The sequence below is a fragment of the Bufo bufo genome, chromosome 2 (genome assembly GCF_905171765.1).
Source record: "Bufo bufo chromosome 2, aBufBuf1.1, whole genome shotgun sequence".
Taxonomy (NCBI): Eukaryota; Metazoa; Chordata; class Amphibia; order Anura; family Bufonidae; genus Bufo; species Bufo bufo.
The window spans coordinates 668,846,486-668,990,664 of record NC_053390.1 but is presented as its reverse complement, the minus strand read 5'-3'; positions in this window follow the sequence as shown (position 1 = coordinate 668,990,664).

The following is a 144,179-nucleotide window of genomic DNA, read 5'->3' as shown; positions in this document are numbered from 1 at the left end:
ACTAACCACCACATGAGAAGCCACCATTGAGTTACTTTGACCCCTGCACCCAGGAAGAGGAGAGAGGCCCCACAGCACATATTCTGGCATCATATCAGCCACCACAGGAGAAGCCACCATTTAGTTACTTTGACCCCTGCACCCAGGAAGAGGAGAGAGGCACCACAGCACATATTCTGGCATCATATCAGCCACCACAGGAGAAGCCACGATTGAGTTACTTTGACCCCTGCACCCAGGAAGAGGAGAGAGGCCCCACAGCACATCATATTCTGGCATCATATCAGCCACCACAGGAGAAGCTACGATTGAGTTACTTTGACCCCTGCACACAGGAAGAGGAGAAAGGCCCCACAGCACATATTCTGGCATCATATCAGCCACCACAGGAGAAGCCACCATTTAGTTACTTTGACCCCTTCACCCAAACAGAGGAGAGAGGTTCCACATCAGAGAATCAGGCATCATATCAACCACCACAGGAGTAGGCCACAATTTAGTTTATTTGACCCCTGCACCCAGGAAGAGGAGAGAGGCCCCACAGCACATATTCTGGCATCATATCACACACCACAGGAGAAGGCCTCTTTCAGTGATTTAGGCCTTTGGACCCAGACAGAGGAGAGAGGTCAGAGATTAGCTTCATATCCCCCAGCACAGCAGAAGACCGCTTTATTTGACTTAGGCCTCAGCACCCAGACAGAAGACAGAGGTAGCATGGCAGAGGTTATGGCTTCATGTCACCCGTTAGTTTAACCGGCCACTTTCATCTGGTTAGGCCCCGGCGCCCAGACAGAGAAGAGTTTCATTCAACTGTGGGTTTCATAAAATTTGTATCAAATAAAGAAGTGGCCCGTAGCACAACAAGACATGTTTTAGGCAGTTAATAAGGACTACTCTGCACAAGGGAGGGACAGGTCCTATGGGATCCATGCCTGGTTCATCTTTATGAAGGTCAGCTTGTCCACGTTGGCTGTGGACAGGCGGCTGCGCTTGTCAGTAATGACGCCCCCTGCCATGCTGAATACGCGTTCAGATAAAACGCTGGCCGCCGGGCAGGAAAGCACCTCCAAGGCATAACATGCTAACTCTGGCCACGTGGACAATTTCGAAACCCAGTAGTTGAATGGGGCCGAACCATCCGTCAGGATGTGGAGGGGTGTGCAGACATACTGTTCAACCATGTTAGTGAAATGCTGCCTCCTGCTAACACGTTCCGTATCAGGTGTCGGTGCAGATAGCTGTGGCGTGGAGACAAAACTTTTCCACATTTCTGCCATGCTAACCCTGCCCTCAGATGAGCTGGCCGTGACACAGCTGCGTTGGCGACCTCTTGCCACTCCTCTGCCTTCACCTTCCACCTGTTCCCCTGTGACATGTGGGAATGCTCTCAAGAGCGCCTCTATCAGCGTGCGCTTGTACTCGCGCATCTTACGGTCGCGCTCCAGTTCAGGAATTAAAGTGGGCACATTGTCTTTATACCGGGGATCCAGCAGGGTGGCCACCCAGTAGTCTGCACACGTTAAAACGTGGGCAACTCTGCTGTCGTTGCGCAGGCATTGGAGCATATATTCGCTCATGTGGGCCAGGCTACCCATGGGTAAGGACAAGCTGTCCTCTGTGGGAGGCGTATCGTCATCGTCCACCGTATCCCCCCAGCCACGCACCAGTGATGGGCCTGGGCTGACACCCCGCTGTGAACTTGCGTCATCCTCGTCCCCCTCCACCTCCTCCTCCTCCTCATCCTCCTCGTCCTCCAGTACAGTGCCTTGGCTGGCGACTTGTGAACCTGTCCTCTGCTGCTTAAACAAACCTCCCTCTGAGCCACTTCGAACAGACTGGCCCGAAAGTGTTAGAAACGAGCCCTCATCCTCCTCCACCTGGGCCACCTCCTCTAACATCATTGCCCTAAGTGTTTTCTCAAGGAGACATAGAAGTGGTATTGTAACGCTGATAACAGTGTCATCGCCACTGGCCATGTTGGTGGAGTACTCGAAACAGCGCAGCAGGGCACACAGGTCTCGCATGGAGGCCCAATCATTGGTGGTGAAGTGGTGCTGTTCGGCAGTACGACTGACGCGAGCGTGCTGCAGCTGAAACTCCACTATGGCCTGCTGCTGCTCGCACAGTCTCTCCAGCATGTGCAAGGTGGAGTTCCACCGGGTGGGCACGTCGCATATGAGGCGGTGAGCGGGAAGGCCGAAGTTCCGCTGTAGCGCAGACAGGCGAGCAGCGGCAGGATGTGAACGGCGGAAGCGCGCACAGACGGCCCGCACTTTATGCAGCAGCTCTGACATGTTGGGGTAGTGGTGAATGAACCTCTGCACCACCAAGTTCAGCACATGCGCCAGGCAAGGGATGTGCGTCAAACCGGCTAGTCCCAGAGCTGCCACGAGATTTCGCCCATTATCGCATACCACCAGGCCTGGCTTGAGGCCCACCGGCAGAAACCACTCGTCGGTCTGTTGTTCAATACCCCGCCACAACTCCTTTGCGCTGTGGGGCCTGTCCCCCAAACATATGAGTTTAAGAATGGCCTGCTGACGTTTACCCCGGGCTGTGCTGAAGTTGGTGGTGAAGGTGTGTGGCTGACCGGATGAGCTGGTGGAAGCAGTGGAGGAGGAAGCCGAGTAGGAGGAGGAGGCTACAGGAGGCAGAGAATGATGCCCTGCGATCCTAGGGGGCGGAAGGACGTGCGCCAAGGAACTGTCCGCCGGGGGCCCAGCCGCCACTACATTCATCCAGTGTGCAGTTAGTGAGATATAGCGTCCCTGGCCGTGCTTACTGGTCCACGTATCTGTGGTTAGGTGGACCTTGCCACAAATGGCGTTGCGCAGTGCACACTTGATTTTATCGGACACTTGCATGTGCAGGGAAGGCACGGCTGTCTTGGAGAAGTAGTGGCGGCTGGGAACCACAAACTGCGGGACAGCCATGGCCATCAGCTGTTTGAAGCTGTCTGTGTCCACCAGCCGGAATGACAGCATTTCAAAGGCCAGCAGTTTAGAAATGCTGGCGTTCAGGCCAAGGGCTCGAGGGTGACTCGGGGGGGGAATTTGCGCTTCCTCTCTAAGGTTTGAGATATTGAGAGCTGAACGCTGCTGTGTGATATAGTGGAGACGCTAGTTGACGGTGGCGGTGGTGGTGGTGTCGGTGGCACATCCTCTGTTTGCTGCTCGGCAGGTGGCAACATTCCTCTCGAGGCGGAAGCCGAGGCAGCAGCGGTAGAGGGAGCAGGGGGAGCCTCAGCGAGTGCCTGGTTTTCAAGGTGTATACCCCACTGCAGTTCATGCTTTGCATGTAGATGCCTGGTCATGCAGGTTGTGCTGAGGTTCAGAACGTTAATGCCTCGCCTCAGGCTCTGATGGCAGAGCGTGCAAGTCACTCGGGTCTTGTCGGTAGGACATTGTTTAAAGAAGTGCCATGCCAGGGAACTCTTTGAAGCTGCCTTTGTGGGGCTGGGTCCCTGTTGGCGATGTCCAGTAGCAGGCGAACTCTGGGGGCGGCGGCTCGTCTGCTTTGGCCCCCTGCTCCCTCTTTGGCTTCGCTGTTGTCTCGGTCTCACCACTACCTCTTCCTCTGAACTGTGAAAGTCATCGCCACGACCTTCAGTCCATGTGGGGTCTAAGACCTCATCGTCCTCTGCATCGTCTTCCACCCAGTCTCCCTCCCTGACCTCCTCCTGTTCAGTCTGCACACTGCAAAAAGACGCGGCAGTGGGCACCTGTGTTTCGTCATCATCAGAGTCGGTGACTCTGCTGTGGTGGTATTCCCATGTCCTCTTCATCTGGAGACATAAGTGGTTGTGCGTCAGTGCATGGTATGTCTTCCTCCACTGGGGAAGGGCTAGGTGGACGCCCCTGGGAAACCCTGGAAGCAGAGTCTTCAAACAGAAGAGACTGCTGCATAACTTGTGGCTCAGACCGTTTCCCTGATATGCTTGGGGGTGATGTGACAGACTGATGGGCTTGGTTTTCAGGTGCCACCTGTGCGCTTTCCGCAGAAGACTGGGTGGAAGACCATGTGGTGAACGTGCTGGAAGCACTGTCGGCCACCCAATCGATTAATGCCTGTACCTGCTCAGGCCTTACCATCCTAAGAGCGGCATTGTGCCCCACGAGATATTGCGGTACATTCTGCCGGCTAGTTGAGGGAGTTCGTTCCCTACTGTGTGCGCCTGGGGCCGAACGGCCACGTCCTCTACCAGCAACAGAGGCTCCACGGACACCACCACGACTGCGTCCTCGTCCCTTAATAGTATTTTTCTTCATTGTTGCGATTCAACTCGCACCACAATGAAATATATTATTTTTTATAAGCAAAATCCCCTCACTGGAATACTTTCAGTCTTTTGACTGTATGGATTACAGATGGAATGACTGTTATATGTGAGTACCGCTTTCTTTGACAGATTCTAGTATGGGTACATATATGTTTTCCCAACCCCAGCACATTAGTTTGCTAATTCCAGATGTATGAAACGCAGGCCTAACTGTATCTAGTATATTGAACGCCAGATAAACTAACTTGGCCTTTTTTAAATAAAAAAAATTCCCTCACTGGAATACTTTCAGTCTTTTGACTGTATGGATTACAGATGGAATGACTGTTATATGTGAGTACCGCTTTCTTTGACAGATTCTAGTATGGGTACATATATGTTTTCCCAACCCCAGCACATTAGTTTGCTAATTCCAGATGTATGAAACGCAGGCCTAACTGTATCTAGTATATTGAACGCCAGATAAACTAACTTGGCCTTTTTTAAATAAAAAAAAAATTCCCTCACTGGAATACTTTCAGTCTTTTGACTGTATGGATTACAGATGGAATGACTGTTATATGTGAGTACCGCTTTCTTTGACAGATTCTAGTATGGGTACATATATGTTTTCCCAACCCCAGCACATTAGTTTGCTAATTCCAGATGTATGAAACGCAGGCCTAACTGTATCTAGTATATTGAACGCCAGATAAACTAACTTGGCCTTTTTTAAATAAAAAAAATTCCCTCACTGGAATACTTTCAGTCTTTTGACTGTATGGATTACAGATGGAATGACTGTTATATGTGAGTACCGCTTTCTTTGACAGATTCTAGTATGGGTACATATATGTTTTCCCAACCCCAGCACATTAGTTTGCTAATTCCAGATGTATGAAACGCAGGCCTAACTGTATCTAGTATATTGAACGCCAGATAAAATAACTTGGCCTTTTTTAAATAAAAAAAAAATTCCCTCACTGGAATACTTTATGGCTTTTTACTGTATGGATTACAGGTGGACTGGTATTAGTAGGGGTGACACAAGCACACCCAAGTCCCTGATGTAGGATTTCTATGGCACAGACCACTATTACAAGTGATTAATGGACGTTGGGAGAGATTGTGCTGCAGCACTAGTCCCAAGATAGCCGCCGCCTATCAGCCCAGTAACATGTGCCACAAAATGGTCTGCACAACCTTTAAAAAAAATAGCCTTGGACTGTGCTGCTAAATCGCTATTGGTCTGAATCCCAGGTGTAGATGTCTGACTTGTTTGGAGCTTTGGAATGCACACTGTGGCAGCTTCTGCTGCAGCACTACAAGTCGCAAAATGGCGGCCGGCGGTCAGCCCGGGTACATGTGGATGGAAAAATCACTCTGGCCACTCTAAAAATAGCCAATCCCTATCAAAAAAGCAGCTCAGTTGCAGTTGTTCAGATGAATCACAGGTGGAGGAGAGAAATTTGCTTCCAGTTATTCAATTATCCCTGCCTATTCTCGCCCTAGCATCAGCTGCGTCTAACCCTGTTCTATTCACATCGGGAGTGAGCACGTCCCGACGTGCGCACAAGCTTATAAGAGGCTGAGTCACATGCTGCACTTGGCCAATCACAGCCTTGCCAATAGTAGGCATGGCTGCGATGGCATCTTAGGGCAAGTAGTATGATGCATGTTGATTGGCTGCTTTGCAGCCTTTCAAAATGCGCCAAAATACATGCCGAACGACGAACCCGAACTTTTACGAAAAAGTTCGGGTCCGTGTCACGAACACCCCAAAATTCGGTACGGACCCGAACTATGCTCGAACTGTTCGCTCAACACTAATTCAGACGTCCGTCAGTTTTTTACGGATCCACGGATACATGGATCGGATCCGCAAAACACATACGGACATCTGAATGGAGCCTTACAGGGGGTTGATCAATGACAGGGGAGTGATCACCCCATATAGACTCCCTGATCACCCCCCTGTCATTGATCACCCCCATGTCATTGATCACCCCCCTGTAAGGCTCCATTCAGACGTCCGTCTGTTTTTTATGGATCCACGGATACATGGATCGGATCCGCAAAACACATACGGACATCTGAATGGAGCCTTACAGGGGGGTGATCAATGACAGGGGGGTGATAACCCCATATACACTCCCTGATCACCCCCCTCCATTCAGACATTTTTTTGGCCCAAGTTAGCGGATATTTATTTATTAATTTTTTTCTTACAAAGTCTCATATTCCACTAACTTGTGTCAAAAAATAAAATCTCACATGAACTCACCATACCCCTCACGGAATCCAAATGCGTAAAATTTTTTAGACATTTATATTCCAGACTTCTTCTCACGCTTTAGGGCCCCTAAAATGCCAGGGCAGTATAAATACCCCACATGTGACCCCATTTCGGAAAGTAGACACCCCAAGGTATTTGCTGAGGGGCATATTGAGTCCATGAAAGATTGAAATTTTTGTCCCAAGTTAGCGGAAAGGGAGACTTTGTGAGAAAAAATATATATCAATTTCCGCTAACTTGTGGCAAAAAAAAAAATGAACTCGCCATGCCCCTCATTGAATACCTTGGGGTGTCTTCTTTCCAAAATGGGGTCACATGTGGGGTATTTATACTGCCCTGGCATTTTAGGGGCCCTAAAGCGTGAGAAGAAGTCTGGGATCCAAATGTCTAAAAATGCCCTCCTAAAAGGAATGTGGGCCCCTTTGCGCATCTAGGCTGCAAAAAAAGTGTCACACATCTGGTATCGCCGTACTCAGGAGAAGTTGGGGAATGTGTTTTGGGGTGTCATTTTACATATACCCATGCTGGGTGAGAGAAATATCTCGGTCAAATGCCAACTTTGTATAAAAAAATTGGAAAAGGTGTATTTTGCCGAGATATTTATCCCACCCAGCATGGGTATATGTAAAATGACACCCCAAAACACATTGCCCAACTTCTCCTGAGTACGGCAATACCAGATGTGTGACACTTTTTTGAAGCCTAGGTGGGCAAAGGGGCCCACATTCCAAAGAGCACCTTTAGGATTTCACAGGTCATTTTTTACACATTTTGATTTCAAACTACTTAGCACACATTAGGGCCTCTAGAATGCCAGAGCAGTATAACTACCCCACAAGTGACCCCATTTTGGAAAGAAGACACCCCAAGGTATTCCGTGAGGGGCATGGCGAGTTCCTAGAATTTTTTTTTTTTGTCACAAGCTAGCGGAACATGATTTTTTTTTTTTTTCTTACAAAGTCTCATATTCCACTAACTTGTGACAAAAAATAAAAACTTCCATGAACTCACTATGCCCAACACGAAATACCTTGGGGTGTCTTCTTTCCAAAATGGGGTCACTTGTGGGGTAGTTATACTGCCCTGGCATTTTAGGGGCCCAAATGCGTGCGAAGTAGTTTGAAATCAAAATCTGTAAAAAATGGCCGGTGAAATCCGAAAGGTGCTCTTTGGAATGTGGGCCCCTTTGCCCACCTAGGCTGCAAAAAAGTGTCACACATCTGGTATTGCCGTACTCAGAAGAAGTTGGGGAATGTGCTTTGGGGTGTCATTTTACATATACCCATGCTGGGTGAGAGAAATATCTTGGCAAAAGACAACTTTTCCCATTTTTTTATACAAAGTTGGCAATTGACCAAGATATTTATCTCACCCAGCATGGGTATATGTAAAATGACACCCCAAAACACATTGCCCAACTTCTCCTGAGTACAGAAATACCACATGTGTGACACTTTTTTGCAGCCTAGGTGGGCAAAGGGGCCCACATTCCAAAGAGCACCTTTCGGATTTCACCGGCCATTTTTTACAGATTTTGATTTCAAACTACTTCGCACGCATTTGGGCCCCTAAACTGCCAGGGCAGTATAACTACCCCACAAGTGACCCCATTTTGGAAAGAAGACACCCCAAGGTATTTCGTGATGGGCATAGTGAGTTCATGGAATTTTTTATTTTTTGTCACAAGTTAGTGGAATATGAGACTTTGTAAGAAAAAAAAAAAAATCATGTTCCGCTAGCTTGTGACAAAAAAAAAAATTCTAGGAACTCGCCATGCCCCTCACGGAATACCTTGGGGTGTCTTCTTTCCAAAATGGGGTCACTTGTGGGGTAGTTATACTGCTCTGGCATTCTAGAGGCCCTAATGTGTGCTAAGTAGTTTGAAATCAAAATGTGTAAAAAATGACCTGTGAAATCCTAAAGGTGCTCTTTGGAATGTGGGCCCCTTTGCCCACCTAGGCTTCAAAAAAGTGTCACACATCTGGTATTGCCGTACTCAGGAGAAGTTGGGCAATGTGTTTTGGGGTGTCATTTTACATATACCCATGCTGGGTGGGATAAATATCTCGGCAAAATACACCTTTTCCAATTTTTTTATACAAAGTTGGCATTTGACCGAGATATTTCTCTCACCCAGCATGGGTATATGTAAAATGACACCCCAAAACACATTCCCCAACTTCTCCTGAGTACGGCGATACCAGATGTGTGACACTTTTTTTGCAGCCTAGGTGGGCAAAGGGGCCCACATTCCAAAGAGCACCTTTCGGATTTCACCGGCCATTTTTTACAGATTTTGATTTCAAACTACTTCGCACGCATTTGGGCCCCTAAACTGCCAGGGCAGTATAACTACCCCACAAGTGACCCCATTTTGGAAAGAAGACACCCCAAGGTATTTCGTGATGGGCATAGTGAGTTCATGGAATTTTTTATTTTTTGTCACAAGTTAGTGGAATATGAGACTTTGTAAGAAAAAAAAAGAATTATCATTTTCCGCTAACTTGTGACAAAAAATAAAAAGTTCTATGAACTCTCTATGCCCATCAACTAATACCTTAGGGTGTCTACTTTCCGAAATGGGGTCATTTGTGGGGTGTTCATGGTCTCTTCATGCCATAGCAAAGAATCTGGCTTCATGTCAGCAGAGAATCAGACTCTTCATGCCATAGCAGAGAATCTGGCTTCACGTCACCCACCACTGGAACAGGCCACTGTCACACATTTAGGCCCCGGCACCCAGGCAGAGGAGAGAGGTCCCGTAACAGAGAATCTGGCCTGATGTCAGCACAGAATCTGTCTTCATGTCATAGCAGAGAATCAGGCTTCACGTTAACCACCACTGGAACAGGCCACTGTCACACATTTAGGCCCCGGCACCCGGAGAGAGGTCCCGTAACAGAGAATCTGGCCTTATGTCAGCGCAGAATCTGTTTTCATGTCATAGCAGAGAATCAGGCTTCACGTCACCCACCACTGGAACAGGCCACTGTCACATATTTAGGCCCAGGCACCCAGGCAGAGGAGAGAGGTCCCGTAACAGAGAATCTGGCCTTATGTCAGCGCAGAATCTGTATTCATGTAATAGCAGAGAATCAGGCTTCACGTCACCCACCACTGGAACAGGCCACTGTCACACATTTAGGCCCAGGCACCCAGGCAGAGGAGAGAGGTCCCGTAACAGAGAATCTGGCCTTATGTCAGCGCAGAATCTGTCTTCATGTCATAGCAGAGAATCAGGCTTCACGTCACCCACCACTGGAACAGGCCACTGTCACACATTTAGACCCAGGCAGAGGAGAGGTCCCGTAACAGAGAATCTGGCCTTATGTCAGCGCAGAATCTGTCTTCATGTCATAGCAGAGAATCAGGCTTCACGTCACCCACCACTGGAACAGGCCACTGTCACACATTTAGGCCCAGGCACCCAGGCAGAGGAGAGAGGTCCCGTAACAGAGAATCTGGCCTTATGTCAGCGCAGAATCTGTATTCATGTCATAGCAGAGAATCAGGCTTCACGTCACCCACCACTGGAACAGGCCACTGTCACATATTTAGGCCCAGGCACCCAGGCAGAGGAGAGGTTCATTCAACTTTGGGTTGCCCCGCAATATAATTGTCATGGTCTTACCTGCTTGCTGCTCTCCTTCGTTTGACATGTGCTGGCGGCCATCTTGGTTTCTGGGTTTCTTGTAGCCTTCCACCCTGCGGCTCCTCCTTCCCCTGGGAGGAGCTGGATGCCTAGCTCATATATATATAGGAGGTCTGTGGCTTCAGTTCCTTGCTTGGTCCTCTTGTGTTCACATGCTTCTAAGACTGCTGCTGCTTCTGGTTCCTGATCCTGGCTTCGTCTGACTACCCTTCTGGTTCCTGATCCTGGCTTCGTCTGACTACCCTGCTGGTTCCTGATCCTGGCTTCGTCTGACTACCCTGCTGGTTCCTGATCCTGGCTTCGTCTGACTACCCTTCTGGTTCCTGACCTCTGGCTTCGCAAAGACTCTGCTCGGTTTCACCATCCGTTTGGACTTTTGCTTTACAGCTTTATTTTCAATAAAGCCTTCTTATTTTCACTTATCTCTTGTTGTACGTCTGGTTCATGGTTCCGTGACAATAATGGTAAAATGAAATTAAAAATAGTATTGAATGAGGAAGTGCCCTGGAGTAGAATAATATATTGTTAAGGGGAGGTAGTTAATATCTAATCTGCACAAGGGATGGACAGGTCCTGTGGGATCCATGCCTGGTTCATTTTTATGAACGTCAGCTTGTCCACATTGGCTGTAGACAGGCGGCTGCGTTTGTCTGTAATGACGCCCCCTGCCGTGGTGAATACACGTTTAGACAAAACGCTGGCCGCCGGGCAGGCCAGCACCTCCAAGGCATAAAAGGCTAGCTCTGGCCACGTGGACAATTTGGAGACCCAGAAGTTGAATGGGGCCGAACCATCAGTCAGTACGTGGAGGGGTGTGCACAGGTACTGTTCCACCATGTTAGTGAAATGTTGCCTCCTGCTAACACGTTCCGTATCAGGTGGTGGTGCAGTTAGCTGTGGCATGGTGACAACTTTTCCACATCTCTGCCATGCTAACCCTGCCCTCAGAGGAGCTGGCCGTGACACAGCTGCGTTGGCGACCTCTTGCTCCTCCTCTGCCTTTGCCTTGGGCTTCCACTGGTTCCCCTGTGACATTTGGGAATGCTCTCAGTAGCGCGTCTACCAACGTGCGCTTGTACTCGCGCATCTTCCTATCACGCTCCAGTGTAGGAAGTAAGGTGGGCACATTGTCTTTGTACCGGGGATCCAGCAGGGTGGCAACCCAGTATTCCGCACACGTTAAAATGTGGGCAACTCTGCTGTCGTTGCGCAGGCACTGCAGCATGTAGTCGCTCATGTGTGCCAGGCTGCCCAGAGGTAAGGACAAGCTGTCCTCTGTGGGAGGCGTATCGTCATCGTCCTGTGTTTCCCCCCAGCCACGCACCAGTGATGGGCCCGAGCTGCTTTGGGTGCCACCCCGCTGTGAACATGCTTCATCCTCATCCTCCTCCACCTCCTCCTCATCCTCGTCCTCCTCGTCCTCCAGTAGTGGGCCCTGTCTGGCCACATTTGTACCTGGCCTCTGGTGTTGCAAAAAACCTCCCTCTGAGTCACTTTGAAGAGACTGGCCTGAAAGTGTTAAAAATGACCCCTCTTCCTCCTCTTCCTCCTGGGCCACCTCCTCTTCCATCATCGCCCTAAGTGTTTTCTCAAGGAGACATAGAAGTGGTATTGTAACGCTGATAACGGCGTCATCGCCACTGGCCATGTTGTTGGAGTACTCGAAACAGCGCAACAGGGCACACAGGTCTCGCATGGAGGCCCAGTCATTGGTGGTGAAGTGTGTCTGATCCGCAGTGCGACTGACCCATGCGTGCTGCAGCTGAAACTCCACTATGGCCTGCTGCTGCTCGCACAGTCTGTCCAGCATATGCAAGGTGGAGTTCCACCTGGTGGGTACGTCGCATATGAGGCGGTGAGCGGGAAGGCCGAAGTTACGCTGTAGCGCAGACAGGCGAGCAGCGGCAGGGTGTGAACGCCGGAAGCGCGAACAGACGGCCCGCACTTTATGCAGCAGCTCTGACATGTCGGGGTAGTTGCGAATGAACTTCTGCACCACCAAATTCAGCACATGCGCCAGGCAAGGGATGTGTGTCAAACCGGCTAGTCCCAGAGCTGCAACGAGATTTCGCCCATTATCGCACACCACCAGGCCGGGCTTGAAGCTCACCGGCAGCAACCACTCGTCGGTCTGTTCTATACCCCGCCACAACTCCTGTGCGGTGTGGGGCCTGTCCCCCAAACATATGAGTTTCAGAATGGCCTGCTGACGTTTACCCCGTGCTGTGCTGAAGTTGGTGGTGAAGGTGTGTGGCTGACTGGATGAGCAGGTGGAAAAAGAGGAGGAGGAGGAGGAGACAGGAGGCAAAGAATGTTGCCCTGCGATCCTTGGCGGCGGAAGGACGTGCGCCAAACAGCTCTCCGCCTGGGGCCCAGCCGCCACTACATTTACCCAGTGTGCAGTTAGGGAGATATAGCGTCCCTGGCCGTGCTTACTGGTCCACGTATCTGTGGTTAGGTGGACCTTGCCACAGATGGCGTTGCGCAGTGCACACTTGATTTTATCGGACACTTGTTTGTGCAGGGAAGGCACGGCTCTCTTGGAGAAGTAGTGGCGGCTGGGAACAACATACTGTGGGACAGCAAGTGACATGAGCTGTTTGAAGCTGTGTGTGTCCACCAGCCTAAATGACAGCATTTCATAGGCCAGTGGTTTAGAAATGCTGGCATTCAGGGCGAGGGATCGAGGGTGGCTAGGTGGGAATTTACGCTTTCTCTCAAATGTTTGTGAGATGGAGAGCTGAACGCTGCCGTGTGACATGGTTGAGATGCTTGGTGACGCAGGTGGTGGTGTTGGTGGTACATCCCATGTTTGCTGGGCGGCAGGTGCCAACGTTCCTCCAGAGACGGAGGAAGAGGCCGAGTCGGCGGCAGCAGCAGAAGAGGCCGAGGCAGCAGCAGCAGAAGAGGTAGCAGGGGGAGCCTGAGTGACTTCTTTGTTTTTAAGGTGTTTACTCCACTGCAGTTCATGCTTTGCATGCAGGTGCCTGGTCATGCAGGTTGTGCTAAGGTTCAGAACGTTAATGCCTCGCTTCAGGCTCTGATGGCACAGCGTGCAAACCACTCGGGTCTTGTCGTCAGCACATTGTTTGAAGAAGTGCCATGCCAGGGAACTCCTTGAAGCTGCCTTTGGGGTGCTCGGTCCCAGATGGCGGCGGTCAGTAGCAGGCGGAGTCTCTTGGCGGCGGGTGTTCTGATTTTGCCCACTGCTCCCTCTTTTGCTACGCTGTTGGCTCGGTCTCACCACTGCCTCTTCCTCCGAACTGTGAAAGTCAGTGGCACGACCTTCATTCCATGTGGGGTCTAGGACCTCATCGTCCCCTGCATCGTCTTCCACCCAGTCTTGATCCCTGACCTCCTGTTCAGTCTGCACACTGCAGAAAGACGCAGCAGTTGGCACCTGTGTTTCGTCATTATCAGACGTGCTGAGGTGGTATTCCCATGTCCTCATCATCAGGAAAAATAAGTGGTTGTGCGTTAGTGCATTCTATCTCTTCCACCCCTGGGGAAGGGCTAGGTGGATGCCCTTGGGAAACCCTGGCAGCAGAGTCTTCAAACAGCATAAGAGACTGCTGCATAACTTGAGGCTCAGACAGTTTCCCTGATATGCATGGGGGTGATGTGACAGACCGATGGGCTTGGTTTTCATGCGCCATCTGTGCGCTTTCTGCAGAAGACTGGGTGGGAGATAATGTGAACGTGCTGGATCGACTGTCGGCCACCCAATTGACTAATGCCTGCACCTGCTCAGGCCTTACCATCCTTAGAACGGCATTGGGCCCCACCAAATATCGCTGTAAATTCTGCTGGCTACTGGGACCTGAGGTAGTTGGTTCACTAGGACGTGTGGCTGTGGCAGAACGGCCACGTCCTCTCCCAGCACCAGAGGGTCCACTAACACCACCACGACCATGTCCACGTCCGCGTCCCTTATTAGATGTTTTCCTCATTGTTCCCGTTCACCACAATTTTGAGAATGGCAAATTTAGGAATGTTTTTTTTTTTTCTTTTTCTTTTCTTTTTTTTTTAATGGTTTTTTTTGTTTATTATGCACACAGGGAAAAAAAAAAAAAAAGTGCGCTGGTGTCCATGGAAGAGGGGAACGCCCCCGACTGTACCCGTGTCTGCCATCCCAGGTCACACGACGCTCTATCTATATATGGAGCTTCCTAATGACAGATTTCTACAGGAATGCTTAAAATAAACTCTTGGTGGCGAAGGTCAGGTACCTGGTATGACCCACGGTTTCCCTGGGTGAAATGCCACTCTTCAACAATGCGCAGCCCTGCTGGGACCCCGAGACTGGCTTGGATGCATCTCCGCTGTCTGGGTTTTCTTTCTCTTCTACGGCTTTTCCAAAATTTGGGATTTGCAAGCTGACTGTCCGTACATCGTTTGTTTGGTATAAAAATATAGTCAATTCAACTATATGAACCATTAGGGGAGGAATAGAAGGAATAATCAATTGTTTCGGGGTTGTGGCAGCGCCAGATATCTAAAACTCCAAGATCATGCAATTTTGTCTGCAATGACCCGAGAGTTCTCGATGAAACTGGGGATTTTTTGGAAGAAGTGTCCTTTAAAGGGTTCAAAGCTATATTGAGGTCTCCTGCCATGATCAGAAAACCCTCTCTATGTTTCTCTATCAGAGATAGTACTGGGGTGATCCAGCTATTTTAGTCTACATTTGGAGCATATAAGTTTGCGAAAGTAAATATAGATTGCCCCACTTGGCCTATAAGGATCAAGTATCGCCCCTCTGGGTCTTGAATATGGGATTTATATTGGAAGGGGAACCCCCTACTGAAGCCAACGCTGACTCCCCTCGAGGCCGCACCCCCAGCACCATAATGATACCAGTTAGGAAATTTAGAGTGGGAGAGATTAGGGTAATTTCCGTGTTTAAAGTGCGTCTCTTGCAGAAAGATCACCGAACACCTCTCCTTGTGCAGAAGAGAGAAAATCTGGGATCTCTTAGACGGGGATCTCATTCCCTTGACATTGTAGGAAACCAATTTAAAATCAGTCATGTCTCTCTTAAGAAAAGGGGAAGGGGTCTAAGTGGTGAAGCTTAAGAAGCCTGATTGATCATCAACAAAGCGGCGGAGGGAGTGCGGCCACCAGGGGAGCCCAGGAGCATACAGCCATTCAGGGAAGTCTTCTCCTGCATGAACTGAATCTGTGGAGACATCTGTTCACCCATTTGAGAAGGAGTTAGAGTAATTTCAGAGCACCTGTCGAAACAAAAACAATATGAAACAATGAATAAAGCAATGGATAAAGACAAAAGATGAGTAAATATCATCCATATTAAGTAACTCATAACAACTGTGCCTTTCCGTTTAGGCAGCATGTATGGGGGGGAAAGGGAAAAATACCCAAATGCATTACCCTCTGTAATGCCACTTATACTGGAGTGTTTGAACTCAGACTATATTAGTGGTAGGTCTAGGAGATCTACAAGAATGTAAACAAAATCTTTATAATTTTAACTCATTATAAAGTAAGAAGTCAAGGGATAAATGGTGGGGGGAAGAATATCCGCCCACATCTGTTGGTGGAGACAATAATGTATATCATTACAAGATGTAGGAGTGTAAGATTATGTCTCATAAAGCTTCACAAATATGGGAAAGTGTATTTATATAGAGTAAATATGTCTTGTTAAATGGCAATGTGACTATTTTAACTTTAAAACAGATGGGTAACTCGGTAAGAGCTCCCTACTGTCTCTACGTCCAATACTGGGCAAAGAGCAGGACAGGATCTGAGTAAATGAAAAAGATAAGCCAGGCTCTCCACTCAGTATATTGTTGTCACTTGAAAGGTGATATAGTAGTGCTCTAGGGATAGTACTTTCCCATAGGCTGTTGGTCATATATCGCCCAATCTAGGAGACAAGTCAGCATAATATACCAATTATCCATTATAAGCATATGTTTGTGAGGCAAAAAGGGAACTCCTCTCTCTGTTTCTTTGGGAATTTCTAATTTATATACAATTGAGAAGAAAGGATCCCCCTTAATTCTACATCTATCACCGATTGGAGATATGGCATATAGCAAAGCATTGAAAATAAAAGTGCCAACATCCCCAATCAGTATCTGGAGCAAATCCCTGTGAAGCATTTCAATCAACTGTATATTTATTAGAGCAAAGGTCCGTGAATTAACTCTCATGGATCCCCGTTACCAAAAAAGGAGAGTCACAGGCAAATTACTTATCCGCTAGGGCTAAACGCTTCGGAGTAGTTGAAAAGTTTCCTCTTCTGGTTCTTTGAGATTTGGGAGTATGAAGTGGTTTCCAAGGAGTAACTGTAGGTAGATCTGGTAAGGTGGTCAAGTTCTGGACCATGTCCCAATTTTCTATAGGAAGCGGAGAAATCTGGAGAAGGTCGTAGGCTTTATCAAGATCTCCAAAAGAGGCGATATAGATGCGGCGTCCATCATGGAGGAAGGAAAGACCAAATGGGAATGTCCATCTGTATATGATCTTATGGTGGCGTAGTAGGTCTGTGAGTGGTTTCAACGCTTTACGCTTTCTCAGAGTTGACTGGGCTAAGTCCTGAAAAATGGTAATGGAGCTTCCTTCCCATTCCACAGAGTTGGAGTTCCTGGAGCTGGTAAGTATAGCTTCCTTCACCGGGAAATGCAAAAATCTGCAAATGACATCCCTGGGTGGTTCATTTGCTTGTGGCTTGGGGCGGAGTGCTCTATGCGCCCTTTCAATTAAAACTTCATGCGCCGAGTCTGGGCTTAGTAGCTTAAGACATATCTGAATAACTGTTTCAGGGATATCAATTGCTGTGATGGTTTCAGGGATGCCTCTGAAGCGGAGGTTGTTTCTCCTGCTTCTGTTCTCTTGATCCTCCATAGCAGTATATAAGGAGTTAATGTGATTTTGTGCAAGAGACAGGCTGGAGGACACCTCACTCTGATGTTGTAAAATCGCGGCTTGGGTGTCTTCTAATACTTCTACCCTTCTGCCTATGTGGCGTACATCTTCCTTGATAGAAGAGAGATCCAGGCTAAGGGGACCCAAGGCGTCAGCCAGCACTTCTTTAAGGTAAGCCCTGGATATGGGCAGACATTCTGTGTCACAGGGATCATCTCCTACCTTATCGGCGCTTGCAGCTGCTGTTTGCTTGTGGCTGGAGCGAGGTGTCCCGGGCGCCATCTTGGATTCCTTGCTAACTGCCGCTGCCGCCGTCTTTTTCATAAATTTCTCGATCTCCCCAGTCTGGTTTAGGGATCTGGTGGGACCTGTCTGGTCAGCAGGTTTTTGGCCTCCGATTTTGACCATTTTGCAGTCCAGTTCGCTAGTAATGAAGTGCTGTGAGGGATATGCTAGCAGGAGAGCAGCACCTCACACGACCATCCGGCTCTGATGCTGGCTCCGCCCCCCCGGGAATGGTTTTTCAACCCAGAAAAAAAGTGTGCTTTTACGGTCACTACAAATAACTTGACCAGCTAAAACAGTACAGATTTGGTTAAATAGAGATGTGAGGCCTGTTTTTTTTTTGCGCTGTGTGACAGGTATAGGTTTAATCACAGAATCAGACTTCTATCAGCACGCTAGCATGTGTCTTAGGTTTTTCTGAATGACACTATCACTAGCTTCAATGTAAGATATTCTTTTTGGGATAGATTTCAAGTAGGCCTCAAATACCAGAAACTAGTTATTTTGAGAATGGCAAATTTGGGAATGGTTTTTCAACCCAGAAAAAAAAGTGTGCTTTTACGGTCACTACAAATAACTTGACCAGCTAAAACAGTACAGATTTGGTTAAATAGAGATGTGAGGCCTGTTTTTTTTTTTTTGCGCTGTGTGACAGGTATAGGTTTAATCACAGAATCAGACTTCTATCTGCACGCTAGCGTGTGTCTTAGGTTTTTCTGAATGACACTATCACTAGCTTCAATGTAAGATATTCTTTTTGGGATAGATTTCAAGTAGGCCTCAAATACCAGAAACTAGTTATTTTGAGAATGGCAAATTTGGGAATGGTTTTTCAACCCAGAAAAAAAAATGTGCTTTTACGGTCACTACAAATAACTTGACCAGCTAAAACAGTACAGATTTGGTTGAATAGAAATGTCAGGTCTATTTTTTAGGCGCTGGGTGACAGGCTCAACTTGCCCCTGATGTAATATATGGCCAAAAAATAACCACACTGTTGATGGTTAAATGCACTTGGGTGACACAGGCTCAGCCTGCACCAGATGTAGTATATGGCCAAAAAATAATCAGACTGTCGATGGTTAAATGCACTTCGGTGACACAGGCTCAGCCTGCAGCTGATGTAGGATATAGCACAAAATAACCACACTATCGATGGTTAAATACACTTGGTGATAGCTTGTGCTGGCGCACCACAAGTCACAAAATGGCCGCCGATCACCCCAGAAAAAAAGTGATCTAAAAACGCTCTGGGCAGCCTCAAAAAAGTGAGCAAGTCAATAATAGCACTTCAATGATCCACAGCTGCAGATCGATCACAGAATGAAGTCTTTTGGAGGAGTTAATCTGCCTAACTCGCCCTAACGTCGCAGCTGCAACCTCTCCCTATTCTGATCATAGCAGAGTGACGTGCGGCGCTACGTGACTCCAGCTTAAATAGAGGCTGGGTCCCATGCTGCACTGGCCAATCACAGCCATGCCAATAGTAGGCATGGCTGTGATGGCCTCTTGGGGCAAGTAGTATGACGCTTGTTGATTGGCTGCTTTGCAGCCTTTCAAAAAGCGCCAAGAAAGCGCCGAACACCGAACCCGAACCCAGACTTTTACGAAAATGTTCGGGTCCGTGTCACGGACACCCCAAAATTCGGTACGAACCCGAACTATACAGTTCGGGTTCGCTCATCCCTAATTGCAAGCTGTTTAGTGCAGGTTGCTCAAAAAATATATATTGCTGCCAAACACAATAGTCCTTAAAAGGACTTTTGGGTCTCTAACACCAACCCTGCCTAACCAAAAAATAAAATACAATTCTCTACACTATCTGTCCCTTCTACAGGACAGCTCTCCCTGACTAAGATTGGCCGAACCACGTGCCTTTGTGTGCATTATAGCACCCGATAACGCGTTCAGGCCAGCCAATCAATGTAATGCCAGTAACCAACATGTCTACGGCATTAGGGCTCATGCACACAACCGTATGCCTAATATCAAATGAGTGCGGGACAATAGTCCCGCAGGCATCCCGATGCGCACAACATCATAGTAACCTATGATGCTGTGCGATATTGTGCGCACGATGTATGCCGCTCCGGGACATATGGCCCGTACACGGACCGTATGTCTCGGAGGTCATACGGTTGTGTGCATGAGCCCTTACAGTGAGTGGCAGTACTAACGTGCTAACATGCGGGGAGGAGACTCGAGCATGGCGCTCGAGCACACGCGGTATTCGGCTGAACACCGTGATGTGCCGAGCATCGCGATGCTCGAGCCGAACTGGTGTTCGACCGAGGATACTTGATCATCACTAGTTCCCAGAAATAGACTAATTTTGTCCTGGTCTTTCCACATGAAGAATCTCAATAACTTCAGATTCAGAATCTGAACCAAAATAGAGCTTAGTGTTTATAGCCAGAGTTCTAGAATGATTGAGAAGATTTGAAGAGGGAGATATGGAAAGAGTTTCTGGATAAGATCTTGTGACCATTTGCGGTTTCTGCTAGATCTTATATCAGAGATACGAATGATTTTTTGGATAAGATCAAAGATCTGAGGGTCCCAGAAGGAGCTGTTCTTGCCTCGTTTGACGTGTGCAGCCTGTACACGTCAATCAAACACGAGTTGGGTCTACATGCTGTGGAATTATGCCTCCTTCAGACAGATTTTACAGAGGAATGCAGAACATTTCTGCTTGGTTTATTGAGATTTATTTTATGTAGAAATTATTTCTTATTCAGGGATGATTATTATGTACAGTTAAGGGGGACCGCGATGGGGTCCAATGTGGCGCCCACCTATGCAAATATATATATGACATACTTGGAAGACACATTCGTCTATGGGTGTCACCACTTCAGCCATGTGCTGGGATGGTGGCGCTACATAGATGATGTGTTCTTGATATGGGTGGGCGCCACAGAGGACCTCATGGAGTTTCATTCATATTTAAACAATATTGACCCTAGTGTCAAATTCACCGTACTATATTCGAAAAAAAACAATGCAATTTCTTGATACAGAGGTGATGGTTCAGGGTGATACCCTGGTCACCGACCTTTTTGTCAAATCTACAGATAAAAATACCTTGGTTAGATTTGAGAGTCATCATCCCAGGCCTATGATTGAATCTCTTCCCCTGAGTCAGATGTTACGTGTGGTTAGGATAGTTGGGGAAGGTCCAGTGAGGGACCAACGTTTATGTGAAATGGCCAGCAAATTTAAGGTGCGGGGTTACCCCAACAAGCTTGTGACAGATAGCATCCAGAAGACAAAAGTGAGGATGAGAGATGGTGATCTGGCCAGATCCAAGAAGTCTTTATCTAGAATACCTCTGGTTACTGACTATTGCAATAGTAGTCCACAGGTGTCATCCATTGTCAGGAAACACTGGTCAGTTCTGACCAGTGGTTTTGACAAGGTTGAGGAATTTAAGGTTCCCCCACTGTGTTCATTCCGAAGAAGTCGGAATTTGGGTGATAAACTAGTCAGATCTGATGTGGGTTCTAGCAAGATTGACTGTGCCACGTACTTTGGCTCGTCTCGGAAGGGCTGTTACCCGTGTCACGGGTGTTTAAACTGCCCATATATGCTAAAGGGAGAGTCATTTGTTAATCCAACAAATGGGAAGACAGTGCATATTAAACAATACCTGACATGTGATTCAACCTACGCTGTTTATCTACTATCATGTCCTTGTGGACTATGGTATGTTGGAGAAACAACCTGGGATGTCAAGACCAGACTAAATCAGCACCGTTATACTATCAGAAAGAAGAGATTGGATTTACCTGTGCCTAAGCACTTCACAGAAGCAGGACATATGGAACGTGATCTAAAATTTAGGATTTTAGAACAAGTGCTCTTACCCAGACGGGGTGGAGACAGGACTACACGTCTGAAGAGAAGGGAGCTCTATTGGATTTTTGAGCTGCAGACTCTCAAACCAATGGGGCTCAATGTGGATTTTAGGGTGATTTGATTCTTTTAGTATTGTTTCATTTCCCTATCCTTTTATGTATCGTATGTCATGAATGTGGGTGACCCTTTCCCCCCCCCCCCCCTTTTTTCTTTTCTGTTTTGTCTTGTGGTCTATATGTATTGGGGTTCTGGGAAATTCTACTTACCTCGGGAGTAAGGCTGTATTTAAGTGCAAGCATTTAATAATAGTGAACAATAACATTGTTTCTTTATTATTTTTTAGATCAATATGAAACTAAGCTTCACAATTGGATTATCTCTGGAAATACTGGATGAAGGCAGGATCGATCGGCTACTGTATAGTGATTATGTTTATATATTTGTACAATGTTATATTTTATATGATCAGATTTCTGGGACCAGGGAGGGGGCGTGGTCTGATGACGATCTTGGGCGTGACCTTTCCCGACTGACAGGTATACGGATCAGGGACGGTGACATGAGATATGTGTAGTGAATGATTGTTTTGATGCATCTCTCTTTGAGACAACTGTGGCTTGGGGCCCCTGATAGGTGGCATCCATGCCTGCAGCTGCCGCACAAGCCCGGGGTCTCCGATCGAGGTTCGGTTGCAGACCGCGGGCATGAGAGATTGTCATCTGTTTGTATGAACCACTTGGACGTTAGTATAATGTCTTGTTGAATATTGGGATGAGGCGGTATTATATATAGGTGGTGGATGCCACTGCTTTGGAATACACCGCTGGACCCCTGTTTTGAGATGACCTAATATATTATTTGCAGCGTATGATCGCTGAATAGACCATGACGTGGTGGATTGTTTACACCTTATGACAGGACACATGACTGCAACGCCGGCTATGCTGATCCCGCCCTGGGTCGGAAATGGACATGCGCAGATCGCTTCGGCTCAGATGCGACCATCTTGGTTGTGGGCCTCTGAATTCTGTGTAACATTGATGGTCTCGTGGGACTGATGAAGTTCCGCTCATGCGCGTTTGCAATTTCCGGACGCCGTGTGATTCCTGCTCTCCTCCAGTATGTGAGTTTCCTTATATGTTTTTAAATATCACATAATCACAGGCACCTGAATGTAATTATTATGAATTATGTATTCACACCACAATTTAGTGAGTTGGGGACACTGTTCAATTTTAATAATGAATATGAATTTTGCAGTTGATGTATTATAAATATGTGACACTTATTTGACAAACCAGGATGGATTATTCATGGACTATTCCTGTATAATGTAATTTTCTGTACAATCATGTAATTTACACAATAATCATGTATGCTATTTAAACATTTGAGTTTGCACCTATTGTTATGGCTTGACAAAGGCTCCATTGAGAGAGCTGAAACGTTGCTGTCTGCACATGTGGGAATAAACACCACTTTTTTTTCACTGTTATTCGTGTGCTGCCTTGGATTCTTCTACATATATATGGAAAGAGTTAGATATCCGCAAGGCTGTAGAAATGTGAAGCTTGTAATATGTTTATTTATTTCAGAACAGTATATGGCCCCAAGCATTGTATCAGGGCCAAACTTTGTCTCCAGATGAAAACTGAGGAAGGGGTCTGCATATGTTTAGAAAGAGGGAAATGACTTTACATGAAGAAGACTTTGTATTCTTTCAGAACTTGAGACACTGAAGTTGTCACTGGACACTGGAATTGTACTCTCCTTCATAATTGTTTTCTGCCCATGGTAGTGAACATGCCCAAATGTGCTGGTGAAAAAATAAGGCATTTCTAAGGTATGTCTCCAAAACTTGACTGACATATTCAACTTGAACATTGAACTGTGAATGATAGGCCAAAGAGAAATTTAGTTTGCTGGTAACTAGATGTAAGCTGGACTCATCTGTGTAAGACGATATGCAAAGGAAGACCATGTAGGTAGAAGATATGTTCCATAAACAAAGATTACAATTTGACTGCATGGGGAGAACATGGAAGAGAAACTAAATGTGCCATTATAGAGAAGCAGTCTACTACTATCCATATGATAGCATCGTTGGAGTTATTTAACTAATTTGTAAAGTTCATAGCAATTTGAATCCAAAGGGAATCTGGAACTGGTATAGGGTGCAATATTCTGTAAATATAGCAAATTCTTATGGTCTGTATAGATGGTCCCTGGGTGATGAGTACCTTCCAGCTGGTGTCTCCAGTATTCTAAGGCCAACTTGACTGCTAGAAGTTCACTATCTCAATACTGTAAGTCTTCTTTGCTGGAGAAAATGCTTTACAGAAAAACTCATGGTTTAAGTTTCCCCTTTATTTCCCTTTTGTGACAGACATCAACCTCCAGAAAAACAAAGCTTAGTGATGTCAGGACATTTTTTTTAATCTACAAAGGCAGCTTTAGCTTGTTGTGTCTAGTTTCTGGGGTTAACCATTTTATTGGTTAGAGCAGTAATATGTGTCATTTTAGCATAAAAGTGGGGAATAAATTAGCAATAATATTTAGTAAAACTCAAAAAGTGGTGGATTGTCTGTAGATCAGCTGTTTGAATAGAACACAACACTTGTACAAGCACTGCCTTCTTTTCACTGGTTACCTGCTCACTTTTGCAATTACAGAGGCAAACAGGTGTAATTACAACTCTGCCATCCCCATTCACTTCAATGGGATGGCTCCTTCCTATTCAAGTGAATTGGTGACAGCCGAGTTGTAATTATTCCTGCTCGCTGCTGCAATTGTGAAGACGAGCAGGTAGACAGTAAGAGAAGGCAGTGCTTGTACTAGTGCTGTGCTCTCTTCGAACAGCTGATCCAATTTCTCTTCATCATCTTGCAGATGTTTTTACACCTTGATTTGAGTCCACTTGTAGTAAATTCAGTTGACTGGACATAATTTGGGAAGACACACCACTGTATATAAGGTCTCACAGCTGACAAAGCATATCAGAGCACAAACCAAGCCATGAGGAGGAAAGAACTGCTGAGTAGCTCAATATTGTGTGGAGGCACGAATCTGGAGAATGGTACAAAACTGTTTCTGCTACACTGAAAGTTCTTAAGCGCACAGTAGCCTCCATAAGTCTTAAATTGGGTTGAGCAAACACCTGGAAGTTCGGGTTCACTGGGTTCGGCCGAACTTCGCTGCAAAGTTCGAGACCAGAACTTGACCCCGAACCCCATTGAAGTCAATGGGGACCCGAACTTTAGAGCACTAAAATGGCTCTAAAAAAGTCATAGAAAAGGCTAGAGGGCTGCAAAAGGAAGAAAAATAGGGGTAAGAGCAAGACAATTGCCCTGCAAACAAATGTGGATAGGGGAATTAATTAAAATAACATAGAATTAAAAAAAAAGTTAAAAAAAATGATCTTGAACTAGGAGGCGGAGGTCAACGTGGAGTAGGAGGTTGAGGAAGCGGTGGACGTGGCATTGTAGGTGGAAGCGGTGGTGGAGGAGGAGGAGGTAGCCAATACTATTTTTGTAGTTTTCCCATTTTTTATATTTATTTTTTAATAAATTTGGGAAGACCCCAAAACATTGGGAAATATAAAAAAGAAAAGAAAGAGAAAGTGCGCTGGAGTATAACAATGGCTGGGTGCGGCTGGTATACTTGTCTATTCTAAACAAGGTACGGACAAGTCCTGTGGGATCCATGCCTGGTTCATTTTAATGAATGTGAGCTTGTCCACATTGGCTGTGGACAGACGGCTGCGCTTGTCGGTGATCATCCCCCCTGCCAAGCTGAACACACGTTCGGACAATACACTGGCTGCAGGGCAGGCCAGCCCCTCCAAGGCGTAAAGGGCAAGCTCAGGCCATGTGCCTGATTTGGAGACCCAGAAGTTGAATGGGGCAGACCCATCAGTCAGTACGTGTAGGCGTGTGCACACGTACTGTTCCATCATGTTGCTGAAATGCTGCCTCCTGCTAAGACGTTCCATATCAGCTGGTGGTGCTGGTTGTTGTGGCGTGCTGACAAAGCTTTTCCACATTTCGGCCATGCTAACCCTCCCTTCTGAGGTGCTGGGGGTGCCCCACTGCATTGGCGACTTCTTCCTCCTCCTCTGCCTTCGTCTTGGGCTTCGACTAAAACCCCCGCTGTCAGTTGGTAATGCCATCAGCAGCGTGTCTACCAGCGTGCGCTTGTACTCGCATCTTCCGATCACACTCCAGTGACGGAATTAAGGATGGCACGTTGTCCTTGTAGCGGGGATCCAGCAGGGTGGCCACCCAGTAATCCGCACTGGTTAGAATGTGGGCAACTCGGCGGTCGTTGTGCAGGCACTGCAGCATGTAGTCACTCATGTGTGCCAAGCTGCCCAGAGGCAACGACAAGCTGTCCTCTGTGGGAGGTGTATCATCTGTGCCACCCTGCTGTGAAGACGGTTCCTCCTCATCATCCTCTTCATCCTCATCCTCCAGAACTGTACCGTGGCTGGACAATTGTGTACCTGGCCTCTGTTGGTGCAGGAACCCACCCTCCGAGCCACTTGTGAATGACTGGCCTGATAATCGTGGAAATGATCACTATTCCTCCTTCTCTTCCTCCTGTGCCACATCCTCTTCTATTATCGCCCGAAGCGTTTTTTCAAGGAGGCATAGATGTGGGATAGTAATGTTGAGGACTGCGCCATCGGCACTGGCCATGTTGGTGGAGTACTCAAAACAGCGCAACACGACACACACATCACGCATGGAGGCCCACTAGTGGGTGGTGAAGTGGTGCTGTTCTGCAGAGAGACTCACCCGTGCGTGCTGCAGCTGAAACTCCACTATCACCTGCTGATGCTCGCACAGTCTCTACAGCATGTGCAAGGTGTAGTTCCACCTTGTGGGCACATCGCATATGAGGCGGTGAGCTGGAAGGCCGAAGTTAGGCTGCAGCGCATATAGGTGAGCAGCAGCAGGATGAGAAAGCCGAAAGCGCGCACAGACAGACCGCACTTTTTGCATCAGCTCTGATATAACGGGGTCATTTTTAAGGAATCTCTGCACCACCAAATTCAGCACATGCGCCAGGCAAGGGATGTGCGTCAAACCAGCTAGGCTAGGTGGGTACTCTTTCTCTCCAGTGTTTGGGAAATGGAAAGCTGAACGCTTCCATGGGACATTGTGGAGATGCTTGGTGATGGTAATGGACGTGGTGGCGTTGCTGCCACATCCTCTCTTTGCGGGGTGGCAGCCGCCACTGACACAGGGGGAGGAAGAGGCCGAGACTGCAGCAGAAGAGGGACCAGGAGGAGCCTGAGATCTTTCATGGTTTTTGAGGTGTTTACTTCACTGTAGCTCATGCTTTGCATTTAGATGCCTGGTCATGCAGGTGGTGCTCTGGTTTAGAACATTTATGCCTCGCTTCAGGCTCTGATTGCACAGCGTGCAAACCACTTGCATTTTGTCGTCAGCACATTGTCTGAAGAACTGCCACGCCAGGGAACTCCTTGGTGGGCAGTAGCAAGCGTACTGGCTAGGGTATGGCCACTCTGCTTTTGCACACTGCTCCCTCTTGATTGGCTGCCCTGCAGCCTTTCAACAAGCTTTATTAAATGCCTGAACACCGAACTTGAACCCAAACTTTTCCAGGAAAGTTTGGGTTCGCTCAACACAAGTCTTAAATTCAACACATTTGAGAATGGCCTTGGTAAGAGAAGGTGACCAAGAACCGAGTGGCTGAATACTTCCCCCTGATTGGCTGATCAGTAAAATGGCACCAGGCACCATTTTTGCACAGTTTATCTTCATATACTTTTGAGAGGACACATTTTTTCAGAAGTTCAAAACAAATTTGTGTAGAATCAATTTGCTCATGTTTAATGTCATGTTTATTTTTTGGCTCTTTGGGGGAGAGTATAGTTTTACTAATTAAATAAAACATGTATTTCTGTGAAACTACTACGATTAGTGCCCTCATCAATTTTTTCCCCTCATTGTTTTCTTGCAGTGGATTCATTAGTATTTATACACTCCTTATTACTGATATATTGAATTTTATTGTTAAGGTCAATTTCTTTTTCCACACATATCCCTTGATACGCTATTTTACAATTTGGGTTTGATGGGTAAAATTACTCAGCAGCGTTATTTTAGGCAATTAAAACTTAATGAAGCAGGATGTTTTTTTAACAAAAGTCAGTTGTGCTTATCCTCCCCATCTCGATTTCTTATCATTTCAATTAACTATTCTGCTATGCACTTGTTTACTGTTGTTATAAAATTCCCTCTGAAGATTCATATCAGTATTTTAGAACATTCTTGCATACCGAGCATTAGCTTTAAGTATGGAAATAACTTTCTTCAATGAACCAACTGTAGTGCAATAACCCTTTATATATTCTGACACGCTGCTTGACAAATGTGTCATATTTTAAATAAGTAGATTCTAAAAGAGAAAATATTAAGAAGGGAAGAAAGCGAAAAAGGAGATGACACTGCCATTTTTAAAATGAATATTACATTATCAAATCTTAGGAAACAGACATTGAGTTTAGATGTTAACAGTCGCAAACTCTTATGTATAAAACAGTTAACAGGCTGTGTATAATTGCACTCGTGACAATACAGTTTTGTTGCTTGTTAGTTTTTTTCTGGATTAAAAAAGTATCTGAGACTTTAAAATTTATGGCCTACACATAGAATAGGTCATCAATACTAGATCACTGGTGATCTGACTCACAGCACCCCATTACTACATCAAGTGAATGAGAATGAGCTGGTATGCGAAACAAGACTACTTCTACAATTCTGGAGCCTTGCCTGATAAACAATGCGCCACAGTCCCTTCAAACAGCTAACTGGCAATGTCTAAGATCAGTTAGCCATTTAATCCCTGAGCATAGTCATTAGCATAAATAAGTGCTTTACACAGGCAAAGGATCCTCTTTGTACTCCTTTGGTCCCAAAAGATGCAATGGTACCAATGGTCGCCATGGCTTCCTGATCTGACCTCTAGGGAATCTGATTAGACCTTGCCAAGAAGCACGTCCTTTATTATTGGAAAAATTGAATAAAATACTGCATACTACTTATAATTGGTATTGCTCTCTGTGATCACCTGAGCAATAAAATAATCATGTTACTTATCTCACAAGGCGAACTCTGTAAAAAATAAAATAAAATATTGAAGCAAAATGCCAAATATTTCTGTTGTCTGCATGTCACTAACCAGCGGGTGTGAACCCACTGTGCCACGTGTCCTACCTCTTCTAAGGGTGTTGTGTAAGTGAACCCCTCGGTCTTCACAGCATCCCTGATTTTGGGGATAGACTTTCCCAAGCGGAATACCAGGTCACTACCTCTAGAGGAGGATAGCGATTGTGGCGAAAAAAGATAGGAAGGCGCTGATAGGGTAATAGGTTCAATAATCAATATATGAAATCAAAATATCGAGAGTTATGCTCACCTTCTGGTGTTGTGCATACGTAGGCACAACACTCGTGAGGACAAAGGGGTCGGTGCAGCCGGTATCTTCTCAGTCCTCGTAGGTGGAGTAGCCAAGTCTCCAGAGGAATGATATGTATTGCAATAGGAAAAAGTTTAATGGTGCACTGATGTAGTACACCAATTGATACCTTCTGGCGCAAAGACACGACCTCAGTGGATAGATAAAGGGTCTTTAATTGATGATTGACAACGCGTTTCAGAGTTGGTACACTCCTTTTTCAAGTCTAAGAAATCACAGATTTAGAGGGGGAGTTTTTTTAGGTACAGAAGAAAAAAAATATATATAAATAAAATAAAATGTATACACATAATCATTATATTAAAATGAATTAGGAATAAATGTGCAAGTAAAAAATCTGTGCACGTATAAAAGTCAAAATAAAAATAAAACCAAAAAGCAAAAGCACTAAAATTCGTGGTTTGGAAGTTTAAAATTGTCCACGCATATTGAGAATATCACAAATGAGGACGGGTAAAGAATTAATGATATCAAATGCTTGGAGATATATGTGTATACAGGGGGATACATGCAAACACGCATGTATGCATGAGGTGCATATACGCATACGTGGCCGCATGTATGATCACATATATAGCTGGAGCCGCTGTTGGAAATAAATAATTAAATAAATATATAGGCTGGAGTGCCATAGATGTGTTGATATATACCACATACAGATATCGATAGTCATCACACCACAAACAGTACCACAAGTGTGCTGATATAGACCCCTATTGGTAATCATCATATAACTGATATTGGCTCCAATATTGGTGGTGGTAACGCTGTATATATACATATGCATACACCTTCACATATATACACACACATATATAACCATGAGCTGCTCTGGATTGCAAACTCTTGATACTGGTCATGTAGGAAAAATTGCATTTTAGTTTACTATGGAGCTTGAAAATCCACATGTGTATAATGAGCATATAACTACATACAAATGCGCCCACACCTGCATAAACACAATAAAAGAAATATAGGAAATATACAGGGGTCAAGTCCTGGGGAAAAAAGTGTGGGAACCCACCCAAGATCCACTGCAACCCTCCCCCCCCCCAAAAAAAAAATATATATATTTCGCTGAAAATTCAGTGCAAAATTTATTGTAAAGTGCCAGTTTACACAAACAACTGCAAAATTAACATGAAATAAACATGGAGATCCCAGTGCCAGCTGCCTTGCTGGTGGACGATTGGCATATACTTCTGCTGTGGCCCACAGCATAAGTATATGCCAATCGTCCACCAGCAAGGCAGCTGGCACTGGGATCTCCATGTTATTGGTCAGTTAATACATCAGGGACCCCCTGGCATGGGGCCTGGGCATAGCTAAGTGCAAACTGGGTGATCCATAGGCAGGACCGGGTGGCTACCCTCATCCACCAGCCCGTCCCTAATGCCAGTCAATACCCCCTTAGGAAATCTCTCATCAGATGTGAGAGCAGCAGCGATCGATCAGCCAGGATTAATGTGCACAGTGGGAGGCCTCGCTTAGGCAAGTGACAAACTGCCCCCCTCATTCTTAGGCAAGTGACAAACTCAGCATACACTCTGCTACATCTACAATGAGCAACTACAACAAATGTAATGCCAAACTGCAGTTCCTCTATGTGATGCCTTGGATAGCTTCCACTGGACCCACAGGCTGTGGGTCCAGTGGAAGCTATCTGAGGCATCACAATCGCATAGAGGAACTGCAGTTTGGCATTACATTTGTTGTAGTTGCTCATTGTAGATGTAGCAGAGCTGAGTTTGTCACTTGCCTAAGATTGAGGAGGGGGGGGCAGTTTGTCACTTGCCTAAGGCCAGGGTAAGGGGGGCCTCCCACCCAGGCTGTGCACATTAATCCTGGCTGATCGATCTCTTCTGGCCTGCTGCTGTGCTGCCTGCAGTCACATCTGATGAGAGTACTGACTGAGATAAAAGAGGGGGTATTGACTGGTCTGGTCTGGGGCTGCTGGCCACCGGCGCTCCCACCAGGCGGGATAGGGCCCCCGGACTCACTCAGGGACAGTCACAGACACTTAGACTGGTCTGGACCGGACCACCAGGACCCCGGTCCGGTCGGATGGTCCAGCCACGCTCACCTCAGCAGACAGTCAGGCAGGGGCGTACACAAAAATCATTGGGCCCCATAGCTTTTATGCCTTGCAGGATAGCAGGAAATCTGAGTGACATTACATGATGTAATAGCACCCAGCTTTTCTGCTCTCCTGCATGGCACATGTGGAGAGACATGAGAAAGCTGAGTAACACAACCCTCATATCTTCTCATGCCTCTGCACTTGTGCCATGCAGGACATCAGGAAAGCTGAGTCACATTACATAATGTAGTGACACCCAGCTTCCCTCCTGTTCTGAATGGCATATGTGCAGAGGAATAGCCTGGGAAAGCTGAGTGACCTTGCCCCCCTCCACACACATACACCTCTGCACTGTCCTCACCTACAAGTCCTCACTTACTTCATTACTGGTTGTGGCAATCCAGAGGAATCAGGCGGGGCGGAGCTAACAGACAGGAGGCGGAGCTAGGAGGCGGGGCTAGCAGACGGGAGACAGTTAGGAAGATAGACAGGGGCGGGGACTCTCCTCCACTGCAGGGCCCCCCCTTCCTCACGGGCCCCATAGCAGCTGCGTGGTCTGCCTATATGGTAGGTACGCCACTGAGTCAGGCAGTCGCAGGCTCAGGATAGGAGGAGGGGAGCTCTCAGCCAGGAGGGGGGGGGAGCCAGTCAGTGAGTCTTCCGTCCTCAACTGAAGCCGCTCCCCTTCCCTCCTCACTTAGCCTGCCCTGCACAGTGCGAGTCACGCAGGGCCTCGCCTCCGCTCTGCCCCCTGTGAATCTGATTTCACCGCTTCCCCTCCTGGTCCTTTTGCCCTGAAAGGGAACGGCGTTCCTGCCATGAAAAAAGTGCAGGATTGCCGTTCCCACGCGTTCCCCCTCGACTCGACCCCTGGAAATATATATACATGTGTATATAATACCTATGTGTGAAAAAGAGAGATGGATGCATGTTAAAACCATATGTGGGTAGCATGATCGGGACAGTTGGATAAGTCAGGGATTACTGGTCCCATACTGACTCAAGTGTTAGAAGAGTAGATCAATAAATAAATAAATAGATAGATGAATCATTATATAATTCCTTGAATTGAGAGAAGACGTATATAGATGGTATGGACCACTATGGGATGAAAATATAGCGGAGTGGAGAATTATATGATATAGGAGTGGTATAACTGGGAAGTGGGTCTAAACTGATTGTTAATATTGTGACATGGCTGAAATGATAAGCTGGACATGAAGAGATCGGAGTAATAGAGAGTGATGGCTGCCGGTCTTACCTGTGGGGTCCGTGCTGGGGCTTGGAGCGCGGCCTTGCACGCCTGCTGGAAGGCGCGCTCAGAAGAGCAGGAGGGAGGGGGCGGAGTCTGGGATTGACAGCTGCTCGGTCCGTCGGACCGGAGCTGTCATTGTGAACAGCGCATGAGCCGAGCGCTGTGTGAGATGCTGGCTCCCTGAGCAGGGATCGCTCACAGGGAGAATGCCATGTGTGGTGATAGCTAGATGGGGGAAATGAATGGGGGAGAGTGGTGTGGAGTGTATTGGAGACTAGAGGCTGGTTAGGTTGTATGGCTAGATAATTGGGCAGATGTGGACTGGATGATGGGGGAAAGTGATGATTTAATGAATTTATATGCTCAATTACTGATGGTGTGAGCACAAATGACATGGGAGAGCGTTAATATTACCCTGATGAATCGGTAACTGGTGGAGGGGGGATAGAATTGAAGGGGAAAGGGGAACGGTAGGAGATGGGCCAGTGAGATGGAGGCCAATATGGGTGATGGGGGGGGGGAACTGGTGGCGGTAGGGCTGTGTGCTGTTGGGGAAGGGGGGGGAAATGAACCTATGCAAAGGGTATGTCGACAGGGAATGTATGCATAATGGGTGGATGGCAAGTGGCATCTGGAGTATTGATAAAAGGGAAGTATAGTGTGGTGATGGCAAGGGCCATGGATGATGTGGAGTGCATAGAGAAATAGCTAATATGGGAGTGGGCTGGTGAGGAAAAGGGCATGACCCAGGGACAGTAGTTAGGAGAGAACTGGTCAGAAACAGTTGCTCTCCAATGATTCGTTTAGACCATAAGGTTCTATGGTTTGCATTTTAAAAATCCAAAACATTTCTTTCCGTCTCAATTTCTCAAATCTGTTCGAGTGGGTAACCGGAATTTGTTCGATCGGAGTTATGGAAAGGTTTGTTGGGTCTTTGTTATGGACCTGGAGGAAATGCCTGGACACACCATGTTTGGTGAAACCATTTGTTATGTTCCAGCGGTGATTATTGATCCTTTCCCTCAATGTTTGGGTGGTGCGGCCTATGTATTGTAGTCCGCATGTACATTCTAATAGATAATCGACGTAGTTTGAGGAGCAATTTAAAAAAGACTATCTCAAATTGTTCTCCTGTAGAATTGCTTGAGAATTTTGAGATCCGAGAGGAAATATTCAAGCAACATTTGCAACGGCAGTGTCCACATTTATAGCTCCCAAGTAGTTGGGGAAAGAAAGTGATAGGGTTTGTTGTATTCTTTTTGCAGTCACGTAGTCGGCTTGGAGCAATAATATTTTTAAGCGTTTGGGCCCTCCTGAATATTAATTGGGGTTTTTGTTGGATGTGTTTTTTTTTAAATGGATCCGCCTGTAGGATGTGCCAGTGTTTATCAAGCGTATTCCGCAAAGTATTGTGATTCGTATTGTATGTCGTAATGAGGGCGGATTTAAACTTTTCTGTGGCTTTTGAGTCACCTGGTTTGGTTGTACATGAAGTGAGACACTCTGTTTGGGTGTACTCCTCGGCTCGCTGATATGCTGCATCTATAATTTCCCTAGGGTACCCTTTCTTTTGAATTTTTTTTTGATGACTTGGCTTTGGTTTCTGAAATCCTCTTCCTTAGTGCAATTTCTGCGTATGCGCTTAAACTGACTGAATGGAATGTTGTTTTTCCATTTTTTGTGATGGGAACTCTTGTAATCCAAATAACTGTTACCGTCAACTTTTAAAAAAAATGTTTTGGTCTCAATAGTGTTTCCTTTTGAAGATATGACCAAATCTAGGTATTCTATGGCCACCTCTGAGTAGTTTGCGGTAAAGGTGAGGTTGAATGTGTTATAGTTTAGGTGAGACGTGAAGCTGGCAGCGTCTTCCATATTTCCATCCCAAATTAGTAACAGATCGTCAATGTACCTCCTATAGAAAATCAGTTGCTTGTGCCAAGGGTGTTTGTTATAGATATATTGGGTCTCGAATAGACCCATATACAAATTTGCATAGCTCGGCGCGAAACGCGTACCCATCGCGGTCCCTTTTGTTTACTTGAATATTTTATTTTCAAAGGTGAAAATGTTGTGGTTCAGAGTGAAATATATTGCATCCAGAATGAACTGGCTTTGTAGGTCTGGTAAAGTTTCATCCTGTTGGAGAAAAAGCTGTATTGCACTTATGCCAGCTGCATGTAAAATGTTGGAATATAATGCTGAAACATCGAGTGTTATCCACATGTAGGACTCTTTCAATTTGATATCTTTAAGGAGGGAGATAAGACTCGCTGAATCCTTCAGATGCAATGGTAATTTCATTACGTATTTTTGTAACAAAATGTCAATGTAGTGTGACAGATTGCAGGTTAAGGAAGAGATGCCGGAGATGATGGGTCTCCCCGGCGGGTTATTGATAGATTTGTGCACCTTTTGTAGGTGATAAAAGAGGGCCAGGTTTGGATGGTCCACTAGGATGTATTCTTTTTCTTTTTTTGATATGACTCAATGTTTCTCAGCAGTTTCCAATAGATGGATTAGTAGTTTAGTGTCCTCTTTTAGCGGATTTTCCGCCAGGACCTTATAGTAGAGGAGGATAGGCACACGAAGCAGATGGTCCAGTCGGACCAGGAGGTACCTGAGAAAGGTACCAGGGGTACAGGTTTTGTCAGCAGGCTGAGTCGTAACCAGGAGCAACAGTGCAGGACCGAAGGATGAGGCAGAGGCGAAGTCAGACAGGCAATAGGTCAGGACAGGCGGCACAGGTACAGGTCAATGCAAGCAGGCAGGAAAGAGGTAGCAGAGTGCAGGAATACAAGTACGAGTCAGGAACTCAAGCGGATATCAGGAACCTAGCAGGACACAATGACCTTAACACTGAGGCATCTGGGAAGGGGGCTGAGACACTTATAAAGTGCTGCCCATAATTATTTATACCCCTGTCAAATTTTGACTTAAAGAGGACCTTTCAGTTGTAAAAACTGTGTGAACTAAGTATGCAGCCATGTAGAGCGGCGCCCGGGGATCTCACTGCACTTACTATTATCCCCGGGCGCCGCTCCGTTCTCCCGTTATGCTCTCCGGTAACTTTGCTCCTTAAGTTATAGTAGGCGGGTCTTCCCTTGTCCTGTGGGCGTCTCCTTCTCTTAGGCTGCAGCGCTGGCCAATCGCAGTGCACAGCTCACAGCCTGGGAGTTTTTTTTCTCCCAGGCTGTGAGCTGTGCGCTGCGATTGGCCAGCGCTACAGCCTAGGAGAAGGAGACGCCCACAGGACAAGGGAAGACCCACCTACTATAACTTAAGGAGCAAAGGTATCGGAGCCTATAACGGGAGAACGGAGCGGCGCCCGGGGATAATAGTAAGTGCAGTGAGATCCCCGGGCGCCGCTCTACATGGCAGCATACTTAGTTCACATAGTTTTTACAACTGAAAGGTCCTCTTTAAAGTTACTTTTATTCAACCAGCAAGTGATTTTTTTTTTGACGGGAAATGACATAGGTGTCTGTCAAACGATAATAAGATGATGTACAAGAGGCATTATTGTGGAAAAAAATTATTTCTGAGCTTTTATTTACATTTGAGCAAAAATTGCCCAGTCCAAAATTATTCATACCCTTCTCAAAAATCAATAGAAAAGCCTTTATTGGCTATTACAGCAATCAAGCGCTTCCTATAATTGCAGACCAGCTTTTTGCATGTCTCCACAGGTATTTTTGCCCATTCATCTTTAGCAATGAGCTCCAAATCTTTCAGGTTGGAGGGTCTTCTTGCCATCACCCTGATCTTTTGCTCCCTCCACAGATTCTTAATTGGATTCAAGTCTGGACTCTGGCTGGGCCACTCCAAAACATTAATGTTGTTGTCTGCTAACCATTTATTTACCACTTTTTCTGTGTGTTTTGGGTCATTGTCATGCTGAAATGTCCACTGGTGCCCAAGGCCAAGTTTCTCTGCAGACTGCCTGATGTTGTCGTTGAGAATCCTCATGTATTGCTCTTTTTTCATGGTGCCGTTTACTGTGATTTGGTTCCCTGGTCCATTGGCTGAAAAACACCCCCAAAGCATTAGGTTGCCACCACCATGTTGTGGGATGGTGTTCTTTGGGTTGAAGGCTTCTCCTTTTTTACGCCAAATAAAGGAAACATCATTGTGACCAAACAATTACATTTTTGTTTCATCTGACCATAACACAGAAGACCAGAAGTCTTCTTCTTTGTCCAGATGAGCTTTTGAAAAGGCCAAGCGAGCTTTTATGTGCCTTATCTGAAGAAGTGGAACCCAGCAGTGTGCAGTGTTCGTTGGATTGTCTGCCTTGAGGCATTGCCACAAGCAGAGCCCACATTCACCAGGATGGCCTTGGTGGTGATCCTCGGATTATTTTTCACCTCTCTAACTATCCTCCTGGACAGCACACGTGTCACTTTTGGCTTCCGACCACGTCCTCTGAGATTTTCCACAGTGCGGAACATCTTGTAATTTTTGCTCAAATGTAAATAAAAGCTGAGAAATGTTTAGTTTTTTTCCACAATAATGCCTCTTGTACATCGTCTTATAATTTTTTGGGAGACACCTATGTCATTTCCCGTCAAAAAATTACTTGCTGGTTAAATAAAAGTAACTTTAAGTCAAAATTTGCCAAGGGTATGAATAATTATGGGCAGCACTGTATATGTGCAGGAGGGCTAGAATTGGTCAGCGAGGTCACATGACCTAACCCATAAAGCCCAGGAAGTGACCCCCGCAGGCCCTTAAGGAAGTTCTTCAGGAAACTAGTAGCAAGAATTCTGTGGCCAGGGCTGAGAGGAAACTGTGGAGCGGATCCCAGAACAACAGTACCTATACAGACAGAGCCCAGGACTGCTGCGGTGAATGGGAAGCACTGGTCGCAGATCACCGCTGAACATGGCGCCCAGGACCGTAAGCAGGGAAACAGCGGAGCACAGCAGCCGGTGTTACACTGCATATACAGTTAGGTCCGACAGAGACAACATTTTTAAAATTTTTGTTCTGTACATTACTACAATGGATATTGAACTAAACAATTCAGATGGAGTTGAAGTTCAGACTTTCAGCTTTAATTCAGTGAGTTGAACAAAATGATTGCATAAAAATGTGAGGAACTAAAGCATTTTTTAAACTCAATCCCTTCATTTTAGGGGCTCAAAAGTAATTGGACAAATTAAATAATTGTAAATAAAATGTTAAAAACCCTTTGTTGGCAATGACTGCCTGAAGTCTTGACCATCATCAGATGCTGTGTTTCCTCCTTTTTAATGCTCTGCCAGGCCTTTACTGCAGTGGTTTTCAGTTGCTGTTTGTTTGTGGGCCTTTCTGTTTGAAGTTTAGTCTTTAACAAGTGAAATGCTCAATTGGGTTCAGATCAGGTGACTGACTTGGCCATTCAAGAATTTTCCACTTATTTGCTTTAATAAACTCCTGGGTTGCTTTCACTTTATGTTTTTGGTCATTGTCCATCTGTATTATGAAAAACCGACCAATCAGTTTGGCTGCATTTGAGCACACAGTATGTCTCTAAAAAACCCAGAATCAATACAGCTGCTTCTGTCCTGTGTCAAATCATCAATAAACACTAGGGACCAAGTGCCACTGGCAGCCATGCATGCCCAAGCCATCACAATGCCTCCTCTGCGGTTTACAGATGATGTGGTATGCTTAGGATCATGAGCTGTACCATGCCTTTGCCATACTTTTTTCTTTGCATCATTCTGGTAGAGGTTGATATTGGTTTCATCTGTCCAAAGAATTTTCTTACAGAAGTGTGCTGTTTTTTTTGGATTTTTTTTAGTATAGTCCAATTTAGCCTTCTTATTCTTCAGGCTTATGAGTGGCTTGCATCGTGCAGTGAACCCCCTGTATTTCTTTTCATGCAGTCTTCTCTTTATGGTAGATTTGGATATTGATACGCCTATATCCTGGAGAGTGTTGTTCACTTGGTTGGCTGTTGTGAAGGGTTTCTCTTCACCATGGTAATTATTCTGCGATCACCTACCACTGTTGTCGTCCGTGGGCGTCCAGGTCTTTTTGAATTGTTGAGGTCACCAGTGCATTCTTTCTTTCTCAGGATGTAACAAACTGTAGATTTTGTCACTCCTAATAGTGTAGCAATTTTTCGGATGGTTTTTTTCTGTTTTCGCAGATGAAGGATGGCTTGTTTCATCTGCATGGAGAGCTCCTTTGACCGCATGTTTACTTCTCAGCAAAATATTCAAAATGCAAGCACCACACCTCAGATCAACTCCAGGCCATTTATGTGCTTGAAGGAATTGCCCAGACCTGCCCATAAATCAGCCTTTGAGTCAATTGTCCAATTACTTTTGGTCCCCTTAAAAAACAGGGTGCCACATGTAAAAGAGCTGAAACTCCTCAACACTTCATCCAATTTTAATGTGGATACCCTCAAATGAAAGCTTAAAGTCTGGACTTTTTGTCCATGTCCATTATATAACTATAACTTGAAAATGTTTTAGTAAAGAGGTAAAAAAACAAAATTTGTGTCAGTGTCCAAATACATATGGTAAGGGTTGAGCGAACCCGAACTTTACAGTACCGAACTTTAGGATTTTTTTAACCCCGGAGGCAAACCCGAACTTTTCAGTAAAAGTTCGGGTTCGAGTTCGGTGTTCGGCGATTTATTGGTGCTTTTTGAAAGGCTGCAGAGCAGCCAATCAACAAGCGTTTTACTCTTGTGCCCTTAGAAGCCATCACAGCCATGTCTACTAATGGCATGGCTGTGATTGGCCAGTGCAGCATTTGACCCAGCCTCTATATACAGTAAGCTGGAGTCACATAGCGCTGCACGTCACTCTGCTGTGCTTAGTGTAGGGATAGGATGCTGCTGTTGTGAGGGAGAGAATAGGAAAGAATCTTTAATCTGAAGTGCTTGTTAACTCAGCGATTTAGTTTTGTGGGTGCAGTGCGCAATCTTTTTACCCTGCCCTGAGACCAGTGACACGGAAAAATAACTTTTATCCGTATGTTAGTTAGGTGGGCAGTGGCGGCCATTTTATGTAAGCTCAGTGCACCAGCACAGCATATGTGCATTTGTGACATTCAAATCCAAGCTTGAAATACTGCAATAATAATCTGGGTTTAAAAAAAACTAAAATTTTTGGCAATATCCTACATCTGGTGACTGCAGCATTTGTCAGTGTGAAATACAAGCTTGCAATACTTCAATAATTTTCTGGGTTTATAAAATCACCCATTTTTTACAATACACTACATCTGGGGCCTTTGCAACATTTGTCAGTGTGACATACAAGCTACAAATACTACACTAATATTCTGGGTTTAAATAAAACACCCAATATTGGCAATCCCCTACATCTGGGACCTATGCTGAATTTGTTAGTGTGACATACAAGCTACAAATACTACACTAATATTCTGGGTTTAAAAAAAACACAGATTTTTGGCAATATCCTACATCTAGTGCCTTTGCAGCATTTGTCAGTGTGAAAGACAAGCTTGAAATACTTCAATAATTTTCGGGGTTTAAAAAAACACCAATTTTGGGCAAAAAACTAAATTTGCAGCCTTTGCTGCATCTGTCAGTGTGAGATACACGTATTAGATACCGGTGTTTTATTCTGTTATAAACAAAACACCCATTTTGGGCAAAAAACTAAATTTGCAGCCTTTGCTGCATCTGTCAGTGTGAGAAACACACGTTAGATACTGGTGTTCTATTTTGTTATTAAAAAAACACCAATTTTGGGCAAAAAATGAAATTTGCAGCCTTTACTACATCTGTCAGTGTGAGATACACGCAGTAGATACTGGTGTTCTATTCTGTTATTAAAAAACACCCATTTTGGGCAAAATACTTAATTTTGCAGCCTTTGCTGCATCTGTCAGTGTGAGATACACGCGTTAGATGCTGTTGTTCTATTCTGTTATAAAAAATAAAAAAACATTTTGGGCAAGATCCTAAATTTGAGAAATATGAGAGCGTCAAATAAGGAACGTGGCCCCGGTCGTGGTGCTGCTTGTGGAGCTCCTGTTGCAGGGAGAGGACGTGGTCGATCTGTGGCAGCTACACACACAAGTGAAACACTTTCCTCGGTTGCGAGTAGGCGACAGAACCTGCAGGGGTATTTGGTCGGGCCTAATGCGGCTCTATGAATGGTGAGGCCAGAACAAATACAGGCGATAGTAAATTGCGTTGCTGACAGTGCCTCCAGTTCCTTCACATTGTCTCCCACCCAGTTTCCTGCTGAAAGATCAGAGTTGGAACCTGCAGCCGATGTCCATCAGTCTTTCACCTTACCCCCTTTCAAATCAGCCAAGCAGTCTGAGCCCCAAGTCATGCAGCAGTCTCTTCTGCTTTTTGATGACTCTGCTAGCAGGGTTTCCCAGGTCCATCCACCTAGCCCTGCCCCAGAAGTGGAAAAGATTGAGTTCACCGATGCCCAACTACTTATGTTTCAAGATGAGTACATGGGAGGACGACCGCAGCACGTCTCGGATAATGACGGAACACAGGTGCCAACTGCTGGGGCTTTCTGCAGTGTGCAGACCGACAAGGAGGGCAGGGGTGAAGACTGGGTGGAAGATGATGTGGAGGACTATGAGGTCCTCGACCCCACATGGAATCAAGGTCATATGAGTGACCTGTGTAGTTCGGAGGAAGAGGCGGTGGTTGCACAGAGCCACCAGCACAGCAAAAGAGGGAGCAGGGTGCAAAAGCAGAGTGACCATCCCCTAGACCAGGCATGGCCAACCTGCGGCTCTCCAGCTGTTGTAAAACTACAACTCCCACCATGCCCTGCTGTAGGCTGCTAGCTGCAGTCGGGGCATGCTGGGAGTTGTAGTTTTGCAACAGCTGGAGAGCCTCAGGTTGGCCATGCCTGCCCTAGACAGTACACCTGCTACTGTCCACCACAGCAAGGGACCGAGCACACCAAAGCCAGCTCCAAGAAGTTCCCTGCCGTGGCAGTTCTTCAGACAATGTACTGACGACAAGACACGAGTGGTTTGCACGCTGTGCAATCAGAGCCTGAAGCGAGGCATAAACGTTCTCAACCTGAGCACAACCCGCATGACCAGGCATATAAGTGCAAAGCACGAGCTGCAGTGGAGTAGACACCTCAAAAACCAAGAAAGGTCTCTGGCCCCTCCTGCTTCCTCTTCTGCTGCAGTCTCTGCCTCTTCACCAACCTCTGGAGTGACAGTGCCACCTGCCGCGTCGCAAACGGAGGATATGCCAGCAACACCACCACCTGGGTCACCAAGCATCTCCACAATGACCCACGGAAGCGTTCAGCTCTCCACCTCCCAAACACTGGAGCGAAAGAGGAAGTACCCGCCTACACACCCGCGATCCCTAGCCCTGAATGCCAGCATTTCAAAATTACTGGCCTTTGAAATGCTGTCATTCCGTCTGGTGGAGACGGAGAGCTTAAAAAGTCTTATGGCAGTGGCGGTCCCACAGTACGTCATGCCCAGCCGCCACTACTTTTCCTGGAATGCCATACCTTCCCTGCACAACCAAGTGGAGGACAAAATCAGGTGTGCACTGCGCAACGCCATCTGTGGCAAGGTGCACCTCACTACAGATACGTGGACCGGTAAGCACGGTCAGAGACGTTATATGTCAATAACAGCACACTGGGTAAATGCAGTGGTGGCTGGTCCTGAGGCGGATAGCAGTTTGGCGCATATCCTTCCACCACTAAGTATTGCAGGGCGCTTCAGTTTGCCTTCTTGTTGCTTCCTCCTCCTACTCCGCTTCCTCATCCTCTACCGGCTCCTCATCCGGTCAGCGTAACACCTTCACCACCAACTTCAGCACAGCCATGGGTAAATGACAGTAGGCAGTTTTAAAACGTATCTGTTTGGGGAACAAACCCCACACCGTGCAGGAGCTGTGGACGGGCCTTGAACAACAGACCAATAAGTGGTTGGTGGCAGTGAGCCTCAAGCCCGGCCTGGTGGTGTGCAATAATAGCAGCTCTGGGACTAGCCAGTTTGACGCACATCCCTTGCCGGATGCATGTGCTGAATTTGGTGGTGCAGAGATACCTTAAAAATTACCCCGATATGTCAGAGCTGCTGCCTAAAGTGCGGGCCGTCTGTGCGCGCATTTTGAGTTCTCACCCTGCTGTTGCTCGCCTGTCAGCGCTGCAGCGTAACTTTGGCCTTTCCGCTTACTGCCTCATAAGCGACGTTCCCACAAGGTGGAACTCCACCTTGCACATGCTGGCCAGACTGTGCGAGCAGCAGCAGGCGATAGTGGAGTTTCAGCTGCAGCACGCACGGGTGAGTCACTGTGCAGAACAGCACCACTTCACCACCCACTAGTGGGCCTCCATGCGAGACCTGTGTTCCTTGTTGTGCTGTTTCGAGTACTCCACCAACATGGCCAGTGCCGATAACGACGCTCTCAGCATTACTATCCCACTTCTTTGCCTCCTTGAAAAAACACTGCTGGCGATGATGGAAGAGGATGTGGCACAGGAGGAGGAGGAGGAAGAGGGATCATTTCATAGGGTTTCTGGCCAGTCATTCAAAAGTGGCTCCGAGGGTGGGTTCCTGCACCCACAAACGCCAGGTACACAATTGTCCAGCCAGGGCACAGTTCTGGAGGATGACGAGGTGGAGGAGGAGGAGATGGAGGAGGAGGAACCATTTTCACAGCAGGGTGGTACCCAGACCAGCTCATGGCCATCATTGGTGCATGGCTGGGGGGATACAGAGGACACAGACGGTACACCTGCCACAGAGGACAGCTTTTCGTTGTCTCTGGGCAGCCTGGCACACATGAGCGATTACATGCTGCAGTGTCTCCGCAATGACCGCCGAGTTGCCCTTGTTCTAACTTGTGCTGATTACTGGGTGGCCACGCTGCTGGATCCCCGTTACAAGGACAATGTATTGTCCTTAATTCCCCCACTGGATTGTGATTATAAGATGTGCGAGTACAAGTGCACGCTGGTAGACGCGCTGCTGGTGGCATTCCCACCTGACAGCGGGGGCACAGTGGAAGCATAAGGCAAAGGCAGAGGAGGAGTAAGAGGTCGCCAATGCAGCTGGGGCACCGCCAGCACCTCAGAAGGTAGGGTTAGCATGGCCGAAATGTGGAAAAGCTTTGTCAGCACGCCACAACAACCAGCACCACCAGCTGATACGGAACGTCTTAGCAGGAGGCAGCATTTCACCAACATGGTGGAGCAGTATGTGTGCACACTCCTAAACGTACTGAATGACGGGTCTGCCCCCTTCAACTTCTGGGTCTCCAAATTAGGCACATGGCCTGAGCTTGCCCTTTATGCCTTGGAGGTGCTGGCCTGCCCTGCAGCCAGCGTATTATCTGAACGTGTGTTTAGCACGGCAGGGGGCGTAATCACAGACAAGCGCAGCCGCCTGTCCACAGCCAATGTGGAAAAGCTCACGTTCATTAAAATGAACCAGGCTTGGATCCCACAGGACTTGTCCGTACCTTCTGCAGAATAGACATGTATACCGGCCTTAACCAGACATTGTTATACTACACCGCAATTGCTCATTCTTGTATTTTGGATATTTCACACTCTTTTAGAGTGTACCCTATTAAATGAAAAATGAAAAAAATTAAAACCAAAAACCTGTGTTGGCTACCTCGTCCTCTTCCACCGCTGCTTCCACCTACACTGCTACGTCCACCGCCTCCTCAAACTCCTACTCTCTATGGACCTCCACCTCAAAATTTGTACATATTTTATTTTAAGTCATTTCATTATTTTGTCTGTTAAATTTTCAGGTGAAATTCACACATTTTTGGGTGTGATATACCACTGCTATACCTAGTAGACATGTAAAAAAAATTCACTAATTTGTCTGTTACATTTTCGGGTGAAATTCAGCAATTTTTGGGTGTGATATACCACTGCCATACCTAGTAAACAGTTTAAAAAAAATCACTAATTTGTCTGTTACATTTTCGTTTGACATTCACCAATTTTTGGTGTGATATACCACTGCTATACCTAGTAGAGAGGTAAAAAAAATTCACTAATTTGTCTGTTACATTTTTGTGTGACATTCAACAATTTTTGGCTGTGATATACCACTGCTATACCTAGTAGACAGGTTCAAAAAATTCTCTAATTTGTCTGTTACATTTTCTGGGGAAATTCATTAATTTTTGGGTGAGATATACCCCTGCTATACCTAGTATACAGGTAAAAAAAAAAATCACCAATTTGTCTGTTACATTTTCGGTTGAAATTCACCAATTTTTAGGTGTGATATACCACTGCTATACCTAGTAGACAGGTATTAAAAATTCACTAAATTGAATTACATTTTCGGGTAAAATTCACCAATTTTGGGTGTGATATACCACTGCTTTACCTAAGCATACACAAACAAAGGATAAACTAAGACTAGACGGGTATAGTAGCAAAATTTACATATACTTTATTAGACAATACATAAAAAAGTTAATTTATATGTGATGTATCACATCAGATAAAAAGGTGGACTACACCTGAGGGGACATAACATAATTGATTACAATTTGAAAAAGAGGGCAGTGAGGCTAACACTCAGCTAAAATTCACAGATGTCCAGAAAAAGTGCAAATGCATATCTCCAAACTTGTACACATATATACACGCACATAGACCTATTTCACATGTAAAAAGTTTTTTATATCACAAGTATCCACAATTTTACTGGTGTACACGTATGTATCTCCGGAAAAAAGGCTGCCAGTGCATCAAGTTGGGACATACACGTGTATAGCAGCTGGACTAACAAAAAGTCCCATCCACTTGTAAAAAAGACTAATGCCTCAATCACAGCAAAAAAGTGCGTATGTGCATATTATCATCCATTATAAAAATAGAGATACAAAACCAGGTCCCATAGAGATGCGTGAACATATACAGTACAGACCAAAAGTTTGGACACACCTTCTCATTCAAAGAGTTTTCTTTATTTTCATGACTATGAAAATTGTAGATTCACACTGAAGGCATCAAAACTATGAATTAACACATGTGGAATTATATACATAACAAAAAAGTGTGAAACAACTGAAAATATGTCATATTCTAGGTTCTTCAAAGTAGCCACCTTTTGCTTTGATTAATGCTTTGCGCACTCTTGGCATTCTCTTGATGAGCTTCAAGAGGTAGTCTCCTGAAATGGTCTTCCAACAGTCTTGAAGGAGTTCCCAGAGATGCTTAGCACTTGTTGGCCCTTTTGCCTTCACTCTGCGGTCCAGCTCACCCCAAACCATCTCGATTGGGTTCAGGTCCGGTGACTGTGGAGGCCAGGTCATCTGGCGCAGCACCCCATCACTCTCCTTCATTGTCTAATAGCCCTTACACAGCCTGGAGGTGTGTTTGGGGTCATTGTCCTGTTGAAAAATAAATGATGGTCCAACTAAACGCAAACCGGATGGAATAGCATGCCGCTGCAAGATGCTGTGGTAGCCATGCTGGTTCAGTATGCCTTCAATTTTGAATAAATCCCCAACAGTGTCACCAGCAAAGCACCCCCACACCATCACACCTCCTCCTCCATGCTTCACGGTGGGAACCAGGCATGTAGAGTCCATCCATTCACCTTTTCTGCGCCGCACAAAGACACGGTGGTTGGAACCAAAGATCTCAAATTTGAACTCATCAGACCAAAGCACAGATTTCCACTGGTCTAATGTCCATTCCTTGTGTTCTTTAGCTCAAACAAGTCTCTTCTGCTTGTTGCCTGTCCTTAGCAGTGGTTTCCGAGCAGATATTCTACCATGAAGGCCTGATTCACACAGTCTCCTCTTAACAGTTGTTCTAGAGATGTGTCTGCTGCTAGAACTCTGTGTGGCATTGACCTGGTCTCTAATCTGAGCTGCTGTTAACCTGCGATTTCTGAGGCTTGTGACTCGGATGAACTTATCCTCTGCAGCAGAGGTGACTCTTGGTCTTCCTTTCCTGGGGCGGTCCGCATGTGAGCCAGTTTCTTTGTAGCGCTTGATGGTTTTTGTGACTGCACTTGGGGACACTTTCAAAGTTTTCCCAATTTTTCGGACTGACTGACCTTCATTTCTTAAAGTAATGATGGCCACTCGTTTTTCTTTACTTAGCTGCTTTTTTCTTGCCATAATACAAATTCTAACAGTCTATTCAGTAGGACTATCAGCTGTGTATCCACCTGACTTCTCCACAACGCAACTGATGGTCCCAACCCCATTTATAAGGCAAGAAATCCCACTTATTAAACCTGACAGGGCACACCTGTGAAGTGAAAACCATTTCCGGTGACTACCTCTTGATACTCATCAAGAGAATGCCAAGAGTGTGCAAAGCAGTAATCAAAGCAAAAGGTGGCTACTTTGAAGAACCTAGAATATGACATATTTTCTGTTGTTTCACACTTTTTTGTTATGTATATAATTCCACGTGTTAATTCATAGTTTTGATGCCTTCAGTATGAATCTACAATTTTCATAGTCATGAAAATAAAGAAAACTCTTTGAACGAGAAGGTGTGTCCAAACTTTTGGTCTGTGCTGTATGTACATATCACCTTAAGGGCAAATGAGATTACTGCCAGTGCCCTAAGAATAGAGCCATGTATGGGTACATATGCATATACAGATACATATACACAGGAATCGATCACCTAAATAACTGTATCTAAATAGATAGAATAAAAAAATCACAGAGATCGATCCCTGCAACCAATCCAAGAGTAACTAAATTATATTACAAAGACATTGGTTTGCAGAGCAAAGAGTAGCCTCACACTTTGAAATTACATACCCATATAATGAGAAACAGTCCAAACTCAGGCGAGCCACGTACCCCGACGCGCGTTTTGGCTGGAATGCCTTCTTCTGTTTTTTTTTTCCATCACATAGGATCACTAAATGTGAACGCAAATCTGTGTGCATTCTGTGACTGTTATATTCTAATTCCACTGCTTTACCTAGTATACAGGTGAAAAAAAATCACTAATTTGTCTGTTACATTTTCGGTTGAAATTCACCAATTTTTGGGTGTGATATACCACTGCTATACCTAGTAGACAGGTAAAAAAAATTAACTAATTTGTCTGTTACATTTTCGTGTGACATTCAACAATTTTTGGCTGTGATGGACCCCTGCTCTACCTAGTAGACAGGTTAATAAATTTCACTAATTTTCCTATTACATTCTTGGGTGACATTTTAAAATTTTAGACGTGAATAAACCCCTGCTCTGCATAGGTGACAGGGACAGTAATTTTTAAAATAATCTGTTCCATTGGTGGGTGACATTAACCCATTTCTGGCAATGAAAAACCCCTGGTCTGCATAGGTGACAGGGACTTAAAGGGCTTCTGTCACCCCACTAAACTAATTTTTTTTTTGTGTACTTATAATCCCTATCCTGCCATATTGCCATACATTATGTTATTAATAATTTTCGTTCAGTAGATTTAGCAGAAAACTTACTTTTATGATATGCTAATTACCTTTCTACCAGCAAGTAGGGCGTCTACTTGCTGGTAGCAGCCGCAGAAAACCGCCCCCTCCTTCTGTTGATTGACAGGGCCAGCCGCGATCTCCTCCTCCGGCTGGCCCTGTCATCATTTAAAATCCCGTGCCTGTCTTCATTCGGCGCAGGCGCTCTGAGATAAGGAGGCTCGCCTCCTCAGAACTCCCTCAGTGCGCCTGCGCCGATGACGTCACCGAAAGAGAAGACGTCATCGGCGCAGGTGCACTGAGGGAGTGCTGAGAAGGCGAGCCTCCTTATCTCAGAGCGCCTGCGCCGAATCAAAACAGGCGCGCGATTTTTGAAATGCTGACAGGGCTGGCCGGAGGAGGAGATCGCGGCTGGCTTCATCCCATTAGAGCCATTGACCCCTCTTGGATGAGGTCTCTGCTCCCTCTCCAGCGTGGAACCCTGATTCGCCAATGACATGGTAGGCTCAGAAAAGAACATCGAAAGTTGATAGAGAAGATATCCAAATGGATAGTGGACGTCACAGGGACGTGCGATCAGGCAGAAGTTATCTAGAGTCAACAAAGCGGCAGCAGGGCCTCTCCTTTCTAACGTTTCCAATTCCAAAATAACCCAGTGACATTCCCTCTAATTTTTTATTAATCATTCCAATAACAAGGCATCTTAAGAGTCCTGTATTGGTATTTATCGTCACTACCTCCGCGAGTCGGGAGTGGGTAATTGCAGCGTGCCCCCTCCTTTCCTTCAATTCTTCCGTTTTAATAGCTTCTCTCACATTTCTGCTCGATCACAATTACATTTTATCCATTGATCTCCCTTGGATGTGGTCTCTCTTTCTCACGCTCCCTCTCCGGCGTGGAACCCTGATTCGCCGCTAACCGTGATCAACATGGTAGGTGCAGAAAAGAACTTTGAAAGTTGATAGAGCAGATATCCAAATGGATTGTGAACATCACGGGGCCGTGCAACATGGTCGGGCAGTATGTTTGCACATGCCTACACAAACTGACTGATGGTTCTGCCCCCTGCAACTTCTGGGTCTCCAAATTGGGCACATGCCCTTTACCCCTTGGATGTGCTGGCCTGCCCTGCAGCCAGTGTATTGTCTGAACGTGTGTTTAGCATGACTGGAGGGGGTTATCTTAGGTTATATTTCCCAATGTTTTGGGGTGTACCCTAATTTAAAAAAATAAAAATAAATTTAAAACCAAAAAGCAGTGTAGGCTATCTCCTCCTCCTCCACTGTCGCTTCCACCTACACCGCCACATCCACCGCCTCCTCAACCTCCTACTCCATATGGACTTCGTCCTTCTAGATCAAGATTTTATTTTTTATTTTTTACGTATTTTATGTTATTTAAAGTCATTTCCCTATCCACATTTGTTTGCAGAGCACTTCCCATGCTCTTAACCACATTTTGCTGGCATTTGCAGCCCTCTAGCCCTTTCCATGACATTTTTACATCCATTTTAGTGCTCCAAAGTTTGGGTCCCCATTGACTTTAATGGGGTGCTGGGTCAAGTTCGGGTCCCGAACTCGAACTTTTTTGTGAAGTTCGGCTGAAGCCGTCGAACCCGAACATCCGGGTGTCCGCTCCTCTCTAATTGTTGGGAAACATTCTTTCTTGTATATTTACTTGTATATAAAGTGCAAGTGCTGCCAAAAATTACAAGGAAGAGGTACTCCGATACAACCTGTATATCACATAATGGAGGGCCTCATTCACATTGTGGTACAATAGTTCAGGTAGTGGGACTTCTACACTCATAAAAAAGTGAAAAGGCTGCCAAAAATTACCAGGAACCAGCACCCCAAAACACCCATTGTTACACATAAAGGAGGACATCATACACACCCTTGAAAAATTATGATTCATGGCATGCTGGTGACCCTCAAAAACATTTGGATCAAGGGCCTGCTGATCTGACCATCTAAAACATTAGGGGCGATGGCCTGCTGCTGCATTGGTGACTCTAGTTAACCTCTGGGCGATTGCACGTCCCCGTGACGGTGACGATCCATTTGGATGTCTGCGCTATCAACTTTCGATGTTCTTTTCTGCGCCTACCATGGTGATCACGGGTAACAGGGAATCAGGGTTCGATGCCGGAGAGGGAGCCTGAGAAAGGGCTACCACATCCAAGGGAGGTCAATGGCTGAAATCTGATTGGCTGTTGTTGTCTTGCCATTTTTCTTTCCTAATTGTGAATCACCCAGAGATGGTGGGTCAAGTTATTGAAGCACAAGCATCCAAGGAAGGCAGCAGGCACGCGGCAATTATCCACTCCCGTCTCGAGGAGGTAGTGACGATAAATAACAATACAGCACTCCTAAGCGGCCCTGTTATTGGAATGAGTACACTTTGCATTAACGAGGATTTATTGGAGGGCAAGTCTGGTGCCAGCAGCCAACTTGCTCCTGGCCTCCACAACGTTCACCCAGTGTGCCAACATGGTGAGGATTGTGTTGACCAGACTCTTGGCTACTGAGACTGGATTTGTAGGTGAGGGCTTGCTGCCGCTTTGTTGACTCTAGATAACTTCTAGGCGATCGCACATCCCCGTGGCGGTGACGATACATTTGGATGTCTGCCTATCAACTTTGGAGAAATTTTTCAACAAGGACCTTCAGGTATAGCACCGTTATGCTTGTCCTTTCCACCAGAGGAATGAGAGATGTGAAGTTCTCTTTGTAGCGGGGGTCGAGAACGGTGAACAACCAGTAATCCGTGTTGTCTAAAATGCGTATAATGCGCGGGTCACGGGAAAGGCAGCCTAACATGAAGTCAGCCATGTGTGCCAGAGTACCAACAGGCAAGACTTTGCTGTAATCATCAGAAGGTGAGCTGACCCTGTAAAAGATTGTAGGTGAGGGCCTGCAGGTGAGCTAACACTTTAAAACATTATATGTGAGGGCCTGCAGGTGAGCTGACTCTGTAAACATTATATGCAAGGGCCTGCAGTTGAGCTGACCCTGTAAAACCTTATATGCGAGGGCAAGCAGGTGAGCTGACCCTGTAAAACATTATATGCGATGGCCTGCAGGAGAGCTGACCCTGTAAAACATTATATGCGAGGGCCTGCAGTTAAGCTGACCCTGTAAAACATTATATGCGAGGACCTGCAGGTTATCTGACCCTGTAAAACATTATATGTGAGGCCCTGCAGTTGAGCTGACCCTGTAAAACATTATATTTGAGGGCAAAAACACAGAAATGAAGTGGCAATTCTGGAGGAGCTGCTCAGCCCCTGACACTGTAGCGTGTCTTTTATTGGGGGAGCAGCCCCACCGCATGTGGACCGCAATAATCGACTAACTCCAGCAAAATATGCATACAATGGAGGATGTCGACGCGGTCCACATGCACCACAAGGAGCAAACTACACAGAATGTAGCAAATAAACAGATTTCCTCTCTGTGTTTCAATATATTTGAGGGCATGCAGGTGAGCTGACCCTGTAAAACATTATATGCGAGGGCCTGTGGGTGAGCTGACCCTGTAAAACATTACATGCGAGGGCCTGCAGTTGAGCTGACCCTGTAAAACATTATATGCGAGGGCATGCAGGTGAGCTGACCCTGTAAAAAACTATATGTGAGGTCATATATGCGAGTGCATTATATGCGACGAATAAGCATGTTGATATAATGGAAGAGGAGGAGGAGGGTGAGATAAGGAAGATTTAACCATATACCCTTTTTATGTTGGAAGGGGTGCATGGGAATACAGTGTATTAAGTACATTAAACAACACATTTAAAGTTCCTTTGTTTATCCACTTTCCTCTGGTTGAGTCGAGAAGTCTGGGGCAATCCAGGCCTTGTTCATTTTTATAAGAGTCAACCTGTCAGCATTTTCAGTTGACAGGCAGATATGCTTATCTGTTATAATGCCAACAGCAGCACTAAATACACGCTCAAACAAAACGCTGTCAGCAGGGCATGCCAGCATCTACAATATCCTTGATACAGTAGGCCGTGCATCAGGGTAAGGTTGCTGGTGGGGTGTCATGAAACTGTCCCAGGTCTTGGAGAGTGTTGCCCTGCCTCTGTTGGAACTACTGTATGTTCCCCTTACCTCCCCTCCTCAGTTGCCCAAGGAAGTACGGACTTTGCTGCCAGTGTTGTCAAATGGAAATTTTTGTAGCAATTTTTCAACAAGGACCTTCTGGTATTGCACCATTTTGCTCGTCCTCTCCATCTGAGGCATGAGAGATGAGAAGTTCTCTTTGTAGCGGGGGTCGAGAAGGGTGAACAACCAGTAATCCGTGTTGTCTAAAATGTGTATAACCCGCGGGTCGTGGTAAAGGCAGCCTAACATGAAGTCAGCCATGTTGTAACGGGGTTCCGAAGGTGCACTCGGTCCCCCATTAGCCGCAGACCTGCTGCTTAGCTTCGGGAGCGAGGTTCTGTGTTTGACCTCGTTCCCAGGGTGGCTTTACTAGCTGGGTGGTTCCCTGCTCCTAAGTCTGCCTTGAGCGCCGAGCTGATCACTTGGTGCTCGACTGGTTGGTCTGTCGGTCATGTGACGCTGGCCACGTCACATGACCCTCACTCCCCACTATAATACAGGCAGCCTGCTGGCCACAGGTTGCCTGTTAATTTAGGTTCCACCTGTGATTTGGTCTTTCCTGGCGTACTTACCTCCTGCTGAATTCCTGACGATCCTCTGCCTGCTCCTTGTGTACTTTGCTGCTCTCCTGGTATTCTGACCCCGGCCTCCTCCTGACGATCCTCTGCTGGCTCCTTTGGTACTTCACGTCTCTCCTGGTATTTATGACCCCGGCTTCTCCTGACAATTCTCTGCTTGCTCCATTTGTACTTTGTAGCTTTCCTGGTATTGACTTGGTCCGTTCACGTCCTGTTGTTTGTCTGTCTGTCTGTCATCCCTGCACTTATTCCAAGTTAGAGATTGCCGTCCAGTTGTCCCCTGTCATTAGGACTCGCGAGGCAAGTAGGCAGGGCCAGGGGTAAGGGTGGAGCGCAGTGGTCACTTCCCTCCCTCCTGTGTGCGTGTGTACGCGACCGTTACACATGTGTGCCAGAGTACCAACAGGCAAGACTTCGCTGTCGTCATCAGGAGGATCACTCTTAATCTCCACATCCTCTTCCTACTCTTCTGCCCACCCACGCTGAACAGATGGAGTTAACTTCCATTGGTACTACCCTCTGTAGCGGAGGCAACCATCTCCTGCTCCTCCTCCTTTTCATCTTCCAATTCGCGCTGAGAAGACAGACGGAGGGTGGTCTGGCTACCACCCTGTGTAATGTCTTTTTCCCCCATTTCCACCTCTTCCATATGCAAAGCGTCATCCTTAATTGTGAGCAGCGAGCGTTTGTGTAGACACAGAAGTGGGATGGTTACGCTGATAATAGCGTTATCGCCACTCTGAAAGTGATGGAAACACCTCTGAAATCGATCAGGAACAGCAGGGGGACCATGTCTGGATGCATCTTGGACACCAATGTTGCTGCTGGGAACCATGTTGTCCAAGTTGTATGCCACTTTTACAGACTGACAAAAAAACGCCCAAAACCCCGCCCCCACAAAAAAAAATCCTTTTTAGAGAAAAAATTGTTAGGAAACTTTCTTTCCTGTAGATTCAATTGTATATACAGTGTAAGTGCTGCCAAAAATTACAAGAAAGAAGCGCTATACGGCCTGTGTTTCACCTAAAGGAGGGCCTCATTCACATGGTGGTACAATTGTTCAGGTAGTGGGACTCCTACACTCATGCAGCCTATGCTCTAAGTGAAAGGGCTTCCAAAAATTACAAGGAACTGGCACTCCAATGCACCCTTTAAAAATTATAAATTAATGGCCTGCTGGTGACCCTCAAAAAATATTAGGAGCAAGGGCCTGCTGGTTACCCTCTAAAACATTACGGGTGAGGGCCTGCTGCTGAGCTGACGCTCTTAAACATTATGGTTGAGGGCCTGCTGGTGAGTTGACCCTGGAAAACATTGGAGGTGAGGGCCTGAAGTTGAGTGAACCCCATAAAACATTGTACTGAGTGCCTACAGGTGAACAGACCGTATGAAACATTGGAGGTGAGGGCCTGAAGGTGAGCGAACCCCATAAAACATTGTACTGAGGGCATATATACTGTATGGAACAGGAGGAGGAGTAGGAGGAGGAGAAAACAAGATTCAAACACATACCCTTTTTTTTTTGGTGAAAAGGGTGCATCTGAATCTTGTGGATTGAGTACATTGTAAAGCATACATTTAAATTGTGTTCTTGTTCCTCATTAGCACAGCATTCCGCTGGTGAAGTGGAGAAGTCAGGGGCAATCCAGGCCTTGTTCATTTTTAACTCATTGCCAGTGGACAAGCCAGTCAACATGTCAGCATTGCAAGTGGACAAGTGGATACGCTTATCTGTTATAATGCCACCAGCAGCACTAAATACACGCTCAGACAATACGCTGGCGGCAGGGCAGGCCAGAACCTCCAAGGCATAGAGTGCAAGTTCGGTCCACGTGTCCAGCTTGGACACCCAGTAGTTGTAAGGCACCGAGGGATCATTCATGATGCTGACACGGTCTGCTATGTATTCTTTCACCATCTTCCAAAACTTGTCCCTCCGTGAGCCACTAGGCCGCGCTTCAGGGTGAGGTTGATGGCCGGGTGTCATAAAAGTATCCCATGCCTTGGACAGTGTTGCCCTGCGTTTGTTGGAACTGGTGTGTGTGTTCCTCTTTTCTCCCTTCCCCGGTTGCCAAAGGAAGTACGGACTTTGCCACCAGCAGATGTAAATGTTTGGAGCAATTTCTCAAGGACCTTCTGGTATTGCACCATTTTATTTGCCCTCTCCACCGCAAGAATCAGAGATGAGAAGTTATCTTTGTAGTGGGGGTCGAGAAGGGTGAACACTCAGTAATCCGTGTTGTCTAAAATGCGTATAACACAAGGCCCGCGGGAAAGGCAGCCTAACATGAAGTCAGCCATGATTGCCAGAGTACCAACAGGCAAGAAGTCTATGTCAACGTCAGCATGACTCTCCATCTCCTCTTCCTCCTCCTCATCCCCTTGTGCCCATCCACGTCGAACCAGTGGAATTAAAGTTCTGTCGGTAGTACCCTCTGTAGCAGAGGAAACATTCTCCAGCTCCTCCTCCTTTTCCTCCTCCTCGTGGTCTAATTCGCCATTAGAAGACGAAATGTGGGTGGTCTAGCTATCACCCACACTAAAGTCCTACCCCATTTCCACGTCTGCCACATTCAGAGCGTCATCCTTAATTGTGAGCAGCGATCGTTTGAGTAGACACAGAAGTGGGATGCTTACGCTGATTATAGCGTTATTGCCACTAACCATCTGTGTGGATTCCTCAAAGTTTCTTCACACCTCAGAGAGGTCTGCAATCAATGCCCATTCCTCGCTTGTGAATAGTGGCAGTTGACTCGAAAGGCGACCACCATGTTGCAGCTGGTATTCCACAACTGACCTCTGCTGCTCACAAAGCCGGGACAACATGTAGAACGTAGAGTTCCAGCGTGTGCTCACGTCGCACAACAGTCGGTGAGCTGGAAGCCCCAAGCGCTGCTGCAGCATTGACAGAGTGGCTGAAGCTGTGGACGACTTGCGGAAATGAGCACCCACGCGGCATGCCTTTACTAGTAGCTCTGTCAAATTTGGGTATGTTTTAATAAAGCGCTGAACCACTAAGTTTAATACGTGCGCTAGGCATGGCGTCTGTATCAGGTTGCCGAGCTCCAAAGCCGACACCAAGTTACGGCCATTGTCCGACACAACCATGCCTGGTTGTAGGTTGAGTGGCGACAGCCACAGCTCGGTCTGGTCCCTTATACCCTGCCACAGCCCTGCAGCGGTGTGCTGTTTGTCCCCTAGGCAGATCAGCTTTAGCATGGCCTGTTGACGTTTCCCCACAGCAGTGCTACACTGCTTCCAGCTACCGACTGATGGCTGACTGCTGAAGGTAGAAGTGGTGGGGGTAGCGGCGGAAGTGGAGGTAGTGGAGAAGTGTGGGTTGGAGGCAGTAACAAAGCTGCTGGCGGAGACCCTGATGGACGTAGGGCCTGCAATCCTGGGCGTGGGTCAGGGAAATGTATCAATTCTGGCCACCAGCACATGTCCATGTGTCTATGATGAAGTGGACCTTCCCAGTAACTGCATTGGTCAGAGCACGGGTGATGTTCTGGGACACATGTTTGTGTAAGGCGGGCACGGCACACCGTGAAAAATGGTGGCGGCTGGGGACCACCTATATGGCAACATTTCAAGGGCCAGTAATTTTGAATGTTGCGCATTTAGAGCTATGGACAGTGGGTGGGTGGACGTTGTGCTGAGACAGGGAAGTGGATGTATTTGCTGATGGTGCATGCAAAGGCACAGGTGCAGGGCAAGGGGCATCCGGACCTGCGCCTTTGACAGGGGATTGGCCTGCAGTGCGTAACACAGGGGAAGAGGAGGCAGTGGGGTGGCCGGCAGACCCAGATTGTGGACCCAGGCGTTCGACCCACTGATTAGGGTGCTTGGATGCCATGTGGCAGATCATGCTGGTGGTGGTGAGGTTGCTGGTGTTCGCGCCCCGACTCATTTTGGTACAGCACATGTTGAAAACTACCACTCTTTTGTCATCTGCACTTTCCGCAAAAAAGCGCCATACTGCGGAACACCTACCCCTTGACAAGGGAGACTTACACATGGGGGTGCTCGGTGTAACGGTCGCAGGCCTGTTTAATGTGGGCCGACTTCTCCCTTTTGCCACCCGACTGCCTCTTACAGCTTGTTGCGGTGCTGCAGATCCCTTCCCATCTGTACTGCTTTCCTCGCTCAGCTTTTCACCTTCCCAAGTTGGGTCCGTGATCTCATCGTTTACCACCTCCTCTTCCACTTTCTCATCCCCATCCTCCTGACTTGACCTAAGCACAACCTCAGTGATTGACAACTGTGTCTCATCCTCATCCACCTCATGAACAAATAATTGACGTTCACCTCCCTTATCTTCTTGACCCTGTGATAGGTCAAGAGGTTGCGAATCAGGGCACAAGATCTGTGCCTTTTCAAGCGTGCTTGGCGAAAGGGCCAAATCTAGTGAAGGCAATGAAAATAGGTCCTGGGAATGTGTGAGTGTGTTATCAACAGTTTGTCCGACTCCTGACTCTACATGGTGGGAGGGAGGAGGATGAGGGTGAGGATTCTGTGGACCAGACTCTTTGCTAATGAGACTGGTTTTTATGGAAGAGGGGGTGAAAGAATAATATTCTGTCATCCAACCGATCACCTGGTTGCACTGGTCCGACTTGGACAGTGTTGTCCTGCGACGCCAAGTTAACTGTGAAATGAAACTGGGTACGGTGTTTTTTTTTCTTTTTTCCAGTTTCACTGGCAGCTGGCACAGTTTGCGCCCAGGACCACGGCCTCTTCCTGAACAGTCAGCAACACGCCCACTTCCCCGTCTCTTAGTGTTCGCCTTCTTCATATTAAAAGTTTAATTGTATAGATGTTGGACAACTTTGTTAAATTTGCCACCAGCAAAATTTCTTCTCTGCTGGATTACTGTATATATGGTTGTAGCCTAAATGCAGACACAGATGTGACCTAAACCAGTGAAATTTGTCACAAATATAAATAATTCTCTGATGAATTACTGTATATAACAGTTGCTGCCTAAATTCACGCACAGATGTGACCAAAACCAGTGAAACTTGTCACAAATAGAAATAATTCTCTGGTGACTAACTGTATATATGGTTGTGGCCTAAATACACGCACAGATGTGACCAAAAGTAATGAAATTTGTCCCAAATAGAAATAAATCTATGCTGAATTACTGTATATAACGGTTGCGGCCTAAATTCACGCACAGATGTGACCAAAACCAGTGAAACTTGTCACAAATAGAAATAATTCTCTGGTGACTAACTGTATATATGGTTGCGGCCTAAATTCACACACAGATGTGACCAAAACTAGTGAAACTTGTCACAAATATAAATAATTCTCTGTTGACTAACTGTATATGTGGTTGCGGCCTAAATTCATGCACAGATGTGACCAAAAGTAGTGAAATTTGTCACAAGTTGGTAAGGCTGAAGTTCAGCCTGCATTTGTGGGAGGGGCTTGAGCCTTTATAAACCCCTTTTCCCTCACCTTAGTAGGCGTTCCTGTTCATGTATTTTGCACTTGTGTTTACTACGTGTGTCTCCTTGTTCCTCCGGGCGCCTCGCGCAGAGTTCTTCTCTTCTAGTGGGTAAGTATGAGGCACTTTCGCGGAGCAGAGGACAGCGGCAGTCCGGCTCCTTACCGCCGCTTCATTCAGCGGGTGCGTTCCTGGTTCTGGTCAGCGCCCGTCTCCCTGCCTTTCTGGCGGCTCGGCGGCGGGGAGCGCACCTAGGAGCCAGCACGTCTCTCTTCATACTCGGGGGGGGGTTCGTGGGGGGGTTCGTGGGGGGGCCTGGTTGGCCGGCTCGCTCCTTCGGCCGAGGACGGCGCACGGAGGCGTGCATTCCAGGGTGGAACGCACTCGCCTTCCGGCACAGGCATTGCTGTCACTCACCCCCTGGCCGGGCTCCTTGGCTGCTATGTCGGCTTGCGTGGAGCGCAGGCTCACAGGCAGCCAGGCCTGATAGGCAAGGGGGGAGAATAAATGGTACTTGTCGGGCTTCTCCCCGCATGCTGGCCCTCATGTTATCATTCCCCATAGGTCTTCATACCACCCATGGGTCCCTGTACAGTCTCTTCTGTCAACCGCCTGGTACGCTCAGGCGGCTCTCTCCGGTCAAGTATCCGGTCCGATGCGCTCAGATGGTTACTTGACCTAGGGGTGCGCCCCATCCTGGCCAGTTCGCCTGGTTCCAACAGGTTTGAGGTCACCCGTTTCCTCTGCACTTTCAAATTTTCGCCTGTTACTTTATTTACAGGGGTTTTTCCTATTTTTCCGTTCCAATCGGTCCTATTCAGGTAAGTTCGCACTGACCCCGCCGGGGTCCCGGTCAGATCATGTTCACGCTTTTAATTGTCCCTTCACCTGTCCGGCTAGGTCAGGTTCTACTGAGCCATCCTACGGGTTCTTATTCCGGTACGTGTTTCTCCATCGTGCACCAATTCAAATACCATTCCGTCATCACCCTCTCGTTTTTTTTTTGTTTTTTTTTCTCTTTATTTGTCATGCCTTTTGTTTTCTAGCAGCACTGCCATGTCTCGTGCTTCGGATATGGAGGACGGCCTGTCCGTCTCCGGCTCGATCATATCAGGCCAGGCGGGTCCATCATCCCTTCGGCGCTGGACCATACCAAAGCTATTGGCTGAGCTGAACCGAAGAGGCATTCCGCACCCTGCCACCGCAAGGAAGGCAGAGCTGTACAAGCTGCTCATGACCAGCCCCAGCACTTCGGCAGTGCAGCAGGAGGCGTCATCCATCCAGTTGTCACTGGTGCAGCTACAGTCGACCCTAAACTCCTTGGTCGACTCGGTAGCAGACGTTCGGGCAAGGGTTTCAGAGCTGGAATCCCGGCCACCCATGGCACCCCCGGCACCCGTCCCGCTGATGGCACCATCTACATCGGGTTGGCTGGCTACAGGTACGCCAAGGCCCATTCCCCAGTTGTCCCCCTCTCACTTCATTCCCGACAACCTCAAAAGAGACATTCTGGCAGGGAAAGATGTCAACCTGGCGTCAATCCTCATTGCCGCTCAAGACGTACCCGAGAACAGGGTCATCAACTGTGGCGATGTGTCGGTGGTCCTCCGGGCCAAGGACTCGCGGCTTAACCGCAAGTTGACAATCCCTGAGTTTGTCTTGGCTTTTAGCCTCTTCAGAGACATCATCTGCACCGCACAGCCGGAGAGGAGAGAAGAGCTGGACAGCTACTTGTACCTGGTCACTGACCTGGGGCACAAGTATGGTGGGTCGGCCTTCTACGACTACCATCGTTCCTTTTCGGCTAAGGCGGCGGCAGCGTTGGCGCAATTCCAGTATGTCACCAGATGGTCTTTGATTGACACGGAGCTCTTCTGTCGTCACTTCGCTGGCCTCAGGGCACCCAACTGTGCAACGTGTCAATCAATCTTCCACTCTTCTGAATGGTGCCCAAATAACGCCCACCCGTCTCAGGACAGGGCCCTCCCGGGCACCTCCGGGTCTTTTCCGTCTAATCCCTCCACTGACAAACTGGGCAGACCCATTGTCTATTTGGGAAATGCCAGGTCTTCAACAATTTCAACTCAGGGGGGTGCTCTTATGCCAGCTGCATATCCCTCCACGTCTGCTCCCTGTGCTTCAGGGCCCATCCACGGTCCGTCTGCCCCAAAAAGTCTGCTAAAGCGTCCTGACTAGCCAACATTAACGTGGACCTCTTGGCGGCGCTCCTTCAGGATCACCATGATCAGGACTTTGTGGCGTTCCTGTTGGCGGGCTTCCGCCAGGGGTTCCACACAGGGCTCATCACGCTGCCACAGGTTCCCTGGGAAGGCAGGAATCTGCTGTCGGCCACCCTGGACCCTCCAGCAACTAGCGAGTTGCTCCAGTCGGAAGTGGCTAAAGGGTTTCTCATAGGCCCTTTCCCGCTCATCCCATTTTCTTCATGGCGAATCAACCCCATCGGCTTAGTATCGAAGAAAAATACCAATAAAAAAAGGTTGATTTATGACCTGTCCGCCCCTCATGTTTCCGGAATCCCTAGCCTTAATTCCCTGATTCCCTCGGAGGAATTTGCCATGCGTTACTCCTCAGTGGACGACGCAATTCAGGCCATCCTGTTGCATGGTAAGGGCGCTTGGTTGGCAAAGGTGGACATCGCCGATGCGTTTAAGCTCCTTCCCATCCAACCTCAGTTGTGGCAGTTCTACGGCATTGAGTGGGCCGGGCAGTATTTTTTCGCCAACAGACTCACATTTGGATCCAAGAGTAGCCCCTGGTTATTCGACCACCTGGCCAAGGCGCTACATTGGATCTTAGTCCATCACGGGGGCCTCCGGTCAGTCATCCACTACCTCGATGACCCTGCGGGTCTGGCATTCTCACCGTCCTCCTGGAGACTGAGGGTCCCGCCATGAGGGTCTCATTCCTGGGAATTGTCCTGTATTCGGTTCTATTGCAGGCCAGCCTCCCGGAAGAGAAACTCGCTCAGTGTCGGGAGGTCATTTCCCAGGCGGCTTCCACGGGGTGCCTCACTAGAGTCGAGTTGCAATCTCTTCTGGGGCGGCTCAATTTTGCCTCTAGGATCATGCCCCAGGGGAGGACTTTCGTGTAGAGGCTGCTCCAGCTTCTTCCCTCAGCATCCGAGCAGGACAGCATCATCCGGTTTGACGGCCAGGCCATGGCAGACCTGGCCATGTGGGAATTGTTCCTGTCCCGATGGAACGGCGTCTCCTTTTTTGTGTCTCCTTGGTCTCCCTCCTGTCGACTATTTTTTCGGACGCTGCTGCATCCTGCGGCTACGCGGCTATTTGGGGTCCCCGTTGGCTAGCGGACCGTTGGCCCACTTCTATCCTAGAGGAGGCCGAGTCCATCCGCACCTCCTCCCTGTTGGAGTTATACCCCATCGTTGCAGCAGCCCAGGCATGGGGTCACCTCTGGGCTAACTTGCCAGTGATGTTCGTGACAGACAACCAGGCCTTGGTCGACATCTTAGCCAAGGGCAGGGCCAAGTCCCCCAAATTCATGGCACTATTGCGCCAGCTGGTTTGGCTGGCCCTGTCACACAACTTTCATGTGCATTGTAGCCACATTCCGGGTCAGCAAAATGTGGCAACTGACGCACTATCCCGGAGGCCGAGCCGCTCAGATATCCCACCCCGGCTTTCAGTTCCCTGACAGTGGACTAGGCATGCTCGTCTCTTCGGCAAGAGACTTGGCGCAGCAGTCCCTCGCCCTCAGTACGGCCAGGAACTATCTTTCAGGCCTGAGAACCTTCCAGGAGTTTTTGCATCTGCTCCCGCAGGGTTGCCTGGCGGACATTCCTTTCATCATGGCCTTCATTGCCCATTGTCACCACCAGTTACACCTCTCCTACAATACCATTAAGTTGTACCTGGCGGGCGTCCAACACCACACCATGCTCTGCAACCCAGGGGGCGGGTCCATTTTTTCTGCGCACGCGATTAAGGCCACCTTGCGAAGGGTCCAAAAGGGTAGGCCCAATCCCCTGTCCCGCAGACAGGGCGTCACTGGGGAGATGTTCCGGAGATTGTCTTCAGCCCTGGATGGTGCTCCTTTTTGGGCCCTTCTCCAGCTTGGTCTTTAAAGCTGCCATGTATTTGGGCTTTTACGGCTTCCTTAGGCCAGGCGAGTTCACTTGCAGTACGGCAGGGCGGTGCAGTCTGCACAGAGAACAGCTGGTGCGGAATGTAGACCATTACACGCTGAAGTTAATTTCCACCAAGACTAGTCAAACAGGCCCCCCAGTGGAGGTTCAGTTTTTCCCGACTGGATAATAAATGGTGCCCGATACAGGTGTTTGGCCAGCTCATGCTCGCCCTCCAGGATGCTCCACCTCACAGCCCTCTACCACATCTCGATGGCGCTCTCACCGCAGCGCAGTTCATCAGCCACATCCGCACGGTTGCTGCTGGCTTGGGGTTTGACCCCGGCACTATATCCGGCCATTCCTTCCGCATTGGAGCGGCTTCCGCGGCTTCCCGGCATGGGGTCCCCGCCCATGTCATCCGAAAGATGGGAAGGTGGCGCTCGTCTTGCTTCACCAGATACATACCTAACCCACAGGTGGAGATTTCGCAGGCGTTTCGGTCATTGGTATTATAAGGTAATAAAGTCTTGTACCTTAACTATGTTGATTTCCTTTTTGCCCCCTTTTAGGCTGCTCTCGTACCCGGCTCCAGGCACACACCAGCCGGTTTAGGTTCTAGGCAGGCGCGCTGCCCAAGTTCGTATTTTAGCCATGACCACAAGTTGGTAAGGCTGAAGTTCAGCCTGCATTTGTGGGAGGGGCTTGAGCCTTTATAAACACCTCTTCCCTCACCTTAGTAGGCGTTCCGGTTCATGGACCCACCCACCCATTCCCTTCATTCCAAGGGTCCTCCTTAGGGCAGCCCCCTTTTAGGCTGCTCTCGTACCCGCCTCCAGGCACACACCAGCCGGTTTAGGTTCTAGGCAGGCGCGCTGCCCAAGTTCGTATTTTAGCCACGACCACAAATAGAAATAAATCTATGCTGAATTACTGTATATAACAGTTGCGGCCTAAATTCACGCACAGATGTGACCAAAAGCAGTGAAACTTGTCACAAATAGAAATAATTCTCTGGTGACTAACTGTATATATGGTTGCGGCCTAAATTCACGCACAGATGTGACCAAAAGTAGTTAAATTTGTGACAAATAGAAATAATTCTCTGGTGACTAACTGTATATATGCAGACATCCCAACCTGCAAAAACTCATTTCAGGGAGGTGCACTTCTCATTTCAGGGAGGTTTTCTTATTTTTTCTTTCACAAACTTTTCATAAAATTTTCCAAACATATGCAGTATCTGCACACTTTGCTCTATGGTGTGGAGGACTGGGTTCATTATCCTGCCCCAAATTATCATATTTATGTTTATGATTAAAGGGATTCTGTCACCACCTATAAGCCCTGTGAGCTAAACATATGCTCATGTCCAGGGTAGCATTCTGATTTCTAAGGTGGCCTTGTCACCACCTATAAGCCCTGTGAGCTAAACATATGCTCATGTCCAGGGTAGCATTCTGATTTCTAAGGTGGCCTTATAAAAGCTATTTGTGGCTTTATTCTGCGAAAAAACAGGTTTTACTAACCTGTCAATCATTTAATTAATGTGCCCAAGCAGGGGAGGTCTGTGGATGCATGGTGCCCGGCCGCACGCATCGCCGTTCGTGCCCAGCGCCGCCTTCTACTCCTCAGTGCCGCCTCTCCCTCTACCTCCCTCCCCTCCCTCCCGCTTTGAGATCCCGCGCGTGCGCACAGGCTCAGCCTGATGCGCCGTTGCGGACTGCTGGCATCGGCTTCTTCTTGCACTGTGCGCACGTGCCGAGAAGGGGACACTGCTACAGGTTGCCGGAAAGGTTTACTGCGAGTAAACTAGAGATGGGAAGTTTGGATCTTTCACATGAATCGGTTCATTTGAATCAGTTCATTCAAATGAACCGAATCATGAATCAAATCTTTGGTTCATTCGCTGAGCTGACAAGAAGCAAGTGAACCGAAGCTTAGGTTGCGCAATGCGCATGCGCGGATGCTTCCATTCACTTGCTGAGTCGGCTCTTGGTCTGAGTCAGGAAGTTTATTCTTTAAAACCCTGTGTGTAATTATCTACCCCACTGTAGGAAAAAAACAAGCATCCAGGGGGTGAATTTAACACTGGGATAAATAATATAATTAAAATGGAGGGTTAAATGTGTAAATGTATTTAAAAAAAATACATCTCTCTCAATAGTTATAGAGAAACTGAATGAGACAGAAGAAGGGATGCCTTTAACATATATATCTCCTTGAGAAGCCATATTGACCCTAAATGGTTAATTCAACCTGTAATCTAAACTCTGTCCTGTCACTTCTCTTATCTATCTGCTCTGCTATCAGTAAACCTTTCCGGGATATATTGTTTCACATGCGGGCGTCAGGGAGCTGCTATCTAATGGCTGGAGACTCCCTGAACGTCCGGGAGACTTGAGATCCCTGTATATGGTTGTGGCCAAAATACACGCACAGATGTGACCAAAAGTAGAGAAATTTGTCACAAATATAAATAATTCTCTGTTGACTAACTGTATATATGGTTGCGGCCTAAATTCACGAACAGATGTGACCAAAAGTAATGAAATTTGTCCCAAATAGAAATAAATCTATGCTGAATTCCTGTATATAACGGTTGCGGCCTAAATTCACGGACAGATGTGACCAAAACCAGTGAAACTTGTCACAAATAGAAATAATTCTCTGGTGACTAACTGTATATATGGTTGTGGCCTAAATTCACGCACAGATGTGACCAAAAGTAGTTATATTTGTCACAAATAGAAATAAATCTATGCTGAATTACTAACGGTTGCGGCCTAAATTCATGCACAGATGTGATCAAAACCAGTGAAACTTGTCGCAAATAGAAATAATTCTCTGGTGACTAACTGTATATATGGTTGCAGCCTAAATTCACACACAGATGTGACCAAAAGTAGTTAAATTTGTCACAAATAGAAATAATTCTCTGGTGACTAACTGTATATATGGTTGTGGCCTAAATTCACGCACAGATGTGACCAAAAGTAGTGAAACTTGTCAAAAATAGAAATAATTCTCTGGTGAATAACTGTATACAGTTGCAAGAAAAAGTATGTGAACCCTTTGGAATGATATGGATTTCTGCACAAATTGATCATATAATGTGATCTGATCTTCATCTACGTCACAACAATAGACAATCACAGTCTGCTTAAACTAATAACAGACAAAGAATTAAATGTTACCATGTTTTTATTGAACACACCATGTAAACATTCACAGTGCAGGTGGAAAAAGTATGTAAATCTTTGGATTTAATAACTGATTGAACCTCCTTTGGCAGAAATAACTTCAACCAAACGTTTCCTGTAGTTGCAGATCAGACGTGCACAACGGTCAGGAGTAATTCTTCACCATTCCTCTTAACAGAACTGTTTCAGTTCAGCAATATTCTTGGGATGTCTGGTGTGAATCACTTTCTTGAGGTCATTCCACAGCATCTCAATCGGGTTGAGGTCAGGACTCTGACTGGGCCACTCCAGAAGGCGTATTTTCTTCTGTTTAAGCCATTCTGTTGTTGATTTACCTCTATGCTTTGGGTCGTTGTCCTGTTGCAACACCCATCTTCTGTTGAGCTTTAGCTGATGGACAAATGTCCTTAAGTTCTCCTGCAAAATGTCTTGATAAACTTGGGAATTCATTTTTCCTTCGATGATAGCAATCCCTCCTGGCCCTGACGCAGCAAAGCAGCACCAAACCATGATGCCCCACCACCATACTTCACAGTTGGGATGAGGTTTTGATGTTGGTGTGCTGTGCTTCTTTTTCTTCACACATAGTGTTGTGTGTTTCTTCTAAACAACTTAACTTTGGTTTCATCTGTCCACAGAATGTTTTGCCAGTACTGCTGTGGAACATCCAGGTGCTCTTGTGCAAACTGTAAACGTGCAGTAATGTTTTTTTGGACAGCAGTGGCTTCCTCTGTGGTTTCCCCCCATGAAATCCATTCTTGTTTAGTGTTTTACGTATCGTAGATTCGCTAACAGGGATGTTAGCATATGCCAGAGACTTTTGTAAGTCTTTAGCTGACACTCTAGGATTCTTCTTCACCTCATTTTGCAGTCTGCACTGTGCTCTTGCAGTTATCTTTACAGGATGGCCACTCCTAAGGAGAGTAGCAGCCGTGCTGAACTTTCTCCATTTATAGACAATTTGTCTTACCGTGGACTGATGAACAGCAAGGCTTTTCTAACCCTTTCCAGCTTTATGCAAGTCAACAATTCTTAATCGTAGGTCTTCTGAGAGCTCTTTTGTGCGAGGCATCTTTCACATCAAGAAATGCTTCTTATGAAAAGCAAACCCAGAACTGGTGTATGTTTTTTTATAGGGCACGGCAGCTGTAACAAACACCTCCAATCTCATCTCATTGATTGGACTCCAGTTGGCTGACACCTCACTTCAATTAGCTCTTGGAGATGTCATTAGTCTAGGGATTCACATACTTTTTCCACCTGCACTGTGAATGTGTACATGGTGTGTTCAATAAAAACATGGTAACATTTAATTCTTTGTGTGTTATTAGTTTAAGCAGACTGTGATTGTCTATTGTTGTGACTTAGATGAAGATCAGATCACATTTTATTACCAATTTGTGCATAAATCCATATCATTCCAAAGGGTTCACATACTTTTTCTTGCAACTGTATATGGTTGTGGCCTAAATTAAAGGGATTCTGTCACCGGGATTTTGTGTATAGAGCTGAGGCCATGGGTTGCTAGATGGCCACTAGCACATCCGCAATACCCAGTCCCCATAGCTCTGTGTGCTTTTATTGTGTAAAAAAACTATTTGATACATATGCAAATTAACCTGAGATGAGTCCTGTCCCTGACTCATCTCACGTACAGGACACATCTGAGGTTAATTTGCATATGGATCAAATCGTTTTTTTTATACAATAAATATATATATATAGTTGCAGACTAAATTCACGCACAGAAGTCACCCAAACTAGTGAAATTTGTCTAAAATATTAATTATTCTAGGCTGGAATACTGTATATAATGTTTGTGGATTGAGCGCACACACAGATGTGGCGCAAATTAGGTTAATTTCCCCAGAAAAATACATTTCTATGATGGAGCGGTGTGTATCTCACTAGCAGGCACACTCTAGTGCAGGGCTGGCCAACCTGCGGCTCTCCAGCTGTTGCAAAACTACAACTCCCAGCATGCCCAGACAGCATACAACTATCAGCCTACAGCAGGGCATAGTGGGAATTGTAGTTTTACAACAGCTGGAGAGCCACAGGTTGGCCAGCCCTGCTCTAGTGAATAAGCCCCTTTTTAGAATTTCTGCTAAACACACTGTTTTCTGATGGTGTACTGTAGATCTCACTGATATGTAATATTTCTTTCTTTTGAAAGCTTTTTGGTATTGAACACAGCAATTTTCCAGCCCTGCACTATCTGTCCCTTCCTGCAGACACCAGTCCCTAATACTGCTGAATTTAACCCTTGTTAAAAAAATTTTTATAAATGCTGCACTGCTGTCAAGCACACACTTTAGTCCTGAAGAGGACTGTTTTGTCTTTCAAGAGCTTTTTGGGAGTTCAATCGTTGTAATTTCAGCAAACCGCTATATGTCCCTGCTTACTGCGGGACGTCGGCTCCTATATAAACTAGTACCACGTGTTCCAGCCAGCCAACCAGTGTAAGGCTTATAGCTAACATGGCTATGGCATTACACTGGAGGAAATTACTTACCTGAACGCTGATTGGATGCTTCAGGAGGCGCCAAACGTGCAGGGCGGAGACTCGAGCAATGCGACGAGCACGCGTGGTATTCGGCTGAGTACTGCCACATGCCGAGCATAGAGATGCTCGAGCCGAACCAGTACTCGGCCGAGCATGCTGCCTCATCACTAGTTGCTAGTGTTCACGCCTCGGCTCATTTTGGTGTGGCACAGGTTGCAAATTACTATTCTTCTGTCGTCTGCACTTTCCTCAAAAAAGTGGAACACCTACCCCTTTGCAAGGGAGATTTATGCAATGGGGTGCTCCGTGGAACAGTCGCGAGCTTGTTTGGGATGGCCTGCCTTCTCCCTTTTGCCACCCCACTGCCTCTTCCAGCCTGTTGCAGTGCTGCAGATCCTTACCCCTCTGTACTGCTGTTATCGCTCGGCTTTCCACCTTCTCAGGATGGGTCAGTGACCTCATCGCTCACCACCTCCTTCCACTTCCTCACTCTGATCATCCTCTAGATTTGTTTACCTAACCACAACCCCAGTGATTGACAACTGTGTTTCATCCTCTTCATCAACCTCTTGAGACAGTAATTGCGGTTGACTCATTGGCAACTGTGTCTCATCATCATCCACCTCATTAAACACTAATTGCCCTTCACCACTGTGATGTTCTTGTGACTGTGGATGCTCAAGAGGTTGGGCCAAATCAAGTTATGGCGATAAATAGAGCTCCTCTGAATTTCCAAGTGTGGGATCACTTGTTTGGCCAGACTCTCCGTGGTGGGAGGAAGGAGGATCAGGGAGAGGATTCTGTTGACCAGACTCTTGGCTACTGAGACTGGACTTGGTGGAAGATAGGGTGGTGCTTAACCGAATGGAAGCATTATCTGCTGCAATCCAACCTACCACCTGGTTGAACTGGTCTGACATCAAGAGTATTGTACTGCGACGCCCTGCAAACTCGGACATGAAGCTAGGCATCGTGGATGATGGTTTTTCTTGTGCTCTGGCAGCAGGCACAGTTTCACCGCGCCCAAGGCCACGGCCTCTGCATGAACCATCAGCATCACGGCCACTTCCCCAGCCCTTACTACTCGCCTTCTTCATATTAAATGTTATATGCACGCTTGACACACAAGATGTGGCACTGATGTCACAGTTCACAGCAAGCACAGTATATTGAAAAGTACATAAAAGTGTGGAAAAAGGAAAATAGATTTCACTTACATTTCTCAAATCTATGGCCCTGACACACAGAAGGTATTGGACAGATGTCACTAGTCACTGCAGAAACCCTCTATAGAAAAAGTATTGAAAATGATGGAAAAAATATAGTAATTTTCACTTATATTTCTCCAATCTCTAGCCCTGACACATATAAGGTATTGGACAGATGTCACAAGTCACTGCGGACACCCTCAATATAAAAAATATTGAAAATGATGGAAAGAATATATGTATTTTCACTTATATTTCTCCAATTTCAGTCCTTAACACACAAAATATATTGAACAGATGTCACAAGTCACTGCTGACACCCTCTATATAAAAAGTATTGAAAATGATGGTAAAAAATATATTAATTTTCACTTATATTTCTCCAATCTCTGGCCCTGACACACAGAAGGTATTGGACAGATGTCACAAGTCACTGCAGACACCCTCAATATAAAAAGTATTGAAAATGATGGTAAAAAATATATTAATTTTCACTTATATTTCTCCAATCTCTGGCCCTGACACACAGAAGGTATTGGACAGATGTCACAAGTCACTGCAGACACCCTCAATATAAAAAGTATTGAAAATGATGGAAAAAATATAGTAATTTTCACTTATATTTCTTAAATCTCTGGCCCTGACACACAGAAGGTATTGGACAGATGTCACTAGTCACTGCAGACACCCTCTATGGAAAAAATATTGAAAATAATGGAAAAAATATATTATTTTTCACCTATATTTCTCCAATTTCTGTCCCTGACACTCAGAAGGTATTGGACAGATGTCACAAGTAACTGCAGACACCCTCTATAGAAAAAGTATTGAAAATGGTGGAAAATTATATAAATTTTCACTTAAATGTCTTCAATTTCTGGCCCTGACACACAGAAGGCAGTGGCGTAACTACCGGGGAAGCAGCTGCTTCGGGACCCGGCAGCGTGTTTGACAGTTTATTTTCAAGTTAGCTAAATATGATCGATTCTTGTCTAAGGGCCCCCTTGCTAATGTGATCCTGTCTCCTGAAGTCTCCGGGATTCAAACCCACAACCTTCATGTATCAGAGGCAAAGCATTTACCCACACAGCCATAAAGGCTGCCTTGCCACTGACTGAAAAAATATGAGACTTCTACTGTTATAGCTGGCTGAGTGTACAGCTATACACATGACAGCTGCCCCAACACACACCCAGCACTGCTATATCTCTATATGACAGCTGTCCCAGCACACTCAGCCCTGCTATATCTCTATATATGATAGCTGCCCCAGCACACCCAGCTCCGCTACATCTAATACACATGACAGCTGCACCAGCACACTCAGCTCTACTATATCTCTATATATGACAGCTGCCCCAGCACACCCAGCTCTGCTACATCTATATATCTCTAAGTATTGTTATACAGTAGATAGATATATAGAGATATAGCAAAGCTGAGTGTGCTGGGGCAGCTGTCATGTGTATAGATATAGCAGGGCTGGGTGTGTTTGGGCAGCTGTCATGTGTATGGATGTAGCAGTGCTGGGTTTGCTGGGGCAGCTGTTATATATAGAGATAGAGTAGAGCTGAGTGTGCTGGTGCAGCTGTCATGTGTATTAGATGTAGCAGAGCTGGGTGTGCTGGTGCAGCTATCATATATAGAGATATAGCAGAGCTGGATGTGCTGGGACAGCTGTCATATAGAGATATAGCAGTGCTGGGTGTGTTGGGGCAGCTGTCATGTGTATAGATGTACATTTAGCCAGCTATAACAGTATAAGTCTCATATTTTTTCAGTCAGTGGCAAGACAGCCTTTATGGCTGTGTGGGTAAATACTTTGCCTCTGATACATGAAGGTTGTGGTTTCGAATCCCAGCAGAAACTTTTCTGAAATACAAGCACTGACTCCATATATGGACATACAGAGCGGGGCACAGGAAGAGGCTGCATCGCATCGCTGACATGGAGGTAAGTAGAAGTGTTTATTTTATTTTTTTAATACCCGACTGTTACTGCCATAGGAGGAGTGGTAGGCACTTGATACTGGCACATGGGGGGAGGGGGGTTGGCACCTGATACTGGCACATGGGGGGGAGGGGGGTTGGCACCTGATACTGGCACATGGGGGGGGGAGAGGCACCTGATACTGGCACATGGGGGGGGGGAGAGGCACTTGATACTGGCACGTGGGAGGGGGGGTTTGGCACTTGATACTGGCACATGGGGGGCGAGAGAGGCACTTGATACTGGCACTTTTTTTGGGGGGGAGATGGCACTATGATACTGGGATATGGGGGGGAAGAGAGAGGCACTTGATACTGGCACATGGGGGGGGAGAGGCACTTAATACTGGCACGTGGGGGGGGTTGGCACTTGATACTGGCACATGGGTGGGTTTGGCTCTATGATACTGGCACATGGGGGGGCAGAGGCACTTGATACTGTCACTTTTTTGGGGGGGAGATGGCACTATGATACTGGGACATGGGGGGGAAGAGAGAGGCACTTGATACTGGCACATGGGGTTTTTTGGCACTATGATACTGGCACATGGGGGGTGGGAAGGAGAGAGGCACTTGATACTGGCACATTGGGGGGGGAGATGGCACTATGATACTGGGACATGTGGGGGGGAGGTGAGAGGCACTTGAAACTGGCACATGATGGGGGGGCATCTATGGGGACACTTACTGGCACATTATTGGGGGGCATTATGGGGGACACTAGGCCGGCAGCCTATCAGAGGCCGGACACTGAGGGGCATCTATTGGGGCACTATATATGGGGCATTTTATACTGGTACATTATGGGGGGCACTAGCAGGAAGGGGGGAGAGGAGCACTATGGGGGAATTTACTGGGGGCACTATATAGGGGTATTTTATACTGGCACATTATGGGGGCACTATGGGGACATTAGCTCAACTGGGGGCATTATAAGGGGGTATTTATAAGGAGAATTATTTCTACTGGGGGGGGCATTATGGTGGGCTTTATTACTCCCCCATGATATGACCCTCTAGTAGCAGCACCAGCCTCTCCCTGCTCTGTTATCCCTCTGCCCCTTCTCCAAATCCTTATTATGAAATCTTTCTCATTAGATTAAAACACAACATCAGCTCCGCCGAGCCCCCGGCCAAGTGTGGAAGTGGCGACTGAGATCCCCCAGGGTCGAGCCAAGTAATTGTAAGTTTTTCTATGAAATATGTTTGTTATACACATATGCAAATGATGAATCCCAGCAGCTGTGTCTATTGTAGAATAAACTTCTTTTTATTTCTTCATGTGGCGAAACCAACCTCGCCACTGGGTTTTGGAGAGGCCTGTTTATCAGCCTCTTGCCTCAGGATTATGGCCCATACTAACTTTTAAACCCCTGAACCGATTCAAGTGAATTTTGGATAGGTTTGTCCCCAAGTTATACTGTTTAAATTGATGTAAGTTATATATATGGCCAATGTAAACTCACAAAGTTGTAACAATTTATAATAAGTGTAACTTGTCAGCTTGGGAGGAAAATGCTGGGTGTGTTTCTATTGTGCCATTGTCCCATTGTGTGTTTAAAGGGTGATGTCTGTCCTGTTGTCTGCACATGTGTATTGGTGATTTCTCTTTGTCTTGAGAGATAATTGGATTACGCCTCGGGTGTCTCCAGGGCAGAGAGGAGGAAACCATGATGCATTGTGGGGATGTATTGTCTCTGTGTATCCTACAGTGCTGCATATCTGTCCTATGTCACAAGTCTTCATTCTGGTCCCCTAGGGGGGTGTACACCAGATTGGCTTGGTTGTTTTATACCTCCCTGTGGGCGGACCTGTAATTGCAACAACTGTAATAAAAAACAGGCTGGGTGGGCCTCAGACCACTGCTTGACCCTCAACACGGAGCCTTGTCTCGTTATTGGGGGGATCCGCTGTATGCTGTTAGAGACCGATTGCCAGGAGTGTAAGCTGATTCCTGTTCGTCTGCTAGCAGCTATTCGTGAGGTTCCAGTTTGGAGTGCTATTTTGTATCCAGTTCGGGAGTTGGTGTTCTGCAGTAGCTGTGCCTGTCTCTCAGAAAGGGGCACATCGCCTAAATGGATTTTAACCCCTTGTCTGCTGAAACGGTCCGTTACACTTCATAAAGCAGAAAGTCCTACAACCAGGACGTGTTTCGGCATGCAAGCCTTTCTCAATAGGTACATCCAAAAAATAAATTAAAGCTTATATAGGGTCTAGTACCGCCCATTAGTGACGTCTCCACCCTTTTTGGTGGGTGGTATTTTAAATAATTAATCAATCAATCAATCAGTAACCAAGTAACAACAAGTGAAACAAAGTAGCATATGGCAATGGTTACATTCTACCTTGTTGAAGAATCTATAAGTCCTTTTCATCACAAGGCAGCGGTCTAAAAAGAATACATGAAAAGTATATTGAGTGTATATATGTATTTCACGTATTGACAACAAAATCTCATAAATGTGCGACTTCATACTCCCTATTAAGTCCCCTTGGGTGCAGTGTATCCAGGGTATGGATCCAAAAAGCCTTTCTTCTAAGGAGAAGCTTTTTGACATCCCACCCCTCTCCTTGGTCTCTTCACCTGTTCTAATACTTGAAAACGCAATTGTGCAACAGTATGTTTGTGTTTCTCAAAATGACATGGAACCGGTAGCATAAGTTTTTTTGTCCTAATATCAGATTTATGTTTACTGATACGATCCTTCACTGCCTGCATTGTCTCACCCACATACAATAGGCCACAAGGACATTTAATAAGGTATATAACATTTGCAGAATCACAGGTAAAAAATCCTTTTACTCCAAAACTTTTACCAGTATGTGGGTGATGAAACGAAGGGCCTTTAATTACATGAGAGCACTGTAGACAATGCAGGCAGGGGGATGTACCCATCCGTGGCGTGGATATCCGCTGTTGTTTCAGTATTGTTTTTGTACTACCTAAATCTGCATGAACCAATTTATCGCGATAATTTTAATTCTTTTTATTGCAGATGAGAGGTGAGTGTTTAAATTCATCAACTTGAGGATACGCTTTGTTCAACAGGTGCCAATGCTTCCTGACTATATTGTCAATACCTACATTAAATGGATAAAACTTATGAATAAAAGCTATCCTAGATTTACCTCCATCTGGTGAGGTCCTCTCCCCTTCTATCCCTTCTAGCTGTTTTCAGAATAGTCAATGGATAACCACGTTGACAAAATCTGTCTGTCATTTCTGTCATTCTTATATTTTGTAAAGCTGGATCTGAGACTATTCGTTTTACTCTTTGATATTGTGATTTAGGAATGGCTTTTTTAAGGGACGATGGGTGGGCACTTTTAAAATGTAATATACTATTTCTGTCAGTAACCTTGCGATGGATATCTGTAGATAAATGACCCCCAGGGTTTTTGATGACTTTAGTGTCTAGAAAACTCACCTGGTTTACATCACAAGTAACTGTGAACTGTAAACCCTCAACTGCAATATTCAAATCATTCAAGAAATCAGATAGGGTCTCACGGGACCCCGCCCATATGCAAAAAATTTCATCCACAAATCTTTTCCAAATAATGGCATTTTTTTAAAATAACTTATTATTGTATACATGTTTTTCTTCAAATGATGACATAAAAAGATTTGCATAGGGCGGGGCCACGTTCGACCCCATCACGGTGCCACGCCTCTGCAGGTAAAACGTATCCATAAACAAAAAGTAATTTTTATAGAGAACCAAATGTAATAGCTCAAGAAAAAATTATTGTTCTATGGTCGTATAATTAGTTTCACTAAGTACGGCTGAGACAGCCCGTATGCCCTCCTGATGGCCAATAGAGGTATATAAACTGACAACATCAATGGTCACCAGGAGGCTCTCAATGGGAACAGGACCCAACTCTGCTATAATCCTCAAGAAATGTGGTGTATCCCATAAGAACGATTTTGTAGATTTCACCAAAGGGGTTAAAACTTTTTCAAGGACAACTGCCAGAGGGGATAAGATGGATTCCACTGAAGACACTATAGGGCATCCAGGGGGATCAATCAAAGTTTTATGGACCTTTGGTAAAATGTATAGGACCGGAGTCCTAGGAGTGTGATTAACCAAAAATTTACAAAGATGTTGATCAATTAGGCTACTTTCACACTACCGTTCAGAGCGGATCCGTCTGGGGTCTGCCCAAACGGATCCGTTCATATAATGCAGACTTGAGATCCGTTCAGAACGGATCCGTCTGCATTATATTGTAGAAAAAATTCTAAGTCTGAAAGTAGCTTCAGACGGATCCGTCCAGACTTTACATTGAAAGTCAATGGGGGACGGATCCGTTTGAAAATTGAGCCATACTGTGTCAACTTCAAACGGATCCGTCCCCATTGACTTACATTGTAAGTCTGGACGGATCCGCTTGCCTCCGCACGGCCAGACGGACACCCGAACGCTGCAAGCTGCGTTCAGGTGTCCGCTTGCTGAGCGGAGGCTGAATGCTGCCAGACTGATGCATTCTGAGCGGATCCGCGTCCACTCAGAATGCATTAGGGCAGTACGGATGCGTTCGGGGCCGCTTGTGAGCCGCTTCAAACGGAGCTCACAAGCGGACACCCGAACGCTAGTGTGAAAGTAGCCTTACACCTAAACCTGAATAGTGTTCAACTATCCCTGTGATTTTATGTTTTATTTCAAAAAGGGGGTCTCCACTTAATGGTTGATATGTCGATTCATCAGATAATTGTCGCATGACTTCCTGCACGTATTTAATTTTGCCCATTATTACAATGGAGCCACCCTTATCAGCAGGCTTTATCACCAGATTCACATCCACTATCAATGATTTAATGGCTCTATTTTCACCTATTGAAACATTGTGTCTTAAGTGTAACTCACCCCTCTTTATTGAGTCTATCTGTTCCCGCACCTCCCTAGTGACCAATTGTAAATACGTTTCAACAGGGTGATAAGTCCTGGGGGGCATAAATGTAGATTCATTCCTTAGACCCAAATCAATAAGACGCAAACCAGATTCAGTCTCTATGGGCTCCGTGCTCCGCTGCACATCAACGGGTCCAGAGAAATGGGCTTTAAGTCTTAATTTCCTGAGGAAATGGCTACTGGCATTACAGTGATGGCAGTACTTAACTGCATGTTTATTGGCTGCATAGCAGCCGCTAAACGTGCTGTGAGGAGACTCGAGCATGGCGCTCGAGAACATGCGGTACTCGGCCAAGTACCGTCATGTGCCATGCCATGTGCCACGGCAGTTCGGGGGAACATGCTCACTCAACACTAATCATGAGGCCCTGGATCAATGCATAGCTGATACCTTTAGTGCCACAAGTTCCACTATTAACATAAAAGATAGAGGACACCGTATTGAGCGATTCAATACTTATGTAGCAGGTGAAAAACAGCAATATCCTCAGTTATACAGTAGAATGACCACTCTGACCATGAAAAAATTGATCTCATATGCCAGGATAAGAAATCTGTACAGTCTGATATACAGGTCAATTTCCACATGGTGATACAAATGGGGATATAATTACCACAACACAATATTAGATGTTAGTCCAGTTGCTAGATGATTAAGAAATTGGTAGCACATGTGTTTGGTTACTAGTAATGCACTTACAGTGGGATGCGAAAGTTTGGGCAACCTTGCTAATCGTCATGATTTTCCTGTATAAATCGTTGGTTGTTGCGATAAAAAATGTCAGTTAAATATATCATATAGGAGACACACACAGTGATATTTGAGAAGTGAAATGAAGTTTATTGGATTTACAGAAAGTGTGCTATAATTGTTTAAACAAAATTAGGCAGGTGCATAAATTTGGGCACTGTTGTCATTTTATTGATTCCAAAACCTTTAGAACTAATTATTGGAACTCAAATTGGCTTGGTAAGCTCAGTGACCCCTGACCTACATACACAGGTGAATCCAATTATGAGAAAGAGTATTTAAGGGGGTCAATTGTAAGTTTCCCTCCTCTTTAAATTTTCTCTGAAGAGTAGCAACATGGGGGTCTCAAAACAACTCTCAAATGACCTGAAGACAAAGATTGTTCACCATCATGGTTTAGGGGAAGGATACAGAAAGATGTCTCAGAGATTTCAGCTGTCTGTTTCCACAGTTAGGAACATATTGAGGAAATGGAAGACCACAGGCTCAGTTCAAGTTAATGCTCGAAGTGGCAGACCAAGAAAAATCTCGGATAGACAGAAGCGACGAATGGTGAGAACAGTCAGAGTCAACCCACAGACCAGCACCAAAGACCTACAACATCATCTTGCTGCAGATGGAGTCACTGTGCATTGTTCAACCATTCGGCGCACTTTACACAAGGAGATGCTGTACGCAAGAGTGATGCAGAGAAAGCCTTTTCTCCCCCCACAGCACAAAAAGTGCCGCTTGAGGTGGCCTAAAGCACATTTGGACAAGCCAGCTTTATTTTGGAATAAGGTACCGTGGACTGATGAAACTAAAATTGCGTTTTTTGGCCATAACAAGGGGCGTTATGCATGGAGGAAAAAGAACACAGCATTCCAAGAAAAACACCTGCTACCTACAGTAAAATATGGTGGTGGTTCCATCATGCTATGGGGCTGTGTGGCCAATGCAGGGACTGGGAATCTTGTCAAAGTTGAGGGACGCATGGATTCCACTCAGTATCAGCAGATTCTGGAGACCAATGTCCAGGAATCAGTGACAAAGCTGAAGCTGCATCGGGGCTGGATCTTTCAACAAGACAACGACCCTAAACACTGCTCAAAATCCACTAAGGCATTTATGCAGAGGAACAAGTACAACGTTCTGGAATGGCCATCTCAGTCCCCAGACCTGAATATAATTGAAAATCTGTGGTGTGACTTAAAGAGAGCTGTCCATGCTCAGAAGCCATCAAACCTGAATGAACTAAAGATGTTTTGTAAAGAGGAATGGTCCAAAATACCTTCAACCAGAATCCAGACTCTCATTGGAACCTACAGGAAGCGTTTAGAGGCTGTAATTTCTGCAAAAGGAGGATCTACTAAATATTAATTTCATTTCTTTTTTGTGGTGCCCAAATGTATGCACCTGCCTAATTTTGTTTAAACAATTATAGCACACTTTCTGTAAATCCAATAAACTTCATTTCACTTCTCAAATATCACTGTGTGTGTCTCCTATATGATATATTTAACTGACATTTTTTATCGTAACAACCAACGATTTATACAGGAAAATCATGATGATTAACAAGGTTGCCCAAACTTTCGCATCCCACTGTATATGCTATGTTGAACAATGTTAAACTTTTGCTTCTATAAGAGAAAGCAACGAAGTGGTGGTATTACAAAGAGCACATAAGTTCTTCTATAGCTTTATAGTATTCATAAAATATCCTTGACAATAAACATAAGTCACTGATGTATTTGTCACAAATAGCTTAGTATCCAATATGGATTTTTATAGCAATTTGTATAGAGAGATCTGTCGCCTCTATATGGTGATGCTATGTCTTCTATGCCAGTTTGAGAGCAATCATATGTTTGTAGCAGCTATTTGTATGGCATATAAACAGCACTTATAACAAAGTATCAGTTACGTTAACACTCCTTTTAATAGTGGGATGATTCTGTGTCCGAGATGTGGTTTAATTCCCATGACCGCCGAGCGTGATCAGCTTACTCGTACAGCATCCCACGTGATCGGGAGCTGTTTCTTTAATCCACCGCAGAGAAGCTGGTCTGTATGCGGCATGGCATAGATTCTTGTACCATAGGGGACCAATATAGATAGCTTCCTGTTGTGCTGTATTAATCCATAGACGAATGTTCAATTTTGAAGGATAGGTGACTGCAGTCTTGACCGCTCCTATTGTTCGTCACTTGCAAATATATCACCAGACGCGTTTTTAGTGCAGCTGGCTCCTTCATCAGTGGTAGATCTCGTTTTGCGTCCAAAACCAGATCTATTATGGTGAACAGGATTTTGACTCACTCCTTGCTGAGCAGTGCCTCATGGGAAGCTTCATAAGAGTCCAGGCTCCATGGTAAGAATATAGCACAGACAAATTTCACCTGGCATAAATAGCTCACCTCAATTTATCTGCCCAGAAAAATGAAAAAAAAAAAAACACTTGCAATTCATGCCACCGTGCTTATTTTGACAAATAGTGGTATGTGAAATGATAAATATGTCTAGAAATGCAAACATATGTAGAAGAAAAGTAACCATTATCCAACGCATACTGGACTAAGTATTTGAAGCCTCGAAACATGTTATGGGTTTTAAAAAAAAAAAAAAAGTTGTGTACATTTTATAGCCATTTTATCCTTTGTTTTGTTATTTTAATACGTTTATTTTGTCAATAAAATCCATGGATTCTACATATGCTTGTATCTTTTCCACCTCTGAATTGTGGCAACTGTCAACCGTCTGGACATGGCCAACCAAGCCCAACCAGCAAGCCTCTCCCTATATGCTGAGCTAGCATACATGTGTTTGTAGTTTCTGTGACTACTCACAACTTCCTAAGATGAGTATAAACCACCACACCGTATGTGTCGGCTTTCACCCTAGAACACTAAATTAATCAGTGCCCTATCCCTAAATACCCTGGACAAGACAGAGTGGCATGTTGGTGCCGTAATAATGGCATTCTGCTCCCCACACACAAGCCCTCCAAGCCGCATCCCACCTCCACCTTAGAAATTTACCCCAGTCTGCTTAACTTGACTGGTTTGCCCAAGGAAATGATTTATGACAACACTTGGCATTGGATGTGTGAATTTGTTTCCAGATAAATTACACTAGCTATAAAAAATTATATGACAAATCTAGTTTGTTGCTTTTGTAGCAATGGAGGTAGTGTTTTATTTTTAAGCTTTACAACTAGTGTTCATCAAGCACCATAGTGCTCAGGGACTCGGGCCAAACACCCCGGGATGCTCGGGTGCTCGGTAGCAATGGGAAGTCAATGGGAGAACCTGAGCATTAAACCAGGCACCCCCTGCTCTGAAGATGGGAGGGTGTCTGGTTCATGCAAAAAGTTCCTAAATTAATGGAAACACCACTGAAATGGTTCGGGAACAGCATGGGGTGGATGTCTATCGGCATCTTTGACTCCCAGGTGGCTGCTGGGAACAAAGTTGTCCGAGTAGTACGACACTTTTACAAACTGACAATAATACGCACAAAACCGAAGATAAAATCGATTTTAGAGGAAAAATTGTTAAGAAACATACTTTCCTATATATTTACTTGTATATAAAGCGCAAGTGCTGCCAAAAATTACAAGGAAGAGGCGCTCTGATACAACCTGTATATCACATAATGGAGGGCCTCATTCACATTGTGGTACAATTGTTCAGGTAGTGGGACTCCTACACTCATAAAGCCTATGCACTAAGTGAAAGGGCTGCCAAAAATCAAGGAATCAGCGCTCCCATACACCCTTTATTACACATAAAGGAGGGCATCATACACCCTTGAAAAATTGATGGCCTGCTGGTGAGCTGACCCTTTAAAAAATTATATGCGAGGGCCTGCAGGTGAGCTGACACTGTGAAAGATTGTAGGCGAGGGACTGCTGGTGAGCTGACCCTGTAAAACATTATATGCGAGGGCCTACAGTTGAGCTGACCCTGTAAAAGATTGTAGGTGAAGGCCTGCTGGTGAGCTGAGCTGACCCTCTCAATAATTATATGCGAGGGCCTGCAGTTCAGCTGACCCTCAAAAAAAATGGTAATAACGAGCCTGCTGGTGAGCTGACCCTGTAAAAGATTTTAGGTGCAGGCCTGCTGATGAGCTGACCCTGTAAAACATTATATGCGAGGGCAGGGCCGGATTAAGAGCATCATGGGCCTGGTGCTGAGGATTTTGCTGGGCCTTTTTATGGAACTGCACTCAGTGTCTTAATTACATATATATTTTATCGATACCATTAAAGTATTTTGTTCCTGCAACTACCCCTCATTTGGCGTCTATCTTGGCAACATGGAGGGGGACCACGGGAGGGGGATCCTGAGGGTGGGGGCAGATATGACCTCAGTGCGCCCGCGGTTATCCCTCCTGAACGCTGCGCTGTGTACAATAGTGATGGGAAGTTCGGATCTTTCAGATGAATCGGTTCATTTGAATCAGCTCATTCAAATGAACCGATTCATAAATCGGATCTTCGGTTCACTTGCTGAGTCACTTACTGCTGAGCTGACTCGCAAGTGAACCGAAGACTCTAGGTGCCGGTGCGCATGCGCAGATGCTATCCATTCGATTCACTTGCTACTGCTGACTCAGTCGGCTCTTCAGCTCTCTAATGAGTGAGTCAAGATCAGGAAGAGTGATTGATTATAGTGATAGTAAAGGGAAGCTGAGGCTGACGCCGGACAGGAGGACTCAGGAGCTGTCACTGTGGTGTGCATTGCTGTCTGTTGTGCATTGTTACCCACAGTGACAACAGTCTGACACTGACAGTAGTTCAACGAACCAAGTGAAGGGAAATGTGAATGCACGCACAGGGAAAACTATGTGCTGAATTGATAACAGTATTACAGTAACACAGTCACTGGCTGATAATAAAATAGTCCCCACTTAACGGAATCCATAAAGGAGATGTGAACCCACCCTTAGTTATATAGCTACTGAACGAGATGCCTTTAACATATATATCTCCTGAGAAGCCAATTTGATCCTAAAGGGTTAATTCAACCTGTAATCTAAACTCTGTGTCATCTGTCACTTCTCTTATCTCTCTGCTCCTGTCCCTTAATCTTATCACTGCTGCAACAAAATCACTGGGCCCCATAGCAGGAATCTAAATTGGGCCCCCATTCCCCTTTTATAGCCCCTCCTTTTGTTCCATGAACTATTCTTGCTGCTGCGTTTTTATAATTTATGCCATCAGGGCCGGATTGGGATTACAAAACAGCCCTGGCACACAAAAGAGGTATTATAGATGCAGTGTGTACAGGTATATAGTATATTCCCTAGTGTTCTGATATGTGAGGTACAGGGTATAATATATGCAGTGTGTACAGTATATACAATAGTGTAATATGTGAGGTACGAGGTATAATAGATGCAGTGTGTACAGGTATATAGTAAATACAGCAGTGTATTGACACCTCGTACCTCACATATAAGTACACTGCTGTATATACTATATATCTGTACACACTGCATCTATTATACCTCGTACCTCACATATCAGTACACTGCTGTATATACTATATATCTGTACACTGCATCTATTATACCTCGTACCTCACATATCAGTACACTGCTGTATATACTATATATCTGTACACTGCATCTATTATACCTCGTACCTCACTTATCAGTACACTGCTGTATATACTATATATCTGTACACACTGCATCTATTATACCTCGTACCTCACATATCAGTACACTGCTGTATATACTATATATCTGTACACTGCATCTATTATACCTCGTACCTCACTTATCAGTACACTGCTGTATATACTATATATCTGTACACTGCATCTATTATACCTCGTACCTCACATATCAGTACACTGCTGTATATACTATATATCTGTACACACTGCATCTATTATACCTCGTACCTCACATATCAGTACACTGCTGTATATACTATATATCTGTACATATTGCATCTATTATACCTTGTATCTCACATATCAGTGCACTGCGGTATATACTATATATCTGTACATATTGCATGTATAATACTGTGTAATATGTGTGTGTGTATGTGTATGTATATATATATATATATATATATATATTACACACAGAGCAGTGTATTGATGTGAGACATAGAAGGTATAATACTGTAGATGCAGTGTTTACAGAAATATGTGGTCAGTTATGCATTATGGTCACTGTGTGTGTGAGGTACATGAGGTAGTGGTCACTGTAACTGTCTGAAGTATTATACATGAGTGAGCAATGAGTAAAATAGGGCATGGGGGGAGGGGGGGGGTAAATGACAAGAAGTGGATGACCTCCTCTTACCACTCCATTCCAGTCTGTATGGATCAATGCAGAGCTGCTTGTGAACTTCTAATACTTGCTGTTAGGGGTTGAAGGACCTGTGATGATGTCATCACAGGTCCTGGCAGATATACCTTTGAAACCTAGGAACTACACCATTTTTGGTGCAGTTCCTTTGCTACATTCTGCAGGACCTGTGATGTTGAAGATGATGTCATCACAGGTCCTGGCAGATGCACTGTTCTAACCTGGGAACTACACTTTACACTGTGCAGTTCCCTTACAGGACCTGTGATGACATCATCAAAGGTCCTTTAGCTTTAGAAAGATAAACAGTCTACTCAGAGGGCTCAGAGCTGCTAGTGCTTGCCTTGCCTCAGCTCTGATTGGTTGGTGGGCGGGGAGGGGAGGGGCTGGCAGAAGCAGCTTCCACTCTAGGATCATATTACGCTCCTCCCGAGTCCTTCCCTCAGGCTCCCTGCTGCCAGCGTGAGGTGAGCGTCTCTGCATTGTTTGTGCTCTATGTGACAGCTGACAACAGAGGACTTTTAGCTCCCGGCGGCCTTTTGGCTGGCGGATGGGCCTATTTTATGGTAGGGGCCTGGAGCTGCAGCTCCATCAGCCCCTACGTTAATCCGGCCCTGTGCGAGGGCCTGCAGGTAAGCTAACCCTGGAAAAGATTGTAGATGAAGGCCTGCTGATGAGCTGACCCTCTAAAAAATTATATGCGAGGGCCTACAGGTGAGCTGACCCTGTAAAAGATTGTAGGTGAGGGCGTGCTGGTGAGCTGACCCTGTAAAAGATTTTAGGTGCGGGCCTGCAGGTGAGCTGACCCTGTGAAAGATTGTAGGCGAGGGACTGCTGGTGAGCTGACCCTGTAAAACATTATATGCGAGGGCCTACAGTTGAGCTGACCCTGTAAAAGATTGTAGGTGAAGGCCTGCTGGTGAGCTGACCCTCTCAATAATTATATGCGAGGGCCTGCAGTTCAGCTGACCCTCAAAAAAAATGGTAATAACGAGCCTGCTGGTGAGCTGACCCTGTAAAAGATTTTAGGTGCAGGCCTGCTGATGAGCTGACCCTGTAAAACATTATATGCGAGGGCCTACAGGTAAGCTAACCCTGGAAAAGATTGTAGGTGAAGGCCTGCTGATGAGCTGACCCTCAGATAAATTATATGCGAGGGCCTGCAGGCAAGCTGACCATGTAAAAGATTTTAAATGCGGGCCTGCTGGTGAGCTGACCCTGTAAAACATTATATGCGAGGGCCTACAGGTGAGCTGACCCTGTAAAAGATTGTAGGTGAGGGTCTGCTAGTGAGCTGACCCTCTAAAATATATATGCGAGGGCCTGCAGCTTAGCTGACCATGTAAAAGATTGTAGGTGAAGGCCTGCTGGTGAGCTGACCCTCTAAAAATTATATGCGAGGGCCTGCAGCTGAGCTGACCCTCAAAAAAATTATATGTGAGGGCCTGCTGGAGAACTGACCCTGTAAAAGATTTTAGGTGCAGGCCTGCTGGTGAGCTGACCCTGTAAAACATTATATACGAGGGCCTGCAGGTAAGCTAACCCTGCAAAAGATTGTAGGTGAGGGCCTGCTGGTGAGCCGACCCTCTAAAAAATTATATGTGAGGGCCTGCAGGTGAGCTGACCCTGTAAGAGATTGTAGGTGAGGGCCTGCTGGTGAGCTGACCCTCTAAATAATTATATGCGAGGGCCTGCACCTGAGCTGACCCTGTAAAACATTATATGTGAAGTGTATATATACGAGTGCATTATATGCGACTAGAGTTGAGCGGACACCTGTATGTTCGGGTTCGACGGGTTCGGCCGAACTTTGGAAAAAAGTTTGAGTTCGGGACCCGAACTTCACCCGAACTTCACCCCGAACCCAAACCCTGAAATTTGAGCACTAAAATGGCTGTGAAAATGTCATGGAAATGGCTAGAGGGATGCAAATGGCATCAAAATGTGGTTAAGAGTAGAGTTGAGCGAACACCTGGATGCTCGGGTTCGAGAAGTTCGGCCAAACTTCCCGGAAATGTTTGGGTTCGGGATCCGAACCCGACCCGAACTTCGTCCCGAACCCCATTGAAGTCAATGGGGACCCGAACTTTTCGGCACTAAAAAGGCTGTAAAACAGCCCAGGAAAGGGCTAGAGGGCTGCAAAAGGCAGCAAAATGTAGTTCAATCCCCTGCAAACAAATGTGAATAGGGAAATGAATTAAAATAAAAATTAAATAATAAAAATTAACCAATATCAATTGGAGATAGGTCCCATAGCAGAGAATCAGGCTTCATGTCAGCAGAGAATCAGTCTTCATGTCATAGCAGAGAATCAGGCTTCACGTCACCCAAAACTGGAACAGTCCATTGTCAGATATTTAGGCCCCGGCATGCAGGCAGAGGAGAGAGGTCCCATAACATAGAATCTGTCTTCATGTCAGCAGAGAATCAGTCTTCATGTCATAGCAGAGAATCAGTCTTCATGTCATAGCAGAGAATCAGTCTTCATGTCATAGCAGAGAATCATGCCTCACGTCACCCACCACTGGAACAGTCCATTGTCAGATATTTAGGCCCAGGCACCCAGGCAGAGGAGAGAGGTCCCATAGCAGAGAATCTGGCTTCATGTCAGCAGAGAATTAGTCTTCATGTCATAGCAGAGAATCATGCTTCACGTCACCCAACACTGGAACCAGGGCCGGCGTCATAACCCGGCATCCCCGGGCAAGTGCCGGGGCCCAATGCTCCTGGGGGGGCCCACTGAGCTGCTATGAGCACTTCCATCAATACAGATGGGAGCTCTCACTGCTGTCATTTCACATACGCAGTACCCCTTTGGTGGGCCCTCTGAGCTGCAGGGACTCAGGACACGCCCCCTCTACACAAGACACACGCTGCCTGAGGAGACTGGAGAGAGACCGCACGGCTGGAGCTGGAGCAGAGAAGTGTGAACACAGTCTGTGAGTGAGTCTGCACTGTGACTGTCTCTTCTCTGTGGGACAGAAGGAAAGGGGGGGACACTGCTGCTTCATTCTATTTAGTTGTGTTACTGTTTTATTAAGCTGATTGTCTCCATGACACCTGCCCCCCCCCCATATCCTGTCCTATATCACCCTCATGTAGCCCCTGCTGTCTCCTTTCCTCCCTCATGTATCCAGACCTCCTGTTTCACCCTCCTGTCTCCTATTGCTGCCCTGCACAGACCTCCTGCCACTACTTGTATGAATCCCCCTCAGAGCCCCTTCAACCTACTTGCTGTGTCCACCCCTCCTGTCCATCCAGGGCCCCGGGCCCCTGTCTCACTCCTCTGCCTCTCATTATGGTGGCATCTGAACCGCATTCACCATAAGGACCTTCTAACATCACAGGGTCATGTGACTGTGCCCCCCACCCCGTACTGTGCCCCTTTATACCCTGCATTGTGCCCTCTTACCACACTCTGTGCAGTGCCCATAGTCATTCCCTGTACTGTGCCCTCTTATACCCTTTTATCCGGTCACTGTATGGTGGTTTTATCCTTGTATGGCGGTGTTATCACTATATGGCGGTGTTATCACTATATGGCGGTGGTATCCAATAACTGGATGGCCATAACTGTATCCCTTTCTGCCCACACCACTTTTTTTAGACCTGGCATGAGCGGGAAAAGATACAGATTGCGGTGTTAAGGACCTTTGCGCCACATCTGTGTCAGAAATACGCCTAATATAGACGTATTTCTATATAATAAATGACCCCCTAATCGTATGATTAGGGGGGTGGGGCTAATATCTTTATATTATATAGATTCTAGTGTATTATACTGTGCCCTGTATTTTCCAGTAGAAAATGATCCTTGGGAAGCACAGTCCCCATCCCTGACCACCAGAACCAGGTAACGCTCTGTCAGTACATGGCGGCCTCCCCTCTCCGCCATGCTGCTCCGCTGTGTACTGGGGCTTATTCTGACACTAGGGCTGGGTTCACATCACATTTTTGCCATCCATTTAATGCATACTGAAAATGTATGCGTTAACAGATGCCTCAGACTGATGCCGTACAGTGGCGTCCGTTCACCATACAGTTCCATGGTAAAAAAACATATACGTTAACGTATGCATTTTTTACTTGACTCTGCAGGATACAAAAACGTGGAGTGCTGCACATGTGTATACATCAAACCGATAGGAAAAACGTAATGTGAACACACATTGGGGGGGGAGGGGGGCGTACTAAATTTCGCTGTGGGGCCCAGTCAGTTCTAGCTCCATCACTGCACATCTCCTTCTCTCCTCCAGGCCTGGCTCACTGCTGCAGCGGGCCGGAGGAGAGAAGGAGCGCAGGGAGCTGCGGTTAGTGAATGACAGGACCACCAGCTCCCCTGCAATGATAGGTATGTGAGGGGGCACTGGGGGGGTCATTCATCACACTGTGAGGGTCCCTTACACAGTATAATGACTCCCAGTGCCCCCATTTAGTATAATGATCCCCATTGACCCTCCATTTAGCATAATGACCACCAGATCCCCCATTAAATATAATAACCCCTCGTGCCCCCTCCATACAGTATAACCCCCAGTGTGGGGGCGACTGGGGGTCATTATTCTGAATGGAGGGTCACTGTGGGGTCATTATACTGTGAGGGCCCTTTACATAGTATAATGACCCCCAGTGTCCCCCATTTAGTATAATGATCACCAATGACCCTCCATTCAGTATAATGACCCCCAGAGCCCCCTCCATACAGTATTCCCCCCGTGTGGGGGCTACTGGGGGTCATTCAGGGCCGGCTCCAGGTTCATGTGGGGAGCTGGGAGCTGCGGTTAGTGAATGACAGGACCACCAGCTCCCATGCAATGATAGGTATGTGAGGGGGCCACTGGGGGGTCATTCATCACACTGTGAGGGTCCCTTACACAGTATAATGACTCCCAGTGCCCCCCATTTAGCATAATGACCACCAGAGCCCCCATTAAATATAATAACCCCTCGTGCCCCCTCCATACAGTATAACCCCCAGTGTGGGGGCGACTGGGGGTCATTATTCTGAATGGAGGGCCACTGTGGGGTCATTATACTGTGAGGGCCCTTTACATAGTATAATGACCCCAGTGTCCCCCATTTAGTAATGATCACCAATGACCCTCCATTCAGTATAAATACACCCAGAGCCCCCTCCATACAGTATTCCCCCAGTGTGGGGGCTACTGGGGGTCATTATTCTAAATGGGGGCGACTGGGGGTTATTATTCTGAATGCAGGGCCACAGGTGGTCATTATACAGTGGGGGGGAATTGGGGGTTCATTATACTGTGTGAAGGGCCACTAGTAGTCATTATACTGTATAGGGGCCACTGGGGGTCATTATACCGTGTAGGAGCCACAGGGGGACATGTCAATGTAAAAAAATGCCTCATGGGGGCCCACTGGGATTTATCGCCCAAGGGCCCACATGAACCTGGAGCCGGCCCTGACTGGAACAGTCCATTGTCAGATATTTAGGCCCAGGCACCCAGGCAGAGGAGAGAGGTCCCATAGCAGAGAATCTGGCTTCATGTCAGCAGAGAATCAGTCTTCATGTCATAGCAGAGAATCAGGCTTCACGTCACCCACCACTGGAACAGTCCATTGTCAGATATTTAGGCCCCGGCACCCAGGCAGAGGAGAGAGGTCCCATAACAGAGATTCAGGCTTCATGTCAGCAGAGAATCAGTCTTCATGTCATAGCAGAGAATAATGCTTCACGTCACCCACCACTGGAACAGTCCATTGTCACATATTTAGGCCCAGGCACCCAGGCAGAGGAGAGAGGTCCCATAGCAGAGAATCAGTCTTCATGTCATAGCAGAGAATCATGCTTCACGTCACCCAACATTGGAACAGTCCATTGTCATATAATTTAGGCCCCGGCACCCAGACAGAGGAGAGAGGTCCCATAACAGAGATTCAGGCTTCATGTCAGCGACTCAGCAGAGAATCAGTCTTCATGTCATAGCAGAGAATCAGGCTTCACGTCACCCAACATTGGAACAGTCCATTGTCATATAATTTAGGCCCCGGCACCCAGACAGAGGAGAGAGGCCCCATAACAGAGATTCAGGCTTCATGTCAGCGACTCAGCAGAGAATCAGTCTTCATGTCATAGCAGAGAATCAGGCTTCACGTCACCCAACATTGGAACAGTCCATTGTCATATAACTTAGGCCCCGGCACCCAGACAAAGGAGAGAGGTCCCATAACAGAGATTCAGGCTTCATGTCAGCGACTCAGCAGAGAATCAGTCTTCATGTCATAGCAGAGAATCAGGCTTCATGTCACCCACCACTAGAACAGGCCACTGTCAGATATTTTTAGGCCCCGGCACCCAGACAGAGGAGAGAGGTCCCATAACATAGAATCTGGCTTCATGTCAGCAGAGAATCAGTCTTCATGTCATAGCAGAGAATCAGGCGTCACGTCACCCAAAATTGGAACAGTCCATTGTCATATAATTTAGGCCCCGGCACCCAGACAGAGGAGAGAGGCCCCATAACAGAGATTCAGGCTTCATGTCAGCGACTCAGCAGAGAATCAGTCTTCATGTCATAGCAGAGAATCAGGCTTCATGAGACCCACCACTGGAACAGGCCAATGTCAGATATTTTTAGGCCCCGGCACCCAGACAGAGGAGAGAGGTCCCATAACATAGAATCTGGCTTCATGTCAGCAGAGAATCAGTCTTCATGTCATAGCAGAGAATCAGGCTTCACGTCACCCACCACTGGAACAGTCCATTGTCAGATATTTAGGCCCCGGCACCCAGGCAGAGGAGAGAGGTCCCATAACAGAGATTCAGGCTTCATGTCAGCAGAGAATCAGTCTTCATGTCATAGCAGAGAATCATGCTTCACGTCACCCAACATTCGAATAGTCCATTGTCATATAATTTAGGCCCCAGCACCCAGACAGAGGAGAGAGGTCCCATAACATTGAATCTGGCTTCATGTCAGCAGAGAATCAGTCTTCATGTCATAGCAGAGAATCATGCCTCACGTCTCCCACCACTGGAACAGTCCATTGTCAGATATTTAGGCCCAGGCACCCAGGCAGAGGAGAGAGGTCCCATAGCAGAGAATCAGTCTTCATGTCATAGCAGAGAATCAGTCTTCATGTCATAGCAGAGAATCAGGCTTCACGTCACCCACCACTGGAACAGTCCATTGTCAGATATTTAGGCCCCGGCACCCAGGCAGAGGAGAGAGGACCCATAACAGAGATTCAGGCTTCATGTCAGCAGAGAATCAGTCTTCATGTCACAGCAGAGAATAATGCTTCACGTCACCCACCACTGGAACAGTCCATTGTCAAATATTTAGGCCCAGGCACCCAGGCAGAGGAGAGAGGTCCCATAGCAGAGAATCAGTCTTCATGTCATAGCAGAGAATCATGCTTCACGTCACCCAACATTGGAACAGTCCATTGTCATATAATTTAGGCCCCGGCACCCAGACAGAGGAGAGAGGTCCCATAACAGAGATTCAGGCTTCATGTCAGCGACTCAGCAGAGAATCAGTCTTCATGTCATAGCAGAGAATCAGGCTTCACGTCACCCAACATTGGAATAGTCCATTGTCATATAATTTAGGCCCCGGCACCCAGACAGAGGAGAGAGGCCCCATAACAGAGATTCAGGCTTCATGTCAGCGACTCAGCAGAGAATCAGTCTTCATGTCATAGCAGAGAATCAGGCTTCACGTCACCCAACATTGGAACAGTCCATTGTCATATAATTTAGGCCCCGGCACCCAGACAGAGGAGAGAGGTCCCATAACAGAGATTCAGGCTTCATGTCAGCGACTCAGCAGAGAATCAGTCTTCATGTCATAGCAGAGAATCAGGCTTCATGTCACCCACCACTAGAACAGGCCACTGTCAGATATTTTTAGGCCCCGGCACCCAGACAGAGGAGAGAGGTCCCATAACATAGAATCTGGCTTCATGTCAGCAGAGAATCAGTCTTCATGTCATAGCAGAGAATCAGGCTTCACGTCACCCAAAATTGGAACAGTCCATTGTCATATAATTTAGGCCCCGACACCCAGACAGAGGAGAGAGGCCCCATAACAGAGATTCAGGCTTCATGTCAGCGACTCAGCAGAGAATCAGTCTTCATGTCATAGCAGAGAATCAGGCTTCATGAGACCCACCACTGGAACAGGCCACTGTCAGATATTTTTAGGCCCCGGCACCCAGACAGAGGAGAGAGGTCCCATAACATAGAATCTGGCTTCTTGTCAGCAGAGAATCAGTCTTCATGTCATAGCAGAGAATCATGCCTCACGTCACCCACCACTGGAACAGTCCATTGTCAGATATTTAAGCCCAGGCACCCAGGCAGAGGAGAGAGGTCCCATAGCAGAGAATCTGGCTTCATGTCAGCAGAGAATCAGTCTTCATGTCATAGCAGAGAATCAGGCTTCACGTCACCCACCACTGGAACAGTCCATTGTCAGATATTTAGGCCCCGGCACCCAGGCAGAGGAGAGAGGTCCCATAACAGAGATTCAGGCTTCATGTCAGCAGAGAATCAGTCTTCATGTCATAGCAGAGAATAATGCTTCACGTTACCCACCACTGGAACAGTCCATTGTCACATATTTAGGCCCAGGCACCCAGGCAGAGGAGAGAGGTCCCATTGCAGAGAATCAGTCTTCATGTCATAGCAGAGAATCATGCTTCACGTCACCCAAAATTGGAACAGTCCATTGTCATATAATTTAGGCCCCGGCACCCAGACAGAGGAGAGAGGTCCCATAACAGAGATTCAGGCTTCATGTCAGCGACTCAGCAGAGAATCAGTCTTCATGTCATAGCAGAGAATCAGGCTTCACGTCACCCAACATTGGAACAGTCCATTGTCATATAATTTAGGCCCCGACACCCAGACAGAGGAGAGAGGTCCCATAACAGAGATTCAGGCTTCATGTCAGCGACTCAGCAGAGAATCAGTCTTCATGTCATAGCAGAGAATCAGGCTTCATGTCACCCACCACTAGAACAGGCCACTGTCAGATATTTTTAGGCCCCGGCACCCAGACAGAGGAGAGAGGTCCCATAACATAGAATCTGGCTTCATGTCAGCAGAGAATCAGTCTTCATGTCATAGCAGAGAATCAGGCTTCACGTCACCCACCACTGGAACAGTCCATTGTCAGATATTTAGGCCCAGGCACCCAGGCAGAGGAGAGAGGTCCCATAACAGAGATTCAGGCTTCATGTCAGCAGAGAATCAGTCTTCATGTCATAGCAGAGAATCATGCTTCACGTCACCCAACATTCGAATAGTCCATTGTCATATAATTTAGGCCCCAGCACCCAGACAGAGGAGAGAGGTCCCATAACATAGAATCTGGCTTCATGTCAGCAGAGAATCAGTCTTCATGTCATAGCAGAGAATCATGCCTCACGTCTCCCAAAACTGGAACAGTCCATTGTCAGATATTTAGGCCCAGGCACCCAGGCAGAGGAGAGAGGTCCCATAGCAGAGAATCAGTCTTCATGTCATAGCAGAGAATCAGTCTTCATGTCATAGCAGAGAATCAGGCTTCACGTCACCCACCACTGGAACAGTCCATTGTCAGATATTTAGGCCCCGGCACCCAGGCAGAGGAGAGAGGTCCCATAACAGAGATTCAGGCTTCATGTCAGCAGAGAATCAGTCTTCATGTCATAGCAGAGAATAATGCTTCACGTCACCCACCACTGGAACAGTCCATTGTCACATATTTAGGCCCAGGCACCCAGGCAGAGGAGAGAGGTCCCATAGCAGAGAATCAGTCTTCATGTCATAGCAGAGAATCATGCTTCACGTCACCCAACATTGGAACAGTCCATTGTCATATAATTTAGGCCCCGGCACCCAGACAGAGGAGAGAGGTCCCATAACAGAGATTCAGGCTTCATGTCAGCGACTCAGCAGAGAATCAGTCTTCATGTCATAGCAGAGAATCAGGCTTCACGTCACCCAACATTGGAACAGTCCATTGTCATATAATTTAGGCCCCGGCACCCAGACAGAGGAGAGAGGCCCCATAACAGAGATTCAGGCTTCATGTCAGCGACTCAGCAGAGAATCAGTCTTCATGTCATAGCAGAGAATCAGGCTTCATGAGACCCACCACTGGAACAGGCCACTGTCAGATATTTTTAGGCCCCGGCACCCAGACAGAGGAGAGAGGTCCTATAACATAGAATCTGGCATCATGTCAGCAGAGAATCAGTCTTCATGTCATAGCAGAGAATCAGGCTTCACGTCACCCACCACTGGAACAGTGCATTGTCAGATATTTAGGCCCCGGCACCCAGGCAGAGGAGAGAGGTCCCATAACAGAGATTCAGGCTTCATGTCAGCAGAGAATCAGTCTTCATGTCATAGCAGAGAATCATGCTTCACGTCACCAAACATTCGAACAGTCCATTGTCATATAATTTAGGCCCCAGCACCCAGACAGAGGAGAGAGGTCCCATAACATAGAATCTGGCTTCATGTCAGCAGAGAATCAGTCTTCATGTCATAGCAGAGAATCATGCCTCACGTCTCCCAAAACTGGAACAGTCCATTGTCAGATATTTAGGCCCAGGCACCCAGGCAGAGGAGAGAGGTCCCATAGCAGAGAATCTGGCTTCATGTCAGCAGAGAATCAGTCTTCATGTCATAGCAGAGAATCAGGCTTCACGTCACCCACCACTGGAACAGTCCATTGTCAGATATTTAGACCCAGGCAGAGGAGAGAGGTCCCATAGCAGAGAATCTGACTTCATGTCAGCAGAGAATCAGTCTTCATGTCATAGCAGAGAATCAGGCTTCACGTCACCCACCACTGGAACAGTCCATTGTCAGATATTTAGGCCCCGGCACCCAGGCAGAGGAGAGAGGTCCCATAACAGAGATTCAGGCTTCATGTCAGCAGAGAATCAGTCTTCATGTCATAGCAGAGAATCATGCTTCACGTCACCCACCACTGGAACAGTCCATTGTCACATATTTAGGACCAGGCACCCAGGCAGAGGAGAGAGGTCCCATAGCAGAGAATCAGTCTTCATGTCATAGCAGAGAATCATGCTTTACGTCACCTAACATTGGAACAGTCCATTGTCATATAATTTAGGCCCCGGCACCCAGACAGAGGAGAGAGGTCCCATAACAGAGATTCAGGCTTCATGTCAGCGACTCAGCAGAGAATCAGTCTTCATGTCATAGCAGAGAATGAGGCTTCATGTCACCCAACACTGGAACAGGCCACTGTCAGATATTTTTAGGCCCCGGCACCCAGACAGAGGAGAGGTTCATTCAACTTTGGGTTGCCCCGCAATATAATGGTAAAATGAAAATAAAAATAGGATTGAATGAGGAAGTGCCCTGGAGTACAATAATATATGGTTAAGGGGAGGTAGTTAATGTCTAATCTGCACAAGGGATGGACAGGTCCTGTGGGATCCATGCCTGGTTCATTTTTATGAACGTCAGCTTGTCCACATTGGCTGTAGACAAGCGGCTGCGTTTGTCTGTAATGACGCCCCCTGCCGTGCTGAATACACGTTCAGACAAAACGCTGGCCGCCGGGCAGGCCAGCACCTCCAAGGCATAAAAGGCTAGCTCTGGCCACGTGGACAATTTGGAGACCCAGAAGTTGAATGGGGCCGAACCATCAGTCAGTACGTGGAGGGGTGTGCACACGTACTGTTCCACCATGTTATTGAAATGTTGCCTCCTGCTAACACGTTCCGTATCAGGTGGTGGTGCAGTTTGCTGTGGCGTGGTGACAAAACTTTTCCACATCTCTGCCATGCTAACCCTGCCCTCAGAGGAGCTGGCCGTGACACAGCTGCGTTGGCAACCTCTTGCTCCGCCTCTGCCTTCGCCTTGGGCTTCCACTTGTTCCCCTGTGACATTTGGGAATGCTCTCAGTAGCGCGTCTACCAACGTGCGCTTGTACTCGCGCATCTTCCTATCACGCTCCAGTGCAGGAAGTAAGGTGGGCACATTGTCTTTGTACCGTGGATCCAGCAGGGTGGCAACCCAGTAGTCCGCACACGTTAAAATGTGGGCAACTCTGCTGTCGTTGCGCAGGCACTGCAGCATGTAGTCGCTCATGTGTGCCAGGCTGCCCAGAGGTAAGGACAAGCTGTCCTCTGTGGGAGGCGTATCGTCATCCTCCTGCGTTTCCCCTCAGCCACGCACCAGTGATGGGCCCGAGCTGCGTTGGGTGCCACCCCGCTGTGAACATGCTTCATCCTCCTCCTCCTCCACCTCTTCCTCATCCTCGTCCTTCTCGTCCTCCAGTAGTGGGCCCTGTCTGGCCACATTTGTACCTGGCCTCTGCTGTTGCAAAAAACCTTCCTCTGAGTCACTTCGAAGAGACTGGCCTGAAAGTGCTAAAAATGACCACTCTTCCTCCTCCTACTCCTCCTCCTGGGCCACCTCCTCTTCCATCATCGCCCTAAGTGTTTTCTCAAGGAGACATAGAAGTGGTATTGTAACGCTGATAACGGCGTCATCGCCACTGGCCATGTTGTTGGAGTACTCGAAACAGCGCAACAGGGCACACAGGACTCGCATGGAGGCCCAGTCATTGGTGGTGAAGTGTGTCTGATCCGCAGTGCGACTGACCCGTGCGTGCTGCAGCTGAAACTCCACTATGGCCTGCTGCTGCTCGCACAGTCTGTCCAGCATGTGCAAGGTGGAGTTCCACCTGGTGGGTACGTCGCATATGAGGCGGTGAGCGGGAAGGCCGAAGTTACGCTGTAGCGCAGACAGGCGAGCAGCGGCAGGATGTGAATGCCGGAAGCGCGAACAGACGGCCCGCACTTTATGCAGCAGCTCTGACATGTCGGGGTAGTTGTGAATGAACTTCTGCACCACCAAATTCAGCACATGCGCCAGGCAAGGGATGTGCGTCAAACCGGCTAGTCCCAGAGCTGCTACGAGATTTCACCCATTATCGCACACCACCAGGCCGGGCTTGAGGCTCACTGGCACAAAACACTCATCGGTCTGTTGTTCAAGGTCTTTCCACAGCTCCTGCGCGATGTGGGGTTTGTCCCCCAAACAGATACGTTTTAAAACTGCCTGCTGTCGTTTACCCCTGCCTGTGCTGAAGTTGGTGGTGAAGGTGTTACGCTGACCGGATGAGAAGCTGGTAGAGGATGATAAAGTGGAGTAGGGGGAGGAAGCAACAGGAGGCAAACTGAAGCACCCTGCAATCCTCAGTGATGGAAAGACATGCGCCAAACTGCTATCCGCCTCAGGCCCAGCTGCCACTGCATTTACTCAGTGTGCTGTTATGGAGATATAACGGCCCTGACCGTGCTTACTGGTCCACGTATCCGTAGTCAGGTGCACCTTGCCACAGATGGCGTTGCGCAGTGCACACCTGATTTTGTCCCCTACTTGGTTGTGCAGGGAAGGGATGGCTCTCCTGGAAAAGTAGTGACGGCTGGGCACAACGTACTGTGGGACAGCCACCGCCATAAGGTCTTTAAAACTATCCGTCTCCACCAGACGGAATGACAGCATTTCAAAGGCCAATAATTTAGAAATGCTGGCATTCAGGGCTAGGGATCGCGGGTGGGTAGGTGGGTACTTCCTCTTCCTCTCCAGCGTTTGGGAGATGGAGAGCTGAATGCTTCCGTGGGACATTGTGGAGATGCTTGGTGACCCAGGTGTTGGTGTTGCTGGCAGATCCTCTGCTTGTGGGGTGGCAGGTGGCACTGTCACTCCAGAGGTGGATGAAGAGGCCTCGACTGCAGCAGAAGAGGAAGCAGGAGGAGCCAGAGACCTTTCTTGGTTTTTGAGGTGTCTACTCCACTGCAGCTTGTGCTTTGCAATTAAATGCCTGGTCATGCAGGTTGTGCTCAGGTTGAGAACGTTTATGCCTCGCTTCAGGCTCTGATTGCACATCGTGCAAACCACTTGTGTCTTCTCATCAGCACATTGTCTGAAGAAATGCCACGCCAGGGAACTCCTTGGAGCTGGCTTTGGTGTCCTCGGTCCCTTGCTGCGGTGGGCAGTAGCAGGCGTACTATCTAGAGGAAGGCCGCTCCGCTTTTGCACCCTGCTCCCTAGGCACTCTGCTGTGCTGGCGGCTCTGTGTGACCACCGCCTCTTCCTCCGAACTACATAGGTCACTCGCATGACCTTGATTCCATGTGGGGTCGACGACCTCATCGTCCTCCACATCATCTTCCACCCAGTGTTCACCCCTGATTTCCTTGTCGGTCTGCACACTTTCGAAAGCCCCAGCAGTTGGCACCTGTGTATCGTCATCATCCGAGACGTGCTGCGATGGTCCTCCCATGTACTCATCTTGAAAGATAAGTGGTTGGGCATCTCTTCCACTTCTGTGGCAGGGCTAGGTGGATGGCCCTGGGTAACCCTTCTAACAGAGTCATCAAAAAGCAGAAGAGACTGCTGCATGACTTGGGGCTCAGACTGCTGGGCTGATTTGGAAGGGGGTGAGGTGAAAGACTGATGGACATCGGCTGCAGGTGCCAACTGTGGTCTTTCAGCAGGAGACTGGGTGGGAGACAATGTGTAGGAACTGGATCCACTGTCAACAACCCAATTAATATCGCCTGTACAGGCCTCACCATTAGTAGAGCCGCATTAGGCCCGACCAAATACCGCTGCAGGTTCTGTCGCCTACTCGCACCTGAGGAAGGGTTTTCACTTGTGCATGTAACTGGCACAGATCGACCACGTCCTCTCCCTGCAACAGGAGCTCCACCAGCAGCACCACAACCTGGGCCAAGTCCATTATTTGACGCTGTCCTCATATTTCTCGAATTTCGGATCTTGCCCTAAATGGGTGTTTAATTAATAGTAGAATAGAACAACAGTATGTACAGGGTGTATCTCACACGCCCTGAATCAGACTAGGCCTTGATTAAAATTTGTTTGCCCAAAATGGCTATATTTCAAATATCTTAATCAAACCCCTGTATGTAAAGAGTGTATCTCACACGGCCTGAACCAGACTAGGCCTCAATTAAAGATTTGTTTACCCAAAATGGCTGTATTTCAAATACCTGAATCAAATCCCTGTATTTAAAAGGTGTATCTCACACGGCCTGACCCACAGTAGGCCTCAATTAAAGATTTCTTTACCCAAAATGGCTGTATTTCAAATGCCTGAATCAAACCCCTGTTTATACAGGGTGTATCTCACACGGCCTGACCCACAATAGGCCTCAATTAAAGATTTGTGCACCAAATGGCGGTATTTCAAATATCTCAATCAAACCCCTGTATTTAAAGGGTGTATCTCACACAGCCTGACCCACAATATACCTCAATTAAAGATTTGTTTGCCAAAAATGACTGTATTTAAAATTCCTGAATCAAACCACTGTATATACAGGGTGTATCTCACACGGCCTGACCCACAGTAGGCCTCAATTAAAGATTTGTGCACCAAATGGCAGTATTTCAAATATTTAAATCAAACCCCTGTATTTAAAGGGTGTATCGCACACAGCCTGACCCACAGTAGGCCTCAATTAAAGATTTGTTTGCCCAAAATGGCTGTATTTCAAATATCTAAATCAAACCCCTATATATACAGGGTGTATCCCACACGGCCTGACCCACAGTAGGCCTCAATTAAAAGATTTGTGCATCAAATGGCGGTATTTCAAATTCCTGAATCAAACCCCTTTTATATACAAGGTGTTTCTCACACGGCCTGACCCACAGTAGGCCTCAATTAAAGATTTGTGCATCAAATGGCAGTATTTCAAATATCTGAATATAACCCAAATGTATTAAGAGTGTATCTCACAATGACATATGCAGCAAAGGCTGCCAAACAAACTTTTGTTGCCCGGGTTTTTGTTTAATAACTCAATATGGCAGCAGTATATAACCCAGGAATGTCAAACGTCAAGATGCTGCAAGGCCTGAAATATTGTGTATTTTGCCCCAAAAAGGGTGTTTTATTAATGAAAGACTAAAAGCCCTGTATATACAAGGTGTTTCTCACACGGCCCGACCCACAGTAGACCTCAATTAAAGATTTGTGCACCAAATGGCGGTATTTCAAATATCTGAATATAAGCCAAATGTATTAAGGGTGTATCTCACAATGACATATGCAGCAAAGGCTGCCAAATAAACTTTTTTTTGCCCAAACGGGTGTTTGTTGAATAACGCATGTGTAGAAAAAAAGAGGATTCAGCACTCGTAGTCAAAGTTTTTTCGGTCCCGATCTTTATTTCACCAAAAATATCATGCACAAACACAGTAGCACCTTCTCCCACTCTCCCCCGATTTACGCGTTTCGAAAACTTCTGTTCTTACTCATAATCCAGTGTGTCTGTTCCGCCATGAGCTTATATAGGCTACACCCCCATCCGCCCGGGAAGAGGGGGGAGGGGGGCCTAGACCTAGTCATTAGCGCATCAGACACCTGTTCAAACACAATACAAAATACACCCGTGTTAAGTGAAATAAGTTGAATTGAATTAAATAATCCATGTAATTCTATGTGGGCGAATGACCAGTTTTTTAGATCTAAAGCTGATAGGGATCCCAGATCAAATAATCAATACTGAAACATACCATAAAGAAATATCAGGGAACACAATTTTAAAAGCGAACAGTCATCACCCCACTCACACAATTAAAGGAATACCGGTGTGTGAATTCATACACGCCTATAGGAATTGCAGTACTGAGTTAGCATTTAATAAAGAATGTGAGATTATTTGGAAACGCTTAAAAACAAGAGGATATCCCCAGTGGATGCTTTCCAGGGGTCTCAATATTGCAAATAATAAATTAAGATCGGTTTTATTAGGTCTAACATCAGACTATAACATAAATCACAGTAAGAAAAATAATAAAACTCAAAGAAGTAAAATAAATATAAATAATAGACCTGACAAACCCCCCATGGAACAAGAAAGGGATCCCAAACCCACTCTTGTGCTGACATACAGCCGGCAATTTCCCACAATAAAAAAGATCATTGAAAAATGTCTTCCAATTTTATATGAGGATAATATACTCCGTGAAGTCCTAAAAGATGGATGCCAGATTGTGTCCAGGAGACCTAATACTCTGGGCACTACACTCTCACCATCCATGTATATTTCAGCACAGAACCAGACGCCATCAACTTGGTTAAAATACACAGGCTTCTCAAAATGTGGGGGTTATCCTTGTAAAACCTGCAATGTATCGTGCATAACAAAAGAATTTCATGACTCAACACATTCTGAAACTTTGCCCATCAAAAGTTATATTAATTGCAACACTACAAGAGTAATTTATATCATCTTATGCACACTGTGCGATTTGATGTATGTGGGCAAGCACCAGTAGAAAATTTTAAGAGAGATTGAGGTAACATTTAAATTATATCTCTAATCCCACATCCACTGGAGTATCTAATGCAGCAAACCACTTCATCAACACACACAATCGCAGTATCAATAGTTTTAGTACATTTGCTTTCAAAAGGGTTACAGTAACAAGGAGGGGAGGAGATATTAAACAAAAGATTCTCTCACGTGAAGCCTTCTGGATTTGGAAACTTAACACCAGACATCCACAGGGTCTGAACATGAAAAAAGAATTGATGTATTTATATTGAATTTATTTATTTATTTATATGTGAATAATAATTAAGATTCTTTTTTCTGTATTGCTTTTATATTTGTCTTATATATATATATATATTTGTTGCTTTTTATTAAATGGTTATTAATTTGTGTGGCCGAGTTTGCACTATATTGAAGTATCACAGAAAGAAAGAGGACTATATCTGGGCAGGATAGTTCTCTGAACCACGTTTCCACCATGCGATTTATCATGAATTCGCATATGAATGGCATATTGGAGCAAGAGAAAAAAGAGCCATACCTATACAGAATAGTCCTCTGAACCATGTTCCCACAATGCGATTTGTTATAAAGTGGCATGTGAATGGCACATTTTTGATAACACCTGCGACTTATATCAGAACATGATACAATGATAAAAGATTTCACATGTGGCTACATATTATATGTTTCTATTCATCTCGCCCACATAGAATTACATGGATTATTTAATTCAATTCAACTTATTTCACTTATCACGGGTGTATTTTGTATTGTGTTTGAACAGGTGTCTGACGCGCTAATGACTAGGTCTGGGCCTTCCTCCCCCCTCTTCCCGGGCGGATGAGGGTTTAGACTATATAAGCTCATGGCGGAACAGACACACTGGATTATGAGTAAGAACAGAAGTGTTCGAAACGCGTAAATCAGGGGAGAGTGGGAGAACGTGCTACTGTGTTTGTACATGATATTTTTGGTGGAATAAAGACCGGGACCGGAAAACTTTGACTACGAGTGCTGGATCCTCTTTTTTCTACACACGCGTGATTATCTGGACTTGCTTGGGTCTCTTCCGTGCACCTATCCACAGGATCGATACGGGTGAGCTGGATAATATCCAATTTCTGTTTGTTTAATAACTCAATATGGCAGCAGTATATAAACCAGGAATTTCAAACGTCAAGATGCTGCAAGGCCTGAAATATTGTGTATTTTGCCCCAAAAAGGGTGTTTTATTAATGAAAGAATATAAGCCCTGTATATATAGGGTGTGTCTCACACGGCCTGACCCACAGTAGACCTGAATTAAAGATTTGTGCACCAAATGGCGGTATTTCAAATATCTGAATCAAACCCCTGTATTTAATGGGTGTATCTCACACAGCCTGACCCACAGTAGGCCTCAATTAAAGATTTGTTTGCCCAAAATGGCTGTATTTCAAATGCCTGAATCAAACCTCTGTATTTAAAGGGTGTATTTCACACGGCCTGAACCACAGTAGGCCTCAATTAAAGATTTGTGCACCAAATGGCGGTTTTTCAAATATCTGAATATAACCCAAATGTATAAAACATGTATCTCACAATGACATATGCAACAAAGGCTGCCAAATAATCTTTTTTTGCCCACACGCCTGATTATCTGGACTTGCTTGGGTCTGTTCCGTGCACCTATCCACAGGATTGATACGGGTGAGCTGGATAATATCCAAATTCTGTTTGTTTAATAACTGAATATGGCAGCAGTATATAACCCAGGAATTTCAAACGTCAAGATGCTGCAAGGCCTGAAATATTGTGTATTTTGCCTCAAAAAGGGTGTTTCATTAATGAAAGAATAAAAGCCCTGTATATACAGGGTGTATCTGACACGGCCTAACCCACAGTAGGCCTCAATTAAAGATTTCTGCACCAAATGGTGGTATTTCAAATATCTGAATCTAACCCAAATGTATAAAGGGTGTATCTCACAATGACATCTGCATCAAAGTCTGCCAACTAATTTTTTTTTGCCCAAACAGGTGTTTGTTTAACAACTGAATTTGACAGCAGTATATAAGCCTGTAATTTCACACGTGCTGATGCTGCAAGGCCTGAAAATAGTGTTTTTTGGCAGAAAAGTGTTTCTAAAACCTCAGAAAATGATGGCTGTATTTCTACCTTAAATTGCACACTGACTAATCCAGATGTTGTATATTTCAAAAAAAGTGTTTTTTTTGGTAACAGAATATGAAAGCTGTATATATTAAACTTGAATTTAACACTTGCAGATCAGGAAAATAGTGTTTTTTGTCAAAAAAGTGTGTTTTTCAAAAACCAGAAAATGATGGGTGTATTTCTACCTTAAATTGCACACTGACTAAACCAGGTGTTGTATATTGCCAAAAAAGTGTTTTTTTGGTAACAGAATATGAAAGCTGTATATATTAAACTTGAATTTAACACTTGCAGATTAGGGAAATGGTGGTTTTTGGCAAATAAGTGTGTTTTTAAAACCCCAGAAAATGATGGGTGTATTTCTAGCTTAAATTGCACACTGACAAATCCAGATGTTGTATATTGCCAAAAAAGTGTTTTTTTGGTAACAGAATATGAAAGCTGTATATATTAAACTTGAATTTAACACTTGCAGATCAGGAAAATAGTGTTTTAGCAAAAAAGTGTGTGTTTGAAACCCCAGAAAATGATGGGTGTATTTCTAGCTTAAATTGCACACTGACTAATTCAGATGTTGTAAATTGCCCAAAAAAATTGGGATTTTCAATGTCCCAAAAGCTCAGATGCAGTGCTGCTGCACTGAGCTTGCATAAAATGGCCGCCGCCGCCGCACAACTAACTGACTTATAAAAGTTTTATTTTTTCGGTCACGGGGCTCAGGGCAGGATAAAAAAATTTGCCCTGCACCCACAAAACAGAATGTATGTAGATCGCTGAGTTAGATTCAGGTTTTGATCAAAGATTCAGTCCTATTCTCTCCCTGAAATCACCAGCAGCATCCTCTCCCTACACTAAGCACAGCAGAGTGACGGGCAGCGCTACATGACTCCAGCTTATATAGAGGCTGGGTCACATGCTACACTGGCCAATCACAGCCATGCCATTAGTAGGCATGGCTGTGATGGCTGCTAAGGTCAGAAAGTTAAACGGTTGTTGATTCGCTGCTCTGCAGCCTTTCAAAAAGCGCCATTTACTCGCTGAACACCGAACCCGAACTTTTACTGAAATGTTCGGGTCCGGGGTCAAAAATTCTAAAGTTCGGGTTCGCTCAACCTTATATGCGACAAATAAGCATGTTGATATGATGGAAGAGGAGGAGGACGATGAGAAAAGGAAGATTCAACCATATACCCTTGTTTTTGGTGGAAGGGGTGCATGGGAATACAGTGTATTTAGTATGTTTTAAACAACACCTTTAAAGTGCCTTTATGTTCATCAGCTTTCCTCTGGTGTAGTCGAGAAGTCATGGTCAATAAAGGCCTTGTTCATTTTTATAAGAGTCAACAACCTGTCAGCATTTAAGTTGACAGGCAGATATGCTTATCTGTTATAATGCCATCAGCAGGACTAAATACCCGCTCAGACAAAATGCTGGCGGCAGGGCAGGCCAGCACCTCCAAGGCGTAGAGCACCAGTTTGTGCCACGTGTCCAGCTTGGACACCCAGTAGTTGTAAGGCACCGAGGGATAATTGAGGATGCTGACACGGTTTGCTATGTACTCCTTCACAATCTTCCAACTGGAAGCATTATCTGCTACAATCCAACTGACCACCTTGTCGCACTGGTCTGACTTCAAGAGTGGTGTCCTGCGCCGCCCTGAAAACTGGGACATGGATTATTGTTTTTCTTGTGCTCTGGCAGCAGGCACAGTTTCAACGCGCCCAGGGCCACGACCTCTGCGTGCACCATCAGCATCACGGCCACTGCCCCGTCCCTTTCTGCTCACCTTCTTCATATTAAATGTTATATACAGTACAGACCAAAAGTTTGGACACACCTTCTCATTCAAAGAGTTTTCTTTATTTTCATGACTATGAAAATTGTAGATTCACACTGAAGGCATCAAAACTATGAGTTAACACATGTGGAATTATATACATAACAAACAAGTGTGAAACAACTGAAAATATGTCATATTCTAGGTTCTTCAAAGTAGCCACCTTTTGCTTTGATTACTGCTTTGCACACTCTTGGCATTCTCTTGATGAGCTCCAAGAGGTAGTCCCCTGAAATGGTTTTCACTTCACAGGTGTGCCCTGTCAGGTTTAATAAGTGGGATTTCTTGCCTTATAAATGAGGTTGGGACCATCAGTGGCGTTGAGGAGAAGTCAGGTGGATACACAGCTGATAGTCCTACTGAATAGACTGTTAGAATTTGTATTATGGCAAGAAAAAAGCAGCTAAGTAAAGAAAAACGAATAGCCATCATTACTTTAACCCCTTAAGGACATAGGACGTACCGGTACGCCCTATTTCCCGAGTCCTTAAGGACCAAGGACGTACCGGTACGTCCTGACTTAAAATCGGAATTCCGGTGCCGCGGGGGTTAATCGGAACGGGACGCCGGCTGAAATCATTCAGCCGGCATCCCATAACAACGCAGGGGGGGGTCATTTGACCCCCCCGTATCGGCGATCGCAGAAAACCGCAGGTCAATTCAGACCTGCGGTCTTCTGCGTTTCCGGTCCATTCGGGTGTCCTGTGACCCGATGAACCGGAAAAAGACTGCGATCGGTGGCGTAATTATACACCACCTATCGCAGTCCGAGGATTTGGAGAGGCGGTGCTGGCCCTGGTGCTGAACGCCTCTGTCCAGGGTGCTGATTGGTGCAGGGGAGAGAGGCGCGAGATTCAAACTTCCTGCGCTCCTCTCTCCCCTCCTCTTCCTGTCCAGCACCCTGACCGTGCAGCATCGTCCAGCACCAGCTCCTGCGTCCCCCTAATCGGCATACATCACCCTCCTGCACCCATCGCCACCCAGGTAGGTTAGGGTCAGTGAGGGAAAGGCACCGCTAGGCAAGGAAAGAAAGAAAAGTAAGTTAGAAAAAAAAAAAAAAGAAAAAGTACTTTTATTCCAAACTTCCATCTAACCATCTAACCCTAACCCAGACCCCCCCTGCCACTTGCCCCCCCCCACCAGCCCCCCTCCCACCCCCCACCAGCCTCCCCCCCCCCCCCTCACCACCACTTTTTTTTTTTCTGCGTGCGCTGACTGACCGGCACTTTTTAGCGTCCGTCCACTGTTAGCGCATCGCACGCCCCACCAGTTTTAACTTTTTTTTTTCCTAACACTTGCCCTTTTTTATTTGCCTTTTTTAGTACGCGAACACCCGTTGCCCCCACACACGCGCACATATAATAAAGGTTTACACACACGCACACCTACACGCACACACACGCACACACACCCATGGCCCGCCGGATGTTCTCGGCCGAGGAGGCATACGCCCAGATTGCCTCCGACTCTGAGAGCCCCAGTGAGGATGAGGATGACCCCACATTCCTTTTATCATCCGCATCCTCCTCATCATCATCGGATGATGATGAGCCACCAAGGCGGCGGAGACGCCGCCAGGCGGAGCCAGGGGCCCCACATGCTAGGGATCCTGTGGCCCACCCTAGTACGAGCCGCCCTGGGGTTCGTACTGGTTTCCCGGCCCACCAAATAAGTCCACCGGAGCCCCCTGCCGATGAACTTAGTTGGTGTCCCCCAGTGGACTTTGAGCCTGAGATTCCCGATTTTGCTGGCAATCCTGGAATCCAGATTCCCACAGTGGGGTTTACTGAAATAGACTATTTTAGTTTTTTTTCAGTAACCCACTGGTGAATTTGATGGTGGAGCAGACGAATCTGTACGCCCAACAGTTCGTCGCTCAAAACCCAGGCTCAGTTTTGGCTAGACCCGGTGGCTGGACGCCGGTCAGTGCAGCCGAAATGAGGACATTTTGGGGCCTCGTGCTGCATATGGGTCTAGTCCAAAAACCCAGTGTCAGGCAATACTGGAGTGGGGACGTCCTATACCAGACCCCACTGTACAGTATGGTCATGACACGTACACGGTTTGAGGCCATCCGGAAATGTCTGCATTATTCCGATAATGCAGCATGTCCACCCGAGGTGATCCTGCCTATGACCGGCTGTATAAGATACGGCCGGTCATCGATCACTTTGGGGCCAAATTCATGGAGGCCTACGTACCTGGAAGGGAGGTCGAGGTTGATGAGTCTCTCGTTGCGTTCAAGGGGAGACTCCGTTTCCGCCAATACATTCCCACAAAGCGGGCGAGGTATGGCGTGAAGTGTACCTCAGGGTACACTTACAAATTTTGTGTGTACGAGGGGCGAGATTCCCGCATTCAACCCCCAGAATGTCCCCCCACTCTGGGTGTTAGCGGTAAACTCGTGTGGGACTTTATGTACCCACTGCTGGATAATGGTTACCACTTGTACGTGGATAACTTTTATACCAGCATTCCCTTGTTCAGGTCCCTTGCCGCCAGATCCACGTTCGCTTGTGGGACCGTGCGGAAAAATCAACGCGGCCTCCCTGCCTACCCCCTCCAGGTACCTATCCCCAGGGGTGAGACCCGTGCCCTTACCAGTGGAAACCTGTTGCTGGTCAGGTATAAGGACAAGAGGGATGTCCTTATGCTGTCCACAATCCACGGTAACGGCACCACCCCTGTCCCTGTGCGAGGTACCGCGGCAACGGTCCTCAAGCCCGATTGTATCGTCGACTACAATCGGTATATGGGAGGAGTTGATCTCTCTGATCAAGTCCTCACGCCATATAACGCCATGTGCAAAAAAATTGTGGTCTACTTGGTACAGGTTGCCATGTACAACTCTTTTGTACTATCCCGAAGCGCTGGCAGCACAGGGACATTCCTCCAGTTCTATGAGGCAGTCCTCAAGGCCCTGATCTTTTCGGACCGGGAAAGAGCAGGCCGGAGTACCTCGGGAACTGGAGGCGCCCGGATCGTCCCTGGCCAACACTTTCCAGGTGTGGTCCCCCATATTGGAAAGAAGGGACGAACCCCAAAAAAGTGCAGAGTGTGTCACAAGAGGGGGATACGGAAGGACACCACTACTCAATGTGACACGTGCCCCGATCATCCGGGCCCCTGCATTATCAATTGCTTCAGGGAGTATCACACTTCCATGGAGTACAAAATTTTTATAATCCCCAACAGTCCACTAGAGAACATAAAACACTATGGCTCTCAGACTTTGGAGACATGGAAACAATTTTTCTTTCCCCAAAAAATATTAGTTTTAGTGCAGGCATCCTCAAACTGCGGCCCTCCAGATGTTGTAAAACTATAACTCCCAGCATGCCCAGACAACCTACAGCCATCAGCAGGGCATGGTGGGAATTGTAGTTTTACAACATCTGGAGGGCCGCAGTTTTAGGATGCCTACTTAGTGTTTCCAAAGTCTGAGAGCCATACATATTGGGCATCGTCGCGTAAAAGTCGTCGCTATAAAAATAGCTTTTGACCAAACGCCTCGGATGAACGGTGTTAAAAATATAAAATAAAAACTGTGCCAAAACACCCATTTTTGGGCAAAATTTCAATTTGAATCCATTTTGCCGGTAATAAAGCAAGGGTTAACAGCCAAACAAAACTAAATATTTATTGCCCCGATTCTGTAGTTTGCAGAAACACCCCATATGTGGTCGTAAATGGCTATATAGCCGCGCGGCAGGGCATAGAACGAAGGGAACTCCATACGGTTTCGGGAAGGCAGATTTTGATGGACAGTTTTTTTTTTTACACCATGTCCCATTAGAAGCCCCCCCTGATGTAGCCTAGACTAGAAACTCCAAAAAAGTGACCCCATCTAAGAAACTACACCCCTCAAGGTATTCAAAAGTTACTTTACAAACTATGTTAACCCTTTAGGTGTTCCACAAAACTAAATCGCGAATGTAGAAACAATTTTAGAATTTAATTTTTTTGTTATATTGCCTCAAAAAAGAGTAAAATAGAGCAACCAAAAATCAAATTTACCCCAAAAATAGTCCCAAAACAACAACCACCTTATCCCGTAGTTTCCTAGATGGGGTCACTTTTATGGAGTTTCTACTCTAGGGGTGCATCAGGGGGCTTGAAAGGGTACATGGTGTAAATAAACCAGTCCAGCAAAATCTGCCTTCCAAAAACCATATGGTGTTCCCCTTCTTCTATGTCCTGCCGTTTAGCCAAATAGTAGTTTACAACCACATATGGGGTGTTTCTGTAAACTACAGAATCAGGGCAACCCATTTTGAGTGTTGTTTGGCAGTTAACCCTTGTTTTACTCCTGGAAAAAATTGATTATATTGGAAAATTTTCCAAAAAATAGAAATTTCTAAATTGTTTCTCCATCTGCCATTAACTCTTGTGGAACACCTAAAGGGTTAACAAAGTTTGTAAACCCAGTTTTGAATACCTTGAGGGGTGTACTTTCTTAGATGGAGTCACTTTTTTGAAATTTCTATTCTGGGGGTGCAACAGGGGGCTTCAAATGGGACATGGTATAAACAAAACCAGTCCTGCCAAATCTGCCTTCCAAAACCCATATGGTGTTCCCCTCCTTCTATGTGCTATCGTTCGGCCAAACAGTAGTTTACGACCACATATGGGGTGTTTTTGCAAACGACAGAATCAGGGGAAACCATTTTGAGTGTTGTTTGGCAGTTAACCCTTGTTTTACTTCTGGAAAAAATTGATTATATTGGAAAATTTTCCAAAAAATAGAAATTTCAAAATTGTTTCTCCATCTGCCATTAACTCTTGTGGAAGACCTAAAGGGTTAATAAAGTTTGAAAAAAAGTTTTGAATACCTTGAGGGGTGTAGTTTCTAGAATGGGGTCATTTTTGGGAGGTTTCTATTATCTAAGCCTCACAATATGACTTCAAACCTGAACTGGTCCATAAAAAGTGGGATTTTGAAGATTTCTGAAAATTTCAAAATTTGCTTCTAAACTTCTAAGCCCTGTAACATCCCCAAAAAATAAAATATCATTCCCAAAATGCTACAAACATGAAGTAGACATATGGGGAATGTAAAGTCATCACAATTTTTGGGGGTATTACTATGTATTACAGAAGTAGAGAAACTGAAACTTTGAAATTTGCTAATTTTTCAAAATTTTTGGTAAAAATTGTATTTTTTTTATGCAAAAAAATTTACTTTTTTGACCCAATTTTAGCAGTGACATGAAGTACAATATGTGACGAAAAAACTATCTCAGAACGACCTGGGTAAGTCAAAGCGTTTTAAAGTTATGAGCACTTAAAGTGACACTGGTCAGATTTGCAAAAAATGGCCTGGTCCTTAAGGTGAAAATGAGCCCGGTCCTTAAGGGGTTAAGAAATGAAGGTCAGTCAGCCGAAAAATTGGGAAAACTTTGAAAGTAAGGGCTATTTGACCATGAAGGAGAGTGATGGGGTGCTGAGCCAGATGACCTGGCCTCCACAGTCACCGGACCTGAACCCAATCGAGATGGTTTGGGGTGAGCTGGACCGCAGAGTGAAGGCAAAAGGGCCAACAAGTGCTAAGCATCTCTGGGAACTCCTTCAAGACTGTTGGAAGACCATTTCAGGGGACTACCTCTTGAAGCTCATCAAGAGAATGCCAAGAGAGTGCAAATCAGTAATCAAAGCAAAAGGTGGCTACTTTGAAGAACCTAGAATATGACATATTTTCAGTTGTTTCACACTTGTTTGTTATGTATATAATTCCACACGTGTTAATTCAGAGTTTTGATGCCTTCATAGTCATGAAAATAAAGAAAACTCTTTGAATGAGAAGGTGTGTCCAAACTTTTGGTCTGTACTGTATGCTTGAAAGTATGTCACACGTACAGTAGCGTAGGATTTGGAAGTGTATGCGCAAAAAAAGGTATTTGGGATGTGGAAACGTTACACAGGAGATATCCCGCAGATAATGTCAATGCTGTCACCAGCAGCTAATAAAAAATTACAGGGAATATCACAGGTATACAGGTATTTTGGATGAGGAAAAGTTATACAGGAGAGGTACCACCAGTAATGTCACTGTCCAAAGGGTCTACGTAAAAAGTACACTGTATGTCACAGATACATTTTTAAGCGCACACGTTACACTGGAGATGTGGCGCAGCTAATGTCACTGTCAGAAGCGGACACCGTCTATTGAAAAAGTACATTGGATGTCACAGATATTTTTTGGATTCGCACACTTTACACTGGAGATCTGGCGCAGCTAATATCATTGTCAGAAGCAGACACCGTCTATTGAAAAAGTACACTTGATGTCACTGATTTTGGCTGCGCACACTTTACACTGAAGATCTGGCGCAGCTAATGTCACTGTCCGCAGCGGACACCGTCTACGGAAAAAGTACACTGGATGTCACCGATGTTTTTGGGATGCGCACATTTTACACTGGAGATGTGGTGCAGCTCATGTCGGTGTCAGAAGCAGACACCATCTATTGAAAAAGTACACTGGATTTCACAGATACATTTTTGGATGCTCACACCTTACACTAGAGATGGGCGCAGCTAATGTCGCTGTCTGCAGCGGCCTAACTATTGTACACTATTTAGTGCAGGATGAGCTAAAAATATATATTGCTGCCACACACAACAGTCCTTACTCCTTAGAAGGACTTTTGGATCTGTAAAGTTTTAGCTATTTAGCGCAGTTTGTGCTAAAAATAGATATTGCTGCTGCCACACACAACAATAGTCCTTAAAAGGACTTTTGGGTCTCTGAAAAGTTTTGGTGGTAAAAATATTCTTAAATCACTCTCTACACTGTCTGTCCCTTCCTCAGCACAGATCTCCCTGACTAAGAATGAGCCGAACATGTGTCATCGGGTGCTATATAGCACCCGATGACGCATTCCGGCCAGCCAATCACTGTAATGCCAGCAGCCAACATGGCTATGGCATTACAGTGAGGGCAGTACCTATCTGCACGTTTAGTGGCTGCGTAGCATACTGCCATGTGCCAGGCATCGAGATGCTCGAGCCGAACTAGTGTTTGGCCTAGCATGCTCGATCATCACTATTTACAACCATTAAAGGGGTATTCCCATTTCATTAATTGCTGTTAATCAGTTTCCCCAAGTGTCCTTGAATAATCTTCTAAATAACTTATATTTCCTAACTTGCACTGTTCTCCTGAAAAATCCCTTCATCTGCGCCTGTGTTGTCTACCTGTATCCTCTGGTTACGGCCACATACTTGCGGGGCTCGTATGTGCCGCGCCTGCGCACAATGTCCTACCTTCTCCCCAGCCGTCCGCTCGAGAATGCGCACGCATGCCTCCCCAGCTTGTAAAACAGCCGTGTCTGACCCTGCATGCTGGAGATAGTGACGGGGAGAGAAACGGTCTGCCTGCCACGCTGCTGTCCTGCAGATGCTAGAGGAGGAAGGGGGGCCCTGGAAGACCACAGTGGCAGAGTTTAGTGATTGATATGCTCCCCTATTAGTCCTGGGCCGACTCCTTCTGGGCGCCGGAGCACACGGCGTCCTCGGTTGCTATGACGCCGTGTGCTCCCTCCTGCCGCCGGAATACAGTGATACACTCTTAGATCATAGCAGTGTATTACTGTTTTCCGGCAGCAGGAGGGAGCGCACGGCGTCCTAGCAACCGAGGACGCCGTGCTCTCTGATGCCCAGAAGGAGTCCAGGCGGCAATCCACAGATGCCCCCCCCCCCCCATAAGTGCCATCCTCAGATGCTCCCACCCCATAAGTGCCATCCACAGATGCCCCCACTCCATAAGTGCCATCCACAGATGCCCCCACCCCATAAGTGCCATTCACAGATGCCCCCCCATAAGTGCCATCCACAGATGCTCCCCCCCATAGGTGCCATCCACAGATGCTCCCCCCCATAAGAGCCATCCACAAATGGGCCCCCCCATAAGAGCCATCCACAGATGCCCCCCCATAAGTGCCATCCACAGATGCACCCCCCATAAGTGCCATCCACAGATGCACCCCCATAAGTGCCATCCACAGATGCACCCCCCATAAGTGCCAACCACAGATGCACCCCCCATAAGTGCCATCCACAGATGCCCCCCCATAAGCTGGGTAATAGGTCAGTGATAATATCTGAGACTGGGAAAGCTGGGTAATAAGTCAGTGATAATATCAGACACCGGGAAAGCTGGGTAATAAGTCTGTGATAATATCAGACACCGGGAAAGCTGGGTAATAAGTCAGTGATAATATCTGAGACCGGGAAAGCTGGGTAATAAGTCTGTAATAATATCGTACACCGGGAAAGCTGGGTAATAAGTCAGTGATAATATCATACACCGGGAAAGCTGGGTAATAAGTCTGTGATTGTATCGGACATCGGGAAAGCTGGGTAATAAATCAGTGAATATATCTGTCTATATCTAGCACAGATCATATGGCTACTAGCTAACATGCATTTGGGCTGTAGTGATTTATTGTTTTTTTCTGCACAGAAAGGGTTTGTAACACAGGTTTTATGTGTAAAAGTGTATTAGAATGCAGGACAGCCACAAGTTACTACATTAGTTCACTAGCATTGGTCAGTGGTCACTGAGTGATTCCCCAGCAGGGGGATGGGCTTTACATACTCTGCAGGCTGCCAGAATGATGACTCATCCACATGAACGAGCACGCAAGGACTGAGCTCTCAGGGTGAGTCATGAGGAGGCGTGGCCGGCCTTCACTCAACTGCCTGAGCCAAACCAGGAAGTTAACAGGACATCTACTGCTGGTAAGATTGAAAAAGATGGGAATACCCCTTTAAGTTAAAAAAAAAATAAGTTAAGCAATTCCAGAATTATTGCTGAAAAACATGTTCACCTTTTTATTTCTGTTTATTATTAGGGGTTGTGTTTTTTTTTTTTTTATTATTTTCTTGACAATTTTCCAAAGCTTTAAAACATGTTTCTGCCTAAGCTTTAATGTTTTGTTTTGGAAAATAAAAGGTTGAAATGGTTGTTGAGCAATTTTTATTTTTGATAAGAATTTTTGCAATTGCATTACATTGTCTTTAACCTGCAATTCTGCAGAAAAAACTTCACAGTTACATTTATAGCAACTTTGGTTACTAAATTGAAGTGTTTTGTTTTCAATATCTTTTTTTAAAAGAGAGCTTGATGTAAAAAAAAAAAAAGACTGATAATTGTGCCTCTACTACTATTTTTCTATTACAGTTAGTTAAAAATTAATTTGCCATTTAATGAAATTTTATTTTAGCTAATTATTCACCCATATGTGTCAGAATAAACACTCATAATAGGTCCAAATTTACTTTATTTAAAGAAAATGCTAAATAATTTGTGAACAAATTGCTGTGAGCCACATTTAGTAAGTGTCTTTTCAACATCTTTAAACAAGGGGGACTGCTTAGACCTCTTTCACACGGGCGTCATGGATTTGGCCCAGATAAAATGCGGGTGCGTCGCGGGAAAATGCGAGATTTTTCTGCGTGAGTGCAAAACATTTTAATGCGTTTTGCACGCGCGTTGCAAAAATGGGCATGTTTGGTACCCAAACCCGAATTTCTTCACAGAAGTTTGGGTTAGGTGTTGTGTAGATTGTATTATTTTCCCTTATAACATGGTTATAAAGGGAAAATAATAGCATTCTTAATACAGAATGCTTAGTAAAATAGGGCTGGAGGGGTTAAAAAAAATTAAAAAATTTAACTCACCTTAATCCACTTGTTCACGCAGCCCGGCAGTGACGTCACCACAGGTCCTTTTCCTCCTGCACAGCAAAGAAGAAGACAGAAGAGAAGCCGGGCTGCGGGAACAAGTGGATGAGGTGAGTTAAATACATTTTTATTTTTTTTAACCCCTCCAGCCCTCATTTACCTAGCATTCTGTATTAAGAATGCAATTATTTTCCCTTATAACCATGTTATAAGGGAAAATAATAATGATCGGGTCCCCATCCCAATCATCTCCTAGCAACCATGCGCGAAAACCGCACCGCATTTGCACTTGCTTGCGGATGCTTGCAATTTTCACGCAAAATAGAGCATGCTGCGATTTTCACGCAAAGCACAATTGATGCGTGAAAATCACCACTCATGTGCACAGCCCCATAGAAATGAATAGGTCCAGATTCAGTGCGGGTGCAATGCGTTTGCCTCGTGAATTGTACCCGCGCGGAAATCTCGCCCGTGTGAAAGAGGCCTTGTTGTGAATGGTGCTGTGGCTAGGGTTAGTTGAGGCACTGTATAGGAATACTTAGCCTAGATTTGGTGCAACATTCTGATGCAAAATACCTCACTAATAGGTGGATTAAATTGAGACTAGATACAGTAGTCTAAGTAGTAGTTTAATAATATGTTACATCTGTAATCTATGTTAATAGGGTTGAGCGAACCCGAAATGTAAAGTTCGGGTTCGTACCAAACTTTAGGATTTTTGGACCCCGGACACGAACCCGAACATTTCCGTAAAAGTTCGGGTTCGGTGTTCGGCGCTTTCTTGGCGCTTTTTGAAAGGCTGCACAGCAGCCAATCAACAAGCGTCATACTACTTGCCCCAAGAGCCCATCACAGCCATGCCTACTAATGGCATGGCTGTGATTGGCCAGAGCAGCATGTGACCCAGGCTCTATATAAGCTTGAGTCACGTAGCGCTGCACGTCACTCTGCTGTTACAAGTGTAGGGAGAGGATACTGCTGGACTTATGATTTCAGGGAGATAATAGGAGAGAATCTAACTCGGTGATCTACCTAGAAATAGTTGTGTGGGTGCAGGACACAATCGTTTTACCCTGCCCTGAGGCCATTGACCATTTTATGCACGCTCAGTGCACCAGCACTGCATCTGAGCTTTTGGGACATTGCAAATCACAATTTTTTTTGGGCAAACTACAACATCTGGATTAGTCAGTGTGCAATTTAAGCTAGAAATACACCCATTATTTTCTAAGGTTTGAAAAAAACAAATTTTTTTCTTCTTCAAAAAACAGTATTTTCCAGATCTGCAAGTGTTAAATTCAAGTTTAATATATACAGCTTTCATATTCTGTTAGCAAAAAAAGACTTTTTTGGCAATCTACAACATCTGTATTAGTCAGTGTGCAATTTAAGGTAGAAATACACCCATTATTTTCTGGGGTTTGAAAAAAAACACTTTTTATTCTTCAAAAAACAGTATTTTCCAGATCTGCAAGTGTTAAATTCAAGTTTAATATATACAGCTTTCATATTCTGTTACCAAAAAAAGGCTTTTTTGGCAATCTACAACACCTGTATTAGTCAGTGTGCAATTTAAGGTAGAAATACACCCATCATTTTCTGTGGTTTGAAAAACACACTTTTTTTTCTCCAAAAACTGTATTTTCCTGATCTGCAAGTGTTAAATTCAATTGTAATATATACATCTTTCATATTTCTGTTACCAAAAAAGCACAAATTTGGTAATCTACAACATCTTGATTAGTCAGTGTGCAATTTAAGCTAGAAATACACCCATCATTTTCTGGGGTTTGAAAAACACACTTTTTTGACAAAAAACACAATTTTCAGGCCTTGCAGTATCAGCACGTGTGAAATTACAGGCTTATATACTGCTGTCAAATTCAGTTGTTAAACAAACACTCGTTTGGGCACAAAAAATGTAGTTGGCAGCCTTTGATGCAGATGTCATTGTGAGATACACCCTTAATACATTTGGGTTACATTAAGAGATTTTAAATACCGCCATTTGGTGCACTAATATTGAATTCAGGCCTACAGTGGTTCAGACCGTGTGAAATACTCCCTCTACATACAGGGGTTTGAATCAGGGATTTGAAATACAGCCATTTGAAATACAGCCATTTTGTGCAAAGATATATTCACTTCAGGCCTACACTGGTTCAGGCCCTGTGAGATACTCCCTCTACATACAAGTGTTTGAATCAGGGATTTGAAATACAGCCATTTGAAATACAGCCATTTTGTGCAAAGATATATTTACTTCAGGCCTAAACTGGTTCAGACCGTGTGAGATACCCCCTCTACATACAGGGGTTTGAATCATGCATTTGAAATACAGCCATTTAAAATACAGCCATTTTGGGCAAAGATATATTTACTTCAGGCCTACAGTGGTTCAGGCCCTGTGATATACTCCCTCTACATACAGGGGTTTGATTCAGGGATTTGAAATACAGCTATTTGAAATACAGCCATTTTGTGCAAAGATATATATACTTCATGCCTACAGTGGTTCAGACCGTGTGAGATACCCCCCTCTACATACAGGGGTTTGAATCAGCCATTTGAAATACAGCCATTTAAAATACAGCCATTTTGGGCAAAGATATATTTACTTCAGGCCTACAGTGGTTCAGGCCCTGTGAGATACTCCCTCTACATACAGGGGTTTGAATCAGGCATTTGAAATACAGCCATTTGAAATACAGCCATTTTGTGCAAAGATATATTTACTTCAGGCCTACAGTGGTTCAGGTCCTGTGAGATACTCCCTCTACATACATGGGTTTGATTCAGGGATTTGAAATACAGCCATTTGAAATACAGCCATTTTGTGAAAAGATATATTTACTTCAGGCCTACAGTGGTTCAGAACGTGTGAGATACCCCTTCTACACATAGGGGTTTGAATCAGGCATTTGAAATACAGCCATTTGAAATACAGCCATTTGGGCAAAGATATATTTACTTCAGGCCTACATTGGTTCAGGCCCTATGAGATACTCCCTTTAGATACTGACGTTCTATTCTACTATTAATTAAACACCCATTTAGGGCAAGATCCTAAATTCAAAAAATATGAGGAGAGCATCAAATAAGGGACATGGCCCAGGTCGTGGTGCTGCTGGTGGAGCTCCTGTTGCAGGGAGAGGACGTGGTCGATCTGTGCCAGCTACACGCACAAGTGAAACCCCTTCTTCAGGTGCGAGTAGGCGACAGAACCTGCAGCGGTATTTGGTCGGGCCTAATGCTGCTCTACGAATGGTGAGGCCTGAACAAGTACAGGCGATAGTAGATTGGGTTGCTGACAGTGGATCCAGTTCCTTCACATTTTCTCCCACCCAGTCTCCTGCTGAAAGACCACAGTTGGCACCTGCAGCCGATGTCCATCAGTCTTTCACCTCACCCCCTTGCAAATCAGCCAAGCAGTCTGAGCCCCAAGTCATGCAGCAGTCTCTTCTGCTTTTTGATGACTCTGTTAGCAGGCTTTCCCAGGGACATCCACCTAGCCCTGCCCCAGAAGTGGAAGATATTGAGTGCACCGATGCACAACCACTTATCTTTCAAGATGAGTACATGGGAGGACTATCGCAGCACGTCTCGGATAATGACGAAACACAGGTGCCAACTGCTGGGGCTTTCGAAAGTGTGCAGACCGACAAGGAAGGCAGGGGTGAAAACTGGGTGGAAGATGATGTGGAGGACGATGAGGTCCTCTACCCCACATGGAATCAAGGTCATGCGAGTGACCTATGTAGTTCGGAGGAAGAGGCGGTGGTCGCACAGAGCCACCAGCACAGCAGAAGAGGGAGCAGGGTGCAAAAGCAGAGCGGCCATCCTCTAGACAGTACGCCTCCTACTGCCCACCGCAGCAAGGGACCGAGCACACCAAAGCCAGCTCCAAGGAGTTCCCTGGCGTGGAAGTTCTTCAGACAATGTGCTGACGACAAGACACGAGTGGTTTGCACGCTGTGCAATCAAAGCCTGAAGCGAGGCATAAACGTTCTCAACCTGAGCACAACCTGCATGACCAGGCATTTAAGTGCAAAGCACTAGCTGCAGTGGAGTAGACACCTCAAAAACCAAGAAAGGTCTCTGGCTCCTCCTGCTTCCTCTTCTTCTGCAGTCGAGGCCTCTTCATCCACCTCTGGAGTGACAGTGCCACCTGGCACCCCGCAAACAGAGGATCTGACAGCAACACCAACACCTGGGTCACCAAGCATCTCCACAATGTCCCACGGAAGCCTTCAGCTCTCCATATCCCAAACGCTAGAGAGGAAATTATTTGCCTTTTGAAATGCTGTCATTCTGTCTGGTGGAGATGGATAGTTTTAAAGGCCTTATGGCGGTGGCTGTCCCACAGTACGTCGTGCCCAGCCGCCACTACTTTTCAAGGCGAGCCACCCCTTCCCTTCACAACTAAGTAGGGGACAAAATCAGGTGTGCACTGCGCAACGCCATCTGTGGCAAGGTGCACCGCACTACGGATACGTGGACCAGTAAGCACAGTCAGGGCCGTTATATCTCCATAACAGCACACTGGGTAAATGCAGTGGCGGCTGTTGCTTCCTCCTCCTAATCTGCTTCCTCATCCTCACCAGCTCCTCTTCCGGTCAGCGTAACACCTTCACTACCAACTTCAGCACAGCCAGGGGTAAACGACAGCAGGCAGTTTTAAAACTTATCTGTTTGGGGGACAAACCCCACACAGCGCAGGAGCTGTGGACGGGCCTTGAACAACAAACTGGCCTGGTGGTGTGCGATAATGGGCGAAATCTCGTAGCAGCTCTGGGACTAGCCGGTTTGACGAACACCCCTTGCCTGGCGCATGTGCTGAATTTGGTGGTGCAGAGATTTCTTAAAATTTACCCCGACATGTCAGAGCTGCTGCATAAAGTGCGGACCGTCTGTGCGCGCTTTCGGCGTTCTCACCCTGCTGCTAGCCTGTCAGCGCTGCAGCGTAACTTCGGCCTTCCCGCTCACCGCCTCATATGCGACGTGTCCACAAGGTGGAACTCCACCTTGCACATGCTGGCCAGACTGTGCGAGCAGCAGCAGGCGATAGTGGAGTTTCAGCTGCGGCACGGGTGAGTCGCTCGGCAGAACAGCACCCCTTCACCACCAATGACTGAGCCACCAAGCGAGACCTGTGTTCCTTGTTGCGCTGTTTCAAGTACTCCACCAACATGGCCAGTGCCGATAACGCTGTTCTCAGCATTACTATCCCACTTCTATGCCTCCTTGTAAAAACGCTGCTGTCGATGATGGAAGAGGATGTGGCACAGAAGGAGGAGGAGGATGAGGGATCATTTCGTAGGGGTTCTGGCCAGTCATTCCCAAGTGGCTCCGAGGGTGGGTTCCTGCACCCACAAACCCAAGGTATATAATTGTCCAGCTAGGGAACAGTTCTGGAGGATGAGGAGGTGGAGGATGAGGAGGAGGAGATGGAGGAGTAGGAACCATGTTCACAGCAAGGTGGCGCCCAGACCAGCTCATGGCCATCACTGGTGCGTGGATGGGGGGATACAGAGGACACAGACGATACACCTCTAACAGATGACAGCTTTTCATTGTCTCTGGGGAGCCTGGCACACATGAGCAATTACATGCTGCAGTGTCTCCGCAACGACCGCCGAGTTGCCTACATTCTAACTTGTGCTGATTACTGGGTGGCCACGCTGCTGGATCCCCGTTACAAGGACAACGTACCGTCCTTAATTCCGTCACTGGAGAGTGATCGTAAGATGCGCGAGTACAAGCGCTTGCTGGTAGTTGCGCTGCTGGTGGCATTCCCACCTCACAGCCGGGGCACAGTGGAAGCACAAGGCCAAGGCAGAGGACGAGGAAGAGGTCGCCAACGCAGCTGGGGCACCGCCAGCACCTCAGAAGGCAGGGTTAGCATGGCCGAAATGTGGAAAAGCATTGTCAGCACGTCACAACAACCAGCACCACCAGCTGATATGGAACGTCTTAGCAGGAGGCAGCATTTCACCAACATGGTGGAGCAGTATGTGTGCACACGCCTACACGTACTGAATGAGGGGTCTGCCCCCTTCAACTTCTGGGTCTCCAAATTGGGCACATGGCCTGAGCTTTCCCTTTACGCCTTGGAGGTGCTGGCCTGCCCTGCAGCCAGTGAATTGTCTGAACGTGTGTTTAGCATGACTGGAGGGGGTTATCACAGGTTATATTTCCCAATGTTTTGGGGTGTACCCTAATTTTAAAAATAAAATTTAAAACCAAAAACCAGTGTAGGCTACCTCCTCCTCCACCCCCGCTTCCACCTACACTGCCTCCTCAACCTCCTACTCCATATGGACCTGGTCCTCCTAGATGAAGATTATTATTTTTTACTTTTACGTATTTTATGTTATTTAAAGTCATTTCCCTATCCACATTTGTTTGCAGAGCACTTGCCATGCTCTTAACCACATTTTGACGCCATTTGCGGCCCTCTAGCCCTTTCCATGATTTTTTTACAGCCATTTTAGTGTTCAAAAGTTCGGGTCCCCATTGACTTTAATGGGGTTCGGGTTCGGGGTCAAGTTCGGGTCCAGAACTCGAACTTTTTTCCGAAGTTCGGCCGAACCCGTCGAACCCGAACATCCAGGTGTCCGCTCAACTCTATATGTTAACTCTTTACCTTCTTACCTCCAGAGGATACACTAAAATGATTAAGAAAAATTTGCCGTATAAAAAGTTAATAATAATGAATAATATAATAATAATAATATAATAGGAATTTCACAAATTGTACTCTGGCAAGATATCTTATTAAGACTGACTTCAGAAAACACAGTCTTAATACATTTTCTCTTAGGTTTCTATTTTCTTAAAGGGGTTGTCCGCTTTTGTTTATATTAATAACTAGTGATGATCGAGCACCAAAGTACTTGGGTGTTCGGCCCGAACACATTGCTATATTCGTGTGCTTGACCGAGCACCCGAGTTTAATGGAAGTCAATGGACGACAACCAGGCACTCCCTGCTCTGACGAGGAGAGGGTGCCTGGTCCATTGGAAAGGGTCAGAAAGTGACAGAAACACCACCTAAATGGATCGGGAACAGCATGGGGACGATGTCTGGATGCATCTTGGACTCCCAGGTGGCTTCTGGGAACCCTGTTGTCCGAGTTGTACGCCACTTTTACAAAGTGACAATAATACGCACAAAACCCCGCCAAAAAAATATATTTTAAAGGAAAAATTGCTAGGAAACATTCTTTTGTATATGAAGTGCAAGTGCTGCAAAAAATTACAAGCAAGAGGCACCCCAAAACAGCCTGTATATCACATAATGGAGGGCCTCATTCACATTGTGGTACAATTGTTCAGGTAGTGGGACTCCTACACTCATAAAGCCGTTGCACTAAGTGAAAGGGCTGCCAAAAATTACAAGAAACCGGCACTACAATACACCCTTTATTACACATAAAGGAGGGCATCATACACACCCTTGAAAAATTATGATTGGTGGCCCGCTGGTGACCCTCAAAAACATTTGGAGCAAGGGCTTGCTGATCTGACCATCCAAAATACAAGGGGGGAGGGCCTGCTGCTGAGCTGACCCTCTAAAACATTAGGGGCAAGGGCCTGCTGGTGAACTGACGCTCTAAAACATTAAATATGAGTGCCTGCTGGTGAGCTGACGCTCTAAAACATTATATGCTAGTTCCTGCAGTTGACCTGACGCTCTAAAACATTATATGCGAGTGCATGCTGTTCAGCTGATGCTCTAAAACAATATATGCGAGTGCATGCTGTTCAGCTGACTCTCTAAAACATTATATGTGAGTGCCTGCTGGTGAGCTGACGCTCTAAAACATTATATGCTAGTGCCTGCCGATGAGCTGACGCTCTAAAACAAGCATGCTGTTCAAAGGACTCTCTAAAACATTATATGCGAGTGCATGTTGTTCAGCTGACGCTCTAAAACATTATTTGCGAGTGCATGCTGTACAGCTGACGCTCTAAAACATTATTTTCAAGTGCATGTTGTTCAGCTGACGCTCTAAAACATTATATGCGAGTGCATGCTGTTCAGCTGACCCTATAAAAAAATTGAGTTGAGGGCCTGCAGTTGAGCTGACCCTATTAAAAAAATTAGAGTGGAGGAAATATATACAATCTGGATGAGGAGGAAGAGAGGAGAAAACAAGGTTCAACCATATACTCTTTTTTTTGTGGTGGAAAAGGTGCATGGGATTGCATTACAGTAGATTGAGTACATTATAAATGATAGATTGAAATTGCCTTTATGTTGATCATCAGCTCAGCTCTCCTCTGGTGGAGGAGAGAAGTCAGGGGCAATTCAGGCCTTGTTCATTTTTATCATAGTCAACCTGTCAGCATTGCCAGTGGACAAGCGGATACTTGTTATAATGCCACCAGCAGCACTAAATACACATGCAGACAAAACGCTGGCGGCAGGGCAGGCCAACACCTCCAAGGCGTAGAGCGCAAGTTTGAGCCACGTGTCCAGCTTGGACACCCAGTAATTGTAAGGCACTGAGGGATCATTTAGGACACTGACACGGTAGTCTATGTATTCCTTTACCATCTTCCAAAACTTTTCCCTCCTTGTACCACTAGACCGCGCTTCAGGTTGAGGTTGCTGGCGGGGTGTCATGAATGTGTCCCATGCCTTGGAGAGTGTTGCCCTGCATTTGTTGGAACTGCTGTGTGTTCCCCTTGTCTCCCTTCCTCGGTTGCCTAAGGAAGTACGGACTCTGCCAGCCGCGTTGTCAGATGGAAAATTTTGGAGCAATCTCTCAACAAGTACCTTCTGGTATTGCACCGTTTTACTCGTCCTCTCCACCAAAGGAATGAGAGATAAGACATTCTCTGTGTAGCGGGGGTCAAGAAGGGTGAACACCCAGTAATCCGTGTTATCTAAAATGCGTATAACGCGAGGGTCGTGGGAAAGGCAGCCTAACATGAAGTCAGCCATGTGTGCCAGAGTACCAACAGGCAAGACGTCGATGTCGACATCAGGATGACTCTCCATCTCCTCATCCTCTTCCTCTTCTGCCCATACACGCTGAACAGATGGAGTTAAAGGTCCATGGGTACTACTCTTTGTAGCAGGGGCAACTGTTTCCAGCTCTTCCTCCTCTTCATGGTCCAATTTACGCTTAGAAGACGAACTGTTGGTGGTCTGGCTATCACCCTGTGTAATGTCCTCCCCCATTTCCTCGTCTGCCACATTCAGAGTGTCGTCCTTAATTGTGAGCAGTGATCGTTTGAGTAGACACAGCAGTGGGATGGTTACACTAATAATAGCGTTATCGCCACTAACCATCTGTGTGGATTCATTCAACTCCTCTCTTGTGAATAGTGGCAGTTGACTCAAAAGGCGATGACCATGTTGCAGCTGGTATTCTACAACTGCCCTCTGCTGCTCACAAAGCCTGGACAACATGTAGAATGTATTGTTCCAGCGCATGCTCACATTGCACAACAGTCAGTGAGCTGGAAGCCCCAAGCGCTGCTGCAGCGTTGACAGACTGGCTGAAGCTGTGGACGACTTGCGGAAATGGGCACACACGCGGCAAGCCTTCACTAGTAGCTCTGGCAAATTGGGGTAGGTTTTGATAAACAGCTAAACCACTAAGTTTAAGACATGGGCTAGGCATGGGATGTGTGTCAGGTTGCCGAGCTCCGTAGGACGTAGGGCCCACAATCCTGGGTGTGGGTAGCACCTGTGCCATCCCAGGGTATGACTCACTCCCGGCCTCCACAACATTCACCCAGCGTGCGGTCAGGTAAATGAAGCATCCATGGCCACCAGCACTTGTCCATGTGTCTGTGGTTAAGTGGACCTTCCCAGTAAGTGCGTTGTTAAGGGCACGGGTGATGTTCTGGGACACATGCTGGTGTAAGGCGGGCACGGCACACCATGAAAAATAGTGGCGGCTGGGGACTGCGTACCGAGGAACGGCCGCCGACATCAGGCTGCGGAAGGCCTCAGTGTCCACAAACCTAAATGGCAACATTTCAAGGGCCAGTAATTTCGAAAGTTGCGCATTTAGTGCTATGGCCTGTGGGTGGGTGGGTATTTGCGCTTGCGTTCAAATGACTGTGTTATGGACATTTGGATGCTGCGCTGGGACAGGGAAGTGGATGTTGTTACTGAGGGTTCATGCAAAGCTCCAGGAGCAGGGCGAGTGGCATCTGGGCCTGCGCCTTCGACAGGGGATTGGCCAGCAGTGCTTAACACAGGGAAAGAGGAGGCAGTGGTGTGACCAGCAGACCCAGATTGTGGACCCAGGCATTCGGCCCACTTATTAGGGTGCTTGGATGCCATGTGGCGGATCATGCTGGTGGTGGTGAGGTTGCTAGTTTTCATGCCCAGGCTCATTTCGGTACGGCACAGGTTGCAAACTACCACTGTTTTGTCGTCCTCAAAAAAGCGCCATACTGCAGAACACCTACCTCTTGGCAAGGTAGATTTACGCATGGGGGTGCGCGGTGTAACGGTAGTGGGCCTGTTTGGTGTGGGCCGACTTCTCTCTTTTGCAACCTCACTGCCTCTTCCAGCTTGTTGTGGTGCTGCGGATCCCTCCCTCTCTGTACTGCTGTCCTCGCTCAGCTTTTGACCTTCCGATTTTGGGTCAGTGACATCATCGTCCACCACCACCTCTTCCACTTCCTCACTCTGCTCATCCCCCTGACTTGACCTAACCACAACCTCAGTGATTGACAACTGTGTCTCATCATCATCCACCTCGTGAACGAATGATTGCCGTTCACCACTGTCATCTTCTTGAGACTGTGAAGGCTCAACAGGTTGGGAATCAGGGCACAATATCCCAGGTGCCTCTTCAAGCATGCTGGGTGCGAGGGCCAAATGTAATAGTGGCGCCGGAAAAGCTCCTCGGAATATCCGAGTGTGGGATCACTCGTTTGGCAAGCCTCTCCATTGTGGGCGGAAGGATGATCAGAGTGAGGATTCGGTTGACCAGACTCTTGGCTACAGAGACGGGACTTGGTGGAAGAGAGGGTGGTGCTTAACTGACTGGAAGCATTATCTTCAGCAATCCATCAGACCAACTGTTCACACTGGTCTGACTTAGGCAGTATTGTCCTAAGTTGGACATGAAGCTGGGTACGGAGGATGTTTTTTTTTTTTTCTGGTGCACTGGCAGCAGGCACAGTTTCGGTAAAGACACAGTTTTCGGATGCAGGACAGTATATGTCACAGAAACCCACAGAATATGGACAATATATTAGGCCCAGATTATTGGAATCTGCAATACAGACACTGTTTTCTGATGTAGTACAGTATTGGTTACAGAACACCACAGATTATGGACACTATATTAGGCCCAGATTATTGGAATGTGCAATACAGACACTATTTTCTGATGTAGTACAGTATTGGTTACAGAACAACACAGATTATAGACACTATATTAGGCCCAGATTATTAGGCCCAGATTATTGGAATCTGCAATACAAACACCGTTTTCTGATGTAGTACAGTATTGGTTACAGAACACCACAGATTATGGACACTATATTAGGCCCAGATTATTGGAATCTTCAATACAGACACTGTTTTCTGATGTAGTACAGTATAGGTTACAGAGCAACACAGATTGTGGACACTAACATGCCCAGATTATTGGAATTTGCAATACAGACACTGTTTTCTGATGTAGTACAGTATTGGTAACAGAACACCACAGATTATGGACACTATATTAGGCCCAGATTATTGGAATTTGCAATAGAGACACTGTTTTCTGATGTAGTACAGTATTGGTTACAGAACACCACACATTATGGACACTATATTAGGCCCAGATTATTGGAATTTGTAATACAGACACTGTTTGCAGATGTAGTTCAGTATTTTTTACACAAGGCCACACACTATGGACACTAGATGTGGCCCAGATTATTAAAAGCACAGTCTGCAGATGATGTACAGTATATGTCACTAATAGCTATAAAATAAAAATATCTTGCTGCTGTCAAACACACACAGTAGTCCTTAAAAGGACTTTGGGGTCTTTGAAAAGCTTTTAGTAGTAAAAACAGCAAATCGATCTCCCTGCACTCTGTCCCTTCCTCAGCACTGTCCCTGAGACTGCAGGTAAATAGATTGCTGCTCTAAAACACACACACACACACACACACACACACAGTAGTCCTTAAAAGGACTTTTGGGTCTTGGAAAAGCTTTCTCAGAATAAAAACAGAAATTTGCTCCCTACTCTGTTTTTAACTTCCTACGCTCTGCTCTCCCTGTCTACATCTGAGCCGAACATGCCTCATCGGGTGCTATATAGCACCCGATGATGCGTTCCGGCCAGCCAATCACTGTAATGCGAGCAGCCAACATGGCTACTGGCATTACAGTGAGGGCAGTACTTACCTGCACCTTTATTGGCTGCTTAAAACCCACGAAACGTGCGGGGAGGAGACTCGAGCATTGCACTCGAGCACATGCGATACTCAGTCCAGTACCGCCATGTGCCGAGCATAGCGATGCTCGAACCGAACAGATATTTGGCCGATCATGCTCGCTCATCACTATTAATGACCTATCCTCGGGTGCTGACTGCTGGCACCCCCTGCCAATCAGCTGTTTGAAGAGACCTCAGGACCATTCTTCACAGTTTACCTGCCCGCCTGCTGTTGAAACTGCAGCGACGGCAAGAAGGTAAACAGTTTTTCTAATGGATCAGGAGAACGTTGAACTTAACTGTGATGTCAACAAGGCCTAACAGACTGGTGAATGTGGAAACAGCAAGAGGAGTTAACATAGTGTCCCAGTCACAGAGTGGGGTGAGTGACAACAGCATGAGGAGTCAACATAGTGTCCCAGTCACAGAATGGGGAGATGCAGCAACAGCAGTGGCAGTAGGAGAAGATGGCAGCAGAAGCAGAATATTACTGCCAGAATGATCTAGTCTGATGCCTCAGACAGGGGAATAACAAGGGGGAAGGGGGGCAGACAGGTGCAGAGGCTGGGGGGGGGGGGGGGGCAGTTAGTCTTCATAGTGAAACTGTCCTCTCCCTGTTTCACTGTACAGCTCCACCCTCAGGCCGCACATCGAGATGCTGGCTGTGGGAGGAACGCTGAAAGCCCGGGAATTAGCCTCCTGCACAGCCAGCAGCGTGATGCCTGTGTGGGAGCACGTCCTACTGTTAGATGTGCAGATAATGAAGGAAGCAGGTATTTGTGTGTGATTTTCTTTCTTTCATGTAACTGGAGAGTGCACTGGGGGCCACAAGGTGGCCATAACTACAGTGATGGGGCACATATCTGACCATAACTACAGTAGGGGGGCAGTGGTAACATATCTGGCCATAACTACAGTGAGGGGGCACATATCTAGCCATAACTACAGTGAGGGGGCACATATATGGGCATAACTACAATGAGGGGGCACTTATCTGGGCATAACTAATGTGAGGGGGCACAAAATTTGGCATAACTACTGTGAGGTGGATATAAACTGGGCATAACTAGTGTGAAGGGGCACAAAGATGGGCATATCTACTGTGATGGGCACAAAAGTGGGCATAACTACTGTGAGAGGAAGCAAAGCTGAGCATAACTACTGTGAGGAGCACAAAGGTGAGCATAATTACTGTGAAGGGGCACAAAGGTGAACATAACTACTGTGAAGGGGCAAAAAGGTGGCATAACTACTGTGAGTGACACAAATGTGGGCATAACTACTATGAAGGGGCACAAAGATGGGCATAACTAAAGTGAGGATCCACAAGGAGGACATAATTAATGTGAAGGGACCACAATGTGGGTATAACTACTGTGAGGGGGCCACATTGTAGGCATTTATGCTGTAAAAGAGTCACAATGTGGGCATTATTACTGTGAGGAGGCACAATGTGGGCATTAGTACTGTGTGATAGGACTAAGGGGAAATGCCCTAGATTACATTGGGGTGGCTCGGTCTTACAGGCCAGCACAGCTCCCGCTCATAAGTATTTACCAGGTAAAGTCACCATCACTTCCTTATGTGATTATTCTTTTTTCTCTATTACCACAAGGATCTTATTCTGGATCCAGAGGACATTGCGCCGACATGCCAGAAACACCCTGGCTGAGGTAGGACCTGTTGGGTCTTTCATTTAGGGCAAGGTGTATTGGTACCGCCATGTACCCTATGATAGATTTTATTAGGTGGGACTGGGTTAGTGTAGTTATGCATTGGGCCGTGTTAGAGGAGTGGCTTAGTGTAACAAAACTTTGCCGCAGCACGGCTGCACGCACCGCTTAACTACCCCCTCTTAACGTAAAATTTAATCACGTGCGAGGGAGGGTCGTAAATCTGAATCCTTGCCCCTGGTCCAAGAAAGCCTAGCTACACCTCTGGCTTCAGGCACCGGTGTGCGGAAATCCTGGCTACTCCACGCCTGATTCATCTTTATAAAGTTTGGCTGCCCAGTAGTCCAAAGGATCTTGGATCTGAAGTGACAGGGTGCAGTCCAAGTATGCCACTACTTGCTGGTTCAGGTTCTGCTCCATGTCCTACTTCTGGCTGGTTTCTTCAGTAGGCGGGTGAAGAAATATGCTCATCAGTGACTGGAGACTCAAATTACTGCTGCCGAAGCTGGTGGTGCTCTGGACCCCCCCACCCCCCTTCAGCATTCATGGCAGTGGAGCGTAAGCACAGAGGGTCCTATTAGTTAAACCTTCGCGTCCCAGTAGTAAGGGTCTGACATTGTGGAAAGCCAGTAGTCATTGGTGACAATGAATGTAGCTGTCACAACTAGTGTTGAGCGAGCATGCTCGGTCGAACACCAGTTCGGCTCGAGTATCACTATGCTTGGTACATCACGGAGTTCGACCGAACACCACGTGTGCTCGATCGCGATGCTCAAGTCAGTGTATTTAAATCTAATTTAGCCTCTATTTCTATGCAGAAGATCGCTGTACAGTGAAGAAATCCCTCAGTGTCAGTCCGCGGCTTAGGAGTCCCTGCTCCATATATAGCTATGTCCATATATGGAGTCAGTGCTTGAGAACACCCCAGTGTATTTAAATCTAATTTAACCAGTATTTCAAAAAAGTTTCTGCTGGGATTCAAACTCACAACTAGAGTTGAGCGAACAACTGGATGTTCGGGTTCGAGAAGTTCGGCCGAACTTCCCGGAAATGTTCGGGATCCGAACCCGACCCGAACTTCGTCCCGAACCCCATTGAAGTCAATGGGGACCCGAACTTTTGGGCACTAAAAAGGCTGTAAAACAGCCCAGGAAAGAGCTAGAGGGCTGCAAAAGGCAGCAACATGTAGGTAAATACCCTGCAAACAAATGTGGATAGGGAAATGAATTAAAATAAAAATAAAAAAAATAAAAATGACCCAATATCAATTGGACAGAGGTCCCATAGCAGAGAATCTGGCTTCACGTCAGCAGAGAATCAGTCTCTTCATGCCATAGCAAAGAATCTGGCTTCATGTCAGCAGAGAATCAGTCTCTTCATGCCATAGCAGAGAATCTGGCTTCATGTCATAGCAGAGAATCAGGCTTCACGTCACCCACCACTGGAACAGGCCACTGTCACACATTTAGGCCCAGGCACCCAGGCAGAGGAGAGAGGTCCCGTAACAGAGAATCTGGCCTTATGTCAGCGCAGAATCTGTCTTCATGTCATAGCAGAGAATGAGGCTTCACGTCACCCACCACTGGAACAGGCCACTGTCACACATTTAGGCCCAGGCACCCAGGCAGAGGAGAGAGGTCCCGTAACAGAGAATCTGGCCTTATGTCAGCGCAGAATCTGTCTTCATGTCATAGCAGAGAATCAGGCTTCACGTCACCCACCACTGGAACAGGCCACTGTCACACATTTAGGCCCAGGCACCCAGGCAGAGGAGAGAGGTCCCGTAACAGAGAATCTGGCCTTATGTCAGCGCAGAATCTGTCTTCATGTCATAGCAGAGAATCAGGCTTCACATCACCCACCACTGGAACAGGCCACTGTCACACATTTAGGCCCAGGCACCCAGGCAGAGGAGAGAGGTCCCGTAACAGAGAATCTGGCCTTATGTCAGCACAGAATCTGTCTTCATGTCATAGCAGAGAATCAGGCTTCACGTCACCCACCACTGGAACAGGCCACTGTCACACATTTAGGCCCAGGCACCCAGGCAGAGGAGAGAGGTCCCGTAACAGAGAATCTGGCCTTATGTCAGCGCAGAATCTGTCTTCATGTCATAGCAGAGAATCAAGCTTCACGTCACCCACCACTGGAACAGGCCACTGTCACACATTTAGGCCCATGCACCCAGGCAGAGGAGAGAGGTCCCGTAACAGGGAATCTGGCCTTATGTCAGCGCAGAATCTGTCTTCATGTCATAGCAGAGAATCAGGCTTCAAGTCACCCACCACTGGAACAGGCCACTGTCACACATTTAGGCCCAGGCACCCAGGCAGAGGAGAGAGGTCCCGTAACAGAGAAACTGGCCTTATGTCAGCGCAGAATCTGTCTTCATGTCATAGCAGAGAATCAGGCTTCACGTCACCCACCACTGGAACAGGCCACTGTCACACATTTAGGCCCAGGCACCCAGGCAGAGGAGAGAGGTCCCGTAACAGAGAATCTGGCCTTATGTCAGCGCAGAATCTGTCTTCATGTCATAGCAGAGAATCAGGCTTCGCGTCACCCACCACTGGAACAGGCCACTGTCACATATTTAGGCCCAGGCACCCAGGCAGAGGAGAGAGGTCCCGTAACAGAGAATCTGGCCTTATGTCAGCGCAGAATCTGTCTTCATGTCATAGCAGAGAATCAGGCTTCACGTCACCCACCACTGGAACAGGCCACTGTCACACATTTAGGCCCAGGCACCCAGGCAGAGGAGAGCGGTCCCGTAACAGAGAATCTGGCCTTATGTCAGCGCAGAATCTGTCTTCATGTCATAGCAGAGAATCAGGCTTCACGTCACCCACCACTGGAACAGGCCACTGTCACACATTTAGGCCCAGGCACCCAGGCAGAGGAGAGAGGTCCCGTAACAGAGAATCTGGCCTTATGTCAGCACAGAATCTGTCTTCATGTCATAGCAGAGAATCAGGCTTCACGTCACCCACCACTGGAACAGGCCACTGTCACACATTTAGGCCCAGGCACCCAGGCAGAGGAGAGAGGTCCCGTAACAGAGAATCTGGCCTTATGTCAGCGCAGAATCTGTCTTCATGTCATAGCAGAGAATCAGGCTTCACGTCACCCACCACTGGAACAGGCCACTGTCACACATTTAGGCCCAGGCACCCAGGCAGAGGAGAGAGGTACCGTAACAGAGAATCTGGCCTTATGTCAGCGCAGAATCTGTCTTCATGTCATAGCAGAGAATCAGGCTTCACGTCACCCACCACTGGAACAGGCCACTGTCACACATTTAGGCCCAGGCATCCAGGCAGAGGAGAGAGGTCCCGTAACAGAGAATCTGGCCTTATGTCAGCGCAGAATCTGTCTTCATGTCATAGCAGAGAATCAGGCTTCACGTCACCCACCACTGGAACAGGCAACTGTCACATATTTAGGCCCAGGCACCCAGGCAGAGGAGAGAGGTCGCGTAACAGAGAATCTGGCTTCATGTCAGCACAGAATAAGTCTTCATGTCATAGCAGAGAATCAGGCTTCACGTCACCCACCACTGGAACAGGCCACTGTCACACATTTAGGCCCCGGCACCCAGACAGAGGAGAGGTTCATTCAACTTTGGGTTGCCCCGCAATATAATGGTAAAATGAAATTAAAAATAGTATTGAATGAGGAAGTGCCCTGGAGTAGAATAATATATTGTTAAGGGGAGGTAGTTAATATCTAATCTGCACAAGGGATGGACAGGTCCTGTGGGATCCATGCCTGGTTCATTTTTATGAACGTCAGCTTGTCCACATTGGCTGTAGACAGGCGGCTGCGTTTGTCTGTAATGACGCACCCTGCCGTGCTGAATACACGTTCAGACAAAACGCTGGCCGCCGGGCAGGCCAGCACCTCCAAGGCATAAAAGGCTAGCTCTGGCCACGTGGACAATTTGGAGACCCAGAAGTTGAATGGGGCCGAACCATCAGTCAGTACGTGGAGGGGTGTGCACAGCTACTGTTCCACCATGTTAGTGAAATGTTGCCTCCTGCTAACACGTTCCGTATCAGGTGGTGGTGCAGTTAGCTGTGGCGTGGTGACAAAACTTTTCCACATCTCTGCCATGCTAACCCTGCCCTCAGAGGAGCTGGCCGTGACACAGCTGCGTTGGCGACCTCTTGCTCCTCCTCTGCCTTCGTCTTGGGCTTCCACTGGTTCCCCTGTGACATTTGGGAATGCTCTCAGTAGCGCGTCTACTAACGTGTGCTTGTACTCGCGCATCTTCCTATCACGCTCCAGTGTAGGAAGTAAGGTGGGCACATTGTCTTTGTACCGGGGATCCAGCAGGGTGGCAACCCAGTAGTCCGCACACGTTAAAATGTGGGCAACTCTGCTGTCGTTACGCAGGCACTGCAGCATGTAGTCGCTCATGTGTGCCAGGCTGCCCAGAGGTAAGGACAAGCTGTCCTCTGTGGGAGGCGTATCGTCATCGTCCTGAGTTTCCCCCCAGCCACGCACCAGTGATGGGCCCGAGATGCTTTGGGTGCCACCCCGCTGTGAACATGCTTCATCCTCATCCTCCTCCACCTCCTCCTCATCCTCGTCCTCCTCGTCCTACAGTAGTGGGCCCTGTCTGGCCACATTTGTACCTGGCCTCTGGTGTTGCAAAAAACCTCCCTCTGAGTCACTTCGAAGAAACTGGCCTGAAAGTGCTAAAAATGACCCCTCTTCCTCCTCTTCCTCCTGGGCCACCTCCTCTTCCATCATCGCCCTAAGTGTTTTCTCAAGGAGACATAGAAGTGGTATTGTAACGCTGATAACGGCGTCATCGCCACTGGCCATGTTGGTGGAGTACTCGAAACAACGAAACAGGGCACACAGGTCTCGCATGGAGGCCCAGTCATTGGTGGTGAAGTGTGTCTGATCCACAGTGCGACTGACCTGTGCGTGCTGCAGCTGAAACTCCACTATGGCCTGCTGCTGCTCGCACAGTCTGTCCAGCATATGCAAGGTGGAGTTCCACCTGGTGGGTAGGTCGCATATGAGGCGGTGAACGGGAAGGCCGAAGTTACGCTGTAGCGCAGACAGGCGAGCAGCGGCAGGGTGTGAACGCCGGAAGCGCGAACAGACGGCCCGCACTTTATGCAGCAGCTCTTACATGTCGGGGTAGTTGCGAATGAACTTCTGCACCACCAAATTCAGCACATGCGCCAGGCAAGGGATGTGCGTCAAACCGGCTCGTCCCAGAGCTGCAACGAGATTTCGCCCATTATCGCACACCACCAGGCCGGGCTTAAGGCTCACCGGCAGCAACCACTTGTCGGTCTGTTGTTCTATACCCCGCCACAACTCCTGTGCGGTGTGGGGCCTGTCCCCCAAATATATGAGTTTCAGAATGGCCTGCTGACGTTTACCCCGGGCTGTGCTGAAGTTGGTGGTGAAGGTGTGTGGCTGACTGGATGAGCAGGTGGAAAAAGAGGAGGAGGAAGCTGAGTAGGAGGAGGAGGAGACAGGAGGCAAAGAATGTTGCCCTGCGATCCTTGGCGGCGGAAGGACGTGCGCCAAACAGCTCTCCGCCTGGGGCCCAGCCGCCACTACATTTACCCAGTGTGCAGTTAGGGAGATATAGCGTCCCTGGCCGTGCTTACTGGTCCACGTATCTGTGGTTAGGTGGACCTTGCCACAGATGGCGTTGCACAGTGCACACTTGATTTTATCGGACACTTGTTTGTGCAGGGAAGGCACGGCTCTCTTGGAGAAGTAGTGGCGGCTGGGAACAACATACTGTGGGACAGCAAGTGACATGAGCTGTTTGAAGCTGTGTGTGTCCACCAGCCTAAATGACAGCATTTCATAGGCCAGTAGTTTAGAAATGCTGGCATTCAGGGCCAGGGATCCAGGGTGGCTAGGTGGGAATTTACGCTTTCTCTCAAATGTTTGTGAGATGGAGAGCTGAACGCTGCCATGTGACATGGTTGAGATGCTTGGTGACGCAGGTGGTGGTGTTGGTGGTACATCCCATGTTTGCTGGGCGGCAGGTGCCAACGTTCCTCCAGAGGCAGAGGAAGAGGCCGAGGCGGCGGCAGCAGCAGCAGAAGAGGCCGAGGCGGCGGCAGCAGTAGAAGAGGCCGAGGCGGCAGCAGCAGAAGAGGTAGCAGGGGGAGCCTGAGTGACTTCCTTGTTTTTAAGGTGTTTACTCCACTGCAGTTCATGCTTTGCATGCAGGTGCCTGGTCATGCAGGTTGTGCTAAGGTTCAGAACGTTAATGCCTCGCTTCAGGCTCTGATGGCACAGCGTGCAAACCACTCGGGTCTTGTCGTCAGCACATTGTTTGAAGAAGTGCCATGCCAGGGAACTCCTTGAAGCTGCCTTTGGGGTGCTCGGTCCCAGATGGCGGCGGTCAGTAGCAGGCGGAGTCTCTTGGCGGCGGGTGTTCTGATTTTGCCCACTGCTCCCTCTTTTGCTACGCTGTTGGCTCGGTCTCACCACTGCCTCTTCCTCCGAACTGTGAAAGTCAGTGGCACGACCTTCATTCCATGTGGGGTCTAGGACCTCATCGTCCCCTGCATCGTCTTCCACCCAGTCTTGATCCCTGACCTCCTGTTCAGTCTGCACACTGCAGAAAGACGCAGCAGTTGGCACCTGTGTTTCGTCATCATCAGAGACGTGCTGAGGTGGTATTCCCATGTCCTCATCATCAGGAAAAATAAGTGGTTGTGCGTTAGTGCATTCTATCTCTTCCACCCCTGGGGAAGGGCTAGGTGGATGCCCTTGGGAAACCCTGGCAGCAGAGTCTTCAAACAGCATAAGAGACTGCTGCATAACTTGAGGCTCAGACAGTTTCCCTGATATGCATGGGGGTGATGTGACAGACCGATGGGCTTGGTTTTCATGCGCCATCTGTGCGCTTTCTGCAGAAGACTGGGTGGGAGATAATGTGAACGTGCTGGATCCACTGTCGGCCACCCAATTGACTAATGCCTGTACCTGCTCAGGCCTTACCATCCTTAGAACGGCATTGGGCCCCACCAAATATCGCTGTAAATTCTGCTGGCTACTGGGACCTGAGGTAATTGGTTCACTAGGACGTGTGGCTGTGGCAGAACGGCCACGTCCTCTCCCAGCACCAGAGGGTCCACTAACACCACCACGACCATGTCCACGTCCGCGTCCGCGTCCCTTATTAGATGTTTTCCTCATTGTTCCTGTTCACCACAATTTTGAGAATGGCAAATTTTGGAATAGTTTTTCAACCCAGAACAAAAAATGTGCTTTTACGGTCACTACAAATAACTTGACCAGATAAAACAGTACAGATTTGGTTGAATAGAAATGTCAGGGCTGGTTTTTTTTTGCGCTGTGTGACAGGTATAGGTTTAATCACAGAATCAGACTTCTATCTGCACGGTAGCGTGTGTCTTAGGTTTTTCTGAATGACACTATTAGCACCTTTAATGTAAGATATCCTTTTTGGGATAGATTTCAAGTAGGCCTCAAATACCAGAAACTAGTTATTTTGAGAATGGCAAATTTGGGAATAGTTTTTCAACCCAGAACAAAAAGTCTGCTTTTACGGTCACTACAAATAACTTGACCACCTAAAACAGTACAGATTTGGTTGAATAGAAATGTCAGGCCTGTTTTTTTTTGCGCTGTGTGACAGGTATAGGTTTAATCACAGAATCAGACTTCTATCTGCACGGTAGCGTGTGTCTTAGGTTTTTCTGAATGACACTATTAGCACCTTCAATGTAAGATATCCTTTTTGGGATAGATTTCAAGTAGGCCTCAAATACCAGAAACTAGTTATTTTGAGAATGGCAAATTTGGGAATAGTTTTTCAACCCAGAACAAAAAGTCTGCTTTTACGGTCACTACAAATAACTTGACCAGCTAAAACAGTACAGATTTGGTCGAATAGAAATGTCAGGCCTGTTTTTTTTTGCGCTGTGTGACAGGTATAGGTTTAATCACAGAATCAGACTTCTATCTGCACGGTAGCGTGTGTCTTAGGTTTTTCTGAATGACACTATTAGCACCTTCAATGTAAGATATCCTTTTTGGGATAGATTTCAAGTAGGCCTCAAATACCAGAAACTAGTTATTTTGAGAATGGCAAATTTGGGAATAGTTTTTCAACCCAGAACAAAAAGTCTGCTTTTACGGTCACTACAAATAACTTGACCAGCTAAAACAGTACAGATTTGGTTGAATAGAAATGTCAGGCCTGTTTTTTTTTTGCGCTGTGTGACAGGTATAAGTTTAATCACAGAATCAGACTTCTATCTGCACGCTAGGTGTGTCTTAGGTTTTTCTGAATGACACTATTAGCACCTTTAATGTAAGATATCCTTTTTGGGATAGATTTCAAGTAGGCCTCAAATACCAGAAACTAGTTATTTTGAGAATGGCAAATTTGGGAATAGTTTTTCAACCCAGAACAAAAAGTCTGCTTTTACGGTCACTACAAATAACTTGACCACCTAAAACAGTACAGATTTGGTTGAATAGAAATGTCAGGCCTGTTTTTTTTTGCGCTGTGTGACAGGTATAGGTTTAATCACAGAATCAGACTTCTATCTGCACGGTAGCGTGTGTCTTAGGTTTTTCTGAATGACACTATTAGCACCTTCAATGTAAGATATCCTTTTTGGGATAGATTTCAAGTAGGCCTCAAATACCAGAAACTAGTTATTTTGAGAATGGCAAATTTGGGAATAGTTTTTCAACCCAGAACAAAAAGTCTGCTTTTACGGTCACTACAAATAACTTGACCAGCTAAAACAGTACAGATTTGGTCGAATAGAAATGTCAGGCCTGTTTTTTTTTGCGCTGTGTGACAGGTATAGGTTTAATCACAGAATCAGACTTCTATCTGCACGGTAGCGTGTGTCTTAGGTTTTTCTGAATGACACTATTAGCACCTTCAATGTAAGATATCCTTTTTGGGATAGATTTCAAGTAGGCCTCAAATACCAGAAACTAGTTATTTTGAGAATGGCAAATTTGGGAATAGTTTTTCAACCCAGAACAAAAAGTCTGCTTTTACGGTCACTACAAATAACTTGACCAGCTAAAACAGTACAGATTTGGTTGAATAGAAATGTCAGGCCTGTTTTTTTTTTGCGCTGTGTGACAGGTATAAGTTTAATCACAGAATCAGACTTCTATCTGCACGCTAGGTGTGTCTTAGGTTTTTCTGAATGACACTATCAGCACCTTCAATGTAAGATATCCTTTTTGGGATAGATTTCAAGTAGGCCTCAAATACCAGAAACTAGTTATTTTGAGAATGGCAAATTTGGGAATAGTTTTTCAACCCAGAACAAAAAGTGTGCTTTTACGGTCACTACAAATAACTTGACCAGCTATAACAGTACAGATTTGGTTGAATAGAAATGTCAGGTCTATTTTTTAGGCGCTGGGTGACAGGCTCAACTTGCCCCTGATGTAGTATATGGCCAAAAAATAACCACACTGTTGATGGTTAAATGCACTTGGTGACACAGGCTCAGCCTGCAGCTGATGTAGTATATGGCCAAAAAATAACCAGACTGTTGATGGTTAAATGCACTTCGGTGACACAGGCTCAGCCTGCAGCTGATGTAGGATATAGCACAAAATAACCACACTATTGATGGTTAAATACACTTGGTGATAGCTTGTGCTGGCGCACCACAAGTCACAAAATGGCCGCCGATCACCCCAGAAAAAAAGTGATCTAAAAACGCTCTGGGCAGCCTCAAAAAAGTGAGCAAGTCAATATTAGCACTTCAATGATCCACAGCTGCAGATCGATCACAGAATGAAGTCTTTTGGAGGAGTTAATCTGCCTAATCTCGCCCTAACGTCGTAGCTGCAACCTCTCCCTATGCTTGAATCAGCAGAGTGACGTGCAGCGCAACGTGACCCAAGCTTATATAGAGGCTGGGTCACATGCTGCACTGGCCAATCACAGCCATGCCAATAGTAGGCAAGGCTGTGATGGCCTCTTGGGGCAAGTAGTATGACGCTTGTTGATTGGCTGCTTTGCAGCCTTTCAAAAAGCGCCAAGAAAGCGCCGAACACCGAACCCGAACCTGGACTTTTACGAAAATGTTCGGGTTCGGGTCCGTGTCACGGACACCCCAAAATTCGGTACGAACCCGAACTATACAGTTCGGGTTCGCTCATCCCTACTCACAACCTTTTGCATTAGAGGCAAGGCACTTAACCACTCAGTTATAATAGCTGCATAGCCAGTTACTTAAAAAATTTTTTATAATATGAGACTTCTACTGTACTGTACTTCTACTGAGACCAATACAGTAGAAGTCTTATTTTATTGTTTTTTGTTTCTAGCGATGCAGCTATATAGTGTGGTGATTAAAGTTCTGGGCTATGATGCAGAAGCTATAAATTCAAATCCTGTCAAAAACTTTTTCAGAAATAGAGGTTAAATTAGATTTATATATTTTATAGTTTTTTTTAGTAATTGTAAAAAATGTATGGCACTAAATAAATGTGTAATTACTAGAAAAGAAAAATAAATAAAATAAATACATATATTATATATATATTTATTTTTTTATATATAATTAGACTTCTGATATATATGAATACATAATATGTGGGAAACTACTACTGATGTTTTAGCCATAATATATATTTACAAATATTATTATCTATTATATATTCTAAATATATAATAACATGTGTAAATATATTAAGGCTAAAAACACACACACACACACACACATATATATATATATATATATATATATATATATATATATATATAGGGAGTGCAGAATTATTAGGCAAATGAGTATTTTGACCACATCATCCTCTTTATGCATGTTGTCTTACTCCAAGCTGTATAGGCTCGAAAGCCTACTACGAATTAAGCATATTAGGTGATGTGCATCTCTGTAATGAGAAGGGGTGTGGTCTAATGACATCAACACCCTATATTAGGTGTGCATAATTATTAGGCAACTTCCTTTCCTTTGGCAAAATGGGTCAAAAGAAGGACTTGACAGGCTCAGAAAAGTCAAAAATAGTGAGATATCTTGCAGAGGGTTGCAGCACTCTTAAAATTGCAAAGCTTCTGAAGCGTGATCATCGAACAATCAAGCGTTTCATTCAAAATAGTCAACAGGGTCGCAAGAAGCGTGTGGAAAAACCAAGGCGCAAAATAACTGCCCATGAACTGAGAAAAGTCAAGCGTGCAGCTGCCAAGATGCCACTTGCCACCAGTTTGGCCATATTTCAGAGCTGCAACATCACTGGAGTGCCCAAAAGCACAAGGTGTGCAATACTCAGAGACATGGCCAAGGTAAGAAAGGCTGAAAGATGACCACCACTGAACAAGACACACAAGCTGAAACGTCAAGACTGGGCCAAGAAATATCTCAAGACTTAGATTTTTCTAAGGTTTTATGGACTGATGAAATGAGAGTGAGTCTTGATGGGCCAGATGGATGGGCCCGTGGCTGGATTGGTAAAGGGCAGAGAGCTCCAGTCCGACTCAGACGCCAGCAAGGTGGAGGTGGAGTACTGGTTTGGGCTGGTATCATCAAAGATGAGCTTGTGGGGCCTTTTCGGGTTGAGGATGGAGTCAAGCTCAACTCCCAGTCCTAATGCCAGTTTCTGGAAGACACCTTCTTCAAGCAGTGGTACAGGAAGAAGTCTGCATCCTTCAAGAAAAACATGATTTTCATGCAGGACAATGCTCCATCACATGCGTCCAAGTACTCCACAGCGTGGCTGGCAAGAAAGGGTATAAAAGAAGAAAATCTAATGACATGGCCTCCTTGTTCACCTGATCTGAACCCCATTGAGAACCTGTGGTCCATCATCAAATGTGAGATTTACAAGGAGGGAAAACAGTACACCTCTCTGAACAGTGTCTGGGAGGCTGTGGTTGCTGCTCACGCAATGTTGATGGTGAACAGATCAAAACACTGACAGAATCCATGGATGGCAGGCTTTTGAGTGTCCTTGCAAAGAAAGGTGGCTATATTGGTCACTGATTTGTTTTTGTTTTGTTTTTGAATGTCAGAAATGTATATTTGTGAATGTTGAGATGTTATATTGGTTTCACTGGTAAAAATAAATAATTGAAATGGGTATATATTTGTTTTTTGTTAAGTTGCCTAATAATTATGCACAGTAATAGTCACCTGCACACACAGATATCCCCCTAAAATAGCTAAAACTAAAAACAAACTAAAAACTACTTCCAAAAATATTCAGCTTTGATATTAATGAGTTTTTTGGGTTCATTGAGAACATGGTTGTTGTTCAATAATAAAATTAATCCTCAAAAATACAACTTGCCTAATAATTCTGCACTCCCTGTATGTATATATATATATATATATATATATATATATTTATATATAGAGACGAAAAAAGTAGGACTGCACTCCAAAATAATGGTGAAATAAAAGGATTTTAATCACCCATAATATGGCAAACTTGCGACGTTTCGGCTCACAAGAGCCTTCCTCAAGTATAGAGACAGTGAAAGTGAAGGCATATAAAGGCATATCACAAGTGTTCAACCAATCACATTGTGATTACAATCAAGGTTAAATTAGATACATCTGTTACAAGTAAATAAACAAAGTGCATGTGCATAAAGTGACATGTGCCGTATGATCTACAACCTCAGGATAATCTCCCTTTGCGTAGAATAAAACATATACAAAACATTAAACAAATATCAATTGGAATCATAATTGAAAAAAGTGATAATGTGGTAAATACGGATCGTAGAAATTAGACCTTGGGAAGCCATGGAGCCCACATAGACCATCGCGTTCGTTGAGCGTCTCAATCTTTTCATTGCGCATGTCCAGACGAACGTCATCATGTGAATCATAGTACGAAGATGTTGCGCATGCGCTCTGCAGCGCCAGACTGAAACCGCCATTTTGCTTAAGGGCAAGTTGCCCTATGGTTCCATTCGTATTCATTACATCGATGTTAGCTGTACAGAATATCTTCTCAGTGAAGTGTATAGCCGCAGTAGGGATCTCCTACGTGGGCCAGCATATGGAACGGGTTCCCACCCTGCCGAGCGGGACACCAACCCATAGGGTCGCGGGTGTCGGAGGGGGACACCTCCGTGAACCCCGCCGACACTAACAGCCCAATTGCTGGCAATAACGCAGCCATGGAGGGGATATCCCTCAACGTTATGAAAACAGCATCACACCAAAAAATAATTACATGTCTGGAATTGCGCATGAAAGAGAGAACGCTGATGTCAACACAGGGCCGTATCGCTTCCGAAAGGGCACAGTTCAGAGATCCGCATATATATATATTATCGAAAATCCAAGGCAGCACCAACAGTATTAAAGATCCGGAGTGCCTGCAGTCTAGACGTGACTAACCGTCAAAATATATAAAAGAAAAACCGCAGCACTTCCATAGGTGAAAAAATAAGTGAAGTCCTTTATTCACCCACGCAATGTTTCAGTCCTCTTTCTGGGACCGTTCTCAAGCCTTTTTTCACCTATGGAAGTGCTGCGGTGTTTCTTCTTTTATATATATATATATATATATATATATATATATATATACATATGTTTAAATATGAGACTTCTACTGTATAGGAATGCTTACTAGTAGGCTAAATTAGATTTATGGGAGAGGCTTACCTGTGATGAGGGGGGAAGCGCTTCACCCTGACCAAGCTGGCTGTGTTGTGCCGGAAGCCAGGAGCGAGGGTAAGCCTAGTAGTGGGCGTATCCTAAGGGGAGTGTTTGAGAACAGGGGGGGTGGGTGGGTATGAACAGAAGCGCCCTGAGGAGCTGGGGGCTGGAGCTTAAGAAGGTAAGAAGCCCCTCCCACAAATTCAGGCTGACTTTTCAGCCTTCCACTTATGGGAGAGGCTTACCTGTGATGAGGGGGGATGCGCTTCCCCTGACCTAGCTGGCTGTGTTGTGCCGGAAGCCAGGAGCGAGGGTAAGCCTAGTAGTGGGCAAAGATAGACGAGGAGAGCAGAGTAGTGACCAAAAGCCTTTAATTCCACTCAGAGAGCAAGACTACAAAACGCCTGGGAAATCTCTACATTCGGGTTCGGGATGTATCTCGTGAAGCAGGAAGAGCGGCAGCGACCCATGCATTTGATCACGTGCGTCGGGACCCCGTTTTTTGATGCTGAGGACGTGGCCCCGATTCGGAGCGAGTGTCCTGTGATGGCCAGCGGGTTATAGCCGAGACCTGAGGCCAGCGTTCTGAGGTGGGACACGAACTGGATTGACGTCAGGGGCCCCCCACGCCAAGGAAGCAGTGGGGCATCTAGTGGGGCATCTTGCAACAGGGCTAGCAGTTGATGGAGGACCATGACCGGGCACCAATCGTTGGAGGTTTTAAAAAACCTGACCTCCGAGGGTGGCCCATGCTGATTGGCCTTCGTGGAAGGGAGCCAGAGGACAAAATGGTCATGGGCCCAGGACAACTGCCGCATCTGCAAACCCTGACATTTAGAGGAGGTGCTGGTAAACTCACCTGGCCTGAGGAACCCATAAAACCCGAGATACATGGCTGCCTTAATAATTAAACTAGGAGAGTGCCCAAAAGGAAGTCCATCCAGCGCGGACGAGAGTCTCCTGAACATCTCGCCGAAGACCGGCTGCCTACGGACGGGAGGGGTGACCTCGCACTTCTGGATCCCACTAAGGGCCGCTTTAACTGCCTGCACTGAAAAAATTGAACCCCCATTCGGGTTCTGAAGCATGGCGCAGTGCTGTATTCCCGCTAGGTACAGCTTGATGGTGTTGAATGACAGCCTGAGATTGCAGTGACAGTGGGCTATAAACGCCAGGGTGTAGGAGACATCGTCCAAGCCGCCTTGCGGTATTGGAGGAGAGGGAATGCTGAACCAGGTTCCTGGCGTGGGCAAGGAGGGACTCTAGTCCATCACTAGAGACTGGAAGACCGGAAGGGGGAACCCCGAGGGGTCCGCTCCTGGCAGCACCTGAAAAAAGAGGGGGAAATTAAATCAGGACAGGGCATCTGCCGCCACGTTCTCGACCCCCGGGATGTGGCTGCAGAACACCTGAAAATTATAAGTGAGGGAGAGCCAAACTAGTCTGCGCAGGAGGGACATGATCCTGGGGGATTTGGCCCGACCTCTTGTGATGATGTCCACCAACGCTTGGTTATCGGTGATGAACATCACCGGTGTGTTCGCCCAGTGATGACCCCACACTTGGGCCGTTGCCACGATGGGATAAAGCTCCAAGAGGGAAGACGAACTCTCAGATTTTCGGCGACTGACCGGATTTCTACGGGCCACTGGCCAGCCATCCAATGGGACTCAAAAATAGCGGCATACCGCCGGGACGTAGCAGCATCCAAGAAAACGGTGGGGTATGACGGTGCCCATGACGGCACGAAAAGGGAGATCCCGTTCCAGGAGGATAGGAACAGGGACCACATGGCCAAGTCCGCCCTGGCATGGCTGTCCAAGTGGACGATGCTGCTCTGGTCAGGAGCCGAAGGCAACAGCTGGAGCAACCTGGAGGTGAAAGCCCTGCCCTGGGGCATAATTCTGGAGGCGTAGTTGAAACGCCCCAGCAGGGATTGGAGCTCCACCCTGGACAGGTAGCCCACGGACATGGCGTGGGAAATTGCCGCACGGCAACTCGCCAGTTTTTCCTCCGGGAGGCTGGCCTCCATCCGGATGGAATCCAGGGTGATGCCGAGGAACGTCACCCTATGGGTGGGGCCCTCAGTTTTTGCGTGGGCTATCGGGACCTGCAGGCTGGAAAAGATTTGGAGAAGAGTAGCCAGGTTGCCCGACCCGCCTTGTGGACCCTCGATGATCAGGAAGTCATCGAGGTAGTGGATGACCGTGGGTAATCCGCCATGGTGGACGAGGATCCAGTGCAGGGCCTTGGCAAATTGGTCGAACAACCATGGGCTACTCTTTGACCCAAACGTGTGCCTGTTCGCGAAATAATAGCGATTGGCCCATTTAAACCCGTAGTAACCCCACAAGTGCGGTTTAACAGGGAGGAGCTTGAAAGCGTCCGAGATGTCCGCCTTTGCCAACCAGGAACCCCTGCCGGAGTTTACTATGTCTTTAATCGCCTTGTCTATAGAGGAATATTTAATGGAGAACTCCTTGGATGGGATGAGCGAGTTGAGACTGGGGACGGCCGAGGCATGAGGCGCAAACAGGTCATCGATTAACCTCTTTTTATTTGAATTTTTCTTGGACACCAGGCCAATGGGGTTGATGCGCCAGGAGGGAAACGGTATCGACTCAAGCGGCCCGATTAGGAAACCTTTGTCGACTTCCGCCTGGAGCAACTCCTCAACCGCTGCCGGGTCCTCAGAAGCCGACCTCAGGTTGCCGCCTTCCCAAGACGTCTGCGGCAGGGCGATGAGGCCCGTGTGAAAGCCCTCTGCAAAACCGGACAGCAAGAATTGCACAAACCCCCTGTCGGGGTGGCCCTGCAGAAGGATTACAAGGAGGTCGAGGTCA